This window comes from Salvelinus namaycush, chromosome 19, assembly GCF_016432855.1.
Source record: "Salvelinus namaycush isolate Seneca chromosome 19, SaNama_1.0, whole genome shotgun sequence".
NCBI classification, from domain to species: domain Eukaryota; kingdom Metazoa; phylum Chordata; class Actinopteri; order Salmoniformes; family Salmonidae; genus Salvelinus; species Salvelinus namaycush.
Genome location: NC_052325.1, coordinates 27,416,811 through 27,560,989, shown reverse-complemented (window position 1 = coordinate 27,560,989; position 144,179 = coordinate 27,416,811). Strand labels below are relative to the sequence as shown.

The following is a 144,179-nucleotide window of genomic DNA, read 5'->3' as shown; positions in this document are numbered from 1 at the left end:
TTAAAACACCCACTTGAATCACATTTCTTTAAGCCAAGTGTTGCAGAATCAATTCACTGCAGTCATAATTGGAGTCAGTCTAATTGATCCAGGGTGTGAGTCCCAAATGGCACTATATAGTACAGTACTGTTGACCAAAGCCCCGTGGGCCCTGTTCAAAAGTAATGCACTACATAGGGAACAGAGTGCCATTTGGAACACATCCAGGCTCATGTTTGGGGCGGTAGCGTAGCCTAGTGGTTAGAGCATTGGACTAGTAACCGAAAGGTTGCAAGTTCGCATCCCCGACCTGACAAGGTACACATTTGTCGTTCTGCCCCTGAACAAGGCAGTTAACCCACTGTTCCTAGGTTGTCAATGAAATTAAGAAGTTGTTCTTAACTGACTTGCCTAGTTAAATAAAGGTAAAATAAATAAAAATGTTTGATCAGAGTGGAAGCTGTGCAACCCCATCTATCTTCCCCCCCTGTGATGTGTTACATTATCCTGTTCAACCTTTAAAGAGATTGAACAGGATATTAAGCACTTACAAATTCGTAACATATTGGAATTTGTAACATGTCATACAAAATGAATGATATGCACAATTTTCGGTGACCCATTTTGGCTTGTGAGCTCTACTTTGAAAACTACTGGCTGAAATGATCCAAAACCTTTATAACGCATCTTTAAGGCGCTAAATCATAATGGTGTATTAGATTAAAAATAAGAGTCGAGCACTATGGCTAAGTTCATGAGGCGTGATCTTCCTGGCAGAAAGACAAAAGACTGATGCCAGATCCCCAGTGGGAATCGAACCCACAATCCTTGGCGTTGCAAGCTCCGTGCTCTACCAACACACATAGGACCACCATAATGACTGATGCCAGGTCAGTTCTGTCAGCTTATCTTCATGCATCTCGTACTGTGTAATGGATTCCTTTGAACCATGACCAATATATACTCACATTGCAATGATGGGTGTTTTTTAGGCCGAAACACCTCAGTGTGTGAACTGATACCTAAACCCATTCCTTTGAAGGCTCATTCATTCTACACAGTTCAGCACCATAACAACTGACTGAGAACAGCTATTCCCAGCCATTCCCTCTCCCTCCTCCCTCACCCCAATCCCACAACACAACAACTTGCTGTAGTTAGAGCCAAATGCAGGACAGGCAGGGGATGCTTACAAGAGACAACAGGATCAGGGGCCTTATTTATAACCGCTGCATACATTTACCACTAAATATCTGCATAAACTTGACGCATGCCACACATACGCATGTTTACCGTTATAAATCACACCCCTCCTGGAACTGTGAAAACGCCGCCTGAAAAGCACCCATCATTCACCTTTTATTGTGAAAATAATGCCCTTATTTGCTGTATACTTTGGAAGTATTGGAATTAGGCCAAGGTAGTTTCTAAAGGAAATAGCAATGGCAAACTTGATCAAATGTCTCTGGAGGTGTTGACAGAATGTTGAAAACTTTCTGACTTCTTAAAGACAAATAGAACAGCAAATTGTTCTGGACCTGTATACAGATCATTTGAATTCAATAATGTTTTGCATTGACTTTTTCCTGAACATGGAATATGAGTCCATCATGGTGGTGAGGAATTTATTCTGCAATAGTTATGAAAATATGAATTATATTTATAAATGAACTATTGTTTACTTGAGACATTTGAAATTACAGTAGACTATTCAGATGCACAGTAGCCTAAAAAATATATATGGAAAAGGTGAACTGTATGAGTGAGAGAGAGAGAGAGAGAGAGAGAGAGAGAGAGAGAGAGAGAGAGAGAGAGAGAGAGAGAGAGAGAGAGAGAGAGAGAGAGAGAGAGAGAGAGAGAGAGAGAGAGAGGGGCTAGTAGAATAGAGATTTTCACCATGCTACTCTCCTCTTGGCTTCTTCTCACTCCCCAGCAGTACAGAGACAGACATAGCTTGTTTCTCTTCCTCTTAGCCTGGAATGAAAGAGAGGAGCAGAGGGAAGCCAGTCCCCCGCCAGTCCCCCAGTGAAGTGGGCTGACTGTAACGGTTGTGAGGGCCAGATGCTGCAGATGGAGCTCAGGCTCAGCCACCATACTGTCCCTAGCTGCAGCCAGCTGCAGTGGGACCACACCGCCCGATCCATCACCTCCTCCTGCTCTCTCCTTAGCCGGAGAGGAGACACACAGGCTGGCTGTAAAGGAATGCCATCTGCCCGCATGAGGAGAGGGTAACCAAATGAAGGCATGACAGCAGGGCGAAAGAAAAGAGAATCCCACACTGCACTCGCCAGTATCGCTCGTTTATTTGAGCTTACGTATCAACCTCAGAATCTTTGTCAGAGCAAGATCGATAGACAATAGAAAAAGGTACACCTCCATCGTCTCTGTGTGTGACCACCTTCAACAACCTGTACTGGATGGATACTCTTTTGCTTATCTGATAGACAAGACACCCATGGCTGAGCACTACTCCTGTTTCACCTGCTACGATCACCACTCACAACTCACACTGACTGGGGATCAGATCAAAACTAGTTGTTCGACAATGACAACCGGCCCCTTCCCGTTCTGCTGTCTAGAGTAGTGACGGAACCATGTGTAAGACAGAGGATGTGTGCCAAACGGTGGGCCATAGTCAAAACTAATGCACTTAATAGGGATTAGGGTGCCATTTGGGACACAGCAGCAGCACCCTACATATTTAAAATGTTTTTAATCTCTTTAAAGAGCAACTGCCCCTAAAAACCAACTCATCCCTTTGAAAATGGCCTATGTGGCATCAGTATGAGTCAGAAACATGTATTCTATTGTCAAAATTGACGATAAAGTGTACATACACTGTAGGATATTTTTGGTTATAAAGTCAGTCTCGTCTAAAATGGAGTTTGGAACCTCGGTGCGTCACAACAAGTAAATGAAGGTTGGGTTTGGATTACAATTATGTCAACAAATCAGGCCCCCTTTTGCCAAACTCCACGTGCAAATTGCCCCTCTGCCCATTTCGCTTCCCTTCATTGAATCGGGCTCTGTTGTTTCATCGCCCCAATAGAGATTGATTGAGGCCTCTAGTGGCCAAAACGCAGTTTTAGCGTGGGCAACGCCATTGAGGACTTCCACCATTTTAATGTAGTCAACTGGGTGGGACTTCCAACTTCATTGGCTGATCCCTCATGATGACCCTGTTGAAGTCATGTCCAACCGGATCATCAGGAGGGATCAGCCAATCGTTAAGAAGAAAATTGACTACTTCAAAATAGAGATTGCCTCAATGGCGCTGCCCGTGCTGTCACAGAAGCAATAATGGCACAGATATAAAGATGAGTCTATCTAGCTCTATGATCGCTGCCCAACATGTTCAAAGGATCACGTTCATTTTAGACTGAAAAGCCCTATACGGATTGACCATGCAATGCATGCTTCCAGCAGGATACAGAGGTAATCATCCCCAGCTTCCAATTGTCTCATTCATCCCCCTTCTTCTCCCCTGTAACTATTCCCCAGGTCGTTGCTGTAAATGAGAATGTGTTCTCAGTCAACTTACCTGGTAAAATAACGGTTAAATAAAACTGGTTTGCATGCCCTGCTGAAGGACCCTATCATGTGGAATAGGTGGTTGGAGTTCGTTGGTCCCTTGTGGTGGTGAGTATACCAGTAGCTAGACCGTGTATTTATCACTAGCATAGCTGACGACATGTTAGCGAACTAGCTACCCTAACATTAGCCAGCTGCCTAGCTAGCTAGCTGGCTAACATTAGCCTACCTCAAAACAACTCTGATTTGGCTTGGAAACGCAATAACATTTCAAAGGAAGGCAAATAATTAGTAGGAAAACCTTTTATCATGTGATGTTGCCAGATTGACTTTAAATGCAGTATAACTTTAGCCAGCAAAAAGTATAACTTTAGCCAAACAAAAAGTGTGTTGTTTTGTAAAGTTTTGAAAGAATGGACTACCTGACCAGAGAGGTCCAGGACCTGAAGATCAGCTTGCAGTTCTCCCAGGGTCAGCTCGATGAGTTTAAACAGGAGAACGGCAAGATGACAACAATCTGTAAGCCATTGAGAGACGACATCAGTTCTGTATGTGAATCCATGATACCAATGACGGAGAAATCAGATTTTCTCGAGGGACAATCAAGGAGGAACAACATTGTTGTGGACGGAATAGCAGAATCACCACATGAGACCTGGATGGAGTCTGAGGACAAATTGAGGGAAATGATCTTGAAGAAACTAAAGATTGAGGCAGAGCGTGCCCACAGGACTGGACAACTCACCACCGGCCCAGGTGACAGGCTCAGGCCGATAGTGGTCAACTTCTTGAGGTTCAAGGACAAGTCAGCTCTTCTGGAAAGAGCCAAGAACGGAAAGTACATCTTCCTCAATGAGGACTATCCTGAAGCTGTAAGCCAGAAGAGGAAAGAACTTATCCCAGCCATGAAAGCTGCCAGAGCGTTAGGGGACATTGCTTACATCCACTATGACAGGCTCATTGTCCACCCTCCTTACCAAAAGCCTGGAAGGGATGAGAGAGCCAAGCCTATGGGTTCGTAGCTTGAACCCCACAGCACACACACACACACTTACACAACTGATTAATGGACTGCTGAATGTATATTTTTTCTCTTGCTTTGTTTGCTCTTCGCCATATTATGTCTATCGCCGATAAGCTACCCAGGAAAGAGTTAACATTCATATATTAGCCATTTCTGAGACTCACTTAGATAATTAATTTGATGATACAGCAATAGCAATACAAGGATATGACATCTATAGGAGAGACAGGAATGATGAAGGGGGGTGTTGTTGTATATATTCAGAGCCAAAACTCTGTAATGCTTAGAGAAGATCTTATGTCAAGTGTTATTGAAGTGTTGTGGTTGCAGGTTCACCTGGCACATCTAAAGCCTTTTCTTTTGGGGTGTTGCTATAGGCCACCAAGTGCTAACAGTCATTATCTAAATAATATGTGTGAAATGCTTGATAGTGTATGTGACGTAAAAAGAGAGGTCTACTTTCTGGGGGACCTGAATATTGACTGGTTTTCATCAAGCTGTCCGCTCAAGAGGAAGATGAAACCAGTGCCTATAATATGGTTCAGGTTATTAATCAACCTACGAGGGTGTTTACAAACACTACACGAACAAGATGTATTGCACAGATACATTTATTGATCACATTTTTACTGATACTGTAGAACTTTGTTCTAAAACTGTATCTGTACCCATTGGATGCAGTGATCACAATATAGTGGCTATATCCAGGAAAGACAAAGTTCCAAAAGCTGTGCCTAAAATAGTGTATAAGAGATCAGACAAAAGATGTTACTGTGAATCTTATGTGGATGATGTTAACAATATTTGTTGGTCTGATGTGATTAATAAGGAGCATCCAGACACTGCACTTGATGAATTTATGGAATTGCTTCTTCCAATTATTGAGAAACATGAATCTGTTAAGAAACTGACGGTTAAGGCTCCATGGATTGATGGGGAATTGAAAAACTGTATGGTTGAAAGAGATGGGGCAAAAAGAGTGGCTAATAAGTGTGGCTGCACATCTGACTGGCTGACATACTGTAAATTTAGGAATTATGTGACTAAACTCAACAAAAAAGAAAGAAAGAAGAAACTGTATTATGAAGCCAAAAGGAATGATGGGAAAAGTACTTTAAATTAAATGATGCGCAGAAAGACAAATTCAACTCCATCTTTCATCAAATCAGAAGGCTTATTCATCACAAAACCATTTGATGTTGCCAATACTTATGTCATGCAATAAAATGCTAATTAATTACTTAAAAATCATACAATGTGATTTTCTGGATTTTTGTTTTAGATTCCGTCTCTCACAGTTGAAGTGTACCTATGATAAAAATTACAGACCTCTACATGCTTTGTAAGTAGGAAAACCTGCAAAATCGGCAGTGTCTCAAATACTTGTTCTCCCCACTGTAAATATGAACTTTATCGAACAAAACATATATGTATTGTGTAACATGAAGTCCTATGAGTGTCATCTGATGAAGATCATCAAAGGTTAGTGATTCATTTTATCTCTATTTCTGCTTTTTGTGACTGGCTGGAAAATGGCTGTGTTTTTCTGTGACTAGGTACTGACCTAACATAATCAGATGGTGTGCTTTCGTCGTAAAGCCTTTTTGAAATCGGACACTGTGGTGGGATTAACAACAAGTTTCCTTTAAAATGGTGTAAAATACTTGTATGTTTGAGGAATTTTAATTATGAGATTTCTGTTGTTTGAATTTGGCGCCCTGCACTTTCACTGGCTGTTGTCATATCGATCCCGTTAACGGGATCTCAGCCGTAAGAAGTAAAGTGGCTAGAGATTTGAGTCAGTATGTTGGCAGCAGCCACTCAATGTTAGTGATGGCTGTTTAACAGTCTGATGGCCTTGAGATAGAAGCTGTTTTTCAGTCTCTCGGTCCCCGCTTTGATGCACCTGTACTGACTTCGCCTTCTGGATGATAGCGGGGTGAACAGGCAGTGGCTCGGGTGGTTGTTGTCCTTGATTATCTTTTTGGCCTTCCTGTGACATCGGGTGGTGTAGGTGTCCTGGAGAGCAGGTAGTTTGCCCCCGGTGATGCGTTGTGCAGACCTCACTACCCTCTGGAGAGCCTTACGGTTGTGGGCAGAGCGGTTGCCGTACCAGGCGGTGATACAGCCCGACAGGATGCTCTCGATTGTGCATCTGTAAAAGTTGGTGAGTGTTTTTGGTGACAAGCCAAATTTCTTCAGCCTACTGAGGTTGAAGAGGCGCTGTTGCGCCTTCTTCACCACGCTGTCTGTGTGGGTGGACCATTTCAGTTTGTCCGTGATGTGTACGCTGAGGAACTTAAAACGTTCCACCCTCTCCACTACTGTCCCGTCAATGTGGATAGGAGGGTGATCCCTCTGCTGTTTCCTGAAGTCCACGATCATCTCCTTTGTTTTGTTGACATTGAGTGTGAGGTTGTTTTCCTGACACCACACTCCGAGGGCCCTCACCTCCTCCCTGTAGGCCATCTCGTCGTTGTTGGTAATCAAGCCTACCACTGTAGTGTCGTCTGCCAACTTGATGATTGAGTTGGAGGCGTGCATGGCCATGCAGTCATGGGTGAACAGGGTGTACAGGAGAGGGCTGAGAATGCACCCTTGTGGGGCCCCAGTGTTGAGGATCAGCGGGGTGGAGATGTTGTTTTCTACCCTCACCACCTGGGGGCGGCCCGTCAGAAAGTCCAGGACCCAGTTGCACAGGGTGGGGTCGAGACCCAGGGTCTCAAGCTTAATGACGAGTTTGGAGGGTACTATGGTGTTAAATGCTGAGCTGTAGTAGATGAACAGCATTCTTACATAGGTATTCCTCGGGTTAGGGGAGGGTTTGGCCGGCTGGGATGTCCTTGTCCCATCGCGCTCTAGCAACTCCTGTGGTGGGCCGGGTGCATGCTGACACGGTCGCCAGGTGTATGGTGTTTCCTCAGACACATTGGTGTTGCTGGCTTCCGGGTTAAGCGGGCAGTGTGTCAAGAAGCAGTGCGGTTTGGCAGGGTTGTGTTTCGGAGGACGCATGGCTCTCGACCTTCGCCTCTGCTGAGTCCGTACGGAAGTTGCAGCGATAGGACAAGACTGTAACTACCAATTGGATATCATGACATTGGGGAGAAAAGGGGCTAAAAAGCACAATTTCGTTGTAAAGATGGGAGAGGTCTGTCCGTAATAAAGAGATTTTTGACACCACACTCCACGAAGTAAGTCCTGCAGGCTTTAGTTTTATCTTATCTTGATTATTGTACAATTATATGGTCAAGTGCTGCAAAGAAAGACTTAGTTAAGCTACAGCTGTCCCAGAATATAGCGGCACGTCCTGCTCCTCATTGTAATTGTCATGACGTTGGGTTGGGGGTAGGTTTATGACAGTCATAAATACCTCTTTCCCCCTTTTTCTCTCTCCCTACTATAACTGATGTGACATAAGGAAACCCATGGGTTAACATAGAGGTTCTGGTAACATCAGAAGTTGGGGGAAATGAACTATATTCTGGTGATCCGACCAACTGAACATATGCGGTGGTACTTAAGGTATATTATGTTAGTTCGGTTGCCCTCTGACACATTCTCATCAAGGATAGAATGACAAACTCTACTGTGGAAAGTCTAAATGTCAGGGATATCGGATTCACATGGAATTGTTGTTTAATTCAAATGTTTGAATATGACATTATTTGTGAAGAGGTGAAATGTAATTTTAGCTTCCAAATGAGAGATCTGTGCTTTCATAAGTTTTCCTCTGCTCACAGTGGTCCGCCCCTGTGAAGAAGCATGGGTTAATAGACTTTTCAGACACACCCCTCTCCCTCCACTATATAAAGCCACGAACCAGAATATAACTTTCTGTTCCGGGTACGCTAGGATGACGATCCAGTGTCAGAATGGTTCAGATAATCACTATAGATGAAGCCAACATCAGCATGGACTTTGATTGTGAATGGTATGAACTTTGAACTCGTATTCACTACAGAAGTGATATCTCCTAGCCTTTGAGTTAGCAACAGCTAAACGCAGGTTCGGAAGGACAGTCCAAGTATCCCGTCTAATACACACAACGCATCCCGTGACTACCAGAGACATTCTTCAAAGGACAGAGGACTCGGGTTGGCGACACGGTCCATCTACCACCAACCTACGGAAGCGCAGCTCAGAGTAAATATGTATTGCATTTTCCTCTTCAAATGGGCGGTAATTTAGAATGCATAAGATACTGTATTTACGATAGCACAGCTAGCCTATGTTCAAGTCTCCCGCTCTTTCACTAGGACTCAACCCCCTTTCCTTTGTGTAACAAGCTGTCATATCTATTCCGCCCGCTAGGGCCGTTTTTCCGTATGACGTAATTTGTGATCAAGTTATGAGTTAATTGTATATGTGTGATTCTGTGTGATTAGTTAGGTATTTAGTAAATAAATAATTAAACCCAATTTTGCATTGCTGATTCAACTTGTTAGCCAGGATTCTTGCAGATAATCAAGGACTTACAACTTTCAGATGAGACTGAATAAAATGACGATTAATGTGACTGCTATTTAGTAAAATATTACTAAATCTTTAAGAGTTTATTCGAAAGATAACAGCTCTATAAATATTCTTTCGTGGTGTCCCTCTCTAGTTAATTCATATTTACATGATTAGTTCAATCAGGTAATATTAATTACGGAGAAATTATTTTATAGAATAGCATGTCATAGCAATTAATCTGGCATAGTCAAAGACACGACATAATCAAAGGGCTAATATTAATACTATGAATACTATGGTGTTAAATGCTGAGCTGTAGTAGATGAACAGCATTCTTACATAGGTATTCCTCTTGTCCAGATAGGTTAGTGCAGTGTGCAGTGTGATTGCGATAGCGTCGTCTGTGGACCTATTCGGGCAGTAAGCAAATTGGAGTGGGTCTAAAGTGTCAGGGAAGGGTGGAGGAGACTAAATTAATTGGTGTTACCTTAGATTGTAAACTGTCATGGTCAAAACATATAGATTCTCACTACAGACCCTGGTTTGATCCCAGGCTGTGTCACAGCCGGCCACGACGGTAGACCCACAATTGGCCCAGCGTCGTCCGGGTTAGGGGAGGGTTTGGCCGGCCAGTCTCTCTTGGCTAAGAGTTGAGGAAAGACTGACTGTGTCACTTCTTGTTTTTATTAGAAACATTCATGTGTTGTAAATTCCAAATTGTTTGCATATTTAACTTACACACAGCACTGACACACACACTCCGTGGCCGACGTGAGTAAGACATTTAAACGTGTTAACCCTCGTAAGGCTGCCAGGCCAGACAGCATCCCGAGCCGCGTCCTCAGAGCATGCGCAGACCAGCTGGCTGGTTTGTTTACAGATATTTTCAATCTCTCCCTATCCCAGTCTGCTGTCCCCACATTCTTCAAGATGGCCATCATTGTTCCTGTACCCAAGAAGGCAAAGGTAACTGAACTAAATGACTATCGCTCTGTAGCACTCACTCTGTCATCATGAATTGCTTTGAGAGACTAATCAAGGATCATATCACCTCCATTTTACATGCCACCCTAGAACCACTTCAATTTGCACCCCAATAGGTCCACAGACGATGCAATCGCAATCACACTGCACACTGCCCTATCCCATCTGGACAAGAGGAATACCTATGTAAGAATGCTGTTCATTGACTACAGCTCAGCATTCAACACCATAGTACCCTCCAAGCTTATCATTAAGCTTGAGGCCCTGGGTCTCAACCCTGCCCTGTGCAACTGGGTCCTGGACTTCCTGACTGGCCGGGTAGGAAACAACATCTCCACTTCGCTGATCCTCACCCCACAAGGGTGCATGCTCAGCACCCTCCTGTACTCCCTGTTCACCCATGACTGCATGGCCATGCACGCCTCCAACTCAATCATCAAGTTGGCAGACGACACAACAGTGGTAGGCTTGATCACCAACAACGACGAGACAGCCAATAGGTAGGTGGTGAGGGCACTCGGAGTGTGGTGTCAGGAAAACAACCTCTCACTCAACGTCAACAAAACAAAGGAGATGATCGTGGACTTCAGGAAACAGCAGAGGGAGCGGAGAAGGTGGAAAGTTTTAAGTTCCTCTGCGTACACATCACAGACAAACATGGAATGGTCAATCCACACAGACAGTGTGGTGAATAAATTTGGCTTGTCACCTAAAACCCTCACAAACTTTTACAGATGCACAATTGAGAGCATCCTGTCGGGCTGTATCACCACCTGGTACGGCAATTGCACCGCCCACAACAGCAGTGCTCTCCAGAGGGTGGTGCGGTCTGCACAATGCATCACCATGGGCAAACTACCTGCCAGAAGGCGAGGTCAGTACAGGTGCATCAAAGCTGGGACCGAGAGACTGAAAAATAGCTTATATCTCAAGGCCATCTGTTTAACAGCTGTCACTAACACAGAGAGGCTGCTGCCTACATACAGACTTGAAATCATTGGCCACTTTAATAAATAGATCACTAGTCACTTTAATAATACCACATATCTTGCATTACTCATCCCATATGTTTATACTGTATTTTTAAACCATCTATTGCATCTTGCCTCTGCCGCTCGGTCATCCCTCATCCATATATTTATATGTATATATTCTTATTCCATCCCTTACTTAGATTTGTGTGTATTAGGTAGCTGTTGTGGAATTGTTAGATCACTTGTTAGATATTACTGCACTGTCAGAACTAGAAGCACAAGCATTTTGCTACACTCACAATAAAATCTGCTAACCATGTGTATGTGACCAATAACATTTGATTTGATTTGACTTACCCCACCAGACATGCCATGAGGGGTCTTTCACAGTCCTCAAGTCCAGAACAAATTCAAGGAAATACAGTATTATACAGAGCCATGAGTGCATGGAACTCCCTTACATCTTATATAACCTAAAGTGAACAGCAAACCTGGTTTCAAAAAACAAAAAAGCAACTCCTCACTGCATTACGCCTCTCCCTCATGTGACCTACTTGTTGTGTGTACAGTATGTACTGACATGTATGTGTAACTGATTGATGCACACATACACGCACACACAATACATGTTCATGTTTTAAAATGTAGGTACACTGAACAAAAATATAAATGCAACATGCAACAATTTCAAAGATTTTACTGAGTTACATTTCATATTAGGAAATCAGTCAATTTAATTAAATTCGTTAGGCCCTAATATATGGATTTCACATGACTGAGAATACAGACATGCATCTGTTGGTCACATATACCTTAAAAAAAGGTAGGGGTTTGGATCAGGAAAGCAGTCAGTATCTGGTGTGACCACCATTTGCCTCATGCAGCGCGATGCATCTCCTTTGCATAGAGTTGATCAGGCTGTTGATTGTGGCCTGTGGAATGCTTTCCCAATCCTCTTCAATGGCTGTGCAAAGTTTTTGGATATTGGTGGGAAATGGAACACGCTGTCGTACACATCGATCCAGAGGATCCCAAATGGGTGACATGTCTGTTGAGTATGCAGGCCATGGAAAAACTGGGACATTTTAAGCTTCCAGGAATTGTGTGTAGATCCTTGCAACATGGGGCTGTGCATTATCATGCTGAAACATGAGGTGATGTTGGCAGATGAATGGCACGACAATGGACCTCAGGATCTCCTTAGGGTATCTCTGTGCATTCAAATTGCCATAGATAAAATGCAATTTTGTTCAGTGTCCTTATCTTATGCCTGCCCATACCATAACCCCACCACCACCACTATAGGGCACTCTGTTCACAACGTTGACGTCAGCAAACCGCTTGCCCACATGACGCCATACACGCTGTCTGCCACCTGCCTGGTACAGTTGAAACCTGGATTCATCCGTGAAAAGCACACTTCTTCGGCGTGCCAGCGGCCATCAAGCAACCAGATGAGCTTCCCTGCGACAGTTTCTGACAGTTTGTGCAGAAATTCTTCGGTTGTGCAAACCCAAGCTGTGTTCGAATACCCATACTAACATACTGTATACTACATACTTAATGAGTATATACTACATACTATATACTATTAGTTCATTTTAGTATACTGTAAACGAACCGTATCATTTCAGATGAGCGTACAAGAGCTTTGCCTGCCTACCGGAAGTTGATGCTGTTGCTATGCAACCTCTTGCTAGCTTGTTAGCAGAAAAAATGACTAGCTAAACATTTCTCAATTTCGGTTGTGTTTGTAAATTCAATCTGGAGTGCCAGAGTGCGCTCTGGGCATTCGGAAATCCAGAGCGTTGTCAGATTGTCCATTCATAAATTTGGAGCGTTCAGAGCACACACTGGACGCTCTGACCGAGGAGTAGGGTTGATACGATTTGCACCCCAATAGGTCCACTGACGATGCTATCGCAATCACACTGCCCTAACCCATCTGGACAAGAGGAATACCTATGTAAGAATGCTGTTCATCGACTACAGCTCAGCATTTAACACCATAGTACCCTCCAAACTCTTCATTAAGCTAAGGACCCTGTGACAAAACACCTCCCTCTGCAACTGGATCCTGGACTTCCTAACGGGCCGCCCCCCAGGTGGTAAGGGTAGGCAACAACACGTCTGCCACCCTGATCCTCAACACTGGGGCCCCTCAGGGGTGTGTACTTAGTCCCCTCTTGTACTCTTTGTTCACCCACGACTGCGTGGCCAAACACGACTCCAACACTATCGTTAAGTTTTCTGACGACACAACAGTGGAATGCCTGATCACAGACAACAATGAGACAGCCAATAGGGAGGAGGTCAGAGAACTGGCAGTGTGGTGCCAGGACAACAACCTCTCCCTCAATGTGAGCAAGACAAAGGAGCTGATCGTGGACTACAGGAAAAGGTGGGCTGAACTGGCCCCCATTAATATCAACGGGGCTGTAGTGGAGCGGGTCGAGAGTTTCAAGTTCCTTGGTATCCACATCACCAGTGAACTATCATGGTCCAAACACACCAAGACAGTTTTGAAGAGGCCACGACAAAACCTTTTTCCCCTCAGGAGAATGAAAATATTTGCCATGGGTCCCCAGATCCTCAAATATTTCTACAGCTGCACCATTGAGAGCATCCTGCCCGGTTGTATCACCGCCTGGTATGGCAACTGCTCGGCATCCAACCGTAAGTCGCTACAGAGGGTAGTGCGTACGGCCCAGTACATCACTGATGCCAAGCTTCCTGCCATCCAGGACCTATATAATAGGCGTGTCAGAGGATAGCCCATAAAATTGTCAGAGACTCCAGTCACCTACTATAGACTGTTTTCTCTGCTACCGCATGGCAAGCGGTACCTGAGTGCCAAGTCTAGGACCAAAAGGCTCCTTAACAATTTCTACCCCCAAGCCATAAGACTGCTGAACAATTAATCAAATAGCCACCGGACTATTACATTGACCCCCCCCTCCATTTGTTTTGTGCACTGCTGCTACTTGCTGTTTTTTATCCTCACATAGTCACTTCACCCCTACCTACATGTACAAATTTCCTCAACTAACCTGTTCCCCCGCACACAGACTCGGTACCGGTACCCCCTGTATATAGCCTTGTTATTGTTATGTTATTGTGTTACTTTGAATATTTTTTTTATTAAATGTTTTACTTTTGTTTATCTGGTGAATATTTCCTTAAACTCTTCTTGAACTGCACTGTTGGTTAGGGCTTGTAAGTAAGCATTTCACGGTAAGGTCTACACATTTGATTTGTGTCAGATATGAACTATCCTAACTGCCATTGGTAATAGAACAGTGACTATGTGTGTATGTGGCATCTCACCGTAAATCTCACTGTAGTTATTGAACTCAACCTGCAGGAGGTTTGTTTGTTGTGATTGAATGGGTGGAAATAGCTGCGGGCAAGGTTCTGACAGATGAGTGTGTCTTGGTGGTGGCAAGGACACACCCAAGAAACTAGAGAACGACTGATATGGATTTTTTTTAGGGCCGATGCTGATTATGGGTCTCAAGGAGGCCAACGGACAATATTTTAAGGTGATATAATATCGTTACATTTTTAAATGTTGAGGACAAACTTTCCCAGTGACAGCCATGTATGAATTAATAAATACATTTTAAAATCAAACAATACATGTGACTTTGTGTTTAACAATCTAACTACATAACAATATAATGGTAATAATTATACAGTATTTGAATGGTAAATTAAGATGGCATAGGCCTATTCGTAATACAAGTGAATGCATATTCAATAGGAGTGTGTTGATGCATTGAGTTATTGAGCTTGTTTTGACATTAGAGTCTATGGTGCTACAGATGACAATCTGTTTACCTTCCATTTGGGACTTCTATTAGCCTACTGATGAACAACATTTGCTTAGAAGCATTCACTCCAGCATGTCACACCTGTATGAAACAGTGGCTGGCGGTGGCGGTTTAAGATGACCTTATTTCTATTACAGCATGTTGGATGACTGTCATACATATTCCATTCACCCAGTTATATGTAACATCGATAAGTTTAGGCTACTACATGATACTAGAATTGTCCCTATACCCATCATGAGGTTGCTACATCCTAGCTTATGAATGAAAGTTTATAACGTAGGTGCACACAGGTCGTGAGAAAATTTTTGAGGTGACAGACAATGACACAAGGACAGACCTTGCACACTTTTGCCTGCATCTAGCTGATCTAGGGTGTCATCATTAGTCCAACAGTTGCAAACGAGAGTTTCTATTGGACAAATTCAGGTATGTTTATTCCTGTTTCATTCCGTTTGCTTCCGTTTAAGAAAGGTTTTTCAACAGAATTGACGGAATGAATACACCGCTGATCACATGTAAACACAGTTCACTTTCATAGCAGCCACGTTGTATTCCTTCACTCATCTACGCGCTCTCCTCTTCTCACCTTTTACTTTTTCTTGTGGACTTCAATGCACAACACATCAGCTGTATGTGACCAGGCAAAAAAAACTTTCCAAGCCAAACCATATCATAACCTCTACACACAGCATACATCGTTGTCACCATATTCGCTAAAGTAACTTCATAGTCAACATAGCTAATAGAACTAATGCATTAGTAAACCCGCTACAATCATGCAGTACAGTGTACAGTCAGTAAGCAGTTTATCAGTTACCCCTGCGGGCCCTAGTGCCAATACATTAGTAAAACCATGGTGCTGCCCTAGAGAGTGCTGTTGAGGCTACTTTAGACCTTCATTGCAAAACAGTGTGTTTTAATCAATTATTTGGTAATGTGAACATATTTAGTATTGTTTTATCTAAAAAGAATATATTAAATGTTTCACTGTTTTTACTTTTATCAACTGTCAATGTACGGATATGATTGCGGCTGGTCAGATCAGCACACCAGTAAATTGGCTACATTGGCTATTAGCTCCTATCTGATATCTTAGCAGCATGTTTATCTAGCCAGCTAGGTAGCATAGTAGCTAATATAGCTAGCTAGCTAGCACCACAGATAAAAGGGTTGGTTATCATAATCTTTGCTAACAGGTGTCACGTCCTGACCATAGAGAGCCCTTATTTTCTATGGTAGTGTAGGTCAGGGCGTGACTGGGGGGTTAGTCTAGTTTATATTTTCTATGTGGGGTTCTAGTTTTGTTTTCTATGTTGGTGATTTGTATGATTCCCAATTTGAGGCAGCTGGTAATCGTTGTCTCTAATTGTGGATCATATTTAAGTAGCTGTTTTTCCCTCCTGTGTTTGTGTGATATTGTTAATATCATATGTCAGCACTCCATTGTCGTCACGTTTCGTTCTTGCTTTATTGTTTTGTGCATTTCACTAAATAAAGATGTGGAACCCAGATCACGCTGCACGTTGGTCCGAGTATGCTTCCAGTTCGTACGACGAACGTGACAACAGGTCACATAGCCATCTGCTTAGCTATCTAGCTAGCTTGCTTATTTCATGCATGTCCTGGCACATAGACACAAGCCTTATTATTAGTGAATTAAAGAAACAGGAATTCAATTTTAGTCACCGTGTCAATTCATCCATTTCTCAATACCTTTCTGTTGGAGAACGAGCTAGCTTGCTGCTTGCTGCTGCTGTTGATTTTCCCAGCTAGACGTTCCTCAGCATTGTGCAGTGCTCGTGGCTCAGATGGTGAGTAGTGACTGACATAGCAGCAGTTTTGTTATGTAGCTGGAGAAGAGACAATAACCGATAGACTAGAATAGGCCAAAATCTGCCCGATGTTTCGACTTGGCCGATTATCGGTCATTCTCTAAGAAACACCCACATTAAACCACACCCCCAAGCCAACTCACATTTGGCTTCTGTCATGTCCGCCAGCATTTCTTGAGGATCAAGCCAAAATACTAGGCGGGTACAGTTCCCCTTTTAAAACTGTAGTATGTGCTTATTGATGAAGCTCACAGTAAACAGTAAGCTCACAGTCATTCAATAAACCTGAGAACTGTCCCATTCAGTTCTGTCTTTTTCCTCACACTGCCTGCCTGGCGGTCTCTGATTAGATTGGCTGATGAGATGAGATTGTACCTTCCTTTTTTTGTCCAACGATACTCCAATATAATAATGAGAGTGATGCTATCCACTTGCACTATTAAGTGTGTATGATTAGCCTACTGAGAACGCCAGGTCCTTTGCCATAATGATACCCTGCACTGCTTTTAACATGGGAGACAAATTGGCTTTGTGTAAAATGTCAGGGCGGGTTTTATGGACGCTCCCTGAGGGGTGATGCAGAGTAATTGGGGCCTGTAAAGGTAAAAAAATGCTTTGGATTCCATGAATCCTTTATGAGGAAGATCGGGTGGGTCCTACACATTACACACACATATGAGTGCGCACACACACACACGTGCGCACGCGCACACAGCCGAGACTAAAACATGACCCACATACTGCAGCCAGCCTCAGTCATACCTCTAGTCTAAGCTGTGTGTGTGTGTGTGTGTGTGTGTGTGTGTGTGTGTGTGTGTGTGTGTGTGTGTGTGGTGTATGTGTGTGTGTGTGTGTGTGTGTGTGTGTGTGTGTGTGTGTGTGTGTGTCTGTCTGTCTGTCTGTCTGTCTGTCTGTCTGTCTGTCTGTCTGTCTGTCTGTCTGTCTGTCTGTCTGTCTGTCTGTCTGTCTGTCTGTCTGTCTGTCTGTCTGTCTGTCTGTCTGTCTGTCTGTCTGTCTGTGTGTTCTCTTTGTGGCATCAGTGACTGGGTTGAATGGATTTATTGGCTTCCACAGCTGCTCCAAGGGACCAGAGAAAGCCATTAGAAAACACATCAGCCATGCAAATATAACCTCGGATGATGGGTACATTTCCATGTATTAAAAATGTGGGATACAGTTTCAGTTTCTCTGAGGACTATCAATGACCACCACCATAGCAAGGAACGCTGCTAAACGTCACCATCTACTTCTGAATTAATGGATGAATGGATGAATGACAATTATGTTTTTACAGTGATGTGCTTAGCCCTAGGAGTTGATGATTATGCTTGCATCTTTTTGTGATAAGATATCTAGTCGTAGTTGCATATTTTAAAGAAAAACGTATTTTACCAGGTAAGTTGACTGAGAACACATTCTAATTTACAGCAACGACCTGGGGAATAGTTACATGCATAATAGTGCATGGTGCTGTACCGAGACCACAGCTGTAATCACAGGAAGGAGCAGAACAGGGCTGTGTACTGCAGTCAGATACATTGCATTTAAAAGTAGCAAGAGGGGGCCTAGTAGATCCATGACTGAACAAGAGCCTCCTTTGTTCTGTGATGGACGCGCACACACAGACTTGGCCCAGTGCAGCAGCAGTGCACTTATTTTGGCCCAGCACCTACTGTATGTCTGAGTCCTGCTGTTTGTACTGAGGCGTGGAGGGCGGTGAGTCCCATGGCAGGTTACAGGGGGAGGAGTCGTCGCTGTGATTAATAACCCAGGACTAAACTTCCTCCGGCCACCAGTGAGAGTAAATGTCATTCTGGTTCATCAGTTTCGATGTATTGTCCATGTGAGGACAATACAACAGAACTGATAAGGTTGAGAGCATTGACACTTTTGTAGCTTTAATGAGGTTTACACAAGAGTTTGAGTTCCTCAAGTGCCTATTCCAATGTTGAGATAGTTACAACTGTTATATTTCAATAATGTATATTAAAGTATGTAATGTGCTAAAATATTGAATAAAACTGTTAAGTTGAGGTGTACAAACTTCACATGATGAACACAAATTACTTTTGCTCTCATGGGTGACCAAAAACAACTACCTGAAAGCCACTCCCCCAATAGGCCACGCCTCATGAAAATAACAAGATTACCCAAATATTGGTTAATTTAACCAGCGGTTGGAATTTTATTCACTATCTTCAGGAGGCGTGGCCTATTGGGGTGTGGCTTTGATATTATTATTTTTGGCCACCTGTGAGAGTAAATGTAATTCCTGTGTTTCATGTTAAGTTTGTACACTGCAAATTCAAATTTTCATTCAATATTTCAGTATACTTTTAATAACATTATTATTTCAACATTATCACAAAGTGGTAACTATCCTGACATTGGGATATGCATAACCACTTGCAAAACGCCTCATTAAAACTACCGAAGTGTCAGTGCTCAACCTTAATGTGTGATGACAATATAACAGAACAGATTAATCAGAATTACATTTACACTCACAGGTGACCAAAAATAACTTTCTGAAAGCCACACCCCTACTAAGCCACACATCCAGTCTATACACCTCAACATTTTTGTATCATCAGTGATGCTTACAGAAGTGTATGAGTTCCTTAACACTAGAACCGCCATAGGCCCATGGCCACTGACGTTTGATTTTGTAAATAAGACGAATCTGCCCCCAAAAAAGTTCTGTTCTGCTCCTTCCCTGACTGTCCTAAATGTTTGTATTTTACATTGCTCATTTGTCAGAATTTTTTAATCACAAACAGAAAAATATTTAGAGCCTATTTACCTGTTTTTTTCACACCTATTCCCAACTTAATCCGCCAAGACAATTCGCAGTAGGATGTTGGTACCCAGTCAGGCGCTAATACGTCCCTCTTTCCTCACTGAATAAATGACAAATGGATGAATGGGCAATAATTGTGCACCTTCACAATTTAATTTAAATTAAAACCAAACTGAACAATAAAGAGGGTGAAGTGGTTGATTTCATTTAGAAAGACAATAGTGTAATTTTGAGCTTGTGTTATGCCTATTTATCAGCGTTGGTGCTCATGTTAACAATTTGACCGTGCGCCTTATGGGTTGATACCATTCTCTTTTCAAATCAAATCAAATCAAATTTAATTGAATTTGTCACATGCTTACTTACAAGCCCTTAACCAATAATGCAGTTTTAAGAAAATACCAACAAACCACCCCCCAAAAAAGTAAGAGATAAGAATAACCAATAATTAAAGAGCAGCAGTAAATAACAAGAGCGGGGCTATATACAGGGGGTACCGGTACAGAGTCAATGTGCCGGGGCACCGGTGTCGAGGTAATTGAGGTAATATGTACATGTATGTTTTACTATATAAAAATAAGATGTTATGGGACTGTTTCATGTATTGTTACTATATTACTGATTACATTTATTGTAAGGGAAACAAAAAAAAAATACGTGTTGCGGTAGGCCTTCAGAATATTGCAAAACATATCCTTGACTCTATCCAAGTTGATATGCGCGAAAAAAACCATGTGTAACAATATTATCAGTTGTCAAATTGTACATGAAGAGGTGGGCACATCTTGTAATTGACAGATGCAGGGAAAGGAGTATAATTTCATCAAATCCTCCTTCAGAGTCACATGCAGGTAAAACATTTTTATTTCTATATAGTAGCCTGACTGCAGTTTGGCTTCGTAACTGACTTCAGTGGGCAAATGCTCACCTTCGATGGCCACTGGCACGCTGGAGGTGTGCTCTTCAATAATCAATTCTGGTTTCAACCGGGTAGTGTGCGAGCGTTTTGCTGATGTCAACATTGTGAGCAGAGTGCCCCAAGGTGGCGGTATGGTATGGACAGGCATAAGCTACGTACAACGAACACAATTGCATTTTATCGATGGCAATTTGAATGCACAGAGATACAGTGACGAGATCCTGAGGCCCATTGTCGTGCCATTCATCCGCCACCATCACCTCATGTTTCAGAATGATAATGCATGGCCCCATGTCGCAACGATCTGTACACAATTCCTTGAATCTGAAAATGTCCCAGTTCTTCCATGGCCTGCATACTCACCAGACATGTCACCCATTGAGCATGTTTCGGATGCTCTGCATCGACGTGTATGACAGCGTGTTTTAGTTCACGCCAATATCCAGCGACTTCGCACAGCCATTGAAGAGGACTGGGACAACATTGCACAGGCCACAATAAACAGCCTGATCAACTCTATGTGAAGGAGATGTGTCGCGCTGCATGAGGCAAATGGTGGCCACACCAGATACTGACTGGTTTCCTGATCCGCGCCCCTACTTTTTGTCCATAAATTAGGGCCTAATGAATTTATTTGAATTGGCTGATTTCCTTATATGAACTGTAACTCAGTAAAATCGTTGAAATTGTTCCATGTTGCGTTTATATTTTTGTTCAGTGTGTATGTTCAGCATTTCAGTTCACAAAGTTTGAAATAAAGCTAAGCAATACGTCAAAAGATGGAAGATGAAATGGCAACTTTCTATAACCATAATAACTCAACTTTTCTTCATTCTATCAATTTGAAACTAATTGAGAATCTTGAAAGCACTAGTAAGAAGGTGTATGCGGAAGCAGCTGTTGATAGCTAAAAAAACATGGAAACAGCATACAATTCAGTTGTGAATCTCAAACTGTTAGACATCTTTTTAGCATTAGAATAAATGCTAAGGGTAAGCCCCACTACCCAGTTACATGTACAACCAACCACAAAACCTGGTACATGAGTGTTTCTCAACATATGGTACAAATTTGCCACATGGACCTATCACTTCCGCCATATTAGATTTTTCGCCATCTGGATCTTTGATCAAATCTTCAGAAATCTTCTTATCATGAACCGTATATCCGATTGACTCAAAACTCAGAATGTATGTTACTAATCTCTGTCGCTAGTACGTTTGAGAAAAGCTAAGCAATGTGTCAAAAGATCAGAGAGAAAAGTAAAATACAAATGTCCTCAATTAACACCTTATATCTCCACTTCTCTTTGCTTGATCAACTTGAAACTTGCACATAAAGTGTTTTCAATTGCTACATGTACACAAGGGAGGATGTATAATGATTCCATGAAAATGTCTCTTTCAGTCTGCTAATAAGCAAGGATCTCTTTCATTGTTGCTTGCAGATATATTTTGTATTGTTTTCAAAGGAGAAAACTGAGTGAAAATCATGAATGTTCAACCTGTGTACTTGCTTGCTCATAAATAAACCACTGAGTCGTGGTATGAATATCAACATTCTGTAATTCTGTATAGCCAGAATGTAACAACATATTCAAAATCAACAACCACTCACAAGTACATATAGACACTCTCTACAGCTGAGGGAAATCCTCATTCAAACATACACTTACTAGGTCTGCATCCCAAATGGCACCCTATTCCCTATGTAGTGCAAGTATTGCATAGGGGGCCATGGTCAAAAATAGTGCACTACATAGGGAATATGGTGTCATTTGGGATGCAGAAACCTGACGTCTCAGAAGAGCCTTCATACTTATAAATAAAAAATCCATTCTCGATAATAAATAATGCAATTCTTGCGTCTCTAGTCTCTCGCTCGAGGAAACGTTTCCATCAATTGCATGGGTCTTGTTTGTTATTACCCAGCCCTGCAGGAGAAATTTGTTCAACACAATCTAATACCATGAGGCGTTACAAGGCGCGAGGCTGACAGATTTGTTGCAGTGCGAGTTAATCTTTCATAATCACTGATAGAGCCATTGAGCAGACAGACGTGTGTGTGTGTGATGGTGATGTGCAGGTTGACTCATAACCCACAGTCCCTGTGGTTACATACGTGGGGCCAACAGGTTTAGGATCATGAAATATTCTGTGGATGAAGGGCTGGTGGGTGGTGGGCGGTTTGAATAAAGAGAAAAAAATCCATAAATGTATAATTATTGTGCAATTTATATTTATAGGCTACATTTAGTTATTTTTACTTTTTTTTAAATTGGGGGGGGGGGGGGTAGATCAGCTTTAATATTGCATATATATTGTAGGTTCTATCAATTTAATTGTTTGCATAAATTCAATTGATTGGACATGATTTGGAAAAGCACAAACCTGTCTATATAAGGTCCCAGAGTTGACAGTGCATGTCAGAGCAAAAACCAAGCCATGATGTTGAAAGAATTGGATTGGATTGTGTAGAGGCACAGCTCTGGGGAAGGGTACCAAAACATTTCTGCAGCATTGAAGGTCCCCAAGAACACAGTGGCCTCTATCATTCTTAAATGGAAGAAGTTTGGAACCACTAAGACTCTTCTTAGAGCTGGCTGCCTGGCCAAACTGAGCAATTGGGGGAGAAGGTCCTTGGTCAGGGAGGTGACCAAGAACCCGGTGGTCACTCTGACAGAGCTCCAGAGTTCCTCTAGGGGAGATGGGAGAACCTTCCAGAAGGACAACCATCTCTGCAGCACTCCACCAATCTGGCTTTTATGGTAGCGTGGCCAGACGGAAGCCACTCCTTAGTTAAAGGCACATGACAGTCCGCTTGGAGTTTGTCAAAAGGCACCCAAAAGGCACCTAGACCATAAGACACAAGATTATCTGGTCTGATGAAACCAAGATTAAACTCTTTGACCTGAATGCCAAGTGTCACATCTGGAGGAATTATGGCACCATCGCTACGGTGAAGCATGGTGGTGGCAGCATCATGCTGTGGGGATGTTTTCAGCAGCAGGGACTGGGAGACTAGTCAGGATCGAGGGAAAGATGAACAGTGCAAAGTACAGAGAGATCCTTGATGAAAACCTGCCCCAGAGCGCTCAGGACCTCAGACTGCGGCGAAGGTTCACCTTCCAACAGGAAAACGACCCTAAGCACACAGCTAAGACAACGCAGGAGTGGCTTCAGGACAAGCCTCAATGTCCTTGAGTGGCCCAGCCAGAGCCCAACTTGAACCCGATAGAACATCTCTGGTGAGACCAGAAAATATCTTTGTAGCAACGCTCCCCATCCAACCTTAAAGAGCTTGAGAGGATCTGCAGAGAAAAATGGGAGAAACTCCCCAAATACAGGTGTGCCAAGCTTGTAGCGTCATACCCAAGAAGACTCAAGGCTGTAATCGCTGCCAAAGGTGCTTCAACAAAGTACTGAGTAAAGGGTCTGAATCCTTACGTATTTTTTTAATACATTTGCTAAAATGTAAAAAATGTTCATGTTAATCTGTGCCTCCCGCGGACGAGTTACCCCTTTATGGTTATGATTGTGTTTCTACCTGTCATTTAGACAATGACTAGCCCACTTAGCGCTAGTTTATGCTAACTTGCTAGCTAGCAACTTCACTAGCAGTGCAGTAAATGATAGCCAGCTAACTAGTTAACATAACCTGCTTGGAGTGCTAGCTAGCAACCTTAGTACCAGATTGTCTAAGCTAAAATACATTAAAAAGATAACGTAACTTAATTACTGTTGTAAATGTTAGCACTAGTGACTGATAGCTTTACACTTAATGTTACTTTGTAGCCTTTTGGATATTTTACATCACCTTTATTTAACTTGGCAAGTCAGTTAAGAACAAATTCTTATTTACAATGACGGCCTACCCCGGGCCAAACCCAATTGACGCTGGACCAATTATGCGCCCTATGGGTATCCCAGCCAGTTTTGATACAGCCTTGAATCTAACCAGGGTCTGTAGTTATGCCTCTAGCACTGAGATGCAGTGCCTTAGACCGCTGCGCCACTCGGGAGCCCCATTATAGCTAGATATATAGCTAGATAGCTAACTACGTTTTTAAGAGAGAGTTTTTCAATTGGCATCTCTACCAGTTTTCAGTTACAGGTAGGTTGTCTCAGTGCTGGAGGTGGTCTCATGAATTGTGCTCCAATTTTTCTGGGGATAGCTTTATTTGTGACCTACAGTATGTACACATCTGAATCATGCAATAGCAGAGCATAAGAGAGTTGCCACATCAATGTTGAACTGAATTAACTAGTTAAGTTATTGTTATTAAATGTTATATTCCAGTGTTATATAATGTTATTAGTTATATTCCATTCCAAAATTATATTAGAATTAATGTTTTTTTAAATGAATTAAAAACAACTATTGAAAACCTTTTGCTCCTACATGTCATTTTAAAGACTACTGTGATTTAAAATCTTGCGTTATTCAAATCATATTTAGTGTAGTTGTACATAATGGATTGTATAGAAAAAGAACAACAAAGAAAGGTTAAAGAAAATGAATGTTCAGGTGAGTTAAAAAGAGGGACTTTAGATCAAATCTCCTTCTGGTGAGGATATTAATGGTAACATGTGCAACACCGTTTTCCCTCATATTCTAGTTAAATAATTAAAACAAGACAACTAGACTTAGCTTTTAAGTATTACTTACTATAGAATTTCTAAATAAGACTGATTAAATGGGGGGCAGTTACCCCAGTACTTTAAAAAACGACCCTTTTCTAAAAACATTTCAATGAAATAACTAAAAAGTGTCAACTGTAGCCATTTACTTCCCTTTATAGTTTATTCTTCTAAGTATGACCTTCATCCACACAGCAATTTTTTTCAAAATGTTGCTTTTTTGTGTCAGCAATTAGACATTGATCTTATGGGGGCTACTTACCCCCTAGTACTCTACCTGTAGTTAAGTAGGGTCCGCAGGTAGCCTAGTGGTTAGAGCGTTGGAGTAACTGAAAAGTTGTAAGATCGAATCCCCGAGCTGACAAGGTAAAAATCTGTCGTTCTGCCCCTGAACAAGGCAGGGAACTCACTGTTCCTAGGCCGTCATTGAAAATAATAATTTGTTCTTAACTGACTTGCCTAGTTAAATAAAGGTATAACAAATATTATACATACAGTATATTCCTAATTTCCTCTTTCTTCGGGTGCTGGATTTTAACCCACAGCGGGCAATCTATTATGTTTTTCCCCATTATTTTAGGCTATTTGTAATTAGTGCATGAGCCTTAGCTTTATGGCCTAACCGTACATGCACCAAATAGCCTACATGCCAATCGCCAGATGCTTATGGGAACAGGAAGAAAAAGTTTATCTCGATCCACCGAGGCAAAAAGGACAATGTTGGATTTTAATTCAATAAGAGAAAGCTGTGACATGGAGACTTGAAAATAAAGGGAAGGGAGGGCAAGAAAAGGAAGGGAGGGCAAGAAAAGTAATTTTTGGGAAAGATTGGGTGAAGTGGTAAAAGAGGTTGGTCGCAGTGCCGGCAAATTCGACAATGACAATATGGGGACTTCAAATAGGCCTGTAGCCTAATGTTCAGATGGGTTAAATGGAAACTGAAATCTGAACACTGACTTTAGGTCTAAAACTTCTCACATAGACTTAATATTAACTCCTGCAGAATTAAACATTTCTTGCAGTAAAATTATAGGACTAATCCAAATGTACACGAGTGGAGTTATAGGATTTCTTTCTTTCAGCATCTTGAGAGATTGCGAATGCGCAGTTATATACCCTCTGTAGAGGTGCTGTCTTTATCAGTGTCATAAAAGCTGATGCATCCAAGCTGAACTGAAAAACAGCTGACTCGCTACCGCTGGACTATATCTGATAAGTGAAAATCTGAGGCTTGCACCCGCTAATATAGAAAATGCACAGTCAAAGACAACGCAATGATTTTTTTTTATAGGGGGTGCAGTTTATATATTTTTTCCTGATTTAGATAGGCATATGTTTCCGCATATAAGTTTGGTAGGCTATTTGTTAGTCAACTTGTCTATAGTATAACTAGATACATGCAGCTTCTCTTCTGTCATTATATGTTGCCCTAGAAGCCTAAATAAACCCTTGCTCACCAGAATAATGTCATAAATCGATAGAATGAATGCTTCAATCTAGTTGACATCGGTAAGGTTTTCTCTGGCATCTCTGCTTATTTTCACGGAACAAAGACATTTAGGGACCGGGGATAAAATATAATAACTACAAACAAAAAAATGCAAAAGATGTTCTGTGCAAAATTTCCAAATGACATCAGTTTGACCTGTTGTAAGGAAATAGAAAGCTGTGAAAATGACCCAACATGTTCCTGATAAGATTTCAGTTTGGCTTGGATGAATATTTTATGTGGTTGAAATAGTATCAGCTTTTATGACGCTGATAAAGATAGCACATCTACAGATGGTATCTAAATGTGCATTAGCATTCTCTCAAGATGCTGAAAGAAAGAAATGTATTTCTCCATTCCTGTTAAAAAGTTTGCCTACATTTGGTGTATCATTTTACTGCAAGAAATGCAGACTTCTGTTCACATTTACAGTTGAAGTCGGAGGTTTACATACACTTAGGTTGGAGTCCTTAAAACTCGTTTTTCAACCACTCCACACATTTCTTGTTAACAAACTATAGTTTTGGCAAGTCGGTTCGGACATCTACTTTGTGCATGATACAAGTCATTTTTCCAACAATTGTTTACAGACAGATTATTTCCCTTACAATAAATTGTATCACAATTCCAGTGGGTCAGAAGTTTACATACACTAAGTTGGCTGTGCGTTTAAATTCCAGAAAATGATGTCATGGCTTTAGAAGCTTCTGATAGGCTAATTGACATCATTTGAGTCAATTGGAGGTGTACCTGTGGATGTATTTCAAGGCCTACCTTCAAACTCAGTCCCTCTTTGCTTGACATCATGGGAAAATCAAAAGAAATCAGCCAAGACCTCAGAAAATAATTGTAGACCTCCACAAGTCTGGTTCATCCTTGGGAGCAATTTCCAAACGCCTGAAGGTACCACGTTAATCTGTTCAAGCAATAGTACGCAAGTATAAACATCATGGGACCACGCAGCCGTCATACCGCTCAGGAAGGAGACGCGTTCTGTCTCCTAGAGATGAACGTACTTTGATGCGAAAAGTGTAAATCAATCCGAGAACAACAGCAAAGGACCTTGTGAAGATGCTGGCAGAAACAGGTACAAAAGTAAGTATATCCATAGTAAAACGAGTCCTATATCAACATAACCTGAAAGGCCGCTCATCAAGGAAGAAGCCACTGCTCCAAAACCGCCAAAATAAAAGCCAGACTACGGTTTGCAACTGCACATGGGGACAAAGATCGTACTTTTTGGAGAAATGTCCTCTGGTCTGATGAAACAAAAATAGAACTGTTTGGCCATAATGACCATTGTTATGTTTGGAGGATAAAGGGGGAGCCTTGCAAGCCGAAGAACGAGGAATGGGCCAAAATTCACCCAACTTATTGTGGGAAGCTTGTGGAAGGCTACCCGAAACATTTGACCCAAGTTAAACAATTTGAAGGCAATGCTACCAAATACTAATTGAGTGTATATAAACTTCTGACCCACTGGGAATGTGATGAAATAAATAAAAGCTGAAATAAATCATTCTCTCTACTATTATTCTGACATTTCACATTCTTAAAATAAAGTGGTGATGCCAACTGACCTAAGACAGGGATTTTTTACTCGGATTGCATTTCAGGAATTGTGAAAAACTGAGTTAAAATGTATTTGGCTAAGGTGTATGTAAACTCCCGACTTCAACTTTAATCCATCTCTCTCTCTCTCAATTCAATTCAAGGCATTATTGGCATGGGAAACATTGCCAAAGCAAGTGAAGTAGATAATAAACAAAAGTGAAATTAACAATACAAATTAACAGTAAACATTACACTCACAGAAGCTCCAAAAGAATAAAGACATTTCAAATGTCATATTATGTCTATATACAGTGTTGTAACAATATGAAAATCGTTAAAGTAGAATGTGGAAAATAAATAAACATATATATGGGTTGTATATGCAATGGTGTGTGTTCTTCACTGGTTGCCCTTTTCTTGTGGCAACAGGTCACAAATATTGCTGCTGTGATGGTAGTATTTCACCCAGTCGATTTGGGAGTTTATCAAAATTGGGTTTCTTTTCAAATTCTTTGTGGATCTTTGTAATCTGAGGGAAATATGTGTCTCTCTAATATGGTCATACATTTGGCAGGAGGTTAGGAAGTGCAGCTTAGTTTCCACCTCATTTTGTGGGCAGTGTGCACATAGCCTGTCTTCTCTTGAGAGCCAGGTCGGCCTACGGCGGCCTTTCTCAATAGCAAGGCTATGCTCACTGAGTCTGTACATAGTCAAAGCTTTCCTTAAGTTCGGGTCAGTCACAGTGGTCAGGTATTCTGCCACTGTGAACTTCCTGTTTAGGGCCTAATAGCATTCTAGTTTGTTCTGTTTTTTTGTTAATTCTTTCTAATGTGTGAAAAAAAAATCTTTTTTTTCTTTCATGATTTGGTTGGGTCTAATTGTGTTGCTGTCCTGGGGCTCTGTGGGGTCTGTTTGTGTTTGTGAACAGAGCCCCAGGACCATCTTGCTTAGGGGACTCTTCTCCAGGTTCATCTCTCTGTAGGTGATGGCTTTGTTATGGAAGGTTTGGGAATCGATTCCTTTTAGGTGGTTGTAGAATTTAACGGCTCTTTTCTGGATTTTGATAATTAGCGGGTATTTGGTGTTTTACGTTGTACACAGAGAATATTTTTGCAGAACTCTGCATGCAGAGTCTCAATTTGGTGTTTGTCCCTTTTGTAAATTCTTGGTTGGTGAGCAGACCCCAGACCTCACAACCATAAAGGGCAATGGGTTCTATATGGGTTCTATAACTGATTCAAGTATTTTTAGCTATATCCTAATTGGTATGTCGAATTTTATGTTCCTTTTGATGACATAGAAGACCCTTCTTGCCTTGTCTCTCAGCTTGTTCGCAGCTTTGTGGAAGTTACCTGTGGCGTTGATGTTTAGGCCAAGGTATGTATTGTTTTTTGTGTGCTCTATTTCAACAGTGTTTAGATGGAATTTGTTTTGGTGGTCCTGGCGACTGGACCTTTTTTGGAACACCATTATTTTTGTCTTACTGAGATTTACTGTCAGGGCCCATGTCTGGCAGAATCTGTGCAGAATATCTAGGTGCTTCTGTAGGCCCTCCTTGGTTGGTGACAGAAGCACCAGATCATCAGCAAACAGTAGACATTTGACTTCAGATTCTAGTAGGGTGAGGCCGGGTGCTGCAGACTGTTCTCATGCCATTGCCAATTTGTTGATATATATGTTGAAGAGGGTGGGGCTTAAAGTCTATGGATTCTTCAATTACATTGAGATGATTTCTGAAGTGCTGTTCCTTCTTTTTCCGAAGTGTATTTCTGAATTGTTTTAGTGATTTACCATAAGGAAGGCGAAGACTCAGGTTTTCTGGATCTATATATTTTGGTTGGTTGGACAGGTTTCTCAATTTCTTTCTTAGGTTTTTGCATTCTTCATCAAACCATTTGTCATTGTTGTCAATTTTTTTTGGTTTTCTGTTTGCCATTTTTAGAATTGATAGGGAAGCTGAGAGGTCAAATATACTGTTTAGATTTTCTACTGCCAAGTTTACACTTTCAGTATTACAGTGGAACGTTGTGTCCAGGAAGTTGTCTAAAATGGATGTAATTTCTTGTTGCCTAATTGTATTTTGGTTGGTTTCCACACCACATTCCTTCCATCTATGACATTTCTTAATATTATTCAGTTTTTTTGGCTTTGATGCCTCATGATTGAGTATTGCTGTGTTCAAGTAGACTGTTCAAGTAGACTGTGATTTTGCTGTGATCTGATAGGGGTGTCAGTGGTCTGACTGTGAATGCTCTGAGAGACTCTGGGTTGAGGTCAGTGATAAAGTAGTCTACAGTACTACTGCCAACAGATGAGCTATACAGTGCCTTGCAAAAGTATTCATCCCCCTTGGCGTTTTCCCTATTTTGTTGCATTACAATCTGTAATTTAAATTGATTTTTATTTGTATCATGTAATGGACATACACAAAATAGTCTAAATTGGTGAAGTGAAATGAATAAAATTACTTGTTTAAAAAAATTCTAAGAAATTAAAAACGGAAAAGTGGTGCGTGCATATGTATTCACCCACTTTGCTATGAAGCCCCTAAACAAGATCTGGTGCAACCAATTACCTTCAGAAGTCACATAATTAGTTAAATAAAGTCCACCTGTGTGCAATCTAAGTGTCACATGATCTGTCACATGATCTCAGCATATATACACCTGTTCTGAAAGGCCCCAGAGTCTGTAACACCTCTAAGCAAGGGTCACCACCAAGCAAGCGGCACCAATGAAGACCAATGAGCTCTCCAAACAGGTCAGGGACAAAGTTGTGGAGAAGTACAGATCAAGGTTGGGTTATAAAAAAAATATCAGAAACTTTGAACATCCAACGAAGCACCATTAAATCCAGTGTAAAAAAAATGGAAAGAATATGGCACCACATCAAACCTGCCAAGAGAGGGCCGCCCACCAAAACTCACGGACCCGGCAAGGAGGGCATTAATCAGAGATAACCTTGTAGCGGAGATTGGTGTATCTGTCCATAGGACCACTTTAAGCTGTACACTCCACAGAGCTGGGCTTTACAGAAGAGCGGCCAGAAAAAAGCCATTGCTTAAAGAAAAAATAAGCAAACACGTTTGGTGTTCACCAAAAGGCATGTGGGAGACTCCCCAAATATATGGAAGAAGGTACTCTGGCCATCAAGGACAACGCTGCGTTATCTGGCAAACGCAACACCTCTCATTACCCCGAGAACACCATCCCCACAGTGAAGCACGGTGGTGGCAGCATCATACTGTGGGAATGTTTTTCATCAGCAGGAACTGGGAAACTGGTCAGAATTGAAGGAATAATGGATGGAGCTAAATACAGGGAAATTCTTGAGGGAAACCTGTTTCAGTCTTCCAGAGATTGGAGACTGGGATGGAGGTTCACCTTCCAGCAGGACAATGACCCTAAGCATACTGCTAAAGCAACACTAGAGTGGTTTAAGGGGAAACATTTAAATGTCTTGGAATGGCCTAGTCAAAGCCCAGACCTTAATCCAATTGAGAATCTGTGGTATGGCTTAAAGATTGCTTTACCCAAGCGGAACCCATCCAACTTGAAGGAGCTGGAGCAGAAGAATTGGCAAATATCCCAGTGGCTAGATGTGCCAGGCTTATAGAGACATACCCCAAGATACTTGCAGCTGTAATTGCTGCAAAAGGTATAAAGTATTGACTTTGTGGGGGTGAATAGTTATGCACGCTCAGGTTTTCTGTTTTTTGTCTTATTTCTTGTTTGTTTCACAAGAAAAAATATTTGGATCTTCAGAGTGGTAGGCATGTTGTGTAAATCAAATGATACATACCCCCCAACAAAATCAATTTTAATTCCAGGTTATAAGGCAACAAAATAGGAAAAATGCCAAGGGGGTGAATACCATGCAAGGCATTGTATAGCTTTAGCTATAGGTCAGACTTCGAAGGCGTGCACACCACCCACCACTTCCGAGTATATTACTCGCCAATGTCTCTAGACAACAAGGTAGATGAAATTAGGGCACGGGTTGCCTTCCAGAGAGACATCAGAGATTGTAACTGTCACGGCCGTTAATAAAAGAGGACCAAGGTGCAGCGTGGTGAGCGTACATTTTCCTTTATTGAATAAAAATTACGCCGAACAAAACAATAAACACTACAAAAACAAACCATGAAGCTAAAGGCTATGTGCCCTAAACAAAGTCAACTTCCCACAAACACAGGTGGGAAAAGGGCAGCCTAAGTATGGTTCTCAATCAGAGACAACGATAGACAGCTGTCCCTGATTGAGAACCCTACCCGGCCAAAACATAGAAATACAAAACATAGAACATAGAATGCCCACCCCAACTCACGCCCTGATCAAACCAAAATAGAGACATAAAAAGGATCTCTAAGGTCAGGGTGTGACAGTACCCCCCCCCCCCCCCCCCCCCCCCCCAAAGGTGCGGACTCCGACCGCAAAACCTAAACCTATAGGGGAGGGTCTGGGTGGGCATCTATCCACGGTGGCGGCCCAGGTGCGGGACGCAGACCCCGCTCCACCACTGGCTCACCCCACTTTGGTGGCACCTCTGGTGCGGGGACCCTCGTCGTCGACCCCGGACTGGGGACCCTCGTAGTGGGCCCCGGACTGGGCACCCTCGATGCGGGCCCTGGACTGGGCACCCTTGTTGCGGGCCCCGGACTGGGCACCCTCGTTGCGGGCCCCGGACTGAGCACCCTCGTTGCGGGCCCCGGAATGGGCACCCTCGTTGCGGGCCCCGGACATGGGCACCCTCGCTGCGGGTCCCGGACTGGAGAACGTCGCTGGAGGCTCCGGACTGGAGAACGTCACTGGAGGCTCCGGACTGGAGAACGTCGCTGGAGGCTCCGGACTGAAGGCCTTCGTTGGAGGCTTCGTGCCATGACTCCTCACTGGAGGCTTCGTGCCATGGATCATCACTGGAGGCTTCTTGCCATGGATCATCACTGGAGGCTTCGTGCCATGGATCATCACTGGAGGCTTCGTGCCATGGATCATCACTGGAGGCTTCGTGCCATGTATCATCATTGGAGGCTTCTTGCCATGGATCATCACTGGAGGCTTCGTGCCATGGATCATCACTGGAGGGGGGAGACGTATGGGCAGTCTGGTACGTTGAGCTGCCACAGGGCTCACCAGGCTGGGGAGACATACAGGAGGATTAGTTCTAGGCGCAGGCACAGGACTCACCAGGCTGGAGAGACATACAGGAGGCCCTGTCCTTCTGGGGACAGGCACAGGATACACTGGGCCGTGGAGGCGCACTGGAGGTCTTTAGCGTAGAGCCTGCACAATCCGTCCTGGCTGGATGGTTATTTTCGCCCTGCATATGCGAGGCGCTGGCACAGGACACACTGGGCTATGCAGACGCACCGGAGACACAGTGCGCAGAGCCGGCGCAGGACATCCTAGGCCGTAGAGACGTACTGGCGGCCAGATGCGCTGAGCCGGTACCCTCCGACCTGGCTGGATGCCCACTCTAGCCCTGCCGATTCGGGGAGCTGGAAGGTAGCGCACCGGGCTGTGCACGCGCACTGGAGACACCGTGCGCTCCACCGCATAACACGGTGCCTGACCAGTACGACGCTCGCCATGGTAAGCACGGGGAGTTGGCTCAGGTCTCCAACCTGACTCAGCCACACTCCCCGTGTTCCCCCCCCAAAATGTTTTGGAGCTGCCTCTCGGGCTTCCTTGCTAGCCGTGTCCCTTCGTAACGCTGCCGCTCTGCTCTCAGACACGAGACGTATTTGGCAGGGTCTACAGGCAATTACAGACTACAAAAAGAAAACCAGCCACGTCACGGACACCGACGCCTTGCTAAAGACAAACTAAACACCTTCTTTGCCCGCTTTGTGGATAATACAGTGACACCAACCCTAAGGACTGTGGGCCCCCCCCTACTTCTCCATGGCCGACGTGAGTAAGACATTTAAACGTGTTGACCCTCGCAAAGCTGCCGGCCCAGACGGCATCCCTAGCCGTGTCCTCAGAGCATGCGCATCCCAGTCTGCTGTCTCTAACATGCTTCAAGATGGCTACCATTGTTCCTGTACCCAAAAAGGCAAAGATAACTGAACTAAATGACTATCACCCCGTAGCACTCTCTTCTGTCACCATGAAGTGCTTTGAGAGACTAGTCAAGGATCATATCACCTCCACCTTACATTCCACCCTAGACCCACTTCAATTTGCATACCACCCCAATAGGTCCACAGACGATGCAATCTCCATTACACTGCACACTGCCCTATCCCATCTGCACAAGAGGAATACCTATGTAAGAATGCTATTCATTGACTACAGCTCAGCATTCAACACCATAGAACCCTCCAAGCTCATCATTAAACTTGAGGCCCTGGGTCTCAACCCCGCCCGGTGCAATTGGGTCCTGGACTTTCTGACGGGCCGCCCCCAGGTGGTGAAGCCTCAACACTGGGGCCCCACAAGGGTGCATGCTCAGCCGCCTCCTGTACTCCCTGTTCACCTATGACGGCGTGGCCATGCATGCCTCCAACTCAGTAATCAAGTTTGCAGACAACACAACAGTATCGGGCTTGATTACCAACAACGACGTGGTTGTTGTGGTGGTGTGGTTGTGGTGGTGAAGAAGGTGCAACAGCGCCTCTTCAACTTCAGCAGGCTGAAGAAATTTGGCTTGTCACCTAAAACCCTCACCAATTTTTACAGATGCACAATTGAGAGCATCCTGTCGGGCTGTATCACCGCCTGGTAATGCAACTACACCGCCGACAACCACAAGGCTCTCCAGAGTGTGGTGCGGTCTGCACAACGGATCACCGGGGGCAAACTACCCGCCCTCCAGGACACCTACAGCACTCGATGTCACAGGAAGGCGAAAAAGTTCATCAAGGACAACCACCACCCGAGCCAATGCCTGTTCACCCCGCTACCATCCAGAAGGCGAGGTCAGTACAGGTGCATCAAACTGGGAACGAGAGACTGAAAAACAGCTTCTATCTCAAGACCATCAGACTGTTACACAGCCATCACTAACACAGAGAGGCTGCTTTCTACATACAGACTCAAAATCATTGGCCACTTTAATAAATGGATCACTAGTCACTTTAATAACGTCACTTTAATAATGTTTACATATCTTACATTACTCATCTCATATGTAAATAAATGTATTTTATACCATCTATTGCATCTATTTATATGGACATATTCTTATTCCATTCCTTTAGATTTTTGTGTATTAGGTATTTGTTGTGAAATTATTAGATTACTTGTTAGATATTACTGCACTGTCGGAACTAGAAGCACAAGCATTTCGCTACACTCGCATTAACATCTGCTAACCATGTGTATGTGACCAATAAATTTTGATTGAATTTGATTGAATTTGATGAGATAGTGAAGGCTTTGTGTTCCATAAAGTGTCCAATGTTTGTTGTGTGGTTTGGCCTCAGGCCAGTAAGTGTGAGCAGGGCCTGCTGAGCATCTGGTACATGCCATTGGCTTGGGCTAGTGTAAGAGCGGGGGTTGTTTGCCTGTTCACGGCTTGGGCTTATGTGTGACCTCCATGTTAACCATGCCCTCTTTGCGGGAGTGGGGGGCATGGGGCGGGCATGAGGAGCATATGTATGATCTGAGGAGGCCTAAATGGGGTGTGGGCATGGTTGACTTGGGGGGGATGTTGATTTGTTTGGGATGGGGGTGTGTATGTGGCTGGTGGTGCTGTGGTCTAGATGTAGGTCCTCTCGGCGTGGGTCCTCTATGTATAGGTCCTGTGGGGGGGGGGGGGGGGGGGTCCCGCAAGTCTGTGAGAGTGTCTTGCTGATCTGGGCGGGTGTCTATTGATCTGTTGCTCCTGTGTGAAGTGTTGGGGCTGTGTTTGAGAGCGATGTCCTTTAGTGTCCATGCAAGGTGGGCACTGTGCCTTGTATACGTGGACCTGGTTGTAAAGGCTGTTCAAGTCCAGGGTGGAGTGGTGGGCCAGGTAAACATTTGGTTTTGAGGCACAATCATGGGAAATACTTACGTTTACCCGCTGTATGGTAGCAGGGTGTAAGTATTTTTGTGGTAGCAAGGTGGAAATAACCACTTGTGTGTTGGGAAAAGTAGAATAAGCTTTTTCAATCACTCCCTTGAGTGCTTTGACCACCCTTTCCTGCTGTGCTCTCAGGTCGTTTGTCCCTGTGTGTATTATTGTGTGGCTGGGTGACCCTAGTTGGTCCTCAGACAGAAGGTCAAGGGCACGCTGGGTGTTTGGCACCAGAGTTTAGACACTCTGTGTTTGGGAAAAAGTTTATTTTCTTGTATATATTTTCCATTTGAGTCCATAAGGAGTACAATCTGTGTCTTGTGTATGTCCTCAGTGGGTGTGGGGGGGTTGTCAGGAGGGCTATCAGGGTGGCTGACAGGGGGGTGCTCAGAGGGGGTGAGATCCCCTGGGCTTGGGGTTCTTCATTTGTCTGTCCTGCTGTGATGTTGACGCTTTGGTCAGGGTCTGGTGTGGAATGTTCTGCTGTGGTGTCAAGACTTTTGTCGGGAGCTGAGGTGGGGTGTTCTGCTGGCTTCTCTGTGGGGGTGGCCACCTCTCTAATTGGTTGTTCTCTGTCACACGCCATCCCCCTCACCCTCTCTTCCAGCACTCTGATCCTCTCCTCTAGTGCTCTGTTCTTCTCCTGCTTCTGCTCTTTCTCCTGTTGATGTTGTCTCACCACAGTCCAGAGTGCAGATATGTCTCTCTCCACCTCCAGCTCTCCGGGTCTGGTTGAGGGGGTGTTGTTGAGCTGGAGGATTGTTTGTGCTGGCTGGAGTGTGTTCACCTCCTGTTCCAGCTCCACCTGCCTTACCTCCAGCTGGGTGAATTTATCCTTCATTTCAATGAGGGAGTAGTACTCTGTGCTGCGAGGTTGACTTTCTGCTTGGGGTTGCTCATCTGTGGGGTTGTATAATGAACAGGTCTGGTCTGACACGCTCTGGGTGAGGGTATCTTTCTCAAGAGAGAGAAATATCCTGCTGAGCTATCTCTTTGATAATGTGAATGTCCAGCTGAAACCTTTTGGGGTTTCCCTGTACCATTACTGTTCCAGATTTGTACACGTTCACATTTGCTGACTCAGTCCTCGTTGTCTAATATCCCGAGTTTCCACTGCTGAACAGAGGGGTAGTGTGTTAATATAGCACTGTGCCATGCCAGGGGATGGTCTGTGTGGAAGATGAAGTTGCTTATCTTCCCATTTTTATAACAGTCAGAAAAAAGGAGCTTCATTTTGTATTCTTTTCGTGCCTTGTAATTTTTTACATACAGAGAGTACTGCATTTTAATTACCTCTGAACAGCGGGAGGGGCTTCAAAGCCCTCTGCATTTGGTTAACGTAGACTGTGTGACTCTCCTGCCATTGTTGGGCTCTAGGACTTTGACACCTCTCACTTCACACGTCAGTGATAATTGAAGTTGTATCTTTTTGTCCTAGCAAGCTTGGTAGCCTTAACTTAGCATCCAATCCTTATAAAGTAAAATATATAATTGTAATATATTTTTCTTCCTGGCTTTTTAAAAGAAAAAATAGCTTCAGACTAAACATTACTAACTCAGATCCAGGTTGGATGGTGTTTTCAGGTTTCTGTTTGTTTGCCAGAGCATTTGCTGTATAGCTTGGGAATAATAATCCTTGGTAGTAGGACGCCTTCCAGATAATTCCGCACAAATCAGGCTGTAGGTTTGAAGTTTTGATTTGGAGTGAAGGTTATATTGTGGAGGGTAGCATCCTGTATATGTCCCTGCCAAAAAATCCAAGTTTATCTTTATTTTATTTTTTAAACATGCTGAAAAATGCGGGACATGACCTCTCTCTCTCTCTCTCTCTCTCTCTCTCTCTCTCTAGCCATCAAGCTAGAAGACCAGGAATAAACTGTTTTACAGGGACAGGGGTCTGTGGATGTGGTGGGCATGCATAAGGGGTTAGTGGCAGCAAGACTGAATGTGTATTTTTTTTATTATTATTATTTTTTATTGCAACAATAATAACAATATTATACATCAATATAGGGACATTCCTGTAAATACAATGAACAAATTAAATAATAAAACACCAGGCGAACCCCCCCCCCCCCCAAAAAAAACGATTATTATAATAATTCAGGACATCATTTATATGTGACAAGGCAACGAGACATTAACAGACATTCAGAGACTTTTTACATTTCACAAGTTTGAGGGATTTATAAAATTGTAACAGTTCAATGAAAAAAACTACAAAATAAGGAATTTTTCCACCCAATTTACATTTGTGAATATAATATTTGGTCAAGAGAATAATAATGTTAATAAAATAGTTATGATCGGAATTACAAGGAGAGGGCATAATGCCATTTAATATCATCAACGGTAAACATGGGTAATTCTGGAAATTTTATACACAACCATTCATGAATTTCAATCCATAGTTTACTAGAATGGCGGCATGATTTTTAAATATTATCTATAGATTCTGAATCAGAGGATCAAGAAATACAAGGCATTATGTCAAAATGTAATCTTTTGTGCAAGAAATCATTAACAGGGTAGATGGAAGAAAATATTTTAAAATTAGTTTCATTAACTTTTGGGATAACTGGACAATTAAGGAAAAATGTAGTTGCTTTTGACCATAGCATGGGTTGGTCACTTCCATAGCAATATATTGAATTATAATCACCAAAAATGACTTCATTAACTGCCAATCGTATCCACTTATTGTTGAATTTTTTATCGAAAAGATTCAAGACACTAATTTGTAAACTTGGATAAGAGGGAACAACCTCATAATATAACAAAATGTTCTTAATAAGTTCAAGTAAAGCAAGTGGAATTGCTTTGCAAACCTTCTGGGTAATTGTATGGTCCTGCAGGGCATTGGATCACCAAGACCTGTAAATAAATCTACTCTCTGAGCACGTCAACCTGCCTTGCCTTCTGCTGATGTCATGCCCTTACAACTGCTACAAGGTCTCTATTTTACAATTACATAGGCTAATCAAAATGTGTTGTAGACAAAATAATGAAAAGGGCTGTCTGGTAGCCTGAATAAAAGTACAAAGATTTGTAGTTGAACAAGTCGTTGCATGTATAGGAGGGGGGCTTATTCTAAATCTGCACTTCTACTCTGAGACGATGAATACATATGGCCCCATATCATATGCCATGTACAACAATCAAAAGTATTGTCACAATGTCATAACACCCATCTGACATTTATCAGTAGATACTGTATACATTGTACAGTATATCAACTGTCACAACTGTTATATGTAAGGCCTGGATGCATACCATAACATACCGATCACAATCAGGTGCAGGTCTGATAATAAAGCCTTCTTCATTAGGGGCATCCAGTGAATTAGTGTGCCTGCTCTGATTCATTTAGAGAAAACAAGAGTGAGTTAATCCTTAAAAACGAATTATAACAATGACTGGGGATTCTAATTGAAGAAAATTAGTTATAGAATGAGCCAGAACAATACTCAGTTCTGCTCCTTTAGGATCCCGCTGTAGAACTCCAGTGGTTAAGAATTCTCATAAGAACCAGAGAGAGGGACGGACTGAGTAACTGGATCACAGTAATTGGAGAGGTGCCTTGTCATCCCTCCTTCAGAGTCTATTCAAGGCAGGCCGGCTACATTTGAGAGATTACTCAGGTCCTAGTCTACAGAGAGAGAGAGAGCTCCCCTTGAGGTTTCTCTTTCTCCAGATCATCTGTGATAGAGGTGATCATAGCCTTGCTATTGAGAAAGGCCGCCGAAGGCAGACCCGGCTCTCAAGAGAAGACAGGCTATGTGCACACTGCCCACAAAATTAGGTGGAAACTGAGCTTCACTTCCTAACCTCCTGCCAAATGTATGACCATATTAAAGACACATATTTAACTTTTGTTTATTATCTATTTCACTTGCTTTGGTAATGTAAACATATGTTTCCCATGCCAAGAAAGCCCTTTGAATTGAATTGAGTGAAAGAGAGAGAGAGAGAGAGAGAGAGAGAGAGAGAGAGAGAGAGAGAGAGAGAGAGAGAGAGACAGAGAGAGAGAGAGAGAGAGGGGGGGGGGGGGGGGAGAGAGAGACGGAGAGAGAGACAGAGAAAGAGAGAGATAAGAATGGCATTCTATGCCATCAAAAGGAACATAAAATGCTACATACCAATTAGGATCTGGCAAAAAAAATATTGAATCAGTTATAGAACCCGTTGCTCTTTATGGTTGTGAGGTTTGGGGTCCACTCACCAACCAATAATTCATAAAATGGGACAAATGCCAAATAGATACTCTGCATGCAGAATTCTGCCAAAAAATCCTCCATGTACAACATAAAACACCAAATAATGCATGCAGAGCAGAATTAGGCCGATACCCCCTAATTATCAAAATCCAGAAAAAAGGCAGTTCAATTCTACAACCACCTAAAAGGAAGTGATTCCCAAACCTTCCATAACGAAGCCATCACCTACAGAGAGATGAACCTGGAGAAGAATCACCTTAGCAAGCTGGTCCTGGGGCTCTGTTCACAAACACAAACATACCCCACAGAGCCCCAGGACAGCAACACAATTAGACCCATCCAAATTATAAGAAAACAAAAAGATAATTACTTGACACATTGGAAAGAATTAACAAAAAAACAGAGCAAACTAGAATACTATTTGGCCCTAAACAGAGAGTACACAGTGGCAGAATACCTGACCTCTGTGACTGACCCAAACTTAAGGAAAGCTTTGACTATGTACAGACTCAGTGAGCATAGCCTTGTTATTGAGAAAGGCCGCCATAGGCAGACCTGGCTCTCAACAGGCTATATGCACACTGCCCACAAAATGAGGTGGAAACTGAGCTGCACTTCCTAACCTCCTGCCAAATGTATGACCATATTAAAGACACATATTTCCCTCAGATTACACAGATCCCCAAAGAATTCAAAAACAAACCCGGTTTTGATAAACTCCCATATCTACTGGGTTAAATACCACAGTGTGCCATCACAGCAGTAAGGTTTGTGACCTGTTGCCACAAGAAAAGGGCAACCAGTGAAGAACAAACACAATTGTAAATACAACCCATGTTTATGTTTATTTATTTTCCCTTTTGTATTTAACAAAAGGGCTAAAAAGTGAAGAGTTCACCCCCAGAGGGCCAAGACAGGACAGGAGTTGTCCCGGTCAGAGTGTAATCTGAGAAACCCCCTGCCGTCTCCCTGCGCTCTCATCTTTTTCAGAGCTAGTCATCTTTTTCAGCAGTGTGTATTTTTAGAGTGCATTTACAGTGTAGGTCCGTCGGACTCAATCATGTGCTGAGTCTGTAGGAGCAGGAGACAACCATCACACACACACACACACACACACACACACACACACACACACACACACACACACACACACACACACACACACACACACACACACACACACACACACACACACACACACACACACACACACACACACACACACACATAACCATCATTCTCTGCCCTCTCTCACGTCGCTCTCCCCTCTCATGTCGCTTTCCCCAGATAGCTCTGTGGCAGCCACCTTTCAAACCCCAGCAGCTAAATTATACTGTTTTGAAAGCACTCCACAGCCACACATTTTATGTCACTCCACAGCCACACTCCAATCTAAATTTCACAGCTGCCCCTGGGAAGGAGTTGACTGGGAGTATGTCCCAAAAGGCACTATATCCCCTATATTGTGCACTACGTCCTTTGGCTCTGGTCAAAAGTAGTGTACTAAAATAGGGAATAGGGTGCCATTTGGGACTGGTTGATTTAGAGGCTGCAGGTGCATGGCCTGCCAAAACATGGTTCTCAACAGATAGAGACACAAATATAGTCTGGGCTGTAAAGGTACGTAAATCTCCAGTATATCTGTTCAAATAAAAACATTGTTTTGCGTTTGTAAAAAGATGTTATTGAAAAATATTGAATATCTGAAAAATAGCAGTTGGAAATAGATGCTTATGAGGCCGGAGTGTCTACTATATCGCAGTGATACAGAGGAACGACCCATTGACACACATCACATTGTCTGTGTCCAAAATGGCATCCTATTCCCTATTTAGTGCACTACTTTTGACCAGGGCCCTATGGGCCTTAGTCAAAAGTAGTGCACTAATAAGGAATAGGGTGGCATTTGGGATGCATTCATTGTCAATGGCCCTGAGAGGACATGGTTGTCAGTTGGGGATATCCTTCATCAGTCGCAATATAGTGGCGTGAGATTGAAAGGAGGGTGTCATTACTCATCCGGCTGTCAATACAACAAGTAATCAAGAATGTGTCCCAAATGGCACCCTATTCCTTATTTAGTGTGCTACTTTTGATCAGGGCCCATAGGGACACAGCCTAGATTACTTGTTGTATTGACAGCCAGATGAGTAATGACACCCTCCTTTCAATCTCACGCCACTATATTGCGACAGCCTATTCTCTCCCCTTCAAAACCTGCGTCTGCACGCAGCACCCCGGGGCGTCAATCAGCTAGTAAATGATGAAGAGTACCTGGAACATTATGAAGCAGTTCTGTCTGTCTCTCTCAATTGGCTGTTCATTGAAGGCTATAATGAGTGGAGCAGTCAGTATTCATTGATTTTCACCAGAAGTTTTGATCACTTAGAATGTGTCCTAAATGACACACTATTACTCTTCAGAGTGAATAGGTTGCCACTATTCTCTTCAGAGTGAATATGTTGCCACTATTCCCTTCAGAGTGAATAGGTTGCCACTATTCTCTTCAGAGTGAATAGGTTGCCACTATTCTCTTCACTGTATAGGGAATAGGTTGCCATTTGTGTCACAACTGAAGAATGGTCTGATTGCTTGATCAGCCATTCTAAAAAACAAAACACTACAGGGTTAACATCATCATTTAACATCGTTTTTCCTGTAATGTTTTTTATGACATGTTTGTAGAATGTATTCATTTATTTAACCTTTACTTTTTTATAGGGAAGTCAACAGAGATTGTCCTCTCTCCAGCCTTCACCCTGTGTGGCTGATTCCTCAGGGAACTCTGTCCAACCCTCATCTCTTTATCATACACAGCCAGCACCACAGGGGCACATCAATCAGGTATTTATGAGGACCCAAGGTCGGCTCTTTCCTTACTGGAACAAATGGCTGAAATATATCTGGGGTAGATACAGCCGAGAATTTGATATACCTACAGATCCTACAGAGGGAATAATAAGTATACAAAGAATAATGTACTGTATGTCATGAATCGTGAATACATGTCATACTGTATATTGTGTGCAGGTTCATTACATTTATGCTGTGGAATATTGAACCCTTAGTGAAGAGAAGAAGTGAAGGGCTTAGTTGAGTTGATTGTAACAGAATTCTCTCTCTGTGACTATAAGCCTTCTTCATCGTTCTCACGATAGACCACCTACTCAGTAATTCATCCTGCTGACTGTGTCCGCATCAAGAATAAAGACATGATGTCTTCTGAAAGTACAAAGAGACCAGTGTGAGGATGACAGCCAGGAAGAGGTGAAGGGGTTAGTAGGAGGAGAAGATGGAGAGAGGGATTCCTTGAGGAGTACTTGACGCTGGAGGGTGTGAGGTACAGTGAGTGCTGATTTACATATAAATGTAAGAATATGATAAACTGGCTTGAGAGAGATTGAGAGACTACGGTTCCTCAAACTGTACCACAGACAATGGGCACCCTGATGTGTAACAATAATCATCACTTTTGAAGATGGACAAAACTAAAATCATCATTTTCAAGATTAACTGAACTAAAATCATCATTTTCAAGATGAAATAAACTAAAATCATCAAGTTTGAAGACGAACAGGTTGATATAAATAAGAAACTAACGGAAAATACAGTAACAGTAAAGCAGGTATGGAAAACAGTGAAAATCATTGTACTGCCAGCTAACACGGTCTACCTCCATCCCTGCAGTGTATTGTTCCAACCATCTTTTACAGTAAAACCACAATAGAAAATGCAACACTAGCCTAATTGACTCTGCATAGAAACCCTAGACTCACAAAGAGGACAAAAGAATCAAAACGAATACAGCTGCTGTCTTTGATTGCATCCCTAATGGCAGCCTATTCCCTATTATAGTGCACTACTTTTGTCCCGAGACCTATGGGCACTGCACAAAAGAAGTGCAATATAAAGGGAATAGGGTGCTATTTGAGACACAGTTGTATGTTCTGTAATCCTCTCTCTCTGACCCGGGCTGTAACGAGATAGAGAGAGAGACCTACCTTCTCATCCACTTTCCCTCCTTTTCTTTTCCCCTCTATATATTACTACCCATTGTGACACAAATTAGAAGAGAAAAATACAGTTATTACTGGGATAATCATCTCAATAAATATTGTTTCAGAAGCAGATGTAATGTCATGTAGTAGTATGTTTTAAACATCCCCTGAAGGTATAGAGATAGAATGTATTGGGTGCAAATAGTGATCAAGGTCTCTGTCTGTCTGTCTGTCTGTCTGTCTGTCTGTCTGTCTCTCTCTCTCTCTCTCTCTCTCTCTCTCTCTCTCTCTCTCTCTCTCTCTCTCTCTCTCTCTCTCTCTCTCTCTCTCTCTCTGTTTGTCCGTCTGTCTGTCTGTACCTCTTTCTCTCTCTGTCTCTCTGTCTATCTCAATTCAATTCAAGGGGCTTTATTGGCATGGGAAAGATATGTTAACATTGCCAAAGCAAGTGAAGTAGATAATATACAAAAGGGAAATAAACAATAAAAATTAACAGTAAACATTACACTCACAGAAGTTGGAAAATAATAAAGACATTACAAATGTCATATTATGTATATATACAGTGTTGTAACAATGTGCAAATGGTTAAATACAAAAGGGAAAATAAATAAACATAAACATGGGTTGTATTTACAATTGTGTTTGTTCTTCACTGGTTGCCCTTTTCTTGTGGCAACAGGTCACAAACCTTACTGCTGTGATGGCACACTGTGGTATTTAACCCAGTAGATATGGGAGTTTATCAAAACCGGGTTTGTTTTTGAATTCTTTGGGGATCTGTGTAATCTGAGGGAAATATGTGTCTTTAATATGGTCATACATTTGGCAGGAGGTTAGGAAGTGCAGCTCAGTTTCCACCTCATTTTGTGGGCAGTGTGCATATAGCCTGTTGAGAGCCAGGTCTGCCTATGGCGGCCTTTCTCAATAACAAGGCTATGCTCACTGAGTCTGTACATAGTCAAAGCTTTCCTTAAGTTTGGGTCAGTCACAGAGGTCAGGTATTCTGCCACTGTGTACTCTCTGTTTAGGGCCAAATAGTATTCTAGTTTGCTCTGTTTTTTTGTTAATTCTTTCCAATGTGTCAAGTAATTATCTTTTTGTTTTCTTATAATTTGGATGGGTCTAATTGTGTTGCTGTCCTGGGGCTCTGTGGGGTATGTTTGTGTTTGTGAACAGAGCCCCAGGACCAGCTTGCTAAGGGGATTCTTCTCCAGGTTCATCTCTCTGTAGGTGATGGCTTCGTTATGGAAGGTTTGGGAATCACTTCCTTTTAGGTGGTTGTAGAATTGAACTGCCTTTTTTCTGGATTTTGATAATTAGGGGGTATCGGCCTAATTCTGCTCTGCATGCATTATTTGGTGTTTTATGTTGTACATGGAGGATTTTTTGGCAGAATTCTGCATGCAGAGTATCTATTTGGCATTTGTCCCATTTTATGAATTATTGGTTGGTGAGTGGACCCCAAACCTCACAACCATAAAGAGCAACGGGTTCTATAACTGATTCAATATTTTTTTTGCCAGATCCTAATTGGTATGTAGCATTTTATGTTCCTTTTGATGGCATAGAATGCCATTCTTATCTCTCTCTTTCTCTGTCTCTCTCTCCGTCTCTCTCTCTCTCTCTCTCTCTCTCTCTCTCTCTCTCTCTCTCTCTCTCTCTCTCTCTCTCTCTCTCTCTCTCTCTCTCTCTTTCACTCAATTCAATTCAAAGGGCTTTATTGGCATGGAAAACATATGTTTACATTGTCAAACCAAGATAAATATATAATAAACAAAAGTGAAATAAACAATAAAAAATTAACAGTAAACATTCAACAGTTACAAAATAATCAAGATATTTCAAACCTCTGTCTGTCTGTCTGTCTGTCTGTCTGTCTGTCTGTCTGTCTGTCTGTCTGTCTGTCTGTCTGTCTGTCTGTCTGTCTGTCTGTCTGTCTGTCTGTCTGTCTGTCTGTCTGTCTGTCTGTCTGTCTGTCTGTCTGTCTGTCTGTCTCTCTCTTTCTCTCTCTCTCTCTCTCTCTCTCTCTCTCTCTCTCTCTCTCTCTCTCTCTCTCTCTCTCTCTCTCTCAGTAACAACAGACTCTACTTCTGCAGTCATCTGTTATAATCTTCCTCATCCAGACTATTGTTAAGAATGACATTGAAATCACACTTAATTCTTATGTAGTGCCATTCAGAAACAAAGCATGTCCCCAGACAGAACAGAAGACAATGCCTGGAGGTTTAGTCGCCTATCAGTCTCTCTAAGGCAACTAATCCTCAGGGGCTCATCTTTTTTTTTTCCTTTTTTTTTTTCATCTCAGTCATCGACACACTAACCTTTGGCTCTCTATACACTAGAATAATGCCATGTCATAGATTTGAATCTTGCTTCACTGCATCCACAGCAAACTTAGTAATTTCAAAATATATTATACTTAACACTACATTTTTCAAAAAATGCTGTAGTTTTGATTGACCACATAGTTTGATTCATGAGAATAAGAGTGCATACCGGCAAAAGGGCTTGAAATGATGCCATTACAAGCAGTTTAAAACCTGAACTGATTGCTACCTGGTTGATTGTAATCTGTTTGTTGACATCACTTCAACAAGTTTTGTCCACTGGGTATGGCCTGAATCCCTAAAATACTGTACATCTAGCCTGGTCAAACCAGGAAGGAATCCCCTCAACAGAACTCCATTATAATAGATCACCCATCAGCTGAGCTAGACCAGACCTGGTGACAGATTGCACTGATTGAAACCAACCCATGCCAGAAGTGCCAGTCCTACCAGGGAGGGAAGTGAAGCAGATGGAATGTGAATATGGCAGTATGCTCATACAGAGTGGTGCCTGCTGTGCGTTGCTCCTATTGCTGCCAGGTACAGTTGAAGTCGGAAGTTTACATACACCTTAGCCGAATACATTTAAACTCAGTTTTTCACAATTCCTGACATTTAATCCTAGTAAAAATTCCCTGTCTTAGGTCAGTTAGGATCACCACGTAATTTTAAGAATGTGAAATGTCAGAATAATAGTAGAGAGATGTCACGCCCTGGCCTTTGTTATCTTTGTTTTCTGTAATAGTTTGGTTAGGTCAGGGTGTGACAGGGGGGATGTTTGTGTGTTTTTGTCTCGTCTTGGGTGGTTGTATGGTATAGGGGGTTTAGGTAGAGTAGATGGGTTTGTGTTTGAGTGTAGGTGTCTAGGTATGTCTATGGTTGCCTGAATGGTTCTCAATCAGAGACAGCTGTCATTCATTGTCTCTGATTGGGAGCCATATTTAAGGCAGCCATAGGCAGTAGGCTTTTGTGGGTAGTTGTCTATGTCTATGTTGCATGTTAGCACTTAGTCTTTTATAGCTTCACGTTCGTCTGTTTGTTGTTTTGTTTTCGTTCGTTTTCGTCTTCCAATAAAAGAAGATGTATTTTTCACACGCTGCGCCTTGGTCCACTCATTGTCCTCAAGACGATCGTGACAGAACTACCCACCACAAAAGGACCAAGCAGCGTGTCAAGCAGCAGCAGGAACAACATACACAGGATTCCTGGACATGGGAGGAAATTTGAGGGAAAAGGACACTGGGCTCACATTGGAGAATATCGCCGCTCTCGGGAAGAGATGGAGGCAGCTAAAGCCCAGGAGCGGTGGTATGAGGAGGCAGCACGGAGGCGTGGCTGGAAGCCCCTGAAGAAACCCCAAAAATTTCTTGGGGGGGGCTAAAGGATAGTGTGGCGAAGTCAGGTAGGAGACCTGCGCCCACTTCCCATGCTTACCGTGGAGAGCGGGAGTACGGGCAGACACCGTGTTATGCGGCAGAGCGCATGGTGTCTCCTGTACGTGTGCATAGCCCGGTGCGGTACATACCAGCTCCTCGTATCGGCCGGGCTAGATTGAGTATTGAGCCTGATGTCATGAAGCCGGATGTCATACATGGCACCAGCCTTACGCATGGTGTCCCCGGTTCGCCTACACAGCCCAGTGCGGGTTATTCCACATCCCCGCATTGGTCGGGCTACGGGGAGCATACAACCAGGTAAGGTTGGGCAGGCTCAGTGCTCAAGGGAGCCAGTACGCCTGCACGGTCCGGTATTTCCGGCGCCACCTCCCCGCCCCAGCCCAGTACCACCAGTGCCTACACCACGCACCAGGCTTCCTGTGCGTCTCCAGAGCCCTGTTCCTCCTCCACGCACTAGCCGTATGGTGCGTGTCTCCTGCCCATTACCACCAGTGCCTACACCACGCACCAAGCCTCCTGTGCGTCTCCAGAGCCCTGTTCCTCCTCCACGCACTAGCCTTATGGTGCGTGTCTCCTGCCCATTACCACCAGTGCCTACACCACGCACCAAGCCTCCTGTGCGTCTCCAGAGTCCTGTGCGTCCTGTTGCTGCTCCCCGCACTAGCCTGAAGGTGCGTGTCCTTAGCCCGGTACTTCCAGTTCCGGTACCACGCACCAGGCCTACAGTGCGCCTCAGCCGGCCAGAGTCTGCCGTCTGCCCAGCGGCGCCTGAACTGCCCGTCTGCCCAACGCCGTCTGAGCTGTCCGTCTGCCAAGCGCCGCCTGCGCTGCCCATCTGTACTGAGCCTTCAAAGCCGCCTGTCTGTCCTGAGCCTTCAAAGCCGCCCGTCTGTCCTCAGCCTTCAAAGCCGCCCGTCTGTCCTGAGCCTTCAAAGCCGCCCGTCTGTCCTGAGCCTTCAGAGCCGTCCGTCTGTCCTGAGCCGCTAGAGCCGTCCGCCAGTCAGGAGCCGCTAGAGCCTTCCGCCAGACAGGAGCCGCCAGAGCCTTCCGCCAGACAGGAGCCGCCAGAGCCTTCCGCCAGACAGGAGCCGCCAGAGCCTTCCGTCAGACAGGAGCCGCCAGAGCCTTCCGCCAGACAGGAGCCGCCATCCAGCCATGACCAGCCAGAGCCGTCAGCCAGCCATGACCAGCCAGAGCCGTCAGCCAGCCATGACCAGCCAGAGCCGTCAGCCAGCCATGACCAGCCAGAGCCGTCAGCCAGCCATGACCAGCCAGAGCCGCCAGCCAGCCATGACCTGCCAGAGCCGCCAGCCAGCCAGGATCTGCCAGAGCCGCCAGCCAGCCAGGATCTGCCAGAGCCGCCAGCCAGCCAGGATCTGCCAGAGCCGCCAGTCAGCCAGGATCTACCAGAGCCGCCAGTCAGCCAGGATCTACCAGAGCCACCAAAGCGGGTATTGACAATGGTGGAGTGGGGGCCACGTCCCGCACCCGAGCCGCCGCCATAATAAGGCCCACCCCGGACCCTCCCCTTCTGTGTCAGGTTTTGCGGCCGGAGTCCGCATCTTTGGGGGGGGGGGGGGTACTGTCACGCCCTGGCCTTTGTTATCTTTGTTTTCTGTAATAGTTTGGTTAGGTCAGGGTGTGACAGGGGGGATGTTTGTGTGTTTTTGTCTCGTCTTGGGTGGTTGTATGGTATAGGGGGTTTAGGTAGAGTAGATGGGTTTGTGTTTGAGTGTAGGTGTCTAGGTATGTCTATGGTTGCCTGAATGGTTCTCAATCAGAGACAGCTGTCATTCATTGTCTCTGATTGGGAGCCATATTTAAGGCAGCCATAGGCAGTAGGCTTTTGTGGGTAGTTGTCTATGTCTATGTTGCATGTTAGCACTTAGTCTTTTATAGCTTCACGGTCGTCTGTTTGTTGTTTTGTTTTCGTTCGTTTTCGTCTTCCAATAAAAGAAGATGTATTTTTCACACGCTGCGCCTTGGTCCACTCATTGTCCTCAAGACGATCGTGACAAGAGAATGATTTATTTCAGCTTTTATATCTTTCATCACATTCCCAGTGGGTCAGAAGTTTACATACACTCAATTAGTATTTGGTAGCATTGCCTTTAAATTGTTAAACTTGGGTCAAACATTTTGGGTATGTAACGGCTTCCGTCAGTAGAAGGAGAGGAGGACCAAAGCGCAGCGTGGTATGTATCCATATTTATTAGAATACTTCTTCAACACGAACAAAACAAATAACAAACGAAAACCAACGAAGCTACAGTCCTGAACTACAGAACATAAAACACATGAACGCACGAACAGGAACAATCACCCACAAACCAACAGTGAAAACAGGCTACCTTAATATGGTTCCCAATCAGAGACAATGACAAACACCTGCCTCTGATTGAGAACCATATTAGGCCAAACAACAAACCCAACATAGAAACACAAAACATAGAATGCCCACCCAGCTCACGTCCTGACCAACACTAAAACAAGAAAACACAAAATAACTATGGTCAGAACGTGACAGGGTAGCCTTCCACAAGCTTCCCACAATAAGTTGGGTGAATTTTGGCCCATTCCTCCTGACAGAGCTGATGTACCTGAGTCAGGTTTGTAGGCCTCCTTGCTCGCACATGCTTTTTCAGTTCTGCCCACAAATGTTCTATAGGATTGAGGTCAGGGCTTTGTGATGGCCACTCCAATACCTTGACTTTGTTGTCCTTAAGCAATTTTGCCACAACTTTGGAAGTATGCTTGGAGTCATTGTCCATTTGGAAGACCCATTTGCGACCAAGCTTTAACTTCCTGACTGATGTCTTGAGATGTTGCTTCAATATATCCACATAATTTTCCGTCCTCATGATGTGGTCCCGTGTGGCTCAGTTGGTAGAGCATGGCGCTTGCAACGCCAGGGTTGTGGGTTCAATTCCCACGGGGGGACCAGGGTTCAATTCCCACGGGGGGACCAGGATGAATATGTATGAACTTTCCAATTTGTAAGTCGCTCTGGATAAGAGCATCTGCTAAATGACTTAAATGTAAATGTCATCTATTTTGTGAAGTGCAGCAAATCACCCCCACAACATGATGCCACCCCCGTGCTTCACGGTTGGGATGGTGTTCTTCGGCTTGCAAGCGACCCCTTTTTCCTCCAAACATAATGATGGTCATTATGGCCAAACAGTTATGTTTTTGTTTCATCAGACCAGAGGACATTTCTCCAAAATGTACGATCTTTGTCCCCATGTGCAGTTGCAAACCGTAGTCTGGCTTTTTTATGGCGGTTTTGGAGCAGTGGCTTCTTCCTTGCTGAGCCGCCTTTCAGGTTATGTCAATATAGGACTCGTTTTACTGTGGATATAGATACTTTGTACCTGTTTGCTCCAGCATCTTCACAAGGTCCTTTGCTGTTGTTCTGAGATTGATTTGCACCCCCCTGAACCAGACTTGTGGAGGTCTACAATTTTCTTTCTGAGGTCTTGGCTGATTTCTTTTGATTTTCCTATGATGTCAAGCAAAGAGGCACTGAGTTTGAAGGTAGGCCTTGAAATACATCCACAGGTACACCTCCAATTGACTCAAATGATGTTAATTAGCCTATCAGAAGCTTCTAAAGCCATGACATCATTTTCTGGAATTTCCAAGCTGTTTAAAGGCATAGTCAATTTAGTGTATGTAAACATCTGACCCACTGGAATTGTGATACAGTGAATTATAAGTGAAATAATCTGTCTGTAAACAATTGTTGGAAGAATTACTTGTGTCATGCACAAAGTAGATGTCCTAACCGACTTGCCAAAACTATAGTTTGTTAACAAGAAATTTGTGGAGTGGTTGAAAAACGAGTTTTAATGACTCCAACCTAAGTGTATGTAAACTTCCGACTTCAACTGTAGATCAAATCAAATCAAATGTTATTGGTCACATACACACATTTAGCAGATGTTATTGTGGGTGTAGTGAAATGCTTGTGTTCCTAGCTCCAACGGTGCAGTAGTATCTAACAATTAACAACAATAGATAGACATCCATAGATGTCTAGTGCCATGGAAAATATATTTTATTACACCATTTATAGATTTTTGACATAGGGACGGTTTTCGCTCAGGTTAATATCAATGTAGATTGGTGAGATTGGTTTGACATGTTGCTGAGTGGATAGGGATTATGAACCAAGATGGGTAATAATGATGACTAAATCTTCCTTCCCAGCACAGAATGAAAGAAAGAAGCAGCAATAAGGAGAGAGAGAGAGAGAGAGAGAGAGAGAGAGAGAGAGAGAGAGAGAGAGAGAGAGAGAGAGAGAGAGAGAGAGAGAGAGAGAGAGAGAGACATAGAGAGATACTTAGAGAGAGAGAGAGACATAGAGAGAGACTTAGAGAGAGAGAGAGACATAGAGACATAGAGAGGGAGAGACATAGAGAGACATAGAGAGGGAGAGACAAAGAGAGACTTAGAGAGACAGAGGGGGAGAGAGAGACATAGAGAGGGAGAGAGAGAGACAGAGAGGGGGAGATAGAGAGAGACAGACAGAGACATAGAGAGGGAGAGACATAGAGAGACTTAGAGAGAGAGACAGAGGGAGAGAGAGAGACATAGAGAGGGAGAGAGAGAGACAGAGAGGGAGAGACAGAGAGAGACAGAGAGGGAGAGACAGAGAGAGACAGAGAGGGAGAGACAGAGAGAGACTTAGAGAGGGAGAGACAGAGAGAGACATAGAGAAGGAGGGAGAGAGAAATAGAGAGAGAATGAGGGAGAGAGTGAAATAGAGAGGAAAGAAAGAGAGAGAGAGGAGAGAGAGTAAGGAAGAGAGGAATCACTGGAATCCCCCTTTCACTAGCAATAATTAATGAGAGATATTAGTGCATCACATTTAATTTTCAACAACATGCAAAATACACTGTAGTAATCATACTGGCAGAGAACAATTGGGACACATGGACAGAGGGAGGGAGGGAGAGAGAGGTTGAGAGAGAAGTTGAGAGAGAGTTTTGTGAGTAATGTTGACTGTTCATTTTTTATTGTTTATTTCACTTTTGTTTATTATCTATTTCACTTCCTTTGGCAATGTAAACATATGTTCCCCAGGCCAATAAAGCCCCTTAAATTGAATTGAATTTGAATTGAGAGAGAGATATGAAAGAGAGAGATGGGAGTGAGAGGTTGAGAGAGTTTTGTGAGTGTAATGTTTGCTGATGAGAGAGGTTGAGAGAGAGAGTGTAATATGAATGTAATGTTTGCTGTTAATGTTTTATTGTTTATTTCACTTTTGTTTATTATCTATTTCACTTCCTTTGGCAATGTTAACATATGTTCCCCAGGCCAATAAAGCCCCTTAAATGGAATTGAATTGAAATTGAATTGAGAGAGAGAGAGATGGGAAAGAGAGGGAGATGGGAGTGAGTGAAGGTGAAAGGGAGAAAGATGGGGGAGAGAGAAATGGAAGAGAGAAAGAAGGTAAGTCTTGAAAGGAGGTCTGTACCGTACATCAGCTTTATACTGTATATTAATCTAGGTCAACAGAGAGCAGATTAGAGCTAAAACACAATCCTGTTTAATAAATCAACAGCGATTAAGACCAGAGTTGTGTTCGCTCGGCACCAGACTGAAACAGGGAGGGTTTAGATGGCTTTATCCAATAAAAAACACACATTTTTATTTTCTAAATAACCCTAATGTGCCCTAATGAACATAACCTTGGCCATTAACCTGACCCTGCCCATAAATGCTGTGTGTTGAACCACTTTCCCCTTGTCACTGTCTCAGTCAGTTCTAGAGTATTTTGGTCTGACTTTGCTATCATGTTTCCGTACCTGCAAGTTGTAATACACCTCAGGTTTCATGGATGAATGAGTGATATTAATTGACAGATTCAGTTTGTCCCCCTCCGAGCAGCACTTCTAATCATCACACTGTTGTAACGGAGCACTATCATGTATCTGTGGCCCAGTGTCGTCAAGATCATACTTTACATAGTGGTTCACGGATAGAAAAACACACATACACACGCAGGCACACACACTTGCACACACACACACGATGTGTCAGCCAAAGCATGAACTGTATAGTGCATTACATAGGGAATAGAGTGTTATCTGGAATTCAACCATGTTGATCAAAGAGGGCGTATATTCGCTCTGAGCCCTCCCTTTGGCACGTCTCCAGATATGTTAAATCTACAAACAAATCAGTAAACATACACAGTCAGGAGTTATTCACACAATAACCTCCCCCACAAAAGACAGAATAACTATGAACTTATTACCACTTCTTTTAGACCACCTTTGTGCTATTGGATTACAACAAAGTCAATATTTGTTGTCTTTTGACAATATCCATTGCAGAGAACAATCTATAAACAATAGAAAGAAATGTCATGATGAGCTGTTGGTATATAATTGTGTGTGTCACGCCCTGACCTTAGAGATCCTTTTTATGTCTCTATTTTGGTTTGGTCAGGGCGTGAGTTGGGGTGGGCATTCTATGTTTTGTGTTTCTATGATTTTGTATTTCTATGTTTTGGCCGGGTATGGTTCTCAATCAGGGACAGCTGTCTATCGCTGTCTCTGATTGGGAACCATACTTAGGTAGCTATTTTTTCCACCTGTGTTTGTGGGAAGTTGACTTTTGTTTAGGGCACATAGCCTGTAGCTTCACGGTTAGTTTTTGTAGTGTTTATTGTTTTGTTCGGCGTCTTTTCAATTAAATAAAGAAAATGTACGCTCACCACACTGTACCTTGGTCCTCCTCTTTCAACGGCCGTGACAGAACTTCCCACCACCAAAGGACCAAGCAGCGTGGTAAGAAGGAGGACTGGACATGGGAGGACATTTTACATGGCAAGGGATCCTGGACGTGGGAGGAGATCCTGGCCGGGAAGGATCGCCTGCCCTGGGAGCAGGTAGAAGCAGAGAGGAAGGCGAAGGCAGCAGCTAAAGCGAAGCGGCAACGTTATGAGGGAACACGGCTGGCAAGGAAGCCCGAGAGGCAGCCCCAAAACATTTGTTGAGGGGGGCAAACGGGGAGTGTGGCAGAGTCATGTTGGAGACCTGAGCCAACTCCCCGTGCTTACCGTGGTGGGCGTCGTACTGGTCAGGCACCGTGTTATGCGGTGGAGCGCACGGTGTCTCCAGTACGCGTTCTTAGCCCGGTGCGCTACATCCCAGCTCCCCGCATCTGCCGGGCTAGGGTGAGCATCCAGCCAGGACGGATGGTGCCAGACCTGCTCTCCAGTCTCCTCAGGCCAGGATATCCTGCGCCGGCTCTGCACAGCCCAGTGCGTCCTGTGCCTGCGCCCCGCACGTGCCGGGCCAAAGTCGCAATCCAACTAGGACGGGTTGTGCAAGCTCTTAGCTCGAGACCTCCAGTGCGCCTCCACGGCCCAGTGTATCCGGTGCCTCGGCCAAGGACAAGGCCTCCTGTATGTCTCCCCAGCCTGGTGAGTCCTGTGCCTGCTCCCAGAGCCAGGCCTCCTGTGTGTCTCTCCACTCCAGTGACGATCCATGGCACGAAGCCTCCAGTGATGATCCATGGCACGAAGCCTCCAGTGATGATCCATGGCACGAAGCCTCCAGTGATGATCCATGGCACGAAGCCTCCAGTGGTGAGACATGGCACGAAGCCTCCAGCGACGGTCTCCAGTCCGAGCCCCCAGCGACGGTCTCCAGTCCAGAGCCCCCAGCGAGGGTGCCCAGTCCGGGGCCCGCAACGAGGGTTCCCAGTCCGGGGCCCGCAACGAGGGTGCCCAGTCCGGGGCCCGCAACGAGGGTTCCCAGTCCGGGGCCCGCAACGAGGGTGCCCAGTCCGGGGCCCGCAAACAGGGTGCCCAGTCCGGGGCCCGCAAACAGGGTGCCCAGTCCGGGGCCCGCAAACAGGGTGCCCAGTCCAGGGCCCGCAACGAGGGTCCCCAGTCCAGGGCCCGCTACGAGGGTCCCCAGTCCGGGGCCCGCTATGAGGGTCCCCAGTCCGGGGTTGGCGACGAGGGTCCTTGCACCAGAGGTGCCACCAAAGTGGGGTGAGCCAGCGGTGGAGCAAGGTCTGCGTCCCGCAACTGAGCCGCCACCATGGATAGATGCCCACCCAGACCCTCCCCTATAGGTTTAGGTTTTGAGGCCGGAGTCCGCACCTTTGGGGGGGGGGGGGGGGGGGTGTACTGTCACGCCCTGACCTTAGAGATCCTTTTTATGTCTCTATTTTGGTTTGGTCAGGGCGTGAGTTGGGGTGGGCATTCTATGTTTTCTGTTTCTATGATTTTCTATTTCTATGTTTTGGCTGGATATGGTTCTCAATCAGGGACAGCTGTCTATCGTTGTCTCTGATTGGGAACCATACTTAGGTAGCTCTTTTTTCCACTTGTGTTTGTGGGAAGTTGACTTTTGTTTAGGGCACATAGCCTGTAGCTTCACGGTTAGTTTTTGTAGTGTTTATTGTTTTGTTCGGCGTCTTTTCAATTAAATAAAGAAAATGTACGCTTACCACGCTGCACCTTGGTCCTCCTCTTTCAACGGCCGTGACAGTGTGAGGCAGGTAGAATTTCAGAAGCCATTAAAAACAAAACTAGATACATGTTATAACTTGTCAATGAGCAAAGAAATGAAGACTACAATACAATACTGCATTTAATGTCTTTCCCAAATGGCACCCTAGTCCCTATATAGTGCACTACTTTGACCAGAGTGTGGTCAAAAGTAGTACACTATATAGGGATAGAGTGCCATTTTCGATGCAACTTTGTCTCTGGATAAGTTACAATCCATAACTTGGTTAGCGAGGTGCCTGTCTTCCATGTCTCACCGGGACTTAAATATCAGTGTGAGGAAAATATTACTTCCTCTACAACCACACCAGAGAGCGAAAACAACATCAGATTACACAATGTTCTTCTGCGGGTGTTATCTCTGGCTGCATCGTGCCTCTGACACAGCGGCGTGTCATGTCTGGGAGTCTGTATCTGTAACGGCTTTCTTCCTGGGATGAAGGAGAGGACCAAAATGCAGCGCAGTTAGTGTTCAACATGTTTAATTAAACAATAAACAATGAACATTAACAAATAACAAAATAACAAACGTGAAAGCCGAGACAGTCCTATCTGGTGCAGAACACAAACACAGAGACAGGAAACAACCACCCACAATCCCCAACACAAAACAAGCCACCTTTATATGATTCTCAATCAGGGACAACGATTGACAGCTGTCTCTGATTGAGAACCATATTAGGCTGAACACAGAAACAGACGAACTAGACACACAACATAGAATACCCACCCCAACTCACGCCCTGACCAACTAAACACATACAAAACAACAGAAAACAGGTCAGGAACGTGACAGAACCCCCCCTCAAGGTGCGAACTCCGGGCGCACCCCTAAAACTCAAGGGGAGGGTCTGGGTGGGCATCTGTCCGCGGTGGCGGCTCCGGCGGTGGACGAGGACACCACTCCACCACTGTCTTTGTCCCCCTCCTTAGCGTCCTTTGAGTGGCGACCCTCGCCCCCGACCATGGTCCAGGAACCTTCACCAAGGCCCCTCCTAAATAGAGGAGACAACTCAGGACCGAGAGGTAGCTCAGGACAGAGAGGTAGCTCAGGACAGAGAGGTAGCTCAGGACAGAGAGGTACCTCAGGACAGAGAAATCGCTCCGGACAGAGAGGTAGCTTAGGACAGAGGGACAACTCTGGACTAATGGCAGCTCCGGACTGAGTGGCAGCTCCGGACTGAGTGGCAGCTCCGGACTGAGTGGCAGCTCCGGACTGTAGGGCAGCTCATGACTGTAGGGCAGCTCATGGCTGGAGGGCAGCTCATGACTGGAGGGCAGCTCATGACTGGAGGGCAGCTCATGACTGAAGGGCAGCTCATGACTGAAGGGCAGCTCATGACTGGAGGGCAGCTCATGACTGGAGGGCAGCTCATGACTGGAGGGCAGCTCATGACTGTAGGGCAGCTCATGACTGTAGGGCAGCTCTAGACTGTAGGGCAGCTCTAGACTGTAGGGCAGCTCTAGACTGTAGGGCAGCTCATGACTGGAAGGCAGCTCATGACTGGAAGGCAGCTCATGACTGGAAGGCAGCTCATGACTGGAAGGCAGCTCATGACTGGAAGGCAGCTCTGGCAGCTCCTGACTGTCTGGCGGCTCTGGCAGCTCCTGACTGTCTGGCGGCTCTGGCAGCTCCTGACTGTCTGGCGGCTCTGGCAGCTCCTGACTGGCTGGCGGCTCTGGCAGCTCCTGACTGGCTGGCGGCTCTGGCAGCTCCTGACTGGCTGGCGGCTCTGGCAGCTCCTGACTGACGGACGGCTCTGGCAGCTCCTGACTGACGGACGGCTCTAGCGGCTCCTGACTGGCGGACGGCTCTAATGGCTCGGGACAGACGGGCGGCTCTGAAGGCGCTGGGCAGACGGATGGCTCAGATGGCGCTGGGCAGACGGATGGCTCAGATGGCGCTGGGCAGACGGATGGCTCAGATGGCGCTGGGCAGACGGATGGCTCAGATGGCGTTGGGCAGACGGATGGCTCAGATGGCGTTGGGCAGACGGATGGCTCTGACCTGCTGAGGCGCACAGTAGGCCTGGTGCGCGGTGCCGGAACTGGTGGTACCGGACTGGAGACACGCACCTCAAGGCTAGTGCGGGGAGCAGGAACAGGGCATACTGAGTTCTCGAGGCGCACTATAGGCCTGGTGCGTGGTACCGGGACTGGTGGTACCGGGCTGAGGGCACGCACCTCAGGGCGAGTGCGGGGAGAAGGATCAGTGCGTACAGGGCTCTGGAGACGCACATGAGGCTTGGTGCGTGGTGCCGGAACTGGTGGTACCGGGCTGGGGACACGCACCTGAAGGCTAGTGCGGGGAGAAAGAACAGGGCATACTGGACCCTGGAGACGCACATTAGGCCTAGTGCGTGGTGCCGGCACTGGTGGTACCGGGCTGGGGACACGCATCTCAGGGCTAGTGCGGGGAGCAGCAACAGGACGCACAGGACTCTGGAGGCGCACAGGAGGCTTGGTGCGTGGTGTAGGCACTGGTGGTAATGGGCTGGAGACACGCACCTCAAGGCTAGTGCGGGGAGCAGGAACAGTGCGTACAGGGCTCTGGAGACGCACATTAGACCTAGTGCGTGGTGCCGGAACTGGTGGTACCGGGCTGGGGACACGCATCTCAGGATGAGTGCAAGAAGCAGGAACAGGACACACCGGGTTGTGAAGGTGTACTGGAGACCTGGTGTGTATAGCCGGCATCAAATTTTCCGGAACTTTAACACAAGTTTCAGGCTGAGTACGAGGAACTGACACAGGTGGCATCGGACAGCTAACACGCTCCTCAGAGAGAATGCCATGCATACTCTGCCAAACCAACAGCTCTCTCTCTTCACTCTCCTCCAATTTCGTCAACAACTCCTCGAATGTCTCATAATCTCCCCTTCGTTCACTCTCCTCCAATCTGTCCAATAACTCCTCGACAATCTCAGACTCACCCCTCAACTTCGCCGACTGCTCCAAGTGCCCCCCCCCCAAGAATTTTTTGGGGCTGTCTCTCGGGCTTCCTACCGTGTCGCCGTGCTGCCTCCATCTCTGCCTTGGGGCGGTGATATTCCCCTGGCTGTGCCCAGGGTCCTCTCCCGTCTAGGATTTCCTCCCACGTCCAGGAGTCTTGACATCGCTGCTGCTGCTTTTTTCCACGCTGCTTGGTCCTGGTTTGGTGGGTAATTCTGTCACGATCGTCATAATAAGCGGACCAAGGCGCAGCGGGATATGAGGTCATCTTCTTTTATTAGAGATGACGAAACACGAAACGAACACTTTTACAAAACAAAACAACAAACGACCGTGAAGCTACAAACGTTAGTGCATACACAAGCTACAAACGTTCAACATAGACAATTACCCACAAACACCTAAAGCCTATGGCTGCCTTAAATATGGCTCCCAATCAGAGACAACAATAAACAGCTGTCTCTGATTGAGAACCAAATCAGGCAACCATAGACTTTCCTAAACACCTACACTGAACACAACCCCATACATACTACAAAACCCCCTAAACAATACACACACCCTAAACTAGACAAAACACACAAACATCCCCCATGTCACACCCTGACCTAACTAAACTAATCAAGAAAATATATATAACAAAGGCCAGGGTGTGACACCAAGGCGCAGCGTGATGTGAATACATACTTCTTTTAATAAAGAAATAACACTGAACAAACTAAACAAAAGGACCGTGAACGCTATAATACAACAAGTGCAGACATGCAACTTCACATAGACAATAACCCACAAAACCTAAATGGAAAATGGCAACCTAAATAGGATCCCCAATCAGAGACAACGATAAACAGCTGCCTCTGATTGGGAACCAATTCAGGCCACCATAGACCTACAATAACCTAGACAACACAAAACACGCATACCCACCCACGTCACACTCTGACCTGACCAAAATAATACAGAAAACATATATAACTAAGGTCAAGGCGTGACAATGATCAGAAATATCTGCTCAGTATCTACCAGTAGAGTGGTATCTCTCTGTAATGATAAGGGATTTTTCAGTCGCCAATTAACTGTTGTTACACATATCATGGATGAGTGATGAAGGACATCCTGCAGCTTTTAGTCAAATGCAGGTGTATAATTGTCACGTCCTGACCAGAGTTCTTATGTGTTGTGCTTGTTTTAGTGTTGGTCAGGACGTGAGCTGGGTGGGCATTCTATGTTGTGTGTCTAGTTTGTCTGTTTCTGTGTTCGGCCTAATATGGTTCTCAATCAGAGGCAGCTGTCAATCGTTGTCCCTGATTGAGAATCATATATAGGTGGCTTGTTTTGTGTTGGGGATTTGTGGGTGGTTGTTTCCTGTGTCAGTGTTTGTACCACACGGGACTGTGACGGTTAGTTTGTTTGTTATTTTGTATTGTGTATTGTTTTCGTGTATATTAAATCATGGAAACTTACCACGCTGTACATTGGTCCTCCGATCCTTCTCGCCTCTCCTCGTCCGAGGAGGAGGAAGAGCTAGACTGCCGTTACAATAATGTTCCTTTACTTTGCCTACATTTGAAAAAGGAGCTTGAAGGCTTCAGTTAAGCCCTAAAACAGTTAAATCTACTGGAAGTTGGATTTAGACAGTACACGAATGATAGCATTGCAAATAACTATCAGTTGACCTACTGATTCATTCAAAGACATTCTTTACCTCCTGGGTAAATAAGTACATTAATAATTAACTTGCACGTATTCCCAGCCAACAAGTGCTCAGTATATGTGGGAACTCCTTCAAGACTGTTGGAAAAGCATTCCAGGTGAAGCTGGTTGAGAGAACGCCAAGCGTGTGCAAAGCTGTCATCAAGGAAAAGGGTGGCTACTTTGAAGATATATATTTAGATTTTTTGAACACTTTTTTGGTTACTACATGATTCCATATGTGTTATTTCAAAGTTTTGATGTCTTCACTATTATTCTACAATGTGGAAAATAGTAAAAATAAAGGCCCCTTAGTCACAGTGAAGGGAAATCGTAATGCTACAGCATACAATGACATTCTAGACGATTCTGTGCTTCCAACTTTGTGGCAACAGCTTGGAGAAAAACCTTTCCTGTTTCAGCATGACAATGCCCCGTGCACAAAGTGAGGTCCATACAGAAATGGTTTGTGAGATTGGTGTTGAAGAGCTTGACTAGCCTGCACAGAGCCCTGACCTCTACCCCATCGAACACCTTTGGGATGAATGGTAACACCGACTGCGAGCCAGGCCTAATCACCCCACATCAGTGTCCGACCTCACTAATGCTCTTGTGGCTGAATGGAAGCAAGTCCCCGCAGCAATGTTCCAACATCTAGTGGAAAGCCTTCACAGAAGCAGCAAATGGGGGACCAACTCCATATTAATGCCCATAATTTTGGAAGGAGATGTTCAATGAGCAGATGCCCACATAATATTGGTTATGTAGTGTATAATATATATGCTATTTAGCAGACGCTTTTATCCGAAGTGACTTACAGTCATGCGTGTATACATTTTTACGTTTTGGTGGTTCTGGGAATCGAACCCACTATCCTGGTGTTGGATGTGCCATGCTCAAGTTTTAATGTCATGTGTAGTGAAATGCCTTTATGCTCTAAACCCAACAATGCAGTAATCAATATCCACGTAGTAATCAAAGTAACATAAGAACAAAACACAAAAAATCAAAATAAGAAATAAGAAGAACACGAGAAGTAAGTAAGCATACTATATACAGGGCCAGATTCAATAGCATATTTACAATGTGCAGGGATACTGTAGGGATGGAGGTAGATACTGTATGTATAGGGATAAGGTGACTAGGCATTAGGATATACTGTATGATAAACAGAGCAGCAGCAGTGTATATGATGATTGCTTGTGAGTGTGTGTGAGTGTGTGTAGAGTCAGTATAAATGTGTGTGCATGTTATACAGTATGTGCATGAGCAAATTAATTGTGTGTGTGTGTGTGTGTGTGTGTGTGTGTGTATGTGTGTGTGTGTGTGGAGTCTTGCATAGAGACAGGGCAAAAAAATCAAATAAAATGTAGGCATTTTGTTAGCTATTTAGCAGTCTTATGGTTTGGGGATAGAAGCTGTTCAGGAGCCTGTTGGTGTCAGACTTGATGCATCTGTACCGCTTGCCGTGAAGAAGCAGAGCGAACAGTCTATGGCTTGGGTGGCTGAAATTTCTAACAATTTTTTGGGACTTCCTTTCACACTGTCTGATATAGAAGTCCTGGATGGCAGGGAGCTCGGCCCCAGTGATGTACTGGGCGGTCCGCACCATCTTCTGTAGGGCCATGCGATCGAGGACAGTTCTGTTGCCATACCAAGCAATGATGCAGCCAGTCAAGATACTCTTAATGGTGCAGCTGTAGAACTTTTTGAGGATTTGGCGGCCCATGCTAAATGATTTCAACCTCCTGAGGGGGAAGAGGCGCAGTCGCACCTTCTTCACAACTGTGCGTGTCTGTGTGGACCATTTTAAGTCCTTAATGATTTGGAAACAGAGGAACTTGAAGCTCTTGACCCACTCCACTGCAGCCCCGTTGATGTGGCTTGCGGGGGGTGCTCGCCCCCCATTTTCTGTAGTCCATGATCAGCTCCTTTTTTACTGACGTTGAGGGAGAGGTTATTGTCCCGGCACCACACACTGCCAGGTCACTGACCTCCTCCCTGTAGGTCTACCACCATCGTGTCATCAGCAAACTTGATGATGGTATTCGAGTCATGCGTAGCCACACAGTCGTGGGTGTACAGAAGGGGACTATGCACACACACCTGTGGTGCCCCTGTGTTGAGGGTCAGTGTGGGTCACCCTCACCACCTGGGGTCAGCCCGTCATGAAGTCCAGGATCCAATTGCAAAGGGAAGTGTTCAGTCCGAGGGTCCTGAACTTGGTGGCAAGTTTGGAGTGGACAATGGTGTTGAACACTGAGCTGTAGTCAATGAACATCATTCTCACATACAGTACCTTCGGAAAGTATTCAGACCTCTTGACTTTTTCCACATTTTGTTACATTACAGCCTTATTATTATTATTAAATAAAACAATTTCCTCAGCAACCTACACTCAATACCCCATAATGACAAAGCAAAAACGTTTTTTTAGACATTTTAGCAAATGTATTAAAAACAAAAAACAGAAATACCTTATTTACATAAGTATTCACACCCTTTGCTATGAGACTTGAAATTGAAATCAAGTGCATCCTGTTTCCATTGATCATCCTTAAGATGTTTCTACAACTTGATTGGAGTCCACCTGTGGTAAATTCAATTGATTGGACATGATATGGAAAGGCACACGCCTGTCTATATAAGGTCCCAAAGTTGACAGTGCATGTCAGAGCAAAAACCAAGCCATGAAGTCGAAGGAATTGTCCGTAGAGCTCCGAGACTGGATTGTGTCGAGGCACAGATCTGGGGAAGAGTACCAAAACATTTCTGCAGCATTGAAGGTCCCAAAGAACACAGTGGCCTCCATCATTATTAAATAGAAGACGTTTGGAACCACCAAGATTCTTCCTAGAGCTGGCCGCCTGGCCAAACTGAGCAATAGGGGGAGAAGGTCCTTGGTCAGGGAGGTGACTAAGAACCCGATGGTCACTCTGACAGAGCTCTAGAGTTCCTCTGTGGAGATGGGAGAATCTTCCAGAAGGACTACCATCTCTGCAGCACTCCACCAATTAGGCCTTTATGGTAGAGTGGCCAGACCGAAGCCACTCCTCAGTAAAAGGCACATGACAGCCCGAATGGAGTTTGCCAAAAGGCACCTAAAGACTCTCAGACCATGAGAAACAAGATTCTCTGGTCTGATGAAACCAAGATTGAACTGTTTGGCCTGAATGCCAAGTGTCACGTCTGGAGGAAACCTGGCACCATCCCTCCGGTGAACCATGGTGGTGGCAGCATCATGCGTGGGGATGTTTTCCGCGGCAGGGACCGTTAGACTAGTCAGGTTTGAGGGAAAGATGAATGGAGCAAAGTACAGAGAGATCTTTGATGAAAACCTGCTCCAGAGGGCTCAGGAGCTCAGACTGGGGTGAAGGTTCACCTTCCAACAGGACAATGACCCTAAGCACACAGTCAAGACAACGCAGGAGTGGCTTCGGGAAAGGTCTCTGAATGTCCTTGAATGTCCCAGCCAGAGCCCGGACTTGAACCTGATCGAACATCTCTGGAGAGACCTGGAAATAGCTGTGCAGCAACACTCCCCATCCAACCTGACAGGGCTTGAGAGGATCTGCAGAGAAGAATGGGAGAAACTCCCCAAATACAGGTGTGCCAAGCTTGTAGCATCATACCCAAGAAGACTCGAGGCTGTAATTGCTGTCAAAGGTGCTTCAACAAAGTGCTGAGTAAAGGGTCTGAATACTTACGTAAATGTAATATTTCAGTTTTTTATTTTACATAAATTAGCAAACATTTCTAAAAGCCTGTTTTTGATTTATTATGTGTAGATTGATGAGGGAAAAAAATATTTAATCAATTTTAGAATAAGGCTGTAACGTAACAAAATGTGGAAAAAGTCAAGGGGTCTGAATACTTTCTGAAGGCACTGTATAGATCTGTTGGGACGGTATGAAAATTGGAGTGTGTCCAGGGTGTCTGGGATGATGGAGATGATGTGTGCCATAACTAGCCTTTCAAAACACTTCATGATTACAGATATGAGTGCTACAGGGTGGTAGTCATTGTGGCATAAATCCTTAGAGTTCTTGGGAACACGTGATGGTGGTCAGTTTAAGACATGTGTGGATTACAGACTGGGATAAGGAGAGGTTGAAAATGACTGTGAATATGCCTGCCAGCTGTTTTGCGCATGCTCTGTGAATACCGTCCAGCCCGCGGCCTTAAGATCACCCAGTTCTCTGGGTCAGTGGGGGCCCTCACGCATGGCACTGTGTTTTATTGTAGAAGCGTGCATAAAATGCACTGAGTTCGTCTGGTAGAGAGGCATCATTGGGCCGATCATGTCCTTTGTTATCCGTAACTGACTGAAGCCCTTGCCACATGTGACGGGCATCGGAGCCTGTGTAATATTATTCCACTTTATTCCTATATTGTTCTTTTGCTTGTTTGATGACTCTGTGGAGGTCATAGTGGAACTTCTTGTACTTGTTCTTGTCCTCGGCCATAGCCTCATAGCCACGTCACCTTCACAGTGGGGACAACATCACCAGTGCACGTCCCAATGAAGCCGGTGACGGAGGTGGTTAGCTCGTTGATGTTATCGTCTGAGTCACGGGAACATATTCCAATCAGAGCAAGCAAAGCAGTCCTGTAGCATAATCTCTGATTCTGATGACCATTTCTCAATGGAGCAAGTCCCAGGTACTTCCTGCTTCTGCTTGTAAACAGGAGTATGGAGTCATGATCTGATTTGCCGAATGGGGGACAAGGGAGGGCCTTCTATGCTTGCTTGTGGGTGGAGTAACAGTGGTCGAGGACTTTGTCGCCCCTAGTGGCGACGGAGACGTGTTGATGGAAGTTGCTTATGTATAGCCTCGTACAGTTTGTTAAGTGTCAGCTTGTTATTTTTCTTTTCCTGAGGTGGTATGCATACAAACGTTACGAAAAGCTGAAAAAGCTGAGCTGAGAACTCACTCGGGAGGTAGAAGGGTCGGCTTTTTACCATCAGGTATTCGAAGATGGGTGAACAATGGGTCAAGACTTCCACTGCGCTCGAGTCGGCACACCATTTGTTGTTGTTGAAGAGGCAAACTCCTTCCCCTCTCGATTTCCCTGACTCCACTGTCCTGTCCGCTCGGTGAATGGAGAATCCGTAGAGTTGGATAACCATGGGGGATATCTTGTCCGAAAGTCATGTTTCAGAAAAGCAGAGAATATTGCAGTTACCAGAGTCCCGTTGGTAGCAAATCCGCGATCGGAGGTCATCCTTCTTATTATCAAGTGACTGGCCAGTAGAATGGAGGGAAGAGGTGGCAGGTTTTCCCTTCGCCTTAACCTCGGCAGGACTCCTCCTCTCTTGCCTCTGTAACACTGCCGTTTCCACTTGGAAACCCCCAAAATTGTGTCAAAATTAGAGAAAGAATACAGGACAGATGATTCAAAGTCAAAGTTGAAGCCAGAATTGAGGTAAGTAACTGCCAAACTGATGTTCAAAAGTTATTGTTGGTTATAAGAAATAGCAGATACATTTTGTGAAAATAAAATAAAAATAAACGGCAAAGGAATCACAAAATAGCAAAGTTGGGTTGGAGCTAGCAGAACGGCAGCCGTACAGTACAGTGCCATCTAAGAATATTAACTGAGCTACAGAGGACCACGATCTACTCTAATGTAACCGTTTGTTCATTCTATTCTATGCTCTAGATTTCTCTCCATACTGTACATCTGATTCGTATCATGGGTAAGTTGAGCCTTGTATTTCACTTTTATGACATCAATAGGAAATCAGGAATCCATGCAGCTCTGTTTCCCTTTTCTTTCCCTGTCGTCAGTGCGCTGTAACAGACGATAAGGCCCAGACGTCAGACACTTGCTCTCTCCTCTCCTCTCCTCTCTCAGGGGAGAGAGACATGGGGAGCGCTAGCCAGCTCTAGCCACACAGCCAAACCAAACAATCTTTCCATTCTCATTTCCCCTCAAGATTCTAAGAAGGAGCCATCAAAGATTCTGAGAAGGAGACATCAAAGTGTGTTGCAGCTGATACTGAAGCCTACACTGAGCAATTGTATCATTTTTGTCTACTATCTTGTAATTACAATGGCATGACATGTACTTAGCAAATCATTCACTGATAATGTGTTTTCCCCCTCTAGCAATCAACTATCTGTTTATCTGCCACGTGTCAAGAGTTGCAGCTCTTCCTCCTGTTTGCACATGCATCCTATAGGAGCTGCGGAAGGCACAACATTTAGCTGATTTCACCTCTCTTCCCTGTGAGTGAGTGGCTGACAACTGCACATTCCAACCTGCCATGACAGTGTATGACTTACTTCTGACTCCTGCCTTCTTCATGTTGACACCTGACACCCTGGAGCCCCCTTTCATTTGTTTAGTTCAACCAAGCTGTCATCATGGCATTCATTTGAATGTGTGTAGTGCAGAGAGGTATTCACAAATCAATTCCAATGTTTGAGGTTGTTGGCTATTCTTTCATGCTTCTGCCCTCAACCTTGACATACCTCAAACTACAACTGTGTGACCTGGCCTTGGAGACAGAGCCTGTTCAAGACCCAGCAATAGTTTACTATATCACACAGATAACATATGTGCTTCCTTTGCCTCTGAATGAATGGGTCAATGATAAAGTGCTGTAAACAATCAATAGAACTGCACCTACAGTAGCCTATTCAAATGCCACTTCAAATAAAATCAATTCTCCAATTATGATGAACATTTTAAATGAATTCTATGATGATACTTACTATATTCTATTAATTATTAACATTTCATGTAAAATAGATGCATGTTCCAAGATAGAACACAATTACATTAGGTTATAGGCCTATTATATATGTAATAAATTGACAAGTATTTGGCAACTTTCAACTTTTTCCAAAGATATACTATTACAGCCTTGTAACATACAAATAGTAACATACCAAGCCTTGTTCAATCCTGTGTTATGTAATTCCCCTCTGCTGTTTCGAATCTCCAAAACAGCAATAGTCCTACATGTGCTCCCTTACTCAAACGAATATCAGAGGACTGCAAGAAGTGACAGCCAGTTGATTTCGTGCCGTTTGCTCCATGACCATCATTTGGAAGCGAGAGTGAAAACGAACCCCTTGACTCAATGGACCCAAAGCAACGATTGACTCACTCGCTATCCAGCGCCACCTGGATTCCAAGCCAGTACTGCAGCGTCTCCTTTCCTTCCGATTCTCCAATGTCCACAGCTTGGCCGGAGCTCGTCGTCTTCCCGGCTCCATTTCCACCGGATTTTTAACGCTCCTACCCGTCTCAGATCAAGACGAGACCACGCCAAAGGTAAAGAAGAAGCTCCAATGATCCGGGAGAGTCTAGGTTAGGCGGAGAAAGATCGTCCTTTATTGGTGTTTTCAGCGCTGTCGTGTTAGAGGGAGCTTGCTCGGAACTGACTTCATGCATCAGTTGGTACACCATGCTGATACTGGAGTGTCTCCTACCATAACAAACCTCTCCGTTCTACAAAGGATTCTAAGGTCGGATTCGAACCATTTATCGTTCCTTAGAATGCGTCAAATGACTTATAATCAATATGCTCTTATTCGTCGGGTATATACGATTAATGCTCTCCTAAAGTGAGAGAAACATGCTGTGTTTTATTTAGCTCGCCTGCATGCCTTGCGAGCCCCCCTTACTGCAAATAGGTGCAATTATGTTTTCCCTGCAGCTCTTCATTCGCATTCTCCCAACCAATATTCGTGCGCTGGTGACTGTATGCTGTTTGAGTGTTCTGTGTTGTTTTCCCCTATTGCTTGGCTTTTGACAGATAAAGCCTTCGGGAATCTCACCACAAAACGAAGGTAGCCTAGTAACGTTAGTCAGTAGTCACAATGATTGAATCCGAGCCTGCTTTTATTAACGACAAGGCTACAAATGAGCTGCGATAATGTAGCCTAACAATATTTGCACTCGTGTTATGGTTCTGTGGGGGGGATTATTCAAAGCCAATTGGACCGAGCTAATGGAATGATTTGGTGCTCCTTATCTAACCATCTAGCTTGCTATAGGCGTGTGGTGTGACCATTATGGAAACATCGTGAACATCGTTTGTCCTTCAAAATGACAGGATTTTTAATTAAGTACTCTAATGGATTTTATTTATAAATAGTCTATAGCTATTGTTTATAAACAACTTTTGATGAATAGACGGTAATGTTCAACATCCAACCATGTAAGTCGACAGCAGGACACAGACTCTGAGAAATGAATACTACTGTAGGCTACGAACCAAAGACCACCCCACATAGGGGTCTACCAGTCCAGAGAATGATGTAAAGTTGAGCTATGATAACCTACCTGTCTGATGAGCAGCATCTCTCTCTCTGTATGTATGTATCCCATTGATAGATCCACTTAATAAGTGTCTATCTTTTCTTCTTTATGGGGAAATATATGTCCAGTGAAAGACTATAGGTCTATAGATGCTAGCCTATATTGCATTGATCAGTTTGCTAACTTTTCTGTCTTTCGTTTTTAGGGGGAATCAAAATGTCCAGTGAAAGACAGGGGCGGTCAGATGATGAGAGTCCAAGCACCAGCAGTGGTAGTTCTGATGCGGACCAGAGAGACCCGGCGGTGCCGGAGCCGGAGGAGGCAGAGGAGAGGAAACAGCAGCCCCCCACACCTCCTCAGCAACAGAAGAAACCCACCAAATTATCCAGTAAGACTACCGCCAAGTTGTCCACTAGTGCTAAAAGGTAATGGCTTCATTATCATAATCACTGTATTCTTACAATTAGGGATACTGTAGTCTACATGATCCTTCTGCTAAACTGAGTAGCCTAATGAATGATTTATGGTTCATTTATAATGCTTTAATCCTTTGAGACACAAAGGAGCGATATTTATTTTTTGAAATATTTTTATTCCTGTGCCAAATGAGATTGTTAAAAACTAAAGCCATGCAACTACATTATCATAGTAATGCCTTTATTTGGTTACTTGGTCTATTGTCGCTGGATATGCATAGTTTGTCAAGTTAGGCTACAGGAGCAGAGTAGGACTTAATATTACTTGTTCACATCTAACTTAGCGTATCTGAGGATAAATTGTTTTGAGTTCACATACTTGTGATGGTTGAGTATTGTAAAATAGGTGTTTTCACACTCACAGTTGATGTCTTTCCTGTGTTGCAACCTGTGTTTGTTTGGTTGTAGAAAACTGTTTCTAAGTTTGGGGAGAAAATGGTCAAAAGTATTTTTATGACAAATGTCCTATTCCTCTTATTAGGCCTATGCAACTATATTTAGTGTTGGTAAGAGGAGAATGATCACTTTAACGTCCAACTAATAAATATAAAGCAGTTGGATGCAATTTTATCTGAGCTTCAAAAAGAAACTGACTTGTCTACACAATAGTCTTAAAAAATGTATCAAGTACTAACAGTAGATGAGAATACAAATGTATTGAGTGGCAAGTATGTCAAAATCCTCCCCTTTTCTCCCTTACACACCGTTAATAATGCTTTAGTAACAGCACTCTATGCAGCTCTCTGTTTAAAGGCCCTGTCAAATATGCCCAAGGTCCTCCCCCCTCCCTCTCCCTCTCTACCTCATTTGCATATAAGCTTTAAAAGAAAATATTTTGTGCTAAAAGTGACTGGAATGGGTGGATGAGCGGCGGGATGGTAGGTGAGGGGGCTAGCTTTGTGCTGGGGGTGAGAGGGTTGTGTTGGGGTAAACGGACAGGGAGTAATGAAGGAGAGAAAGTTTTGCTGTTCTGGGCTTCGGGTTCTGCCTGGGAGAACAAAGAGGAAGCAGCCATGTTAGCTGTGCTGAGCGGAGAGAGGGGGGGGGGGGGGGGGGGGGGCGTGCAGTTAGAGCATCGCTGGTAGAGGGCAGTGTAAATCTCTAGTCCTAGTGCTGTAAACTCTCTTCTCACAGCTTCTCTTTTCCTCTCTCATTTCTCTCTCTCTCTGACAGCAAAGACCACGATAGAAACAAGTCTGTTGACTTCATAGTGTTTTTAGTGTGTGTATTGTTCATCCCTCCAGTGTAGTGCTGTACATTCTCCTCTCACAGCCCTCTTCTCACAGCTTCAACACATTTCTCATTTCTCTTCCACAGAATCCAGAAGGAGCTCGCTGAGATCACTCTAGATCCACCACCTAACTGCAGGTATGGCAAAGATTTCATATTCATTCATATTCTCAGTTTATGCTCTTTTTGTTGATAAGGCTTAAAGGCGTCAGCATGTTTCAGTTCGGCTGGTGACTAGCCGAACTCAGCTAGTCGAACTGAAGGAGTGTGCTTGCATCCTCCCTTAAAAGACCTTCGCTTGAAAAACGATTCCTATTCCTCAAAATAGTCATAATTAATCTAAGATAACACAAGAAATCTGTCATAAATTTTGCAGTTTTTGCCGAAGAGATCTTAGTCGTGCAATTTTACATCTAACTAAGATGTTTGGTGCAGTATTTTTCTATAAAAAAATGTGCATGAAAACAAGTCGTCTCCCGTTGAATGACAACAAAGACTTTATTGAAGAATTTCTACTGTTGACCAATCACCGAAGAAGGGGCGTGGACTTCGTCTCCGAACTTCGGCTTGCCTCCAGAAAAAATGTTGTGTACCCGAACAGCTGTAAAAACCATAGCCAAAGTCCAAAACAAACAAAAACGCCACAAAATGTAGTCATAATATATGCACAAACTCTGCCGAACTGTTTCGGTTGTGAAGTATACAGACAGACGCCTTAAGGCTGCCTGTTATGTGTTCTACTGTCACACAAAACTGTTGCAGATAGTTTTTTTTACTTATTGTATTACTATTATAGTGTCGTAATAGGACATTTGTATTATTTCAATGCTAGGCTTCAAAGCAGAGACTGAGAGGAAAGTCTGGTGTGGTGGTTTTTGATGTGTTAAATAATTTATGTTTAGCTCTGGTCTTTGCACTGTCATGTTTTTAATAATGCAACAGATGCTGCATTTACGCAGACTGTCTTATATTCCATATTTTGTAATGGGGTTGACATAGATTTGTGTTTATAACGGAGTTGACATAGATATGTGTTTATAACGGAGTTGACATAGATTTGTGTTTATAACGGAGTTGACATAGATATGTGTTTATAACGGAGTTGACATAGATATGTGTTTATAACGGAGTTGACATAGATTTGTGTTTATAACGGAGTTGACATAGATATGTGTTTATTATGGAGTTGACATAGATATGTGTTTATAACGGAGTTGACATAGATATGTGTTTATATCGGAGTTGACATAGATATGTGTTTATATCGGAGTTGACATAGATATGTGTTTATATCCAGGCTGTATCACAACCGGCTGTGATTGGGAGTTCCATAGGGTGGCGCACAATTGGCCCAGCGTCATCAGGGTTTCGCCGTTGTAGGCCGTCATTGTAAATAAGAATTTGTTCTCAACTGACTTGCCTAGTTAAATAAATGTTACATTTAAAAAAAAAAAAGACAGATTTGACATAGGTATCTGTTTTATAAAACAGATGTGATGCTGCAGATTCAGTGTAATTATGTTTAATTAGTGAATGTATGATTTTATGTTTTTGATGACCGCAGAGGAATTTTGCTTTATATTCTTTTTGCTGTTAATTTAATGAAACAAGTTTTTGTGAGGTATTTTTTGTGTTCTGTTTGTAAAGATTCTTGAATGCCATTTTGTCAGTCTTGAGTCTCCTGTAATTGAATAGCTTTCATGCAACCTGATAAACTTTACAATACTTTGCTTACTGGGGTGGGCAATCATTCTTTAATCAAACCAGTGTTGCACAGATACCGGCAGAGGGTATTTTCACAGTTTTTTTTATTGCATTTTAAATGTCTTCAACCAAGGAGAAATTACACACAGTGACCAAATGATTTGGATTGCATAGAGTTTGAGTTATCCCTCCGAATATGTGTTTCATTCATGAAGTCGGTTAGCTCTAATGACTTTGACCCTGGCCCGGGATTTTCCTTCTAGGATTTATTCATGAAGCAGCACTATGACATATGGTCTTTGTTTTGTTCTCTAGACCCGGGGTTTAAAGGGGGGGGGGGGGGTTGGCATTCTTTAGACTAGCCCCTTCACCCCTCTATTGGGCTGCAAACATTAATTATTTCCTGTTAAACAAACCTCACCGTGCCCACTGACCCTTTGAAAGACCCTCTCTTAAGCCGCCGTGTGATATGATTCATGTTGCAACAATATCACACTAAGATCCGACATGAATTTCTTTGACTCCACATTTGTGGTTTTAAAATGGAAGCAGTTAGTGGGGGGTGTCAAAGACGTTGTTTCTGCTACCTTTAGTCAAGAGCCATTTATCAGAAACTACTTTGGATAAACATTCTGTTGTCTAAAACGCTGATGTTGCATGTATTCATAGGTTAAGTTAACCTTCGCCATGCAAGACTTCCTTACTAAGATGCAGCTCAGATCACTGTATCCCTGTGAGGACGTGGATCATGGACCACTGATCAGCAAGATGTGGCTTAATGTCTGTGGGTGAATGTGTGCTCCTCCTCCGCTTCCTGTTGTGGTAATGCGGTATTGGTGAGCTCCAGCCCACACCGTGTGTCTTCTGAATAGAAAATCGGGGGATCGATATCGTGCCGCGGCACGACTAGGGGATTCCTGAGACGATTCCTGAGACAACGTTGATAATGGTCATTGACAATGCAGGGATTTGATGGCCTTTCATGGTCTGATCCTCTGCTCTGCGCTGTGCACTCTCAGAGTAGGAGTGCTGATGTAGGATCAGTTTAGCCTTTCAGATCATTATGGCTATTGTAAAATGGACAGGGGGGCCCTGATCCTGTGTGTGTTCTCAGCAGAAGGAGATAATAACCCCACAATGCCTATATATCAGCTCCATCCCTGGCTCATGATTTCCCTTTCAATTAGTAGGACAGTCAGTCAGTCTGGTTGCATCCCAAATAGCAACCTATTCCCTATATAGTGCACTACATTTGAGGCTCTGGTCAAAAGTAGTTTACTGTATAGGGAATAGGGTTCCATTTGGGATGCAGACTCGGTCTCCGCAGTGCGTTGTTTACCTGGAGGCTGCCTGGGATGTTACGTTAATTTGATGATAATGCATCACATTTCAGCAGCAATGCCTGGCCTGGACATATCATAGAAAAGACAAAAGGTACCCGGGTCTGGTTTCAGTTGGTTGGCCTAGCCTAGTTCACTGTTGTCAGTTCGGTTGCATTATCAACTATCAAGTAACACATACCCACACACACAAATCTGTCATTGTGCCCTTGAGCAAGGCACTTAACCCCAATCGCTCCATGCACGCTGGACAATGGTGAACCTGGCCATGACCCCACTCCCTGCAGGTGTCTCAGGGGGAGTTGGGATATGGTGAACCTGGCCATGACCCCACTCCCAGCAGGTGTCTCAGGGGGAGTTGGGATATGGTGAACCTAGCCATGACCCCACTCCCAGCAGGTGTGTCAGGGGGAGTTGGGATATGGTGAACCTGGCCATGACCCCACTCCCAGCAGGTGTCTCAGGGGGAGTTGGGATATGGTGAACCTGGCCATGACCCCACTCCCAGCAGGTGTCTCAGGGGGAGTTGGGATGTGGTGAACCTAGCCATGACCCCACTCCCAGCAGGTGTCTCAGGGGGAGTTGGGATATGGTGAACCTGGCCATGACCCCACTCCCTGCAGGTGTCTCAGGGGGAGTTGGGATATGGTGAACCTGGCCATGACCCCACTCCCAGCAGGTGTCTCAGGGGGAGTTGGGATATGGTGAACCTGGCCATGACCCCACTCCCTGCAGGTGTCTCAGGGGGAGTTGGGATATGGTGAACCTGGCCATGACCCCACTCCCAGCAGGTGTCTCAGGGGGAGTTGGGATATGGTGAACCTGGCCATGACCCCACTCCCAGCAGGTGTCTCAGGGGGAGTTGGGATTTGCAATGAAACACATATCCATTACACTCTTGTACAAGTGTCCACCCACAAGTGTGTAACTGGACAAATATAAGCACCCCCCAAATTAAATTATTACAATGACTAATCCAAGTGCAAGCTCACCTGCAATTTGACGCTAAAAAATACAGACTTAATGGACTGAATGCCATTCTTAAACTGATTATTTCAAACATTGCCTGTGTTCTGCTAGTCCACATTGGCCAGTGACTAATTCCCTCTAGGAAAAATAAACATTTTATATTATATTTTATTAATCATTAACCCAAAGACTTATTATACCTGATGGATGAGGGATATCCTGGTTTCTATGTCCCTGTTTATGCTGATAATATTGTATAGTAATGCAGACATATATTACCATCCAATACCATCCAATATTTCCCCACTGAGAAACACTACTATTGCTTGTCAGACCACACATAAACATACACATTTATGATCAAAGGACATACAGTGAGCTCCAAAGGTATTGACAATTTATAAAAAATTTTGGGCTCTGTACTCCAGCAAATGATTGAAATGCAGACTGTCAGCTTTAATTTAAGGCTATTTTTATACATATCGGGTGAACTTTTTAGAAATGTCAACACTTTTTGTAAATAATCCCCCCATTTTAGGGGAACAAAAGTATTGGGACAAATTCACTTATATGTGTGTTAAAGTAGTAAAAATGTAAGTATTTGGTCCCATACTCATAGCATGCAATGACTACATCAAGCTTGTGACTCTACACATCTGTAGGATGTATTTGCTGTTTGTTAATATTAATGGTAAAAAATCTATTGTGTCATTTTGGAGTCACTTTTATTGTAAATAAGAATAGAATATGTTTCTCCATTAATGTGGATGGCCGATTAATTAGGGACGATTTTAAGTTTTCATAACAATCGGTAATCTGCATTTTTGACGCCGATTATGGCCAATTACATTGCATTCCACGAGGAAACTGCGCGGCAGGCTGACCACCTGTTACACGAGTGCAGCAAGGAGCCAAGGTAAGGTGCTAGCTAGCATTAAACTTATCTTATAAAAAACAATAAATCTTCACATAATCACTAGTTAACTACACATGGTTGATGATATTACTAGTTTATCTAGCTTGTCCTGCGTTGCATATAATCAATGCGGTGCCTGTTAATTTATTATCGAATTACAGCCTACTTCGCCAAACGGGTGATGATTTAACAAAAGCACAATCGTTGCACGAATGTACCTAACCATAAACATCAATGCCTTTCTTAAAATCAATACACAGAAGTATATTTTTTTAAGCCTACATATTTTGACTTAGGGTTGCCACCCGTTTGATAAAATACGGAACGGTTCCGTATTTCACTGAAAGAATAAACGTTTTGTTTTCGAAATGATAGTTTCCAGATTTGACCATAATAATGACCTAAGGGTCGTATTTCTGTGTGTTTATTATATTATAAATAAGTCTATGATTTGATATTTGATAGAGCAGTCTGACTGAGCGGTGGTAGGCAGCAGCAGGCTCATAAGCATTCATTCAAACAGCACTTTCCTGCGTTTGCCAGGAGCTCTTCGCAATGCTTGAAGCACAGCGCTGTTTATGACTTCAAGCCTATCAACTCCCGAGATTAGGCTGGCAATAGTAAAGTGCCTATAAGAACATCTAATAGTCAAAGGTATATGAAATACAAATGGTATAGAGAGAAATAGTCCTATAATTCCTATAATAACTACAACCTAACTTCTTAACTGGGAATATTGAAGACTCTAAGGAACCACCAGCTTTTATATGTTCTCATGTTCTGAGCAAGGAACTTAAACGTTAGCTTTTTTACATAGCATATATTGCACTTTTACTTTCTTCTCCAACACTGTGTTTTGGCATTATTTAAACCAAATTGAACATGTTTCATTATTTATTTGAGACTAAATTGATTTTATTCATGTACAGTATAATATTAAGTTAAAATAAAAGTGTTATTTCAGTATTGTTGTAATTGTCATTATTACAAATATATATATAAAAATCGTCCGATTAATCGGTATCAGCTGTTTTTGGTCCTCCAATAATCGGTATCGGTATCGGCGCTGAAAAGTCATAATCGGTCGACCTCTAGTCCACAATCAGCTCTTTTGGCGTGCTGACGTTGAGGGAGAGGTTGTTGTCCTGGCACCACCCTGTAGGCTGTCTCATCGTCATCGTTGATCAGACCTGACATCGTCGTGTCGTCAGCAAACTTAATGAAAGTGTTAGAACCATTTTATCTTTGGAGTGTTCTCCCTAGAACCCTCTATGAACGGTTCCACCAGCCTTATTATCCTTTAAAATGTAATTACATATAGCATAAGGCCTTTCTTTGAGGGACAGCTTATACCCTAACACAGGGGTGTTAGAAATCTCCTGGTTTACAGGTCACATCAGGCCTGCAAGTCACATTATGGTGGCTTGCAAAGTGCTGTGTAATTCCTATTGGAATCCATCCAGTTACGATATCCAACAAGTGGAATGTTTTAATCACCCGCAACCTGCATTCAGAAAGACTGCCATAGTAAGGAAGATTTGAATACTGAGACTACCTCAATCATCTAAACTGGAATAACCATCTCTGTAGCGGGTGCAATAAATCCAATCACTAACAGTTGGATTAGTTTAGAAAACGGTATGTTATTTATCTTTGTGTAGCATGAAATGTATCAACCAGTCAATATACATGCACAAATACAGATATTATAGTAAAACAAACAATAGAGAATGCTGGGAAATATGATATATGGTTCATTGTAGAAGGCTTCTTGCCTTCCAAAGAATAATCAAAGAACCCTTTCTTCCAAAAACGGTTCTTAGGATGTTAAAGGTTCTAGGTTGAACCCGTTGCCTTACAAAGAACCTGTGTCTTCCAAAAAGCAGTTATTCTGATCAAAACGGTTCTTGGTAGAAACCTATCCCTCAGAAAAGAACCCGTTTGGAACCCTTTTTTCTAAGAGTGTAGGTATTACAGACTGGGTCAGGGAGAGGTTGAAAATGTCAGTGAAGACACTTGCCAGCTGGTCAGTGCATGCTCTGAGTACACGTCCTGGTAATCTGTCTGTTAACCTGTTTAAAGGTTTTACTCACATCGGCTACAGAGAGCGTGATCACATAGTCGTCCGAAACAGCTGGTGCTCTCACGCATGGTTCAGTGTTGCTTGACTCGAAGTGAGCATAGAAGGCATTTCGCTCGTCTAGTCTCGTGTCACTAGGCAGCTCGTGGCTGGGTTTTCCTTTGCATTCCGTGATAGTTTGCAAGCCCTGCCACACCCGACAAGAGTCAGAGCCGGCGTAGTAGGATTTGATCTTAGTCCTGTATTGACGCTTTGCCTATTTGATGGTTCGTCAGAGGGCGTAGCAAGATTTCTTATAAGTGGTTGGATTAGTGTCCCTTTCCTTGAAAGTGGCAGCTCTAGCCTTTAGCTCAGTGCGGATATTGCCTTTAATCCGTTGCTTCTGGTTGTGATATGTATAACGGTCACTATGGGGATGATGTCATCGATGCACTTATTAATGAAGCCGGGGACTGACGTGTTGAACTCCTCAATGCCATTGGATGAATAGCAAAACAGTCCTGTAGCTTAACATCCGCTTCATTCGACCACTTCTGAATTGAGCGTGTCACTGGTACACAGATTTGTTTTTTGCTATCTAGAACCCAAACGGGTTCTTTGGCTATCCTCATAGGAGAACCCTTTAAAGAACCCTTTTTGGTTCCAAATAGAACCCTTTTGGTTCCAGGTAGAACCCCTTCCCTAAAGGGTTCTACATAGAACCCAAAATAGTTCTATCTGGAGACAAAAAGGGTTCTACCAGGAACCAAAAAGTGTTATCCTATGGGGATAGCCGAATAACCCTTTGTTCTTAGAGTGTACTTCCTGTTTGAGTTTTTGCTTGTAAGCCGGAATCAGGAGGGTATAGTTATGGTCAGATTTCCCAAATGGAGGGCGAGGGAGAGCTTTGTATGCGTCTCTTTGTGTGGGGTAAAGGTCATCTAGAGTTTGTTTCCCTCAAGTTGCACAGGTGACATGCTGGTAGAAATTAGGTAAAACCGATTTCAATTTTCCTGCATTAAAATCACTGGCCACTAGGAGCGCTACCTCTGATGAGCATGTTCTTGTTGGTTTATGGCCCTATTTAGCTTGTTGAGTGGTAAATAGTATGGTCTACTCTTGGTAAATAGTATGGTCTACAGCTTATCATGCAATATTCTAACTTAGGTGTTCAATACCTCGAGACTTCCTTAATATTAGAGATCGTGCACCAGCTGTTGTTAACAAAGATACATACACCCCCGCCCTTGAGTTTACAAGCCGCTGCCGCGCTGTCCTCGTTCAGCCACGACTCCGTGAAGCATAATCTCGAACGGTGCTCGTCTAGTTTGTTCTCCAATGATTGCACATTCGCCAATAGAACAGAGGTAGAGGAGGTTTATTTACTCGCCTACGTAGTTTCATCAGGCTGCCCCCATGTATCTCCGTCTTTTCCTCTTCCGCGTGTCGTGGATTAGGGGCTGGTCCCAGATGAGCAGTATGTCCTGTGCGGCCAAGTCATTGAAGTAGAATTCTTCAACTAAATCGAGGTTAGTGATCGCTGTTCTGATGTCCAGAAGCTCTTTTCAGTCATAGGAAACAATGGCGGAAACATTATGTACAATAAAAGATCAGAAACACACACAACAGCAGAATTGGTCAGGAGCCCTTAAATCGTCCGCTATACATACTAATCAATACATTTGCAGAGATAGAGAGAGAGAGGTGTTAGAGGAAGCGAGCGAGAGATGCAGAGAGAGAGACGGAGAGGGAGAATGAGCGAGAGAGAGACAGAGAGAGAGAGAGGGAGGGAGAGCACGAGGGAGGGGGAAGGGGAGAGAGAGGGGGGCAGCATATTCAATCACCTTATTATGCATCGTTATCAGATTCCTCTTTATGAGGGAGGGAAGCCCAGAGTGTGAAAGTAGTGGTTTTGTGACTATATTATGATCGGTTGTTAACATTGCAATTTTGAATATAAAGATGTGTAGACAGGTAGGCCTAGATGGAGGTGAATAGGTTACTACACTACAGGGTTTATAATACAGTATTAACGACACCTGACTTTAAAAAGCAACCATCAACAGCACTAGAAAATGGATTGAACCATCTGTATCTGCCCTGCATATCCAGTCAGGGCGCACTTGAAAAGAGGATGTCAATGTCAATGTGACTTCCCTGGTAAAATAGAGGATACATAGTAATTTAAATGATTTTGTTAAAGATACAATTGTGTGGTTCAAATTCCCAACTTTAGGTCCATGTATACGTTGGAGCTGTTCTTGTTGTTTGCTTGTCTTGTGTATTGATTGTTAATTCTGCATGGCGGGGTAGATTTCACCATCTGTCCGTCCCTAGCTCTCTTCTTATTCGGAAACAGCAGGTGGAAAACATCAATCCTTTTCATCATCTGGTTTCCAGGGGGATACTGTTGAAGAATAATTTAGGGATATTATCAAAATTATGAAAAAGCCTTCTCTTATTTATCCATGTTCCATTTATTTATTAATACAATCTAATTTGTATGTAATTGGTAAATGAGTTCTGTGATTAGTGATCTGCTTTGCATTTAGCATACTGTAGTTCAGAAAGAGATCAGGGAAAGAAGCATTGTTAGTGTGTATGCTACGCGCTTAAAGAAAAAAGGGTTCCAAAGGGTTTCTCCATAGGACAGCCGTTTTTGGTTCCAGGTAGAGCCCTTTTTCATTCCAGGTAGAACTATTTTAGGTTCCATGCACCTGGAACTGAAAGGGTTCCACCTGGAACCAAACACTGTTCTTCAAAGGGTTATCCTATGGGGACAACCAAAGAACCCTTTTAGATTCTAGATAGCAACTTTTTTTCAAAGAGTGTATAGACCATAGTCAACCAGAGAAACTCATACCCCTCAACATAGACAAGTATTCTATTTCTCTTGTCATTATTACACCTAGATGAAGCAGTGCATTTAGAGTGGACTATGAAGAAATATGATGCTGCTATCATTGTCCTGTTCATCCAAGATGATCCACCTCCAAGAAATGTTTAAAGAAAGCTCTAGGCTGGAACTTGTCATTAAGGTTTGATGCCCATGTCTGATATGAATCAGAATTAGTTGGTAGTCATGTTGCTGGCAGTTATCTGCCCTGTTACTTTCTCAGCTGTAGTGAGCGTCTTGGACATTCTACCCTGCATTACTGACGGGTCAGCCAGTGAAACATTGTTTCCATGTACATGTAGGGCCCCTCCTCACTCCTTCACTCCACTCTACCCCCTTTCACTCCCCCCTTCACTCTCCTCCCTCCCCCCTTCACTCCTAAGACTGCTAAGAAGGTTATTCTGTCCTGTCATAACACTTTATACCTGTGATCCTGTGTGGTGTCGTGGGTTAAATTCCCGTTGGGATCGTATACACATGCTAAAAATTGCATGCACTCGCCATACTGTAATTGGCTTTGAATAGAAACTAAGTGCCATGTGTTATTTAAGTTATAATGCCCGAGACGATGTTGAAGGCCGGCAGACCGTGCCAATATATCCTCCAAACACCGGCTTCGAGGGCATTATCACTTTTATACACCGGGTTACCAACATATTCAAATAATGATTTACATTCGGAAAGTATTCAGACCCCTTTACTTTTTCCACATTTTGTTAAATTACAGCCTTATTCTAAAATGGATGACATTTTTACATCAATCTACACACAATACCCCATAATGACGAAGAAAAAACAGGTTTCTTCTTTAGCTAAAAATACAATTAAAATACATTTACATAAGTATTCAGACCCTTTACTCAGTACTTTGTTGAAGCACCTTTGGCAACTATTACAGCCTTGAGTTTTCTTGTTTATTAAGTTTTCTTGGGTATGACACTACAAGCTCACACCTGTATTTGGGGAGTTTCTCCCGTTCTTCTCTACAGATCCTCTCAAGCTCTGTAAGGTTGGGTGTGAAGTGTCGCTGCACAGCTATTTTCAGGTCTCTCCAGAGATGCTCTGGCTTGGTACCCTTCCTCAGATCTGTGCCTTGACACAATCCTGTCTCGGAGCTCTACGGACAATTCCTTCGATCTTATGGCTTGGTTTTTGCTCTGACATGCACTGTCAACTTTGGGACCTTATATAGACAAGTGTGTGCCTTTCCAAATCATGTCCAGGTGGACTCCAATCAAGTTGTAGAAACATCTAAAGGATTATCAATGGAAACAGGATGCACCTGAGCTCAATGTCGAGTCTCATAGTAAAGGGTGTGAATAGTTATGTAAATAAGGTATTTCTGTTTTGCAAAAAAAAAAAAAAGCTGTTCTCGCTTTGTCATTATGGGGTATTTTGTGTAGATTGATGAGGAAAATTGTTTATTTAATCCTTTTTGGAAAAGGCTGTAATGTAACAAAATGTGGAAAAATTCAAGGGGTCTGAATACTTTCTGAATGCACTGTATTTTAATTAAAACGTTATTTAGATGAATTTATTCATACTATTTCATCCTTCCACAAGATATAGTCCAGACATACAGTAAATCTAGGGTTGCTACCCAAGCTGGCTGGTCATTTGTTCTATCGGTTCGTTTGCCAGAGACGCGACCCAGTCATTCAGTCTTTTTGTTCTGTATCTATAGACGCGACCCAGTTGTTCGTTGTAAATGTTTCATTACCATAATAGCTTGTAACGTTTTTATCTCTTGTTTGCTAGTTTGCCAACTACGGCTAACTTAGTCATGTCAACAGCCAGAATAACAGCACAGTAGCTGCATTTGCATTTGTTTAAGCTGTTTTCTAGTGACATTTATTTGGACACAGCTAACACAATCACTTCAAACTGAAGCTGGAAAGATTGCAAACTAGCTGCATTTCGTTTTGTTTTACCTGTTTTCTATTGATAGTTCTTTGTTTATATCCCAACTCCCGACACATTCATTACCATGGGACAGCTGGAGATCGAATTTGAATATTGAAACAATGTTACAAATTTCGGAAAGACAGACAGCAAGGTTTATACAAATCTCCGCTGTTGAAAACTAAATGTTAGTTTAAAATACATGTGAGATAATGTCTAGATACTTTTTATAGTGGAGATCAAGTTTATAAATTGCCTGGCTGGGTTGACGAGACTGTGGATTGCGCAGTCAGATGGAACAGAGTAAATAGGCATTTTATCGTCATAGATTTAGCCAGTGGTAACTTGTGGAATAGACACCGGCTGGAATGCGGTTTTAACTAATCAGCATTCACGATTAGACCCACCCGTTGTATAAAAGTGTATTATTATCTGACCGTACCTGCAGTCTTTTCCTAAGGTAAAACTGCTGTCCACTCCAGTCCTGGCTCTTCCTCTCTGTAGTCTTTCTAACTTCCTTCTGTGCTGGCTGCCTTTCAAACACACATTTACTCCTGAGATGACGTACAAGTATTTATCTGGCTGAGCCTACCCTGTCAGAATCCCACTGGGGTTTGTTTTGGCACAAAATGACCCAACAGACACCACCCTACACACACCCTACACTACACTACCCTACATGCAGTACACACACGCTCTCTGTCCCCTGTGCCCCATCAGTCTGCCCCTTCCCACACCTCTATATAGGAAACAACAGGCGCCAAACCGCTATTGATCAGTTATCAGTCGGAGATGCATGAACAGTTTCCCAGTTTCCCCACCTCCCTCGTCCATTCTCACACACTTGATGTGTTATTGAAATGTGCTGTGTTGTGTTTGTTGCCTCTGTTCTGAGTGATTCATTCAGTGTATTAAGATCACCTGTGTGAAGCCTTGCTATTCTTCTGATTAATGCATTCAGTCGTTTGTGAATGAATTACACTTAGCCTGTGTCACTGGGGGATGAGGTTATTTTAGATTACAGTCTGACCTTCTGGTCCTAGTCTTTCAAAAGTGGTCTATTTATCCAGATTTCGACTATCGGATAGGATTAAATGCATAGAAATAGAATGAATTGAACGGGAGTCCCCATTCAAGTCAATGATTCGTCCATTCTATTAATTCTATTTATATGCATTTAATCCTATTCAAAAGACGATATCCGGATAACTTTTGAAAAATTGAGTATACACTTCCTCAAAGTAGTCAGAATAAATCTAAGATAACTCAAGAAATTTGTCATTCATTTTGACGTTTTTGCTGAGGAGATTTTAGTCACACAATTTTACATCTAAGATGTGTGGTGTTGTATTTCTCAAGTAAAACAATGTGCATGAAAACGAGTCATCTCTTGTTGAATGACAACAAACACTTCAAGAATCTCTACTGTTGACCAATGACCGACGAAGTCGTGTAAGCTTCGGCTCCGAACTTCAGCTTGCCTCAAGAACATTATTTGTGTGCGTGAACCGACGAAAAACCAAAAACCAAAACGAAAAAAATATCTCTAATTGTCATCATAATATATGCACGAAGCATGCGGCCATCTTAAAGAGACAGATCTAGATTTAAATCTCTCTTTAAGAGATATCTCCCAGCCTAACTCCGGAGGTAGTGTGGGAGACATCTACAACACATACCCCCCTCTGAGTGGTATAATGTAAAGACAATGGCTCTACCACACCACATGTCCCTGCAAGAATGACCTTAACTTCTCTGGGATATGTGGGATGCTAACATCCCACTTGGCCAAAAGTCAGTAAAAATGCAGAGCGCCAAATTCAAATAAATTACTATAAAAATCAATCTTTCATGAAATCACACATGAAAGACACCAAATTAAAGCTACACTTGTTGTGAATCCAGCCAACATGTCTGATTTCAAAAAGGATTTACGGCGAAAGCACACCAAACAATTATGTTAGGTCAGTACATAGCCACAGAAAAACACAGCCATTTTTCCAGCCAAAGACAGGAGTAACAAAAAGCAGAAATAGAGATAAAATTAATCACTAACCTTTGATGATCTTCATCAGATGACACTCAAAGGACTTCATGTTACACAATACATGTATGTTTTGTTCAGTAAAGTTCATATTTATATCCAAAAATCTGAGTTTAGGCGGGACGCTACTGTCTCACTTGGCCAAAAGCCAGAGAAAATGCAGAGCGCCATATTCAAATAAATTACTATAAAAATCAAACTTTCATGAAATCACACATGAAAGACACCAAATTAAAGCTACACTTGTTGTGAATCCAGCCAACATGTCTGATTTCAAAAAGGATTTACGGCGAAAGCAAACCAAAATATTTATGTTAGGTCAGTACAGAGCGACAGAAAAACACAGCCATTTTCCCAGCCAAAGATAGGAGTCACAAAAAGCAGAAATAGAGATAAAATTAATCACTAACCTTTGATGATCTTCATCAGATGACACTCATAGGACATCATGTTACACAATACATGTATGTTTTGTTCGATAATGTGCATATTTATATCCAAAGATCTCAGTTTACATTGGCGCCATGTTCAGAAATGCCTCCAAAATATCCGGAGAAATTGCAGAGAGCCACATCAAATAACAGAAATACTCATCATAAACTTTGATGAAAGATACATGTTTTACATAGAATTAAAGATACACTTGTTCTTAATGCAACCGCTGTGTCAGATTTTTAAAAAAAAATTATGGAAAAAGCAAACCATGCAATAATCTGAGACGGCGCTCAGATATAAACAACATTTCTCTGCCATGTTGGAGTCAACAGAAATACGGAATTACATCATAAATATTCCCTTACCTTTGATGATCTTCCTCAGAATGCACTCCCAGGAATCCTAGTTCCACAATAAATTGTTGTTTTGTTCGATAATGTCCATTATTTATGTCCAAGTAGCTACTTTTGTTAGCACGTATAGTACACATATCCAAACGCTCGCGCAGATCCAGGCGAACGTCGGACGAAAACTTCAAAAAGTTATATTACAGGTCGAATAAACTTGTCAAACTAAGTAGAGAATCAATCTTTAGGATGTTGTTATCATAAATATTCAATAACGTTCCAACCGGAGAATTCCTTTGTGTCTATAGAAGTAATGGAACGCAAGTCGATATCATGTGGAATGCGCGTGACCAGGAACTGGCACTCTGCCAGACCACTGACTCAAACAGCTCCCATCCGGCCCCACATCACAGTAGAAGCTTCATTCAACGTTCTACAGACTGTTGACGTCTAGTGGAAGACGTAGGAAGTGCAAACAGATCCATATCCCACTGGGATTTCAATAGGCGGTGAGTTGAAAATCGACCAGCCTCAGAATTCTCACTTCCTGTTTGGATTTTTTCTCAGGTTTTTGCCTACCATATGAGTTCTGTTATACTCACAGACATCATACAAACAGTTTTAGAAACTTCAGAGTGTTTTATATCCAATAGTAATAATAATATGCATATATTAGCATCTGGGACAGAGTAGGAGGCAGTTCGCACGCTATTCATCCAAAGTGAAAATGCTGCCCCCTATCCTAGAGAAGTTAATTAACTTAATATCAGTAATTTGCCAAATTTAAAATGAAAGGCTTTAAAAATATATCAACATATTTGTGAATCGTTGCATTAAGTATGCAACATTATGTGCAAAAACGGTTTAGCTGATGAGGTCCCCTCCCGAGTGGCGCAGGGGTCTAAGGCACTGTGTCACAGTACCTGAGGCATCACTGCAGACCAGAGTTCGATCCCAGGCAGTGTCATGACCGGGAGACCCATGAGGCTATGCTCAATCAGCTGAGCGTCATCCGGGTTTGGGGAGGGTTTGGCTGGCCGGGATTTCCTTGTCCCATAGTGCTCTAAAGTCAAATAACATTTTATTGGTCACATACACATATTTAACAGATATTATTGCTGGTGTAGCGAAATGCTTGTGTTCCTAGCTCCAAAAGTGCAGTAGTGTCTAAAAATGATTCACAACAATACACACAAATCTAAAAGTAAAAAAATGGAATTCAGAAATATATAAATATTTGATTGAGCGATGTCGGAGTGGCATTGACTAAAATACAGTAGAATAGAGTATGTACATATGAGATGAGTAAAGCAGTATGTAAACATTATTTAAACATTATTAAAGTGACTATTGTTCCATTATTAAAGTGGCCAGTGATTCGAAGTCTATGTATATAGGGCAGCAGCCTCTAAGTTGCAGGGTTGCATAACCGGGTGGAAGCCGGCTAGTGATCTTCTCAGTCTAGCGACTCCTTGTGGCAAGCCGTGCGCCTGCAAGCTGACGCTGGTCGCCAGCTGAACGGTGTTTCCATTGGCAAGGCTGGCTTCCGGGTTAAGCGAGCAGTGTGTCAAGAAGCAGTGCGGCTTGGCGGGGTCGTGTTTCAGAGGACGCATAGCTCTCGACTCTCCTGAGTCCGTAGGGGAGTTGCAGCGATGGGACAAGACTGTAACTACCAATTGGATATCACAAAATTGGGGAGAAAAAGGGGTAAAAGTTAAACAAACAAAAAAATGAATAAGATGAGAAGCTCCTGTATAGCTGGAATTGCTATCCTTATTTTGTTTTTCTATATGCTATGGTATTTACGGTATTCCAATAGCTGCACTCAAACATGAAGCAGGAATGTGGCTTTAGCTACACCATATCCAAGCCTAGTGTAAATAGAAAGTTGCAAATCTGATTTTGAAGAGATAGATCTCACTACACATATTTTACTAATGTAAATCCAACTTTAAATCCCACTGAGGTATGTCATAATGTAATGTGCTAGGCTGCTGGTTCCTTGCTCTGTCTAAATCCAATGTCTCAGGAGTGGGCTCTGGGCTGGCTGTCCCTGGCTGTTCCTCCCCCTTCCCCCTCTACAGTGTCTCCTGAGTGGGCTGGCTGTCCCAGTATGACCCCCCCCCCCCTTCTATGCTCAGAGCCCATCACTCAGGCCTGATAACACAGAGAACAGAAACCTTGTCATGCCATGGCCGTTTGGCCTAGACCTCAGATAACACACACACAAACAAACGAATGCACACATGTAGCATGAGATAACAATATGTAGCATGAGATAACAACAGTACCCCCTCATGTCACAATGCTACTAGGTGAGGGACAGGAAGAATAAAGGTCTCATTTCTTTGTGATCGCTGTTATTTTTTCCCGCCTCCAGCTATTTGTGGCTTTGTCTCTTTTTCATTCAAGGACAAGCCAGGATTCTTGTCCAGCAAGATATTGTTTTCCTTTTGCAATCGCTCTCCTCCCTCTCTGCTGATTTCATGGAGACCTAACCTCGTTAGCCTATTCGTTTTGGGTTAAAGGCCAGGCCACTCAGCATACAACTGTTCTGTTGCTGAGTTGTGGGTGGTTCACTTTTCCACTTTTGAGTGTTTTTCCTTTGCAATCATGGTCCGTATTCACACAGAGTGCTAGCTAGGAATGCTGATCCAGGATACAGTTTTGCATTTTAGATCATAATGAATAAGATTATATAGACGGGTAGGACCTGATCCCAGATCAGCATTCCTACTCTGAGACGCTTTATAGGGAATAAGGTGACATTTAGAACGCAGATCTAGCTCCTTACTGTAACACTGAGAGCACAAGGCCACACCACTCAGTTTCACACCAGCCGCGGCCCGGGTAGTAGTGACAATAGAAAGCCAAGGGTCCCAGAGAGGGAGTCTCATCTCATTACATCTCCGGGACAAAGGAGACCAGACCCTACAGACCCATAGGCCAGCTGCCCTTCTCCTCGACACACACACACACACACACACAAAGGGAAGACCAGCTACACAACACGCTAGTCCAATTGGGCTAACCGTTTTTTTTACTGCCTGGCTCCCTTTGAACCAAACAAAAGAGCTCATCCTGTTTTCAAAGTGGCCTATCAACGAGCCGCTCTCCACATCAGGCACTTGTTGTTGTCAGTGAAGCCTGCCCGTTTCCTACATTAGCATTTCTCTTTTCCTCCTCCAAGCATCCATGGCTGAGTCCCAAATAGCACCCTATTCCCTATGTAGTGCACTACTTTTGACCAGGGCCCATAGGTTGTGTGATGATTCACTATATAGGGACTAGTGTGCCATTTGGAATGTTGTCTCCTCTCTGCCCCTGGCCCGGCTGATGCTGAGCTAGCTGAATCTAATCATGGAGCCCCAGTAGGGAAGCAGGCCTGTGGGCCGTGTCTGTCTCATCACTGTGTACCTGTCGATAGACCTGGGATGTGGTGGTGTTGTTGTGCATCATCACCAGTAGTTTGTCTTGTATGACATGCTCACTGTGCACTATGCTCATCCAACCTACAGACATTATGTTTATCTGAAATCCCTATTGTTTGACAACGCTGGTTTGGATACTCGCTCCCTCTCCTTGTTTTCGTGATGTGTATTTTCTGTGTGCTGTTTCCCTGTGAAGAATTCATGGCACATATGATTCTATCAATATCTTATGAGTCAGAAGACTGTGTCTCACAGAACAGCATCACAGGGACACGACAGATACAGTACCTTGTCCAGACTATTCCGTTCATGTTTTTGTGTCTATTTTCCATGAAGAATATAGCCAGGTTTGAATCATGTTGAAAATGACTTAGCATCTGTCAGAAACAGCAATGTCATGGCCTTCTTACTGATTAAAAACGTGTTCATGGAGGTGTAACAAGTTAAAATGAATAGGTATCTTCTTAGATGTTCATGAACTTGATGAGGTCGAGAGGAGAGCAGAGCTGTTACAGGATACACAAGTGTGGGTTGTTCTCCACATTCATTGTTGAATGTGGATTTGAATTACGACTTTATAAACACAACACCACAAGAAACATTTCCTTGGTGTCAACATCCATGTCAGGCCTCAAACAGAACACTGTTTTGAAGTGCCCCTCTCTCGCTCTCTCTCTGTCTCTCGCTCTTTCTCTCTCTCTTTTTGTATCATAGCAGGATGAAGTGAATAGTGCTGCTCTCTTTCATGGCTGTCTGCCTTGTCATAATCCACAATTAAAAGTCTTGGCAGATCCCTTAGCAACAAGTCTTAGCAGAGATAGTTCATACACGCACACAAACACACACACAAGCACGCACGAGTGCATACATACACACACGCACACTTGGGAAAACACAGTCAGACACACACACACACACACACACACACACACACACACACACACACACACACACACACACACACACACACACACACACACACACACACACACACACACACACACACAAAGGCAATAACTCGTCAGTAATGATTCATCTCTCAGTCAGTCTCTGCTCCTCCTCAGATCCCACCTCCTCAGTCCTCTCTTGAGACATACATTATAGAAGGGTTTCCGCCCACTCTGCCCAGAGTGGGTGAGAACACAGTTTGGCGATGAAAATTCACTTCCTTATGTTATAAAATACATTTCACCAAGACAAATATGATCCTTCATGTTCTGAAACGTTCAGAGGGGTCTTTCTCAAACATATCATTGACATTATATCCAAAAGGCAGATTTCGTAACCTAATACATCCTATAATAAGCACTGAGCTCTGTTGACAGAGTGGTGCCGCTTCTCGCAGCGAGTTTTGTGGATTTTACTTGTTGTGGTGGTCTCCTCCAAAGTTGTTTCCTCGGGATCGCAAAAAGGTAAATTAAATGACGAGTTCAGCTCAGGGCTCCGTTGACATCTCACAGAGGTACGCTTGTTTTTCGGATACATTTTAGAAAAATATCAGGAATTTCGCATTAATATGGAAAGCGTATGCTAAAATATGAAAATATATGTCATGTCTCAAAATCGATATCCATCTTACCTCTTTATTGTTTTATGACCTCCGGATTCGAGAAGAAAGATGACGAGTTCAACGGTGAGCCTGTCAGGTAACCTTAATTCTCATACAGCATCCAGCCTAGATGACGCAATGCTATTTTCCTTGACCACTTTTTTTCTCTGGCCTCCATTGATTTAGTAACCCTAATCTTGGCCATCCTACAAGGGTAAATACTCCAGTACATTTTGAACGGATTGTTATTTTACTGCTGCTCTTTAATTATTTGTTACTTTTATTTCTTATTTTTCTTTAGGTGTTTTTCTTAAAACTGCATTGTTGGTTAAGGGGTTGTAAGTAAGAATTTCACTGTAAGTTCTACACCTGTTGTATTCAGCGCATGTGACAAATAACATTTAATATGATTTGATTTGATCGAGACATGATGTTTGGACCATTGTTTTTCTTAGAGAAGTGTCTACACAAATTGGTCAAAATATGCATTTTTGATTGGACACCCTAATTATAGAGGCACTGCTTTTCTACTATTGGTCGACCTGGTTGTTATGGATTGTATTGTAGTGGTGTGATTTGATTGTGTGTTGCTTGGTTGGTTTATCTATTGTAGTAGTGGTGGTATGACAAATCTGAAATTGTGAATGGATTACTACCTTAGGGCTTTTCAAAAGGGGGGTTCATGCTTGCTAAAAAGTATATCTACTGTATACAGTGCATTCAGAAAGTATTAAGACCCCTTCCCTTTTCCCACATTTTGTTACGCTACAGCCTTATTCTAAAATGGATTAAATAAATAAAACTGCTCATCAATCTACACACAATACCCCATAATGACAAAGCGAAAATAGGTTTTTAGAAATATTAGCAAATTTATGAAACACAGAAATATATTATTTAAATAAATATCTTACTTACATAAATATTCAAACCCTTTGATATGAGACTCAAAATTTATGGTAGAGTGTCCAGACGGTAGCCAATCCTCAGTAAAAGGCACAGCCCGCTTGGAGTTTGCCAAAAGGCACCTACAGGTCTCTCAGACTTTGAGAAACAAGATTCTCTGGTCTGATGAAACCAAGATTAAACTCTTTGGCCTGAATGCCAAGTGTCACGTCTGGAGGAAACCTGGCACCATCCCTACAGTGAAGCATGAGGGTGGCAGCATCATGCTGAGGGGATGTTTTTCAGCGGCAGGGACTGGGAGACTAGTCAGGATCGAAGGAAAAATGAACGGAGCAAAGTACAGCGACATCCTCAGACTTTGGTGAAGGTTCACCTTCCAAAAGGACAACGACCCTAAGAACACAGCCAAGACAATGCAGGAGTGGCTTCGGGACATGTCTCTGAATGTCCTTGAGTGGCCCAGTCAGAGCCCAGAAAATATCTGTGCTGCGACGCTTCCCATCCACCCTGACAGAGCTTGAGAGGATCTGCAGAGAAGAATGGGAGCAACTCCCCAAATACAGGTGTGCCAAGCTTGTAGCGTCATACCCAAGAAGAATCGAGGGTGTAATCGCTGCCAAAGGTGCATCAACAAAGTACTGAGTAAAGGGTCTGAATACTTATGTAAATGTGATATAAAAAAACAACTGTTTTTGCTTTGACATTATGGGGTATTTTGTGTAGATTGATGAGGGGGAAAAAACACTTGAATCCATTTTAGAATAAGGCTGTAACGTAACAAAATGTGTAAAAAGTCAAGGGGTCTGAATACTATCCAAATGCACTGTATATGAAACCATGTTGTGCTTGTTGACCAGTGAGTGTATCTTTGTTTTTCTGGGCTTGCATGATCAGAAATCATACTAGAAATCATGAACGGGCAACACTGTCTGGTGCTATTCCGAAACACACAACAGGATGTGGTCTCTGCAGTGGTTGTCTGCAATGGTGAGAACATAACTAGAAAAAGACTAGAAGAGAATCTCTACTGTCATACATCACATGCATTGCTGGTCTCTCTATGCACTCAATACTCTCTGCCATTGCAGACAACCACTGCAGAGACCACATCCTGTTGTGTGTTTCGGAATAGCACCAGACAGTGTTGCCCATTCACCATCTTTGAAGCTGGAAGGATCTGGGTTGTAGAGCACCTTCTGCTCTCACTGTAAGGTATTAGTGGTAATAGCAGAGACATATATTACACCATGTTTTGCAAGAATGACTATGCTTGAGGAATTCCCCTTATGGCCCCTTATGGCCCGCGGGTGATTTTATTTGTCCCTCCAAGTTTTCTGATCTGTTTGGGCTTCTTGCGAAATTATTTGTAATTATGTTCCGGCCCACCGACCATTCCAAGGGCATATGGAATCCCCACTCTAGACAGCTGGGTAAGAGGTGGGTAATTGAATGAACTACGGACCCTGGTCAAAAGTAGTGCATGATGTAGGGAATAGAATGCCATTTGGAACGCAGACCTAGTCTTTCAGACCAGAAGCTTTGCTATATATCTGGATTTCTGCCGAACTGGCTGCTTTTTAAAAGCACTATCATGCAAATCTAAACAGTTGCAGATCCTGTCACACTGAACCACTGAACACATTTAATTCAAAGGCTTTAAGATTGATGAAAGTTGATGGATTTAAAATCAATAATTAATTAGAAAAGTGCCAGAAGTGAAAGTGTCCCAGTTTGATCCCATAAATACGCACATGCAGCTGCAGAGCAGTTGAGTTCACTTCAGCAATCAGGACTAGTAGTTTACCATATCAAATCAAGCTTTATTTATACAGCACATTTCAGACATGGAATGCAATGTGCTTTACAGGAAAAAATGAATAAAAAACAATGAAAATAAAAGCTGAAATTAAAAAGCTGAAAAGTTTAGTTTTAGTTTATGACGATCCCCTTTAGCTACTTCACATGCAGCAGCTACTCTTTCTGGGGTCCACATAAAATGTACAAATCATGACAAAGTACAGAACAACTATAGACAAGGACATTAAGTAAATAAAATATGTAATACAAAAACATATATTAAAAAATAAGAGTTATATATTAGAAAGGCAAAAAAAGACAAAAATACTATTTACAAATTATTCATATACAGTGGGGAGAACAAGTATTTGATACACTGCCGATTTTGCAGGTTTTCCTACTTACAAAGCATGTAGAGGTCTGTAATTTTTATCATAGGTACACTTCAACTGTGAGAGACGGAATCTAAAACAAAAATCCAGAAAATCACATTGTATGATTTTTAAGTAATTAATTTGCATTTTATTGCATGACATAAGTATTTGAACACCTACCAACCAGTAAGAATTCCGGCTCTCACAGACCTGTTAGTTTTTCTTTAAGAAGCCCTCCTGTTCTCCACTCATTACCTGAATTAACTGCACCTGTTTGAACTCGTTACCTGTATAAAAGACACCTGTCCACACACTCAATCAATCAGACTCCAACCTCTCCACAATGGCCAAGACCAGAGAGCTGTGTAAGGACATCAGGGATAAAATTGTAGACCTGCACAAGGCTGGGATGGGCTACAGGACAATAGGCAAGCAGCTTGGTGAGAAGGCAACAGCTGTTGGCGCAATTATTAGAAACTGGAAGAAGTTCAAGATGACCCTCGGTCTCGGGCTCCATGCAAGATCTCACCTCGTGGGGCATCAATGATCATGAGGAAGGTGAGGGATCAGCCCAGAACTACATGGCAGGACCTGGTCAATGACCTGAAGAGAGCTGGGACCACAGTCTCAAAGAAAACCATTAGTAACACACTACGCCGTCATGGACTAAAATCCTGCAGCGCACGCAAGGTCCCCCTGCTCAAGCCAGCGCATGTCCAGGCCCGTCTGAAGTTTGCCAATGACCATCTGGATGATCCAGAGGAGGAATGGGAGAAGGTCATGTGGTCTGATAAGACAAAAATAGAGCTTTTTGGTCTAAACTCCACTCGCCGTGTTTGGAGGAAGAAGAAGGTTGAGTACAACCCCAATAACACCATCCCAACCGTGAAGCATGGAGGTGGAAACATCATTCTTTGGGGATGCTTTTCTGCAAAGGGGACAGGACGACTGCACCGTATTGAGGGGAGGATGGATGGGGCCATGTATCGCAAGATCTTGGCCAACAACCTCCTTCCCTCAGTAAGAGCATTGAAGATGGGTCATGGCTGGGTCTTCCAGCATGACAACGACCCGAATGTCATGTTCTGACCTTAGTTCTTTTGTTATGTCTTTGTTTTAGTATCGTCAGGGCGTGAGTTGGGTGGGTTGTCTATGTTCGTTTTTCTATCTTGTGTTTTGCGTTTGGCCTGGTATGGTATGGTTCTCAATCAGAGGCAGGTGTCGTTAGTTGTCTCTGATTGAGAATCATACTTAGGTAGCCTTTTTCCACCTGTGTTTCGTGGGTGATTATTTTCTGTTCTGTGTTTGTATTTTCACCGATCAGGACTGTTTCGTTTCGTTCTCGTGTTTTGTTGATTTTGTTCGAATATTCGTTTTCATTAAAAGAGATAATGAATACTTACCACGCTGCACCTTGGTCCTCCTCTCTTTCTCCCAACGACGAACGTTACACCGAAACACACAGCCAGGGCAACTAAGGAGTGGCTCCATAAGAAGCATCTCAAGGTCCTGGAGTGACCTAGCCAGTCTCCAGACCTGAACCCAATAGAAAATCTTTGGAGGGAGCTGAAAGTCCGTATTGCCCAGCGACAGCCCCGAAACCTGAAGGATCTGGAGAAGGTCTGTATGGAGGAGTGGGCCAAAATCCCTGCTGCAGTGTGTGCAAACCTGGTCAAGAACTACAGGAAACGTATGATCTCTGTAATTGCAAACAAAGGTTTCTGTACCAAATATTAAGTTCTGCTTTTCCGATGTATCAAATACTTATGTCATGCAATAAAATGCAAATTAATTACTTAAAAATCATACAATGTGATTTTCTGGATTTTTGTTTTAGATTCCGTCTCTCACAGTTGAAGTGTACCTTCAATTTCTTTTTTACAGACCTTTACATGCTTTGTAAGTAGGAAAACCTGCAAAATCGGCAGTGTATCCAATACTTGTTCTCCCCACTGTATACTGTACATATTAATATTATTAGTCACAGTTAAATGAGATCTTTAGATAGAGAGGCTCTGTGATACAAGATGTTTTTTTCATCTGTTTTTTAAAGCTAAACTTGCCTTTTGTCTGACTAACCTTTGGTGGCAAAGCATTCCACGATGACATGGCTCTATACGTAACAGAGCGACGCATTACATCTGTTTTTGGTTTGGGTACAGTGAAGAAACCCATAGTGGGGTGTATGTATGTCTGTTTGAAGTGTATGCAAATAGATTATACAAGTGGTTCAGCATTTTCAACATGACACATATTTCATAAAAAGACTTGAAGAGAAGTAGTCAATTTCTCCTCAATCCTCAGCCATGAAAGACTATCATGCATATTGTTGATGTTAGTTGTGTGTGCAGTTAAGGGCAAGGAGTGCTGCTTTGTTTTGAGCCAGCTGCAGCTTTACTAGGTCTTCTTTGCTGCACCTGCCCGTATTAGCGCACAGTAATCAAGATGGGACAAGATCAGTGCTTGAACAACTAGTACAGTTTATGTTTATGTCAAAAACGCACTTTCTTGGGACTTGAGTTTTCCCTGTTACTCTCTGTATTGAGCAGGAGCATCAGGACATCAGCAGGGCTTGTCTGAAATGTCGCTCCAGATCACAAACTTTACGTCATGATAACTTTGCAGGCAGCTGGAGTGAAGTGCACTCAGTGCAGTGGTGGGGCTCGCTTCTCAGAGCTCTGTCAGGTTTCTGCATGCGCTGCTCTCTTCCTCCCAGGTGTGTGCGGAACAGAACAACTCAGTATGCTTAGTTAAGTACTGTATCAATGATGCAGTGAGATCCCACTGCCTACTGCTGCCAATACTTCAGCTATTTAGATACAGACGGTTGAAAGAACATCCCATTTTCCCCTCTGTGGATCAATAAAGTTTATTCAATCAATCAGGCCCTCAGATGATCCCCAAATTCATTTTCAAGTTATTGATGAATCTTTCCGGAAGCTGCTTCAGGCCCCCAGCTGATTGTCAGCCATGTTTGTGCTCTATGACATACAGCACCAATTCAGATAAGGGAACTCCTGTTTAAGAACATCCCCTCTGTCGGATTCTGTCGTCTCACCATTTGTTTGCCTTTATAGATGATTTTGTTACTTTTAAGATGCTGGATACTTTACTGTGATAGCTTTAGCTTGCCGTGGTGATAAATTGTAGTCGTTTTGTGGCGGAGATAAAAATATAAAAAAAATACCCACAAAATGATTCACAAATACTTCACAAATAATGCACAAATGTCTCCCAAACATGTTTTATAAAGGGCATTATCTGTGATTAATGGCATATAAATATCAGTTTATTTTCTCTGGAAGCCGTTTCATCTCACTCTGCCTGTGATGTAATGGCTCGTGATAAAGCTGACAGTTTATGTAGCATATCAGGTTCAGATACAGTCTTGCTTAACATACGGATATCTATTTGTGTCAGATGTACAACAACAACACGTCTAAAGGAAAATAATGATTCTTGAAAAGATCTATAAAATCCATCTTTTATAAACGCTTGAGGAGAGCACTATAGACCAATGTCTCAGAGAATGTACTGAAGTCAGGACGATCACAAAAAAGGGGGTGATGAATTATTGTAGTGGTCTATCAAAAGAGTTACGTGTTCCTATTAAAAGGACTTTCTCCACTCGCAACTAGCTAGTTTACCTCAGTGTTATACCATTATGATTGAGGATAAATGCTAAATGCATCCTAAAGATATAAATTATGTGAAGTGAAACATAAATTGAAATAGTGTGTGGTAATGATGCGTGTGGCTGTTATATTCAACCATAGCAAAGCTGAGGTGTGGTGTATTGATTGTTTCAGCATTTGTGCAGTGTAAAGTGTTGGGTGGGAGGCATAGCTAGACACTTTCATTTGACTGCGCTCCGCTCTTCTCCAGGCAGATGTAGCATCATTGTTCTGCAGTATTACCTACACTTCTCATGTCTCTTTGTGTCGTAATAAAGTGCTCTGTATTTGACACTTTAAGAGCTGTGGATTATGGTTATTTATATAATAACATCATAATTACAGAGAGCTGCCTGGCCACTGACTTTACACACTCTCTCTCTCACACACACACACACACACACACACACACACACACACACACACACACACACACACACACACACACACACACACACACACACACACACACACACACACACACACACACACACACACACACACACAGATGGATAGATAACAGTCTAAGTCATATCCTGTAACATGATTATAGTTTCTGGTGCCAGCAGGAGGGAGAGGGAGGAGGGGGAGAGCGGGAGAGGGGGGAGAGCGGGAGAGAGGAAGAGAGAGGGGTGGCCTAGGGAGGGGGAGAAGGGAGCCCTATTGGCCCTGGTAAAAAGTAGTGCACTACATAGAGAATCAGGTGTCATTTGGGACACAGACCATAGCTCTGGATCGATGTGGGACCACAAACAGGAAACACCATCATTCAGTATTGTTTTGGACGTTTTCTCAATTTTTTCTAGCTATTTATTCTGGATTTCCTATTTTGCCTCTGGCTTGGAAGGACTGCCCTGGAAAAAGCTTTTATACTGAAGTGCTTGCCAATTCTGTAAAGTGAGTGTGAAAGAATCAAAACCTAAGTCTTGTTAATAGCAAGAGTTTTCTGTGGAGCGTAAGGTTAAAGGGGAAATCAGCAGTTGCTACACCCATTTTTTTGTGACTTATAAATTAATTATGTGTACCCATTGATATGAATATAACTTGTAAATGCCTCATGAGCTTAGTTCAACTGTTGTTCCCCCATCAGAACCCAAAATACAAGCTTGTTTTACGCCAATGTTTGTAAACAAATAAAAATTAAAACATACACTGTATAGCATCCTAACATGGTTAAAACTATAATTTTGATATCATGGATGGTCAGTGCTTGCATCCACAGCTCCGTCTATGAATTTGAGAGTGATTAAACTTCTCCAGCTCTGCCCTTAGCTTTTTATCGAACCAGGGGTGATTGCTGCTTTAAAGGGTAACAAGTCCTTACATGGTTGCTAACTGAACTCTGCAGTGTGGGGCGACTGAACGTAGTACGTACGAGGAACAGGAAGGAGGTTCTCTGCAAACACACAGGAGGTGATTTGTGTGCACACTTGCATGTAACCTGAGGAAACCCTGTATTACACCATACTACCAGCCCTGGGGCTGCAGGGAGAGAGCGGGAACCAATGACAAACCCACCACTCCACAAACACACATTACTGAGGTCAAGCCATTTTATAGCAGGAATATTACCAGACATTCACCACTAACTAGCAGGCCTTAACTTGGCTTGGATCCTATTTCATATTATGTAACACAAGCAGCATATTGATGTAATTGCATCATAAATGAATGTGTTGTATGTATTTTGTCTCCAGTGGGGTTTGGGCCTAGTCAGTGTGGCTATACATGAATGTGTTGTATTTTTTCCAGATGGGTTAGTTAGTATACATGTAGCTAACCTGTCTACGAAAATGCATGCACCCATGACTGTAAGTCTCTTTGGATAAAAGTGTCTGCTAAATTGAATATATATTATACTAATATAAATTCATGTGTTATATGTACTTCTGCGGGATTAATATAGCCTGGTCCCAGATCTGTCTTTGATATCATGCTAACTGCTAAAAGATCTGGGACCAGGCTAGGTTAGCATGGCGGTGGTGGTGTTTCTTTCTGTCTACCACACCAGGAAGGCTGTCTGTCTTGGCCAGCAGACAGATACTATACCTGGGAGGATTTCTAATCTCTGTATGTTAGTTGTGTTCATGCCACTGCCCCAGAGATTAGTGGTGTTCGAACATTTAAACGTTAAAACGTTTAAACGAAATTGGGATTCTTAATAACGTGAAGAAAAATCCCACAAAATTAAGATTGCAGTGCAGTTATCACAAAACTGGTTATCATTATTTTTTGTGTTATAGCCGAACTAGACAATAGGCTATAAAGGCTACTTTAGGCTACTTTGGTGAATTTGCGAAGAATGCAAGACCGATTACCAAGACATATGCACACCAAATATTTTTCTACCAACCCCCTCCTCTCTCTACATTGCGCTGGCTTGCCCGGGGCGTATTCATTACGCCAATTCTGTTGCAAAACGTTTCTTAAACGGAATGACATGGGAAGGGATCTACCTACCTGTATTTGTCCAATATAAACTCTCGTTTTAGTTGCAAAATGTTCAGTTTTGCAACTCTTTGGACTAATGATTACAACCCTGCTCTTTCTCTTGGCTTATGATGCAAGTGTGTGTTCAGTCTTTGGTCTTTTGGGTGTAGAGTATCCTAGCCTATTCATTGATGATAGGCCCTGCTTTACTGAAGTTGCGAGACATTGCAAACCAAGAAATCGAGGATTCAATTATTTTGTAGTCGACTCTCCACCACTATGTCATCATCGTTAACAGCTAGAAAAATGGTGAACTCCTGTATGGCAATACTTTGAGAAGTTAAATGAAAAGCAAAAGCAAACTTTGTGAGGTGAAATTGAGGTACAGTAATGGAAGTACTTGTGCAATGCTTAACCATCTGAAAGGGACTCACTGTGAGACCGAAACCGTTGCTGGCAGCAGCACAGTTGAATTGTGAATTTCTGTGGAATAAAAAAAAAATCAAACCGAAAACGGATAGAAAAATGCAGTTTAAAAGTTAAAAATAATTGTCCATTTGTCACATCCCTACCAGAGATTCTAGAGTAGTCTGTAATTCTGCCAGACGAGTTTAGGAGTAGTAACCCTTGTAGTATGACTGACTGAATACGGTGTGGCTGCTGAGGTGTTGCTGGCTTGGCTTGGTGATTTTTTATATTTTTTATTTTATTTCACCTTTATTTAACCAGGTAGGCCAGTTGAGAACAAGTTCTCATTTACAACTGCGACCTGGCCAAGATAAAGCAAAGCAGTGCGACACAAACAACAACACAGCTTTACACATGGAATAAACAAACGTACAGTCAATAACACAATAGAAAAAAGTCTATATACAGTGTGTGCAAATGGCGTGAGGAGGTAAGACAATAAATCGGCCATAGTAGCGAAGTAATTACGATTCAGCAAATTAACACTGGAGTCATAGATGTGCAGATGATGATGGGCAAGTAGAAATACTGGTGTGCAACAGAGCAAAAAAGTGAATAAAAACAATATGGGGATGAGGTAGGTAGATTGGATGTGCTCATTGCTCAGACAGCAGTAATGCTATATGGTTTAGTAGTAGTAGCTAGGGTTGAATAGCGGGAAACGGGTTACTGAGATTTACCGAGATTTCCTGCCTAAATCCACTCTCTTTTCCTGGAATCAATAACTGTGAGAAACCTGTAAATTATAATAAATTATTTTTATGAACAGGATTATGTGAAATGGAACTGTTACATTTCTAAATCTGGCTTCTCTATGGCCTACTCTCAGCTATCTGCATGATCAATCATCAACGCTCAGGGTGGGGACAGACAGCACATTTCAGTATGGAGTGCAGTTTACAATGCATGTATCATCTCATCACGGTAACTTTTTTCTTGTGACAGGTATACATTTGCTGCAGATGAGCAGATACAATAGTAATATAAAACTGAGTGCATGTCTAATTTACACATATCCATCTCGCTTTCGGGGTCACCTTATTTTTTTTGAAAGATATATATTTTTAATTGTAGATGCAAAGTTTTAAAACAGGCTATCACTCGAATATTGTTGCTTTAAATAATTGTGCACGTGAGCACTCTCTCAGTCTTTTTCTCTCTCCATCAATTCCATTCAAATTGCATCCAAAATAAATAATCCCTGTTCAAGATAGATCAAAAATATAAACTGAACAAAAATATAAATGCAACTTGTAAAGTGTTGGTCCCATGTTTCATGAGAAGAAATAAAAGAGCCCTGAAATGTTCCATATGAATAAAAAGCTCATTTCTCTCAAATGTTGTGCACAAATGTGTTTACATCCCTGTTAGTGAGCATTTATACTTTGCCAAGATAATCCATCCACCTGACTGACCTGTGTGGCATATCAAGAAGTTGATAAACGGCACGATCATTACATAGGTGCACCTTGTGCTGGGGACAATAAAATTACACTAAAATGTGCAGTTTTGTCACACAACACAATGCCACAGATGTCTCAAGCTTTTCAGGAGTGTGCAGTTGGCATGCCGACTGCAGGAATGTCCACCAGAGCTGTTACCAGATCATTTAATGTTGTTTTAGAGAATTTGGCAGTACAGTGGCTTGCGAAAGTATTCACCCCTCTTGGCATTTTTCCTATTTTGTTGCCTTACAACCTGGAATTAAAATAGATTTTTGGGGGGTTGTATCATTTGATTTACACAATATACCTACCACTTTGAAGATGCAAAATAATTTTTTTTGTGAAACAAACAAGAAATAAGACAACAAACAGAACTTGAGCGTGCATAAATGTTCATCCCCCCCAAAGTCAATACTTTGTAGTGCCACCTTTTGCAGCAATTACAGCTGCAGTCTATTGGGGTATGTCTCTATAAGCTTGGCACATCTAGCCACTGAGATTTCTGCCCATTCTTCAAGGCAAAACTGCTCCAGCTCCTTCAAGTTGGATGGGTTCCGCTGGTGTACAGCAATCTTTAAGTCATACCACAGATTCTCAACTGGATTGAGGTCTGGGCCTTGACTAGGCCATTCCAAGACATTTAAATGATTCCCCTTAAACCACTTGTGTTGCTTTAGCAGTATGCTTAGGGTCATTGTGCTGCTGGAAGGTGAACCTCCATCCCAGTCTCCAATCTCTGGAAGACTGAAACAGGTTTCCCTCAAGGATTTCCCTGTATTTAGCGCCATCAATCATTCCTTCAATTCTGACCCGTTTCCCAGTCCCTGCCGATGAAAAACATCCCCACGGCATGATGCTGCCATCACCATGCTTCACTGTGGGGATGGTGTTCTCAGGGTGAAGTGTTGGGTTTGCGCCAGACATAGTGTTATCCTTGATGGCCAAAAAGCTCAATTTTAGTCTCATCTGACCAGAGTACCTTCTTCCATATGTTTGGGGAGTCTCCCACACTTTTGGCGAAAGGCATGTGGGAGCAATGGCTTTTTTTCTGCCCACTTCCATAAAGCCCAGCTCTGTGGAGTGTACGGCTTAAAGTGGTCCTATGGACAGATACTCCAATCTCCGCTGTGGAGCTTTGCAGCTCCTTCAGGGTTATCTTTGGTGACTTTGTTGCCTCTCTGATTAATGCCCTCCTTGCCTGGTCCGTGAGTTTTGGTGGGCGGCCCTCTCTTGGCAGGTTTGTTGTGGTGCCATATTCTTTCAATATTTTAATAATGGTGCTCCGTGGGATGTTCAAAGTTTCAGATTTTTTTTATAGCCCAACCCTGATCTGTACTTACCACAACTTTGTCCCTGACCTGTTTGGAGAGCTCCTTGGTGGTGCCCCTTGCTTAGTGGTGTTGCAGACGCTAGGGCCTTTCAGAACAGGTGTATATATACTGAGATCATGTGACAGATCATGTGACACTTAGATTGCACACAGGTCGACTTTATTTAAGTAATTATGTGACTTCTGAAAGTAATTGGTTGCACCAGATCTTATTTAGGGGCTTCATAACAAAGGGGGTGAATACATATGCATGCACCACTTTTCAGTTTTTTTAATTTTTCGTATTTTTTTTCATTTCACTTGACCAATTTGGACTATTTTGTGTATGTCCATTACATGAAATCCAAATAAAAATCAATTTAAATTACAGGTTGTAATGCAACAAAATAGGAAAAACACCAAGGGGGTGAATACTTTTGCAAGGCCCTGTACGTCCCACCGGCCTCACAACCGCAGACCATGTGTAACCACGGCAGCCCAGGACCTCCACATCTGGCTTCTTCACCTGTGTGATCATCTGAGAACCAGCCACCCGGACAGCTGATGAAACTGTGGGTTCACACAACCGAAGAATATCTTCACAAATTGTCAGAAACCGTCTCAAGTTCGCTCATTTGCGTGCTCGTTGTCCTCACCAGGGTCTTGACCTGACTGCAGTTTGGCGTCGTAACCGAATTCAGAGGGCAAATGCTCTCCTTCGATGGCCACTGGCATTGTGGAGAAGTGTGCTCTCCACAGAGGAATCCCAGTTTCAACTGTAGCGAGCAGATGTCATGGTGAGTGCGAGCAGTTGGCTGATATCAGCGTTGTGAACAGAGTGATCCATGGTAGCAGTGGGGTTGTGGTATGGGCAGGCAGGCAGAAGCTACAGACAACGAACACAATTGCATTTTATCGATGGCAATTTGAATGCACAGAGATATCGTGACGAAATCCTGAGGCCCATTGTCGTGTCATTCATCTGCCGCCATCACTTCATGTTTCAGCATGACAATGCACAGCCCCATGGCGCAAGGATCTGTACACAATTCCTGGAAGCTGAAAATGTCCCAGTTCTTCCATGGCCTTCATACTCATCAGATATGTCACCCATTGAGCATGTTTGGGATGCTCTAGATCGACTTGTACGACAGCGTGTTCCAGTTCCCGCCAATATCCAACAACTTCACACTGCCATTGAAGAGGACTGGGACAACATTGCACAGGCCACAATAAACAGCCTGATCAAATCAAATCAAATGTATTTATATAGCCCTTCTTACATCAGCTGATATCTCAAAGTGCTGTACAGAAACCCAGCCTAAAACCCCAAACAGCAAGCAATGCAGGTGTAGAAGTACGGTGGATAGGAAAAACTCCCTAGAAAGGCCAAAACCTAGGAAGAAACCTAGAGAGGAACCAGGCTATGAGGGGTGGCCAGTCCTCTTCTGTCTGTGCCGGGTGGAGATTATAACAGAACATGGCCAAGATGTTCAAATGTTCATAAATGACCAGCATGGTCAAATAATAATCAGGAATAAATGTCAGTTGGCTTTTCATAGCCGATAATTAAGAGTTGAAAACAGCAGGTCTGGGACAGGTAGGGGTTCCATAACCGCAGGCAGAACAGTTGAAACTGGGACAGCAGCAAGGCCAGGTGGACTGGGGACAGCAAGGAGTCATCATGCCCGGTAGTCCTGACGTATGGTCCTAGGGCTCAGTTCCTCCGAGAGAGAGAAAGAAAGAGAGAAGGAGAGAATTAGAGAGAGCCAAGATGTTCAAAATGTTCATAAATGACAAGCATGATCAAATAATAATCAGGAATAAATGTCAGTTGGCTTTTCATAGCCGATCATTAAGAGTTGAAAACAGCAGGTCTGGGACAGGTAGGGGTTCCATAACTGCAGGCAGAACAGTTGAAACTGGGACAGCAGCAAGGCCAGGTGGACTGGGGACAGCAAGGAGTCATCATGCCCAGTAGTCCTGACGTATGGTCCTAGTGCTCAGGTCCTCCGAGAGAGAGAAAGAAAGAGAGAAGGAGAGAATTAGAGAGAGCATACTTAAATTCCCACAGGACACTGGATAAGACAGGAGAAGTACTCCAGATATAACCAACTGGCCCTAGCCCCCCGACACAAACTACTGCAGCATAAATACTGGAGGCTGAGACAGGAGGGGTCAGGAGACACAATAAAAAATTTACCCAATTACTACACTGTAAAACCATGAAACGTGGCACGTTTATAACCTAAACATCAGTGTTGAAAACTTACACATTAGGCATTTAGATTTGCCAATAGGTGTTCTCATCTTAAACACAGGTGTTTAGAATGCAAGTTTAAACATGATAGTCAGCTTTTTCCAGTCAGTTTCCAACCAGGAGAACACCCATATCTCCTTAGTGTTTTTTTTTCCTATCATCCTGTTTAGAATGCATTTTAGTCATTTATGTAGTTTTCCATGCCTTTTAATCAGATCAGTGTTAGGAATGTCTGTCACCTTACCTACATTTCAGCACAACAGAACAGGACATTTGATTCAAGAAATCGTTTCAGTCATGTGGTGTTGTTTCTCGATCGTGTTAATTTCCATGAACTCTCTGAGTGGAACGATCGGCTACATGACTCGGGCAGGGGAAGCAGTTTGAGTTTGAAGTGGAGGGAGTACAGGGCTTAGCATGTCTCGAGGAGGCTAAAAAGAGATTTTGGCTTGGAAAAGTTGAATATTTTCAGGTGTAGGGTAATTGGTGAAGGGAGGATGGTTTTGAATCTGTAAAATTCAAATCAAACTGTATTTGTCACATGCGCCGAGTACAACAGGTGTAGACCTTACTGTGAAATGCTTACTTACAAGTCCTTAAGAGTTAAGAAAATATTTACCAAATAAATAAAAAGTAACTGTAACGGCTTTCTTCCTGGGGTGAAGGAGAGGACCAAAATGCAGCGCGGCTAGTGTTCAACATGATTTAATAAAGAAGAGACAATAACGTGAACACTATACAAAATACAAAATAACAAATGTGAAAACCGAGACAGTCCTATCTGGTGCAGAACACACAGACAGAAGACAACCACCCACAATCCCCAACACAAAACAAGCCACCTATATATGATTCTCAATCAGGGACAGCGATTGACAGCTGCCTCTGATTGAGAACCATATTAGGCTGAACACAGAAACAGACAAACTAGACACACAACATAGAATGCCCACCCAGCTCACGTCCTGACCAACACTAAACAAGCAAAACACACAAGAACTATGGTCAGGACGTGACAGTACCCCCCTCCTGAGGTGCGGACTCCGGACGCACCCCTAAAACTCCAGGGGAGGGTCTGGGTGGGCATCTGTCCGCGGTGGCGGCTCCGGCGCAGGACGAGGACACCACTCCACCATTGTCTTTGTCCCCCTCCTTAGCGTCCTTTGAGTGGCGACCCTCGCCCCCGACCCTGGTCTAGGAACCTTCACAAAGGTCCCCCCTAGATAGAGGAGACAGCTCAGGACAGAGAGGTAGCTCAGGACAGAGAGGTAGCTCAGGACAGAGAGGTAGCTCAGGACAGAGGGGCAGCTCCGGACTGAAGGGCAGCTCCGGACTGAAGGGCAGCTCCTGACTGGAGGGCAGCTCCTGACTGGAGGGCAGCTCCTGACTGGCTGGCGGCTCTGGCAGCTCCTGACTGGCTGGCGACTCTGGCAGCTCCTGACTGGCTGGCGGCTCTGGCAGCTCCTGACTGGCTGGCGGCTCTGGCAGCTCCTGACTGGCTGGCGGCTCCTGACTGGCTGGCGGCTCTGGTGGCTCCTGACTGACGGACGGCTCTAGCGGCTCCTGACTGACGAACGGCTCTGACGGCTCGGGACTGACGAACGGCTCTGACGGCTCGGGACAGACGGATGGCTCAGATGGCGCTGGGCAGACGGATGGCTCAGATGGCGCTGGGCAGACGGATGGCTCAGATGGCGCTGGGCAGACGGATGGCTCAGATGGCGCTGGGCAGACGGATGGCTCAGATGGCGCTGGGCAGACGGATGGCTCATATGGCGCTGGGCAGACGACCGACTCTGACCTGCTGAGGCGCACAGTAGGCCTGGTGCGTGGTGCCGGAACTGGTGGTACCGGACTGGAGACACGCACCTCAAGGCTAGTGCGGGGAGCAGGAACAGGGCACACTGGAATCTCGAGGCGCACTATAGGCCTGGTGCGTGGTTCCGGAACTGGTGGTACCGGGCTGAGGGCACGCACCTCAGGGCGAGTGCGGGGAGAAGGAACAGTGCGTACAGGACTCTGGAGACGCACAGGAGGCTTGATGCGTGGTGCCGGAACTGGAGGTACTGGGCTGGAGACACGCACCACAGGGAGAGTGCGTGGAGGAGGAACAGGGCTCTGGAGACACACTGGAAGCCTGGTGCGTGGTGTAGGCACTGATGGTACTGGGCTGGAGACACGCACCACAGGGAGAGTGCGTGGAGGAGGAACAGGGCTCTGGAGACGCACTGGAGGCTTGGTGCGTGGTGCCGGAACTGGAGGTACTGGGCTGGGGCGGGAAGGTGGCGCCGGATATACCGGACCGTGCAGGCGTACTGGCTCCCTTGAGCACCGAGCCTGTCCAACCTTACCTGGTTGTATGCTCCCCGTAGCCCGACCAGTGCGGGGAGGTGGAATAACCCGCACTGGGCTGTGTTGGCGAACCGGGGACACCATGCGTAAGGCTGGTGCCATGTATGCCGGCCCGAGGAGACGCACTGGAGACCAGGCGCGTTGAGCCGGCTTCATGGCACCTGGCTCAATGCCCAATCTAGCCCTACCAGTGCGGGGAGGTGGAATAACCCGCACCGGGCTAAGCACACGTACAGGAGACACCGTGCGCTCTTCCGCATAACACGGTGTCTGCCCGTACTCCCGCTCTCCACGGTAATCACACACCTCAGGGCGAGTACCGTGTATACTACGCCAAACCAACATCTCTCTCTCTTCGCTCTCCTCCAATATCACCAACAACTCATCAAATGTCTCATAATCTCCCATCCTTTCACTTTCCTCCAATCTGTCCAATAACTCCTCCACATTCTCCGACTCGTACCTCAATTTAGCCAACTGCTCCTTATGGTAAGCACGGGGAACTGGCTCAAGTCTCCCACTTGACCCAGCCACACTCCCCGTGTGCCTCCCCCCCAATACATTTTTGGGGGAGCCTCTCGGGCTTCCAGCCACTCTGCCTTGCTAGCTCCTGCTGCTGCTGCTGCTGCCGCTGCTTCCCGTAGCCACGCTGCTTGGTCCGAGTTTGGTGGGTGGTTCTGTAACGGCTTTCTTCCTGGGGTGAAGGAGAGGACCAAAATGCAGCGCGGCTAGTGTTCAACATGATTTAATAAAGAAGAGACAATAACGTGAACACTATACAAAATACAAAATAACAAATGTGAAAACCGAGACAGTCCTATCTGGTGCAGAACACACAGACAGAAGACAACCACCCACAATCCCCAACACAAAACAAGCCACCTATATATGATTCTCAATCAGGGACAACGATTGACAGCTGCCTCTGATTGAGAACCATATTAGGCTGAACACAGAAACAGACAAACTAGACACACAACATAGAATGCCCACCCAGCTCACGTCCTGACCAACACTAAACAAGCAAAACACACAAGAACTATGGTCAGGACGTGACAGTAACACAATAAAATAACAATAACAAGGCTATATACAGGGTGTACCGGAAACTGAGTTAATGTGCAGGGGTACAGGTTAGTCAAGGTAATTTGTACATGTAGGTTGGGGCTAGCGATGATGGGGGAGAAGGTATGTTGAGGAAGATTAGTGTCAAGTTCAAACAGAGTGAGCCGGACGCCAGGTCGAGTTCTGGAGGTGAAATGGAAGGGGTAGAAGGTGTTGTGAGGAGCTCGAAGCCCGAGCCTTGCATTGATAGACATGGTTAGGATAAAGATACATTTGTTCCAGTGGGAGGGAGATTTTTGAAGAGGGTGGAACCAGGCCTTTTGGCTGATCCATGGGTGGTTTCAGGTTGGGTGAAAAAGATGGTAGGTGCTGTTGAGTTGGTGAAGGTAACCCGAAGTGGACTTGTGATGTTTGTTTGTATTACTTTAGCTCGGGGGGCACAGGCGCTCCGTGCGATGCAACTTGGGGAAAGCCCTGTATCTTGCTTTGCACCATTGAAGGGAGTGATTTCTGGGGTAATGTTGGTAATGTTGGAGGTGGAGCAATTTAAGTTGAAGATTCCTGGTGTTTGTGACCCCAACTGTTCGTTGCGACGCAGATTCGGTGGGGAGCGTCGTGAAACAGAGGTGTAACGGTCTGTTATTTTGAGCTTTGATTCAGAGTCTTTACCTGACAAAGTAATGTTATGATATATGAGTTATGCTGTTAGAGCTGTTGTGCCAAATACACTGCGCTGTTATAGGTGTCACGTTTATGGGCATGTTGCAGCAGTGTGTAGGAGGGAGACTCCAAGATGTGGGAAGTGTGCAGGAGGACATGGGACAGAGGAATTTGTAGTTTTGGTGGGAAAAGTTGTGTGTGTCAACTAGAGGTCGACCGATTATGATTTTTCAACACCGATACCGATTAATCAGCCTATTTTTTTTTTTTTTTTGTAATAATGACAATTAGAACAATACTGAATGAACACTTATTTTAACTTAATATAATACATCAATAAAATCAAATTTAGCCTCAAATAAATAATGAAACATGTTCAATTTGGTTTAAATAATGCAAAAACAAAGTGTTGGAGAAGAAAGTAAAAGTGCAATATGTGCCATGTAAGAAAGCTAACATTTAAGTTCCTTGCTCAGAACATGAGAACATATGAAAGCTGGTGGTTCCTTTTAACAGAGTCTTCAATATTCCCAGGTAAGAAGTTATAGGTTGTAGTTATTATAGGACTATTTCTCTCTATACGATTTGTATTTCATATACCTTTGACTATTGGATGTTCTTATAGGCACTTTAGTATTGCCAGTGTAACAGTATAGTTTCCGTCCCTCTCCTCGCTCCTACCTGGGCTCGAACCAGGAACACATCGACAACAGCCACCCTCGAAGCAGCGTTACCCATGCAGATCAAGGGGAACAACTACTCCAAGTCTCAGAGCGAGTGACGTTTGAAACGCTATTAGCGCGCACCCCGCTAACTAGCTAGCCATTTCACATCGGTTACACCAGCCTAATCTCGGGAGTTGATAGGCTTGAAGTCATAAACAGCGCAATGCTTGAAGCATTGCGAAGAGCTGCTGGCAAAATGCACGAAAGTGCTGTTTGAATGAATGCTTACGAGCCTGCTGCTGCCTACCATCGCTCAGTCAGACTGCTCTATCAAATATCAAATCATAGACTTAATTATAACATAATAACACACAGAAATACGAGCCTTAGGTCATTAATATGGTCGAATCCGGAAACTATCATCTCAAAAACAAAATGTTTATTCTTTCAGTGAAGTACGGAACCGTTCCGTATTTTATCTAACGGGTGGCATCCATAAGTCTAAATATTCCTGTTACATTGCACAACCTTCAATGTTATGTCATAATTACGTAAAATTCTGGCAAATTAGTTCGCAACGAGGCAGGCGGCCCAATACCCTGACTCTGCGTGCAATGAACGCAAGAGAAGTGACACAATTTCACCTGGTTAATATTGCCTGCTAACCTGGATTTCTTTTAGCTAAATATGCAGGTTTAAAAAATATATACTTCTGTGTATTGATTTTAAGAAAGGCATTGATGTTTATGGTTAGGTACAGTCGTGCAACGATTGTGCTTTTTTTCGCAAATGCGCTTTTGTTAAATCATCCACCGTTTGGTGAAGTTGGCTGTCTTTGTTAGGAAGAAATAGTCTTCACACAGTTCGCAACGAGCCAGGCGGCCCAAACTGCTGCATATACCCTGACACCATTTCCCTAGTTTAAAGAAATTCATGTTAGCAGGCAATATTAACTAAATAGGCAGGTTTAAAAATATATACTTATGTATTGATTTTAAGAAAGGCATTGATGTTTATGGTTAGGTACACGTTGGAGCAACGACAGTCCTTTTTCGCGAATGCGCACCGCATCGATTATATGCAACGCAGGACACGCTAGATAAACTAGTAATATCATCAACCATGTGTAGTTAACTAGTGATTATGATTGATTGATTGATTGTTTTTTATAAGATAAGTTTAATGCTAGCTAGCAACTTACCTTGGCTTTTTACTGCATTCGCGTAACAGGCAGGCTCCTCGTGGAGTGCAATGTAAGGCAGGTGGTTGGAGCATTGGACTAGTTAACTGTAAGGTTGCAAGATTGAATCCCCGAGCTGACAAGGTAAAAATCTGGCAGTTAACCCACCGTTCCTAGGCCGTCATTGAAAATATGAATGTGTTCTAAACTGACTTGCCTAGTTAAATAAAGGTGTAAAAAGAAAAAAGAAAAATCGGCCAAATCGGTGTCCAAAAATACAGATTTCCGATTGTTATGAAAACTTGAAATAGGCTCTAATTAATCGGCCATTCCGATTAATCGGTCGACCTCTAGTGTCAACTGTAGTGGTGCCCATGTTACTGGGGATCGGAGGTGTCTGGTGTGAGAGAGGTAGGTTGACGTGGCCAGGGTCAGAGTAGTGCAGAAGGTGTCGTATTCTGAGGCAGTGAAGAAAGTAGTGGATGAAGGGTGAGGGATTCTGAGAGGATCCCTGTGAATAGTAGATATGTGCCAGAACAGAGGAATAGGCCAATGAGTGATATACAGAGTGGACAAAACATTAAGAACAACTTCTCTTTCCATGATATAGACTGAACCGGTGAATCCAGGTGACAGCTATGATCCCTTATTGATGTCACTTGTTAAATCCACTTCAATCAGTGTAGATGAAGGGGAGGAGACAGGTTAATGAAGGATTGTTAAGCCTTGAGACAATTGAGACATGGATTGTGTATGTGTACCGTTCAGAGTGAGAATGGGCAAGACAAAATATTTAAGTGCCTTTGAAAGGGGTATGGTAGTAGGTACCAGGCGCACTGGTTTGTGTCAACAACTGCAACAGTGCTGAATTTTTCACACTCAACAGTTTCCTGTGTGTATCAAGAATGGTCCACCACCCAAAGGACATCCAGCCAACTTGACACAGCTGTGGGAAGCATTAGAGTCAACATGATTCTGAAATAGTAGATATACTACCGTTCAAAAGTTTGGGGTTTACTTAGAAAGAAAGGCACATTTTTTGTCCATTAAAATAACATCAAATTGATCCGAAATACAGTGTAGACAGGGTTAATGTTGTAAATGACTATTGTAGCTGGAAACGGCTGATTTTTAATGGAATATCTACATAGTTGTACAGAGGCCCATTATCAGCAACCATCACTCCTGTGTTCCAATGGCACGTTGTGTTAGCTAATCCAAGTTTATAATTTTAAAAGGCTAGTTGATCATTAGAAAACCCTTTTGCAATTATGTTAGCTCAGCTGAAAACTCTTGTTCTGATTAAAGAAGCAATGAAACTGGCCTCCTTTAGACTAGTTGAGTATCTGGAGCATCAGCATTTGTGGGTTCGATTACAGGTTCAAAATGGCCAGAAACAAAGTACTTTCTTCTGAAACTTATCAGTCTATTCTTATTCTGAGAAATGAAGACTATTCCATGCGAGAAATTGCCAAGAAACTGAAGATCTCGTACAACGCTGTGTACTACTCCCTTCACAGAACAGCGCAAGCTGTCACTAACCAGAATAGAAAGAGGAGTGGAGGCCCCCCTAAGTACATTAGAGTGTCTAGTTTGAGAAACAGGCGCCTCACAAGTCCTCAACTGGCAGCTTCATTAAATAGTACCCGCAAAACACCAGTCTCAAACTCAATAGTGAAGAGGCGACTCCGGGATGCTGGCCTGAACAGGTTGTAGGCTGTGGAACTCTGCACAAAACATATCCTAGTTTCCTTGAGATATGTACATTAAGGGACAGGTTTACATAAGCCTGATCCCAGATCTGTTTGTGCTGTATAGCCGACTCCTATGGTCATAGTTGGGTCACGCTTTATTTGGTTAGTGCTGCTCTTCCATCTGTAGATGCTCTACAGATGGTCATACTATCAACAAACTCTGTTGATAAGCAACTGCTTGCTAAGGTTACGGTTAGGGTAAGGTTTAGAATAAGGGTTAGGGTAAGGGTTAAGGTTATGGTTAGAGCTTTGGTGTGGCTTAATAGATAGTTTAAATGTTACTGCTAGTCTGTAGATAGTCTGTAGAGCATCTTCAGATAGACTATCCAAATAAAGTGTTACCCAAAGTTAACTATAATACAGGGCAAACAGATCTAGTACCAGGCTAGATGTACCGTTATTCCTAAATGAAAGTTTCCTGTATAGTAACAGTGAGATCAGGTAACAAGGTGAGGGAGTGTCTCAGACAGCCAGGCTGGCAGCTTAAAGAAGGGCTTCTCATGCCTCTGCTGAAGGCTTGTCAGATTGATGTGTGGAAGGAAGATGTGAAAAGATTGATCTGTTTCTACCACCAGATATCTCCAGTGAAGGACAGATGGCTATAGTTAAAGCATCATCACCTGTTTTGGCATTCTGTCCCTTTGTCCTCTAGCTCAGAGTTCTTTGTCTAGACTCTAGATCTTATGGGTAAAACAAACTGTTTTATTTTGCTCCAAAACCAGGATTAGAATAATGATCAGCCTGTGTTTGATTTAACTTCTCTGACTGACATCGTATACAATATGGGACAAGGCTAGTGATCATACATTTATACAGTCGTATTGATTTTATTTACACCCATATTATTGACAGTGCTGTAATCAGGGTGTATTTTTATCAACTGTCCTATTGACAATGGGTCGAGTACTTTACTGAGAGACTGGTGAGTGGTGAGTGGCCTCTCTGTCTCTCTCTCTCTCTCTCTCTCTCTCTCTCTCTCTCTCTCTCTCTCGCTCTCTCTCTCTCTCTCTGTCTCTCTCTGTCTCTCTCTCTCTTTCAAGGCTACTGACAGACGTGTGTGTGTGTGTGTGTGTGCGCGCGCATGTGTGTGTGATGTCTTTTCATCACATGGTAATAGAGCCGAGGGTGAATAGTGAGGACAGTGTAGATAAGTGTCTGTCTGCTACAGGCAGCATCCACCCCCTCATTCACCTGCTTGTCTGAGTGCTACATTAACACATAGCTATCTCTCCTGTTAAGATATGCTTCTACAGCCTATTCAGGTAGAGCCCTGACTGTCTGGCTTTACCCTGTGATAGCTTGTCCATTTACATCCATTTAAAAGGGTCTGGAGGAGTGATGCTGGTCTCTAACTGAAGAACTGAGGTGTAATAGGTACCCTCACATTATTGAATGTCTCCACAGTTTTTTTGAGTATAACGTTTTGACCTGTAAGTCTTTGTCAGGCTTAACAATAAAAGCAGAAAGGGTTTCACTTACTCTGGCTGTTGTCTATGTGTATTTGCAGTGCGGGACCCAAGGGAGACAACATCTATGAATGGAGATCCACCATCCTGGGACCACCAGGCTCTGTGTACGAGGGGGGGGTCTTCTTCCTAGATATCACCTTCTCATCCGACTACCCCTTCAAGCCACCAAAGGTACTGTACGCTTTATTCACTTGCTTTTTAGGTTTAGAGGTGGTTGGTTAAACAGTTCAGTAACATGGGAGCCTCTGCTTGTGTCCCAAATGTCACCTTGTTCCCTATGTAGGGAATAGGGTGCCGTTTAGGACGTTGCCTCTGTCTGCAGTTAGTCCTCTATTGTTCTACATGGAGGTCAAGGCTGACAGGAGTTTGCTGAGGTCATCAATTGAAACCTTGAGGCTGATTAACATGATGTCTTGTCTTGTCTTGTGTTTTTGACTAACTGTGGCGCTGCCCAGCCATCATCTCCTTGAGGCTACTACACAGCAGCAGTTACACTACAGCACTCTGCTCTACTGTCACATGACTGTGGAGACCAGGGGACCAAAATAACCCTGAGCCATTTAACACAATGCTGTTATTATTGAGAAAGAGAGGCAGCAGCAGCAGCCACTAAGAGAGAAGCCCAGCAGAGTCTCTTTGTGTGTCCCAAATGTCCACTATTCCCTACATAGTGCACTACTTTTGACCCAGGCCCTTTGGGCTCTGGTCAAAAGTAGTGCACTGGTCAAAAGTAGTGCACTACAGTGCCTTCAGAAAGTATACACACAATACCACATAATGTCAAAGTGGAATTATGTTTTTAGAAATGTTTCCAAATGAATATAAAATGAAAAGTGGAAATGTCTAGAGTCAATAAGTATTCAACCCCTTTGTATGGCAAGCAGGAGTAAACATGTGCTTAACTAGTCCCATAATAAGTTGCATGGACTCACTCTCTGTGCAATAGTGTTTAACATGATTTATGAATGACTACCTCATCTCTGTCCTCCACACATACAGTTATCTGTAAGGTCCCTCAGTCGAGCAGTGAATTTCAAACAGATTTAACCACAAAGGCAAGGGGGGAAGGTTTTCCAATGCCTCGCAAAGAAGGGCACCTATTGGTAGGTGGGTAAAACATTTAAATATCCCTTTGAGCATGGTGAAGCTATTAATTACACTTTGGATGGTGTATCAATACACCTAGTCACAACAAAAATACAGGCGTCCTTCCTAACCGGAGAGGAAGGAAACCGCTCAGGGATTTCACCATGAGGCCAATGGTGACTTTAAAACGGTTACATAGTTTAATGGCTGTGATAGGAGAAAAGTGAGGATGGATCAGCAACATTGTAGTTACTCCACAATACTAACCTAAGGGACAGAGTGAAAAGAAGGAAAACATGCATCCTGTTTGCAACAAGGCACCAAAGTAATACTGCAAAAAAAATTCCAAAAGCAATTTACTTTTTGTCCTGAATACAAAGTGTTATGTTTGGGGCAAATCCAATACATTACTGAATACCACTCTCCATATTGTTATTATACCCACTTGTTTCAATCTTGGCTCATCGCTGCAACTCCCCAACGGGCTCAGGAGAGGCGAAGGTATGCAGACTAGCTGGCTGGTATGTTTACGGACATCGCTCCCTATCCCAGTCTGCTGTCCCCACATGCTTCAAGATGGCCACCATTGTTCCTGTACCCAAGAAAGCAAAGATAACTGAACTAAATGACTATCGCACCGTAGCATTCACTTCTGTCATCATGAAGTGCTTTGAGAGACTAGTCAAGGATCATATCACCTCCACCTTACCTGACACCCTAGACCCACTTCAGTTTGCATACCGCCCCAACAGGTCCACAGACAATGCAATCACCATCACACTGCACACTGCCCTATCCCATCTGGACAAGAGGAATACCTTTGTAAGAATGCTGTTCATTGACTACAGCTCAGCATTCAACACCATAGTACCCTCCAAGCTCATCATTAAGCTTGAGGCCCTGGGTCTCAACCCCGCCCTGTGCAATTGGGTCCTGGACTTTCTGATAGGCCGCCCCCAGGTGGTGAAGGTAGGAAACAACATCTCCATTTCGCTGATCCTCAACACTGGGGCCCCACAAGGGTGCGTGCTCAGCCCCTTCCTCTAATCCCTTTTTACCCATCACTGCGCAGCAATGCACGCCTCCAATTCAATCATCAAGTTTCCAGACGACACAACAGTGGTGGGCTTAAATTACCAACAACGACGGGACAGCCTACAGGGAGGAGGTGAGGGCACTCGGAGTGTGGTGTCAGGAAAACAACCTTTCACTCAATGTCAACAAAACAAAGGAGATGATAGTGGATTTCAGGAAACAGCAGAGGGAGCACCCCCCTATCCACATCAACGGGACAGCAGTGAAGAAGGTGAAACGTTTTAAGTTCCTCAGCTTACACATCACGGACAAATTGAAATGGTCCACCCACACAGACAGTGTGGTGAAGAAGGTGCAACAGCAAAATTTGGCTTGACACCTAAAACCCTCACACACTTTTACAGACGCACAATTGAGAGCATCCTGTTGGGCTGTATCATCGCCTGGTATGCCAACTGCACCGCCTTCAACCGCAAGGCTCTCCAGAGGGTGGTGCGGTCTGCACAAGGCATCACCGGGGGCAAACTACCTGCCCTCCAGGACACCTACAGCACCCGATGTCACAGGAAGGCCAAGAAGATCATCGAAGACTACAACCACCCGAGCCACTCCGCTACCATCCAGAAGACGAGGTCAGTACAGGTGCATCAAAGCTGGGACCGAGAGACTGAAAAACAGCTTCTATCTCAAGGCCATCAGACTGTTAAACAGCCATCGCTAACACAGAGAGACTGCTGCCTATATACTGACTCAAACCTCCAGCCACTTTAATAAATGGATCACTTCTCACTTTTTACAAAGTGCCACTTTAATAATGTTTACATATCTTACATTACTCATCTCATATGTATATACTGTATTTTATACCATCTATTGCATATTGCCTATGCCACTCGGCCATCGCTCATCCATATATTTATATGTACATATTCTTATTCCATCACTTTACATTTGTGTGTATTAGGTAGTTGTGAAATTGTTAGAATACTTGTTAGATACTGCTGCAATGTCGGAACTAGAAGAAAAAGCATTTCGCTACACTCGCATTAACATCTGCTAACCATGTGTATGTGACCAATAAAATTTGATTTGAAGTCATGTGTCCGCCAGAAACATGACCCACCTAACAACGTCCTTTACATTTACATTTACATTTAAGTCATTTAGCAGACGCTCTTATCCAGAGCGACTTACAAGTTGGTGCATTCACCTTATGATATCCAGTGGAACAACCACTTTACAATAGTGCATCTAACTCTTTTAAGGGGGAGGGGGGGGTTAGAAGGATTACTTTATCCTATCCTAGGTATTCCTTAAAGAGGTGGTGTTTCAGTTGTTTCCGGAAGGTGGTGATTGACTCCGCTGACCTGGCGTCGTGGGGGAGTTTGTTCCACCATTGGGGTGCCAGAGCAGCGAACAGTTTTGACTGGGCTGAGCGGGAGCTGTACTTCCTCAGAGGTAGGGAGGCGAGCAGGCCAGAGGTGGATGAACGCAGTGCCCTTGTTTGGGTGTAGGGCCTGATCAGAGCCTGAAGGTACGGAGGTGCCGTTCCCCTCACAGCTCCGTAGGCAAGCACCATGGTCTTGTAGCGGATGCGAGCTTCAACTGGAAGCCAGTGGAGAGAGCGGAGGAGCGGGGTGACGTGAGAGAACTTGGGAAGGTTGAACACCAGACGGGCTGCGGCGTTCTGGATGAGTTGTAGGGGTTTAATGGCACAGGCAGGGAGCCCAGCCAACAGCGAGTTGCAGTAGTCCAGACGGGAGATGACAAGTGCCTGGATTAGGACCTGCGCCGCTTCCTGTGTGAGGCAGGGTCGTACTCTGCGAATGTTGTAGAGCATGAACCTACAGGAACGGGTCACCGCCTTGATGTTAGTTGAGAACGACAGCGTGTTGTCCAGGATCACGCCAAGGTTCTTAGCACTCTGGGAGGAGGACACAATGGAGTTGTCAACCGTGATGGCGAGATCATGGAACGGGCAGTCCTTCCCCGGGAGGAAGAGCAGCTCCGTCTTGCCGAGGTTCAGCTTGAGGTGGTGATCCGTCATCCACACTGATATGTCTGCCAGACATGCAGAGATGCGATTCGCCACCTGGTTATCAGAAGGGGGAAAGGAGAAGATTAATTGTGTGTCGTCTGCATAGCAATGATAGGAGAGACCATGTGAGGATATGACAGAGCCAAGTGACTTGGTGTATAGCGAGAATAGGAGAGGGCCTAGAACAGAGCCCTGGGGGACACCAGTGGTGAGAACACGTGGTGCGGAGACAGATTCTCGCCACGCCACCTGGTAGGAGCGACCTGTCAGGTAGGACGCAATCCAAGCGTGGGCCGCGCCGGAGATGCCCAACTCGGAGAGGGTGGAGAGGAGGATCTGATGGTTCACTGTATCAAAGGCAGCCGATAGGTCTAGAAGGATGAGAGCAGAGGAGAGAGAGTTAGCTTTAGCAGTGCGGAGCGCCTCCGTGACACAGAGAAGAGCAGTCTCAGTTGAATGACTAGTCTTGAAACCTGACTGATTTGGATCAAGAAGGTCATTCTGAGAGAGATAGCAGGAGAGCTGGCCAAGGACGGCACGTTCAAGAGTTTTGGAGAGAAAAGAAAGAAGGGATACTGGTCTGTAGTTGTTGACATCGGAGGGATCGAGTGTAGGTTTTTTCAGCAGGGGTGCAACTCTCGCTCTCTTGAAGGCGGAAGGGACGTAGCCAGCGGTCAAGGATGAGTTGATGAGCGAGGTGAGGTAAGGGAGAAGGTCTCCGGAAATGGCCTGGAGAAGAGAGGAGGGGATAGGGTCAAGCGGGCAGGTTGTTGGGCGGCCGGCCGTCACAAGACGCGAGATTTCATCTGGAGAGAGAGGGGAGAAAGAGGTCAAAGCACAGGGTAGGGCAGGGTGAGCAGAACCAGCGGTGTCGTTTGACTTAGCAAACGAGGATCGGATGTCGTCGACCTTCTTTTCAAAATGGTTGACGAAGTCATCCGCAGAGAGGGAGGAGGAGGGGGGAGGGGGAGGAGGATTCAGGAGGGAGGAGAAGGTGGCAAAGAGCTTCCTAGGGTTAGAGGCAGATGCTTGGAATTTAGAGTGGTAGAAAGTGGCTTTAGCAGCAGAGACAGAAGAGGAGAATGTAGAGAGGAGGGAGTGAAAGGATGCCAGGTCCGCAGGGAGGCGAGTTTTCCTCCATTTCCGCTCGGCTGCCCGGAGCCCTGTTCTGTGAGCTCGCAATGAGTCGTCGAGCCACGGAGCAGGAGGGGAGGACCGAGCCGGCCTGGAGGATAGGGGACATAGAGAGTTAAAGGATGCAGAAAGGGAGGAGAGGAGGGTTGAGGAGGCAGAATCAGGAGATAGGTTGGAGAAGGTTTGAGCAGAGGGAAGAGATGATAGGATGGAAGAGGAGAGAGTAGCGGGGGAGAGAGAGCGAAGGTTGGGACGGCGCGATACCATCCGAGTAGGGGCAGTGTGGGAAGTGTTGGATGAGAGCGAGAGGGAAAAGGATACAAGGTAGTGGTCGGAGACTTGGAGGGGAGTTGCAATGAGTTTAGTGGAAGAACAGCATCTAGTAAAGATGAGGTCAAGCGTATTGCCTGCCTTGTGAGTAGGGGGGGAAGGTGAGAGGGTGAGGTCAAAAGAGGAGAGGAGTGGAAAGAAGGAGGCAGAGAGGAATGAGTCAAAGGTAGACGTGGGGAGGTTAAAGTCACCCAGTACTGTGAGAGGTGAGCCATCCTCAGGAAAGGAACTTATCAAGGCGTCAAGCTCATTGATGAACTCTCCAAGGGAACCTGGGGGGCGATAAATGATAAGGATGTTAAGCTTGAAAGGGCTGGTAACTGTGACAGCATGGAATTCAAAGGAGGCGATAGACAGATGGGTCAGGGGAGAAAGAGAGAATGTCCACTTGGGAGAGATGAGGATCCCAGTGCCACCACCCCGCTGACCAGAGGCTCTCGGGGTGTGCGAGAACACGTGGGCAGACGAGGAGAGAGCAGTAGGAGTAGCAGTGTTATCTGTGGTAATCCATGTTTCCGTCAGTGCCAAGAAGTCGATGGACTGGAGGGAAGCATAGGCTGAGATGAACTCTGCCTTGTTGGCCGCAGATCGGCAGTTCCAGAGGCTGCCGGAGACCTGGAACTCCACGTGGGTCGTGCGCGCTGGGACCACCAGGTTAGAGTGGCGGCGGCCACGCGGTGTGAAGCGTTTGTATGGTCTGTGCAGAGAGGAGAGAAGAGGGATAGACACATAGTTGACAGGCTACAGAAGAGGCTACGCTAATGCAAAGGAGATTGGAATGACAAGTGGACTACACGTCTCAAATGTTCAGAAAGTTAAGCTTACGTTGCAAAAAATCTTATTGACTAAAATGATAGTGCTGCTGGCTGGTGGAGTAGGCTAGCTAGCAGTGGCTGCGTTGTTGACTTAGTTTGAAAGTGTAGCTGGCTAGGTAGCCTCGGTAACTGGCTAGGTAACCTTGACAATTACTCTAACTACACAATTATCTTGGATACAAAGACAGCAAAGACAACTATGTAGCCAGCTAACACTACACTAATCAAGTCGTTCCGTTGTAATGTAATAGTTTCTACAGTGCTGCAATTTGGTAGACGGTAGACGTTGGCTAGCTGCTAGCTGCTGGCTAGCTAGCAGTGTTGACTAGGACGAAAATAGCTGACTAGCTAACCTCGGTAATTACGATAATACTCTAAACTACACAATTATCTTTGATACAAAGATGGCTATGTAGCTAGCTAAGATCAGACAAGTCAAACCGTTGTACTGTAATGAAATGTAATACTACCTGCGGAGCGAAATGCGACCACTCGCTCCACCAGTGCTGCTATTCGGTAGACGCGCAGCGGTCTAAGGCACTGCATTGCAGCAGTGCCATTGCAGCAAACCCTCCCCTAAGCCAGACGACGGTCCTTAAGACCCACCAGCCAGCCGCACCAATGTTTCGGAGGATACACTGTTCAACTGGCATTTGGGGTCAGCCTACAGGCACCCGGCCCACCACAATGAGTCATTAGAGCACAATGAGCCAAGTAAAGCCCCACCGGCCAAACCCTCCCCTAAGCCAGACGACGCTTGGCCAATTGTGCACCGTCCTATGGGACTCACGACCATGGCTGGTTGTGGCACAGCCCAGGATATGAACCCAACACCGTAGTAATGCCTCTAGCACTGCTGCAATGCAGTGCCTTAGACCGCTGCGCCACTCGGGAGCCCCATATTTTCAAGTATAGTGGTGGGTGCATTATGTTATGGGTATGCTTGTAATCGTTAAGGATTAGGGAGTTTTTCAGGATAAAAAATAAACGGAATGCAGCTAAAACACAAGGCCAAATCTACACTGTAGTTGCTTACCAAGAAGACAGTGAATGTTCCTGAGTGGCCGAGTTACAGTTTTGACTTAAATCTACTTCAAAATCTATGGCAAGACCTGAACATGGTTGTCTAGCAATGATCAACAACCAATTTGACAGAGCTTGAAGAAATTTCAAAAGAATAATGGACAAATGTTGCGCAATCCAGGTGTGGAAAGCTTAGAGACTTACCCAGAAAGACTCACAGCTATAATCCCTGTCAAATGTGCTTCTACAAAGGATTGACCCAGGGGTGTGAATACTTATGTAAATGAGACATTTCTGTTTTTAATTTTCAATAAATGTGCAAAAATTTCAATAAACATGTTTTCACTTTGTCGTTAGGGGGTATTGTGTGTAAAAAAATAAATATTTAATTAATTTTTAAATCAGGCTGTAACAACAAAAAGGTGGAATAATTCAAGGGGTATGAATACTTTCTAAAGGCAGGGAGTAGGGTGCCTTTTGGGATACAGCTTCTTGTCTGTTATAGGCACTGCAGGGGCGCCTCTTTTTTAGAAGCGTATATTCTCAGTAATAGGCTACAACAGGCTACACTGCCTATTATGTCTCTGAGAAAACTATATGGGAGGTGGATATAATCAGGATCATAATAGCTTTCTGCTAGTGGAGGGGAGCAGTAGGGTTATTTCATAGAAAGCAATCCCATTTCACATAAAACTAACATAATCTATTTAGGAGAAATCACCCTCAGAACTAAAAGCTTTACCACTCTATACTGGACTGAGGGGGTGTCATGATATGTTTGCTCTGTCTAACAGTTTTATTATTCAACACAAATCCCCTGTTTACAGTGATGGGATTAGCCTTTACAGTGGTTATGGTAATACAAGACTCAGTCTGGCTCGTCTGGTTTCTATTAACATGTCATAAAGATGGCATATACAGTTTGACTGGAGAGGGAGAGGGAGTCAGACCCCAGGGTAATTGGTAGCATGGAGGGGAACCACACCGCCTCTGAACAAGTCTACTCTCTCTCTCCTCTCTTTCTCTCTCTCTCTCGCTCTCTGTCTCTTTCTCTCTCTCTTATCTCTCTCTCTCTCTAATGTCAAAGCCATAAACAGCTAGTGGTATCATTAAGATCATTGGCTGTGCGTGGCCCTTATTGGTTTCCCCTGCAATAAGGGCTGCTCAGAGAGAGAAGGCCTCAATGGGATGGATGTTAAAAGACTTCCCTTATGTAAACACCACATGATTTCACATGTGGAAAATCACATGATTTCACATGTGACATTTCCACATGTTTTGCACATGTGAAATCATGTGTTTTTGTAACATTGTGAAACTATGTGTTTTTGGAACACTTCACATGATGATATTTCACATGTGGATGTTCACGTGATCGCATAACCTTTCACTTGTGGACTCAAGTTTTAACACGAGATTTCACAGGTGATGCCCTGCTGTCACGCCCTGGCCTTAGTATTCTTTGTTTTCTTTATGTTTTTTAGTTAGGTCAGGGTGTGACATGAGGAATGTATGTGTTTGGTAGTTGTCTATGTTCTATGTTGCATGTGTGCACTTAGTTCAGGTTTAGCTTCACGATCGTTTGTTTTGTTCATTTTGTAAGTGTTTGCGCCCACTCCCTGTACTTACCGTGGAGAGCGAGAGTACGGGCAGACACCGTGTTACGCAGTAGAGCGCACGGTGTCTCCTGTACGTGTGCATAGCCCGGTGCGGGTTATTCCACCTCCCCGCACTGGCAGGGCTAGATTGAGTATTGAGCCGGATGTCATGAAGCCGGCCCTACATATCTGGCCACCAGTACGTCTCCTCGGGCCGGCTTACATGGCACCAGCCTTACGCATGGTGTCCCCGGTTCGCCTACATAGCCCGGTGCGGGTTATTCCACCTCCCCGCACTGGTCGGGCGACGGGGAGCATACAACCAGGTAAGGTTGGGCAGGCTCAGTGCTCAAGGGAGCCAGTACGCCTGCACGGTCCGGTATTTCCGGCGCCACCTCCCCGCTCCAGCCCAGTACCACCAGTGCCTACACCACGCACCAGGCTTCCAATGCGTCTCCAGAGCCCTGTTCCTCCTCCACGCACTCTCCCTGTGGTGCGTGTATCCAGCCCAGTGCCTCCAGTTCCGGCACCACGCATCAAGCCTCCTGTGCGTCTCCAGAGCCCTGTACGCACTGTTCCTTCTCCCCGTACTCGCCCTGATGTGCGTGCCCTCAGCCCGGTAACACCAGTGCCGGTACCACGCACCAGGCCTATAGTACGCCTTGAGAGTCCAGTGTGCCCTGTTGTTGTTCCCCGCACTAGCCTGAAGGTGCGTGTTCTTAGCCCGGTACCTCCAGTTCCGGCACCACGCACCAGGCCTACAGTGCGTCTCAGCCGGCCAGAGTCTGCCGTCTGCCCAGCGGCGCCTGAACTGCCCGTCTGCCGAGCGGCGCCTGAACTGCCCGTCTGCCCAACGCCGTCTGAACTGTCCGTCTGCCAAGCGTCGCATGAACTGCCCGTCGGTACTGAGCCTTCAAAGCCGCCCGTCTGCCATGAGCCTGCAAAGCCGCCCGTCTGCCATGAGCCTACAGAGCCGTCCGCCAGACAGGAGCCGCTAGAGCCTTCCGCCAGACAGGAGCCGCTAGAGCCTTCCGCCAGACAGGAGCAGCCAAAGCCTTCCGCCAGACAGGAGCAGCCAAAGCCTTCCGCCAGACAGGATCAGCCAGAGCCTTCCGCCAGACAGGATCAGCCAGAGCCGTCAGCGAGCCATGACCAGCCAGAGCCGTCAGCGAGCCATGACCAGCCAGAGCCGTCAGCGAGCCATGACCAGCTAGAGCCGTTATCCAGCCATGACCAGCCAGAGCCGTCATCCAGCCATGACCAGCCAGAGCCGTCATCCAGCCATGACCAGCCAGAGCCGTCATCCAGCCATGACCAGCCAGAGCCGTCATCCAGCCATGACCAGCCAGAGCCGTCATCCAGCCATGACCAGCCAGAGCCGTCATCCAGCCATGACCAGCCAGAGCCGTCATCCAGCCATGACCAGCCAGAGCCGTCATCCAGCCAGGATCCGCCAGAGCCAGCCAGCCAGGATCCGCCAGAGCCAGCCAGCCAGGATCCACCATCCAGTCCGGTGCTGCCGTCCCTCAGTCCGGAGCTGCCGTCCCTCAGTCCGGAGCTGCCGCCCCTCAGTCCGGAGCTGCCCCTCATTCCGGTGCTGCCCCTTAGTCCGGTGCTGCCCCTTAGTCCGGTGGGGTTAATTTGGAGGGTGGCCATTTGGAGGAAGCTACCAAAGCGGGTATTGACAATGGTGGAGTGGGGGCCACGTCCCGCACCCGAGCCGCCGCCATGATGGGGCCCACCCCGGACCCTCCCCTTTCTATTTCAGGTTGTGCGGTCGGAGTCCGCACCTTTGGGGGGGGGGGGGTACTGTCACGCCCTGGCCTTAGTATTCTTTGTTTCTCAGGGTGTGACATGGGGAATGTATGTGTTTGGTAGTTGTCTATGTTCTATGTTGCATGTGTGCACTTAGTTCAGGTTTAGCTTCACGATCGTTTGTTTTGTTCATTTTGTAAGTGTTTGTTTTTCCTTCATTAAAAGAAGATGTATTTTTCACGCGCTGCGCCTTGGTCCTCTCTCTCTTATCAAGACGATCGTGACACCTGCAAACAAAAATGTGTCTTCATGATACACACACAGTGTTTTCAACTTACATATTGGACACATATAACTACATTGTGTATGTTTATTTATATAGTAATTATTATTCAACATGTCTTTACCTGGGATTAAACCTCACAACCTCTTGGTTCACTGCATTCCAATCGTCCTACTACGCCACCATGTCTGTGTCATTAACTCATTTCACCTGTATTCCTAGACTTTGGAATTCTAAGTACATCTCAGATTTGCTAAAAATACACTCACCTGATTCAGTGTATTTTTAGCAAATCTGAGATTCAGGTGTAACATTAAAGTAAAATAATATGCCCACCAACATTAGACAACGTCACAGAAAACCCTCAAATTGCTGAAATAAGTAAATGTAATCAATGATGAGAGAATAGTCAGAATAACTGATAACTAAAATAGCAGTGCAGATGTCACTCTTTTGCTAAGTGCAGAGATGTATTATAGTTGTTGAATGTGTATGGGAATGTTATAGACTTTGTTGTGCAGCAGTAAGGGCAGTATACCTCAAATCCAGAGGTTGTGTGTTCAAATCCCAGGTGGGGTCATACTTTAGCTGAACAGTGACATCACATGACATTTCACATGTGAAAAACATATGTGAAGTTTCAAAACCAAATTTGTGAAGTGTTCCAAAAACACATTTTCACAAGTGAAATGTCACATGTGAAGTGTTCCAATAACATGTTTTCACATGTGAAGTGTTCACATAATTTCACATGTGAAATGTCAAATCATGTGATTTTCCACAGGTGAAATAATGTGGTCCAACATGTTAGCCATTGCTGTAATAGGATACTGTATTAGTGTTTTGATATATGTTTACTGTCAATTGCAATGCACATGGGTAGACTACTTTTTGGCCATCATGCAAATTAACATGATACACTGATTATTTTATAGTAAGTTACCAGCTACTTTTTATGTATTTCCACAGCTGAACTGTATTTTGTCATTAAATATACAACAACGAACTATGCTGCCAATCAGCAAGTGATGTGTATGTTGTCAACAGAAGAGTCAGTGAAGGCACAGTAGGTTACGAGCAAAGATTGCTAGTGGTAGCAAGTGTCCTAAAGGTTACTGTCCCCCAAAAATTGGCAGAATGTATCTGTTAATTTGACAATAACTTACTAATTAGTAGTTTCCAAGTAAAACATGACAAATTCACAGCAACTTCTTGCAACAAGTTGCCATTAACTTACTGGAAAAAGCACAATAACCTCTTTACATTGCAGCTCATTAGTGTAGCATGCTCTTACAAAGTTTGCAGAAAAGAGGTGCTTGACTTGCATCGGCATAACCATCAAACACTTAAACTGCTACAACAGTTGCTTGAGCACTGCTAGTTTTACGTTAATGTTACGTTGGTGGTGATAATTGCACAATTATTTACTTGATTCTGGGCAGCGTTGAATAATGCAGAAATGCATTCCTGCCAATAAGTATGTGGCCCATATGTATTTCACACTCACAGATCTGGTGTTGTAGCTGCACTGTAGCAGGACATTTCATGTTGTTAGCGTCCGAGAGGTTATGAATTCAAATTCCATTCAAAGTCCCAATTGTGGTCACAGTACAAGATTCTACAGTAATTGAAATCAGATTTTTTATTTATTTTATTTATTTCACCTTTATTTAACCAGATAGGCCAGTTGAGAACAAATTCTAATTTACAACTGCGACCTGGCCAATATAAAGCAAAGCAGTGCGACAAAAACAACAACACAGAGTTACACATAAACAAACGTACAGTCAATAACACAAAAGAAAAGAAAAATAGAAAAATCTATGTACAGTGTGTGAAAATGTAGAAGAGAAGGGAGGAAGGCAATAAATAGGCCATAGAGGCGAAAATAATTACATTCAGCATTAATACTGGAGTGATAGATGTGCAGATGATGATGTGCAAGTAGAGATACTGGGGTGCAAAAGAGCAAGAGGGTAAGTAATAATATGGGGATGAGGTAGTCGGATGTGCTATTTACAGATTGGCTGTGTACAGGTACAGTGATCGGTGAGCTGCTCTGACAGCTGATGCTTAAAATTAGAGAGGGGGTTATAAGACTCCAGCTTCAGAGATTTTTGCAATTCGTTGGCAGCAGAGAACTGGAAGGAAAGGCGGCCAAAGGAAGTGTTGGCTTTGGGGATGACCAGTGAAATATACCTGCTGGAGCGCATGCTACGGGTGGGTGTTGCTATGGTGACCAGTGAGCTGAGATAAGGTAGGGCTTTACCTACCGAAGACTTATAGATGACCTGGAACCAGTGGGTTTGGCGACGGATATGTAGTGAGGGTGTCACGTTCCTGACCTGTTTTCTGTTGTTTGGTATGTGTTTAATTGGTCAGGGCGTGAGTTTGGGTGGGTAGTCTATGTTATGTGTTTTCTATGTTGGGTTAATGGGTTGCCTGGTATGGCTCTCAATTAGAGGCAGGTGTTTGGCGTTTCCTCTGATTGAGAGCCATATTAAGGTAGGTTGTTTCACATTGTTTGTTGTGGGTGGTTGTCTTCCATGTCTGTGTACTGCACCACACGGGACTGTTTCGGTTTGTTCGTTCGTTTTATGTAGTCTGTTCCTGTTCATGCGTTCTTCGTGTTTATGTAAGTTCGTTAGTTCAGGTCTGTCTACGTGCGTTTGTTATTTTGTAATTATCAAGTGTATTTCGTGTCAGTGTTCGTCTTGTCAAATAAATCATTATGTATTCATCACCCGCTGCGCCTTGGTCTCTCACCGAAAGACGACCGTTACAGAACCACCCACCAACAAAGGATCAAGCAGCGGTGTAACGGGAGAGAGAGACAGCGCACGAAGGAGGAATGGACATGGGAGGATGTTTTGAACGGCAAGGGTTGCTACACATGGGAGGAGATCCTGGCTGGAAAGGATCGCCTCCCATGGGAACAGCTGGAGGCAGCTCGGAGAGCGGAGGAAACCGGAGAGAGGAACCGGCGTTATGAGGGGACGCGTCTAGCACGGAAGCCTGTGAGTAAACCCCAAAAATTTCTTGGGGGGGGGGGCTAGAAGGGAGAGTGGCGAAGTCAGGTAGGAGACCTGCGCCCACTCCCTGTACTTACCGTGGAGAGCGAGAGTACGGGCAGACACCGTGTTACGCAGTAGAGCGCACGGTGTCTCCTGTACGTGTGCATAGCCCGGTGCGGGTTATTCCACCTCCCCGCACTGGCAGGGCTAGATTGAGTATTGAGCCGGATGTCATGAAGCCGGCCCTACATATCTGGCCACCAGTACGTCTCCTCGGGCCGGCTTACATGGCACCAGCCTTACGCATGGTGTCCCCGGTTCGCCTACATAGCCCGGTGCGGGTTATTCCACCTCCCCGCACTGGTCGGGCGACGGGGAGCATACAACCAGGTAAGGTTGGGCAGGCTCAGTGCTCAAGGGAGCCAGTACGCCTGCACGGTCCGGTATTTCCGGCGCCACCTCCCCGCTCCAGGCCAGTACCACCAGTGCCTACACCACGCACCAGGTTTCCAGTGCGTCTCCAGAGCCCTGTTCCTCCTCCACGCACTCTCCCTGTGGTGTGTGTATCCAGCCCAGTGCCTCCAGTTCCGGCACCACGCACCAAGCCTCATGTGCGTCCTCAGAGCCCTGTACGCACTGTTCCTTCTCCCCGCACTCGCCCTGAGGTGCGTGACCTCAGCCCGGTACCACCAGTGCCGGTACCACGCACCAGGCCTACTGTGCGCCTCAGCGGGTCAGAGTCGGCCGTCTGCCCAACGCCGCCTGTACTGCGCGTCTGCCCAGCGCCATCTGAGCCATCTGTCTGCCCAGCGCCGTCTGAGCCATCTGTCTGCCCAGCGCCGTCTGAGCCATCTGTCTGTCCAGCGCCGTCTGAGCCATCTGTCTGTCCAGCGCCGTCTGAGCCATCCGTCTGTCCAGCGCCGTCTGAGCCATCCGTCTGCCCAACGCCGTCTGAGCCATCCGTCTGCCCAGCGCCTTCTGAGCCATCCGTCTGCCCAGCGCCTTCTGAGCCATCCGTCTGCCCAGCGCCTTCTGAGCCATCCGTCTGCCCAGCGCCTTCTGAGCCATCCGTCTGCCCAGCGCCTTCTGAGCCATCCGTCTGCCCAGCGCCTTCTGAGCCATCCGTCTGCCCAGCGCCTTCTGAGCCATCCGTCTGCCAAGCGCCTTCTGAGCCATCCGTCTGCCACGAGCCATTAGAGCCGCCCGTCTGTCCCGAGCCATTAGAGCCGTCCGTCTGTCCCGAGCCATTAGAGCCGTCCGTCAGTCAGGAGCCACTAGAGCCGTCCGTCAGTCAGGAGCTGCCAGAGCCGCCAGCCAGTCAGGAGCTGCCAGAGCCGCCAGCCAGTCAGGAGCTGCCAGAGCCGCCAGCCAGTCAGAAGCTGCCAGAGCCGCCAGCCAGTCAGGAGCTGCCAGAGCCGCCAGCCAGTCAGGAGCTGCCAGAGCCGCCAGCGAGTCAGGAGCTGCCAGAACCGCCAGCCAGTCAGGAGCTGCCAAAGCTGCCCTACAGTCATGAGCTGCCCTACAGTCATGAGCTGCCCTACAGTCATGAGCTGCCCTACAGTCATGAGCTGCCCTCCAGTCATGAGCTGTCCTCCAGTCATGAGCTGCCCTCCAGTCATGAGCTGCCCTCCAGTCATGAGCTGCCCTCCAGTCATGAGCTGTCCTCCAGTCATGAGCTGCCCTCCAGTCATGAGCTGCCCTCCAGTCATGAGCTGCCCTCCAGTCATGAGCTGCCCTACAGTCATGAGCTACCCTACAGTCATGAGCTGCCCTACAGTCATGAGCTGCCACCCAGTCCGGAGCTGCCACCCAGTCCGGAGCTGCCACCCAGTCTGGAGCTGCCACTCAGTCCGGAGCTGCCATTAGTACAGAGTTGTCCCTCTGTCCTAAGCTACCTCTCTGTCCGGAGCTACCTCTCTGTCCTGAGCTACCTCTCTGTCCTGAGCTACCTCTCTGTCCTTAGCTACCTCTCTGTCCTGAGCTACCTCTCTGTCCTGAGCTACCTCTCTGGCCTGAGCTACCTCTCGTTCCTGAGTTGTCTCCTCTATGTAGGAGGGGCCTTAGTGAAGGTTCCTGGACCATGGTCGGGGGCGAGGGTCGCCACTCAAAGGACGCTAAGGAGAGGGACAAAGACAGTGGTGGAGTGGTGTCCTCGTCCACCGCCGGAGCCGCCACCGCGGACAGATGCCCACCCAGACCCTCCCCTTGAGTTTTAGGGGTGCGCCCGGAGTTCGCACCTTGAGGGGGGGGTTCTGTCACGTTCCTGACCTGTTTTCTGTTGTTTGGTATGTGTTTAATTGGTCAGGGCGTGAGTTGGGGTGGGTAGTCTATGTTATGTGTTTTCTATGTTGGGTTAATGGGTTGCCTGGTATGGCTCTCAATTAGAGGCAGGTGTTTGGCGTTTCCTCTGATTGAGAGCCATATTAAGGTAGGTTGTTTCACATTGTTTGTTGTGGGTGGTTGTCTTCCATGTCTGTGTACGTGCACCACACGGGACTGTTTCGGTTTGTTTGTTCGTTTTATGTAGTCTGTTCCTGTTCATGCGTTCTTCGTGTTTATGTAAGTTCGTTAGTTCAGGTCTGTCTACGTGCGTTTGTTATTTTGTAATTATCAAGTGTATTTCGTGTCAGTGTTCGTCTTGTCAAATAAATCATTATGTATTCATCACCCGCTGCGCCTTGGTCCACTCTCTCACCGAAAGACGACCGTTACAGAGGGCCAGCCAACGAGAGCGTACAGTTCGCAGTGGTGGGTAGTATATGGGGCTTTGGTGATAAAACGGATGGCACTGTGATAGACTACATCCAGTTTGCTGAGTAGAGTGTTGGAGGCTATTTTGTAAATGACATCGCCGAAGTCAAGGATCGGTAGTCCGTTTTACGCGGGTATGTTTGGCAGCATGAGTGAAGGAGGCTTTGTTGCGAAATAGGAAGTCGATTCTAGATTTAATTTTGGATTGGAGATGCTTAATGTGAGTCTGGAAGGAGAGTTTACAGTCTAAACAGACACCTAGATATTTGTAGTTGTCCACATATTCTAAGTCAGAACCGTCCAGAGTAGTGATGCTAGTCGTGTGGGAGGGTGCGGGAAGAAATCGGTTGAAGAGCATGCACATAGTTTTACTAGCATTTAAAAGCAGTTGGAGGCCACGGTAGGAGTGTTGTATGGCGTTGAAGCTCATTTGGAGGTTTGTTAACACAGTGTCCAAAGCAGGGCCAGATGTATACAGAATGGTGTCGTCTGTGTAGAGGTGGATCAAAGAATCACCAGCATCAAGAGCGACATCAGCATAATGTTTCTTGATATAAATAACTCCTACAAGTTGTTGTGTATATATTTACTTTATTTTCACTGCAACTTTAGGCGAAGTGCACAAGTGTGTTCTTGGCAATAAATATATAGCTGATCTCCTTTATGTCTACAGACCTGGTGGCACAGCAGGAATTTCAGATAGCTAGCAACCAAGCGGTTCTCAGGTTGGTTACCAAGTGATTCAAATTATAGGGCTCCTGAGTGGCACAGCAGTCTAAGGCACTGCATCTCATTGCAAGAGGTGTCCCTACACTCCTTGGTTCGATTCCAGGCTGTATCACATCTGGCCCGTGATTGGGAATCCCATAAGGCGGCGCACAATTGGCCCAGCGTCGTCCGTGTTTGGCCGGGATAGGCTGTCATTATAAATAAGAATTTGTTTTTAACTGACTTGCCTGGTTAAATAAAAAAGAAAGTGGACTGTTTTTTAAATAAAGCATCATACTGTCCATTAACACCATAATTTAGCAATAAAAATACAGTGTCATATTCATGGGATCACATGTAGAAATCTTGCCTCCCCATGTCACATTTATTTCACATGAGATTGTTTTTTTACATGCTGTTACTTGTAGTTTCATGTTATCACATGTTGAGATTTTGCATCCTCATTTTGTCACAATTATTTCACGTTCATTTCACGACATCATGTTCTCACATCTGCTAACATGTTGTCATGTATATTTTTATGTTATCACATGTTGCTTCACATTAACTTTACATTAAATCACACACATGTCACCGACTGGCCTAGCTACCAGATATAGCAGGGAAAGGCTAATAGATATTCACACACCATTTGCTGGTACCTGAGGTCTCCCGGTCTTATCTACTGTATGGTGGCTTAATTATGGGATGTGTTCTTAAGTCAGAACACATCCCACATCCTCCTCAGGTGGCAGGTAGCCTAGCAATTAAGAGCTTTGGGCCAACCGAAAGGTTGTTGGTTCAAATCCCCGAGCCGACTAGGTGAAAAATATGTCGATGTGCCCTTGACCAAGACACTTAACCATAATTGCTACTGTAAGTCGCTCTGGATAAGAGCGTCTGCTAAATGACTCAAATGTAAATGTCAGTAAATGTTCTTTGTCCTCGGTAAATGTTCTAGCTCCTCAGTAAATGTTAGGAACTGAGGAACTGTTAGGAACTGACCACTTCTCATAGGAACTGAGAAGTGGTCTGTGGTCACCACCTGCAGAATCACTCCTTTATTGGGGGTGTCTTGCTAATTGCCTATAATTTCCACCTTTTGTCTATTCCATTTGCACAACAGCATTTGAAATTTATTGTCAATCAGTGTTGCTTCCTAAGTGGACAGTTTGATTTCACAGAAGTGTGATTGACTTGGAGTTACATTGTGTTGTTTAAGTGTTCCCTTTATTTTTTGGAGCAGTGTATTTACTTTATGTTGTCTCCTAGGTGAAGTTCTGCACCTGGATCTACCACTGTAACATCGACAGTCAGGGTTTGGTCTGTCTGGATCTACTTTATGTTATTTCTTAGGTGATGTTAGATCTGCTTTATTTCATTCCCTAGGTGACATTCCGCACCAGGATCTACCACTGTAACATCAACAGTCAGGGTGTGATCTGCCTGGATATCCTGAAGGACAACTGGAGCCCTGCCCTCACCATCTCCAAGGTGCTGCTGTCCATCTGTTCCCTGCTCACAGACTGTAACCCTGGTGAGTGACACAGCGGTCAACCAATTCATACATATAGTATATATACTCTACATGTAACAGACTGCAACCCTGGTGAGTGACACAGCGGTCAACCAATCAGACGTACACTGAGTGTACAAAACATTAAGAAAACCTTCCTAATAGTGAGTTGCACCCCCCTACCTCTCAGAACAGCCTGTATTCATCGGCACATGGACTCCACAATGTGTCCCCGTTCCACAGGGATGCTGGTCCATGTTGACTCCAATGCTTCCCACAGTTGTGTCAAGTTGGCTGGTTGTCCTTTGGGTGGTGGACCATTTTTGAAACACACGGGAAACTGTTAAACGTGGAAAAACCCCAGCAGCGTTGTAGTTCTTGATGCAGACCAGTGTGCCTGGCACCTACTACCACTTAATAAAAGGCACTAGAATCTTTTGTTTTGCCCATTCACCCTCTAAATGAAACACATACACAATCCATGTCTCAATTGTCTCAAGGCTTAAAAATCCTTCTTTAACCTGTCTCCCCTTCATCTACACTGATTTTGAAGTGTTTAACAAGTGACATCAATAAGGGATCATAGCTTTCACATAGATTCACCTGGTCGGTCTGTCATGGAAAGAGCAGGTATTCTTTCATGTTTTGTACACTCAGTGTATAGTAGATATACTGTACACATGTAACAGACTGCAACCCTGGTGAGTGACACAGCGGTCAACCAATCAGACGTACAGTAAATATACTGTACACCAGTAACAGACTGCAAGCCTCAAAACCAAAGAGATTACACTGCACTTGACTTGTAGAATGTTTGCGCTGTGTCAGGGATGGGACAACGGGACAGCCATAAATTTAGAAATCCTACTCAATCTTTCTACCTTGATGCTTGCTTCAATTTCTACTTGATTGAAGTCATTTATACAAAAAAAAACAAAGCAGTCCTGTATGCCTGGCTTGAGACTTGGTGATCTAAGATCGCCCTCTTACTCATGACTGTCTCATCCCTTTCCTCTTGTCATTTTAGACTTCCTCAACCCTCTTACTCATGACTGTCTCATCCCTTTCCTCTTGTCATTTTAGACTTCCTCAACCCTCTTACTCATGACTGTCTCATCCCTTTCCTCTTGTCATTTTAGACTTCCTCAACCCTCTTACTCATGACTGTCTCATCCCTTTCCTCTTGTCATTTTAGACTTCCTCAACCCTCTTACTCATGACTGTCTCATCCCTTTCCTCTTGTCATTTTAGACTTCCTCAACCCTCTTACTCATGCGTTGCTCATCTTTTTCCTGTCTTCTCCCTCTCCTCTCCTCAGCTGACCCTCTGGTTGGTAGCATTGCCACTCAGTACCTGACCAACAGAGCCGAGCATGACAGGATAGCCCGACAGTGGACCAAGAGATACGCCACTTAGAGGTCACGACCCCTAACCACGTCCTGTCTGATCCCCTGTCCACCCAGTCCCCCTGCCTGCAGTGTGAAGGTCCCGGAGGCGACGTCACATCGTGCAACAAATCTTTATAGCCTTTACAATACGGACTTCTGTGTATATGTCTGATTACTGATTCTACTCCTCCACATTTTTCCCTGCTATGAGGACTGGGTCTGAAGAGACAGAAAGATCCAAGCAGGCATTGTCTCACGTCAGATAGCGAAGCGTCGCCTCTGTCTGCACTGATAGTTCATGGCAACACAGAGCGTTAGAATGACGCCATCTGTCGGAAGACAATGCCCAACAAAAGGTAAATGTAATTTGGAGTAGAATTTTGTAGCTGTAGATTTTAGTTATGTTTAAATGCCTCTACTTGCAAGTCTTGCGTTCTTTGGGATATTAAAAAATAAAATGTATTTTGTGATGTAATAAAGGAAACTATTCCTAAAGTCTCAACCAAATATTATGGTGCATTTTAGCCTTCTCCATTATCTGTATGAAGTTAAAGAAGAAAAAACAACTAGCTGATGTAGATTATTAGAGATGATGATGTCATTTATATGAAAGCCAGACACCCATTTCCAGTTATGTAGTTACATTATACTGTTGTGATGACTCTGTTTTACCTTGTCAATTTGTAATGAAAACGAGATTTCATTGAAACCTTTTTGTAGCTCAACAAAAGATGAGCCACCACTGTAACATCCCCAAAACACAATAAACTTGTCCCCAAGGGTTGAATTGTACAGTGTAAACTCATGGATGATTGACATTGGCAGCTGGCATTCAATAACCAGGGTTGCATCCCAAATTACACCATATTCTGACTTGTGACCAGAGCCCATGCGAAGAAGGGCACTACATAGGGGATAGGGTGCAATTTGGGACATAGTGAAAGACTCAATTTGTTCAGGGCCAATGAGTGGAATGAGAGAACCCCGGGAAATGACCAAGACAATGTCATTATGTTACATAGAGTTGGACACTCAGAACTGCTGCTCTGCAAACTGCTGTACTGTTATCTCTTGAGATGTATAATTTCATACTGATTCTACACCTTCTATTACCATATGAGGACTGATGTCTGTAGGAAAAGACGGTGCTCAAATCGACCTAGACTTGAAGTACACATAAAAGGGGAAACAGACACAGCTCTCCATCTCTTGAAGTTAAATCCTATGAGAATAAAACAAAACATTGAAGGATGGAAAGAGAGAAACTGGTAAATGCTATTCAAGTAGAATTTTGTAACTGTAGTAGATTTAGTATGTTCGCTGTAGATATAGTGTTATCTCTATTTTTGCTAGTGGCCTCTGTACTCTATAAACATAGATACAGGTTTTCTGTTTTATTGACGTAGGTTTTTCCGTTATTCTCTATCGATCTCGGACTTGTTTGATGTGTGGTTCAAGAGTTGGTCTCTGAAGAGTAGCTGCTGTCAGTGTTCAGGCTAATTTTTCTATTTTCACTGTCTAGCCTCAACAGTGGAGTGAGAGAGATATTCTCTGGCCTGTATCATAACCCTGGAGATGGATAGAAGAATACCTGGTAGTGGTGCTTTAGGATTAAGACATAGGTACGACTACATACTGGTCTGTGTTTTGTCCCAATTGCTGAGGTTAGGCTGTTGGTATTGCAAGCTAATCCTAGATCTGTATCTAGGGGCAATTTCACCCTTAAAATCACCCTCTCATAGTTAGACCACCCCCTTGTGGTTGGATCTTTGAACTACACACACCTGGAAGAGGCTATTGTTCTAGTACTCATGGTACTCATTGTTCTAGTACTCTTGTTCTACATTGAGTTATGCTCTGACCATAGATAGATATCATGTTGCTGGTTTAATGAAGCAATTTTCATATGATGCGTTGAGAAACCACAGTAAGTAAATGATTACTTGCGGTGTATCTGATGATTCCGACTTTTTTAAGACTAGATGGGAAGAGATGCTTATAAGATAAATGGCTAGTTGAAATTCTAAACTACACTGAACAAAAATATGAAAGGTACATGCAATAATTTCCAAGATTTTACTCAGTTACAGTTCATATAATGATTAGGCCCTAATCTATGGATTTCACATGACTGGGCAGGGGTGCAGCGGTGGGAGCCAGACCCAGCCAATCGTAATGAGTTTTTCCTCACAAAAGGGCTTTATTACAGACAGAAATACCCCTCAGCACCCCCCATCCCCCCTCAGATGATCCCGCAGGTGAAGAAGCCGGATGTGGAAGTCCTGGGCTGGCGTGGCTACATGTGGTCTGCAGTCTCTAAAATGATGTTGGAGGCAGCTTATGGTAAAGACATTTACATTCAAATCTCTGGCATCAGCTCTGGTGGACATCATTCCATTCAGCATACCAATTGCATGCTCCCTCAAAACTTGAGACATCTGTGGCATTGTGTTGTGTGACAAAACTGCACATTTTAAAGTGGCCTTGTATTGTTCCCAGCACAAGGTGCACCTGTGTAATGATCATGCCGTTTAATCAGCTTCTTGATATGCCACACCTGTAAGGTGGATCAATTATCTCGGCAAAGGAGACATTTTCAGTAACAGGGATGTAAAATAAGCTTTTTGTGTTCATGGACAATTTCTGGGATTTTATATTCCAGCTCATGAAACATGGAACCAACACTTTACATGTTGCGTTTATATTTTTGTTCAGTGTAGTTATCACATTGTGTATAACATGAATTACGCTGTGTATATCAGGAATTCTGACTGGAATTATCACAAGAGAAATTGAAGCATAAGGAGAGAGTAATTCATTATCTTTTCAAAGATTGAAAGGATGGAGATCATAAAGGGACATATCACAGACACAAACAAACACACACATAGATTGAGAGAATCCCTATGGCTGGTAGGGCAAGCTGTAATGCTTTCCCTACCATGGGCCAAGTGGGGCCTCACTCTCCACTGAATTTCTCTCAGAGACAGCAGGACTGCCGTCATGAGACAAGGTGGAGTATAGCCCACAAACTCAGGGGTGAGTCACCCCTGAGTTTGAAGCCCCACTTAGCCCATGACTAATGACAGCAGTCCTGCTGTCTCTGAGAGAAATTCAGTGGAGAGTGAGGCTTTCCCACCACCGTGTGTGTGAGGTATGCCTCTCGTATGAGTGTGTGAGTAAGTGAGTGAGGCCTTTCCCACCATTGGCCCCTACCAGAGAAGGGGGAAGAGAGAGAGAGTCGACACAGCAAGACCGGACTAAGATAACCTGACTGGTGAACAGGTCAGGGTTCCATAGCCGCAAGCAGAATAGAAAACTGAATCAGCAGCACAACCAAGTGGACTGCGGACAGGGACAGTCAGGAGTCGTCATGCCAGGTAGTCCTGAGGCATGGTCCTAGGGCTCAGGTCCTCCAGGAGAGAGAGAGATGGGAGAATTAGAGGGAACATACCTAATATCACACAGGAAACCAGATAATACAGGAGAATTACACAAGGTTTGACAGACTAACCCTAGCCCCCCAGCGCATAGACTATTGCAGCATAGATACTGGAGACTGAGACATGGGGGGGGGGGGTCGGGGGACACTGTCCCCGTCCAAAATTACACTCGGACAGGGCCAACCAGGCAGGATATGACCCAACCCACTTTGCTAAAGCACAGCCCCCACACCACCAAAGGGATATCAACAGACCACTAACTTGCTACTATGAGAAAAAGTAGAGTATAGCCCACAAAGATCTCCCCCACCGCACAAGCCCGAGGACAGAAAGGATGGGAGAGCGAGAGCAAGCCAGTGACTCAGCCCCTGTAATAGGGTCAGAGGCTGAGAATCCCAGAGGAGAGTGGGGAGCAGGCCAGGAAGAGACAGCAAGGGTGGTTCGTCGATCCAGGGCATTGACGTTCACCTTTGCACCCCTGGGCCAGACTACACTCAATCATAGGACCTACTGAAGATATGAGTCTTCAGTAAAGACTAAAAGGTTGAGACAAAGTCTGCGTCTCTCACATGGATTGGCAGACCATTCCATAAATATGTAGCTCTATAGGAGAAAGCACTGCCTCCAGCTGTTTGCTTAGAAATTCTAGGAACAATAAGGAGGCTTGTGTCTTGTGACCGTAGTGTACGTGCAGGTATGTACGGCAGGACCAAATCGGCAAGATAGGTAGGAGCAAGTCCATGTAATGCTTTGTATGTTAGCAGTAAAACTTTGGAAGTCAGCCCTAGCCTTAACAGGAAGCAAGTGTAGAGGTTAGCACTGGAGTAATATGATCAAATGTTTTAGTTCTAGTCAAGATTCTAGCAGTCGTATTTAGCACTAGCTGAAGTTTATTTAGTGCCTTATCCGGGTAGACGAAGTGAAACAATTATGGATTAGCTTTCCTTCCGAATTTTGGGACAAAAAGTTTCACATTATTGCAATGTTACAAAGATGGAAAAAGACTGCTCTTGATATATTTTGTATATGTTCGTCAAAAGCTAGATCGGGGTCCAAAGTAACTCGGAGGTCCTTCACAGTTTTATTTGAGACAACTGTACTGAGCAACCATTGAGATTCATTGTAAGATCCGATGGCAGATCTCTTTTTCCTTCTTGGGACCTAGAACTAGCATCTCTGTTTTGTCCGAGTTTATAAGTAAAACATTTGCTGTCATCCACTTCATTATGTCTGAAACACACGCTTCCAGGGTAGGCAATTTTGGGGCTTCGCCATGTTTCATCGAAATGTACAACTGTGTGTCGTCTGCATAGCAGTGAAAGTTGACATTGTGTTTCCAAATGATATCCCCAAGAGGTAGCATATAAAATGAAAACAATAGTGGTCCTAGAATGGAACTTTGAGGAGCAAAGTCATCCACAGAGACGAAATTATCTCTTTCCAACAGATAAGAACTAATCCAGGCAAGAACTTGTCCGTGTATACCAATTACGATTTCCAATCTCTCCAAAATAATGTGGTGATCGATGGTGTCGAAGCAGCACTAAGGTCTAGGAGCACGAGGACAGACGCAGAGCCTTTTTTTTTTTATTTTTTTTTTATTTTTTTATTTTTTTATTTTTTTGGGGTGGATCAGCTTAATATTGCGGAAAGAATGTTGCTTCCAATGTAATTGTCTGCATCATTTCCAATCCCCCATATTTTTTTGGGTAAATATATATATCCATACATGCATGCATACATATATACATATATACATACACATACCTATATAGACATACATACTTTTTTTAAAGAATATACCTTTATTATTATTCCCCGCAACCCTACCACCGCTCCCCCAATTGGAGTAAACTAATAAACACTTCTGCTTTTACCTTCAATTTATACATCTTATACCTATTTTACAGACACAGACTACTTTATAATAGTTCTCTCTTGTTTGTTCTTAGTCCTTCCTCTATTTCTGTTGTCCATCCAATTTTATTTCCACTTGTAACTGTGCTATTTCACAAAAGCTCCGCACCTATACACATTTCACAGATCCCGTATGCCCTACATTGTTTATCTTGTTATTAGTCCCACCCTTCAGTTCCACTCAACCCTTCCCATCTATCTTCCAACATCATCCATTTCGGATTTTTATTTGCCATATATTTTTCAACTGTGCTGTGATGCTTCACAAAAGATTTGAACCTTCCTATTCTCATAGCTTCTACAGATTGTAAATTAAAAATAAACATTTTTGCTAAAATAATTATTATATTATTGATTGATTGACTATGGCTTTTCAAATCCCCCAGTATTGCTATCTGTAGCGTTAGTTCTAGGCAAATGTTGCAATTCTTCAGCCATTCCTGGACCTGTGACCAAAAACGAGCTACATATGGACAATACCAAAATAAATGATCTAATGACTCTGCCTCCTCACAACAGAATCTGCAGAGCTGGGAAGATTGTATACCCCATATATATAACATTCTATTAGTTGCAAGAATTTTGTACAGTAATTTAAATTGAAAAATTCGAAGTTTTGAATCCGGCGTTGTTTTGCGTATCAATTCATAAACCATGTGCCATGGAATGGGTACATCGAAAATCTCTTCCCAACTATTTTGCAATTTATATGGCACAGCTGTCAGTTTTTTGGTCCTTAAATGAAATTGGTATATGTTTTTATTTATCACACTTTTCTTTAACCATTTATGTTCTTTAATACAGGGCCGACATACAAGTTCCTTACTTTTTTCCCCTTCTACTTGCCTCTTCCATTTTTGTGGTAATGCTGCAATTAATTGGTTGTAATTTTGGGTAGAGCAGACATTTCCATATGTCTGTGTTAGCTGCATGTGTGACATAACTCCACCAGTCCTATTTATGATATCATTCACAAAAATTATACCTTTTTTAAACATTTCTTCGATAAATACAGTTTTTTTATCAATTACTATATTTGAATTTAACCACAATATTTGTTGTACTATTTGTTCCGTCCTTTCAGGTGGATTAAACTGAAATTGCAACCAACTTTCTAAGGCTTGTTTAAAAAATAAGGATATTTTGGAGATTATTTCCTTTTCAAACAACCGAAAGTGAGCAGGTGTAATCTGAATAAAGGGAAAAAGGCCCTTCTTGAACATAGGATGAGACATTCGTACCAATTTACTAGAGAACCAGTTTGGATTTAAGTATAACTTTTGTATGACTGATGCCTTTAGTGAGAGGTCTAATGCTTTAATATTTAATAATTTCTGCCCTCCGAATTCATATTCGTTATATAAATAGGCCCTTTTAATTTTATCTGGCTTGCCGTTCCAAATAAAATGGAATATTTTTTGTTCATATAATTTAAAAAGCAGGTCACTAGGTGTAGGCAAAACCATAAGCAAATAGGTAAACTGTGATATGACTAAAGAGTTAATCAGGGTGATTTTTCCACAAATAGACAAGTATTTTCCTTTCCATGGTAGCAAGATCTTATCTATTTTTGCTAACTTTCTATAAAAATTTATTGGAGTGAGATCATTTCTTTCTTTTGGGATTTTTATACCGAGTATGTCCACATCTCCGTCAGACCATTTAATTGGTAAACTACATGGCAATATAAAATGTGTATTTTTTAGTGATCCAATACGTAATATGGTACATTTATCATAATTTGGTTTTAATCCAGAGAGGATAGCAAAGGTATCTAGATCCTCTATGAGGCCGTGGAGAGACTCTAGTTGTGGTTTTAAAAGAAAACATGAATCATCAGCGTACAATGACACCTTAGTTTTTAAGCCACGGATTTCTAATCCATTAATATTAATGTTTGATCTAATTTTAACAGCTAACATTTCGATGGCAATAATAAATAGATATGCCGATAGTGGACAACCTTGTTTTACTCCTCTAGATAGTTTAAAACTTTCTGAGATGTAGCCATTATTTACTATTTTACACCTAGGGTTACTATACATAATTTTAACCCATTTTATAAGAGATTCCCCAAAATTGAAATATTCTAGGCATTTATATATAAACTCCAGTCGTACTTTATCAAAAGCCTTTTCAAAATCAGCTATGAAAACCAGACCTGGTGTCCCCGATATTTCATAGTGTTCTATTGTTTCCAGTACTTGCCTTATATTATCTCCAATGTATCGTCCATGTAAAAAACCTGTCTGATTAGGATGAATAATATCTGACAAAACTTTTTTTATTCTATGCGCCAAGCATTTTGCTAGGATTTTTGCATCACAACACTGAAGTGTAAGAGGTCTCCAATTTTTTAATTGGACTGGATCTTTATATATACCACTTGGGTCCTGTTTCAGTAATAACGATATCAGACCTTCTTGTTGCGTGTCTGATAATCTACCATTTATATAGGAGTGGTTAAAACAAGCTAATAATGGTCCTTTGAGTATATCAAAAAAAGTTTTGTATACTTCCACTGGTATGCCATCCAGCCCTGGAGTTTTCCCATCCTTAAAGGCCCCAATTGCATCAAGCAGTTCCTCCTCTGTAATTTGGCCTTCACATGAGTCTTTCTGTACAGATGTTAATTTTACATTATTAATAGGAAAAAAATCCATACAATTAGTTTCAGTTAGTGGAGATGGAGGAGCCTGAAACGAAAACATATTCTTAAAGTACTTTACTTCCTCTTTCAAAATATCATTTGGTGAATCATGCGTGACTCCATCATTTGTAACAAGTTTTAATACATAGAGAGACGCAGAGCCTTGGTCTGACGCCATTAAAAGGTAATTTACCACCTTCACAAGTGCGGTCTCAATACTATGATGTGGTCTAAAACCAGACTGGAGCGTTTCGTATACAGTATTTGTCTTCAGGAAGGCAGTGAGTTGCTGAGCAACATCTTTCAAAAACAAATGTTGAGAGGAATGGGAGATTCGATAGAGGCCGATAGTTTTTGTAATTTTTGGTGTCAAGGTTTGGCTTTTTCAGGAGAGGTTTTATTTTTTAATGAGTTTGGTCTTTTAATGAGTTTGGTACACATCTGGAGGATAGGGAGCCATTTATTATGTTCAACATAGGAGGGCCAAGCACAGGAAGCTCTTTCAATAGTTTAGTTGGACTAGGTCCAGTAGACAGCTTCAAGGTTCAGAGGCCATGACTATTTTTGTGAATGTGACAGGAGATACAGGATTTTAAAAACGTGAGTATCTATTGATCCGAGGTCCTGGCAGTTCTGTGCAGACTCAGGACAAATTCGTTTTGGAGAAATATGCATATTCAAAGAGGAGTCCGTATTTTTTATTTATTTTTTATTTTCGTCAAAGAAGTTCATGAATTCATCACTGCTGAAGTGAAGGCCATCCTCACTTGGTGAATGCTGCTTTTTACTTAGCTTTGCGACTGTATATCAAAAATAAATTTTGGATTGTATTTATTCTCCTCAATCAGGTTGGAAAAGTAGGCTGTTAGAGCAGCAGTGAGGGCTTTCGATATTGCACGGTACTGTCTTTCCAAGCTAGCCAGAAGACTTCCAATTTGGTGGAGCGCCATTTCCGTTCAAATTTTCTGGAAGCTTGCTTCAGGTCTCGGGTATTTTCTGTATACCAGGGAGCTAGTTTCTTGTGACCAATTCTTTTTGTTTTTAGCAGTGAAACTGCATTTAGAGTATTACGCAAGGTTATGTTTAGATCCTCGGTTATGTGGTTAACTGATTCTTGTACTCTGACATCCTTGGGTAGGTGGAGGGACTCAGGAAGGACATTTAGGAAT

The 144,179-nt window shown here is 44.0% G+C and overlaps 1 protein-coding gene across 2 annotated transcripts; it reads left to right on the top strand.

Annotated features, from left to right (window-relative positions):
- The first annotated feature begins 68,326 nt into the window (after positions 1-68,326).
- LOC120063782 (ubiquitin-conjugating enzyme E2 E3) lies at positions 68,327-135,792 on the top strand. 2 transcript variants are annotated; one of them, XM_039014078.1, is made up of 6 exons: positions 68,327-68,430; positions 69,626-69,845; positions 71,214-71,264; positions 114,565-114,697; positions 133,486-133,633; positions 134,931-135,792. In XM_039014078.1, exons 2-6 carry the CDS (start codon positions 69,637-69,639, stop codon positions 135,026-135,028), a joined length of 639 nt encoding a protein of 212 aa, XP_038870006.1. In that variant the 5' UTR covers positions 68,327-68,430; positions 69,626-69,636; the 3' UTR covers positions 135,029-135,792. The 2 variants fall into 2 exon arrangements, with proteins under 2 accessions (XP_038870006.1, XP_038870008.1); XM_039014080.1 differs by lacking the exon at positions 68,327-68,430 and adding an exon at positions 68,461-68,624.
- The last annotated feature ends 8,387 nt before the right edge of the window (positions 135,793-144,179 follow it).

Bases quoted from the DNA above. Each gene is read 5' to 3' on its own strand.
- LOC120063782 (XM_039014078.1), top strand. From the start codon at position 69,637: ATGTCCAGTGAAAGACAGGGGCGGTCAGATGATGAGAGTCCAAGCACC. The intron at 71,265-114,564 runs GTATGGCAAAGA...GTGTATTTGCAG, and splicing joins GATCCACCACCTAACTGCAG to TGCGGGACCCAAGGGAGACA. The intron at 133,634-134,930 runs GTGAGTGACACA...TCCTCTCCTCAG, and splicing joins GCTCACAGACTGTAACCCTG to CTGACCCTCTGGTTGGTAGC.